The sequence below is a fragment of the Brassica napus genome, chromosome C1, assembly GCF_020379485.1.
Source record: "Brassica napus cultivar Da-Ae chromosome C1, Da-Ae, whole genome shotgun sequence".
NCBI lineage: Eukaryota > Viridiplantae > Streptophyta > Magnoliopsida > Brassicales > Brassicaceae > Brassica > Brassica napus.
The window spans coordinates 23,194,344-23,338,522 of NC_063444.1; the positions used below are offsets into that span (position 1 = coordinate 23,194,344).

A 144,179-nucleotide genomic window follows, 5' to 3' on the forward strand; every position below is an offset into this window, starting at 1 on the left:
ATGGTCGACCAACCAATACTGGAATTTTCTTTAGCAGGTGAATCGATTAGACGCAAGTAATCATGTTTCTTGGATTTTTGCTGTTCTTTCTCTTGTTCTGCCTCTTCCATGGTGCTTATAGCTAGGGTAGATGTTGAATTAAGATCAATCTGTTGGAGTTGGAGACTGAGTTCGATAAGTGAAGAAGCTTTGGTCGGTGAACTTGTTTCCCTCTCTGTCGATTTAGATTGTTTTTGTTTCGGCTTCTTCTTTTTCTTCTTTGCTTCCATTTTCTCCTTGAACTCTATGATCTTCTCAGGACAAGCCCTGACATAAAACAACAAGGATAAATTGGCAAAACGAATAGTAGGCCAGTTATTCAATGTAAACCAACCGACAAATCTGAACCATTTTCTCAGTGCTATGCGAACAAATAAACAGTAGCTTTTGGCTGCAGATGCGTAGGCTTTTTTAGTAACAAGTAGATATATGAAAGTTTCTATAGCCAAGTCAACCAAATATCGCTGAACTGAGGCTTTTTTTTTTTAGTAACAAGTTTGGTCCACAACTGACTAATTTACCTGGAGATCTGTTTACTTTAGACATACTATTTTAGTTCACTTGATTCATCCTGAAATTAAAGTTTTTGCAATAAAAGCCAAACAAAACAGCAGGGCTTGATCAATGTCAACCACCTAAAGCTAAATGTCTATCTGAATCCTTGAGTAAATGGGTGAAAGGTCTGACTTTGATCATTATCGTTACCTTTCTACAAGATCTGCAGGAACAATGGAAGCCTCTAACCCTTCTAGATCATTCCATGAGACTTCGAAACATTCTCGTCCCTGTACTTTGCGAGTCTTTATAATTTCAGACACCGGGCACTTCTCTGGCACCTGCGGCTGCAGAATAATAATTTCGTGCACGAGTTAAGACATGTTCTTGTTTAATGTCCAACTGAATTACGTAAGGGGGAGCCAATCGACTTTTAAGCTGTTGGTTTTTTCTAAAAGCAAGACGCCAGAACCAAGATGAATTTTTGAGATAACAAGTTTTTTTCTAATGTCTGAATCAACAACTTCCTTTACCAATCCATAAAATTTTATGTACCGTATCAATTTCGCACAACTTATGTAGTTGCTTCAACGGAGAGTCCGATTATTGGGGACAAAGATCTATAGCAAATAACTTGCAGTGAGAGAGAAAAAGGTACCTTGTGGAGAGGACGGTTAACGCCAACCTCAGTTGATCTTGATTGCAGAATAGCATACCTTCTCAGCTTTCTTTCAGCAATTTTTGGAAGAATGTATTCATCTGAAAGATAGAGAAAAAAGAAGAACGTAGGTTCCACAAAAGTCTCTAGTGGGTCAGTCAGTCTTGAAATGTGTTCCATAGAATAGAAGAGAAAGGGCCCGGGGTACATGAAGAGAAGAATTGGGTTTAGCGGTAATGACATAAGCCAAAGCTAGATCACCGGAGTTTAGGCAGCAAATGCAAACAACAAGGAATAGAAGACATACACATATAAATTCAAAAGTGATACCTGTTTTCTCAGAGGGCCACTCAAAGAACTGATGGCATATCTCCTGTAAATTGGTGCGCTGGAAAGTAATTTCAGCCAGAGCCCTGCAAACACACAGTATTTAAATTCATATCACTTAGTTTCTTCTTCCGTATCTAAAATATACATTCAACATTTTCTAAAGTTCATTAATCTCCAAGGTTAACATATATTCCTGCTCTACATATAAGTTCATTTGAGGAAGCATTTGATTCCACCTTTGGTTTCCTTTGTGCTCTCTTGTGTATTTTAAGTAATTAGTTTGACACAAACAAGCAACACTAATAGTTAGAAGCTTCATCTGTATTCTGTAGAAACTGCAAACAATGCATGTAACATGACTTATTTCAGAACAAAATCGGTGATCCCTTATTGCTAGCTCCACGCATAGAGTTATATTAGAGGCGCAGAACTATCACTACACGACTGACAACAAGGAAATGGAAAGAAGGATTAACCTGGAAACTGTATTAGAGTCTGCTTTGTGGCACTTGGGATTCATGAACGCATCAATCACCTCTTTGATCTGTTGCACTCCCTCTGGATCATGATTACTTCCTAAACCAAGTTGCAATTACGAAAAGAGCTTCTATGAGAAGAAAATAATATCTAGGAAAATCAACTAACACAAGAAGTTGTTGTTACTTCACATACCATTTATAGACACCAAGGGTAAGGTCCCCTTTTTAGGCCTAGCTTGCTTCTTTGAATTTCTCATGTTTTTGACAAAAGAGAGTCCTTCTGATGAAACTTTTTCAAGGATAACATTTTCTCCAAAAGACCTAACAATCCCGCAGGCTTCCTCCTGTTTGCAGAAGAAATTCAACCATAAGTCTTCAAATAATATGAAAATTCTGCAGATAACGGTTTAAGAGCTTCGGTTAACAAAAGACCTGACGAATACCACGAACTCCCTGAGAGTAGTCACTGCCAAGCAGAAGTGCCAGAGCTATCTGTAACCTCATGGAACAAACTTTTAAAATGATGAAACATCATAGCAAACATCTCAAAGGTCTTTGACATATGGAACAACATATAACAATCTGTAGCTGCGTTTTCTCGTCTAACAAAAAGAAATTGATCCCTTAAAACTTCAAGGTAGCAGTGGAACCATACATACAGATAGCATCTATATTGCTTGTGTCTATGAAGAAAACATTGTAGGTTAAAATATCAAACGCCACCTTTTGCAAGTATGCATTCATCAGTCATGCTTTTGCTGATCAAACCATTTTATAATAGCACAGGTTAAGTATGATCTTGTATCCACACGTTCTAAATCAGGAGTGAAATGGAGTGTTATTAGTTGAACTCGAGTCTAGTCTTTCCTAGCCAATATCATGGAATCAAAGGTGAGTCTAGATAGATGATTAAAGAGGTATGAATTAGTGTTGCATGATTGAAAATGTAGATGATTGATAGGCTTTGTCTCTTGATCAATATTGAATTGATGAGGTGTTTACTTAGTGTAAACACTTAATAAATATTTATGAATGTTCATAGAGGTTTATTCTGAACCTTAGTACTTGTTCTCAAGTACTAATATATTATATTATTAAAGATATGAGTATAAATCATGTGAAGTCTTATTGTATACTCACTCTCCCGAAAGTTTCCGAATTACCGTGAATTGTTCCTGCAATACGGAACAAGGTCGCGAAGACACGATGATGGGGTCACACCCTGGAGGCCGTGTAACTGCATGCAGCGTTAGATGTTCGATCTTGGAATATCTAATGGAGATGGTGGTTATATTTATTTCCACGCTAGGCTCGGTTAGCCTTTGTGGTTTTCCGGGTTTAGTCTACATATATATTATAAGAATGAGTGAATGGCAGGTGTCGTGGAGGTGATGTTTAAGATAAGATTCACGTCGATGGAAGGATATGCCTTATATATGTATTTTTATTAGTTATGGAATATATTTCCACTGCATACAAATGAAGTTGATTGCTTGAGATATTATTAATATACGTTGGGGTGGGGGACTAGGCTCACTGAGTAAACTAGTTACTCATGACTCATTTGTGATGTAGGTAACCAGTAGACGGGAGACCTTACTCTAGGACGAGAAGGAACATCATTAGCCAGCGGTAGTTTTATTATCCTTGCAAAGGCGTTTTGATATTTCTTATGTATAAGATTTGTTGACCGAAAACCTCGAGGTTAATTTATAACAAATTTTGTAAGATGCTTTTGAATGATATGTAAATAATTTTTTTAAAGTACGGTTTCCATATGATATTAGTCCTTGTCCGGACGAACTAACTATCGGGTATTGCTTTTTTGGGTTGAAAAGCCTAGAGTGATATCTGATAGGAGCGTTGGTGTTCTTTGGTTGTTGGTCTAAGGTGATCGGAAGTATTCTGAGAACCTCGGATCGACCATCGAGAAACATCGACCGTGTCATTTCCGGTCATCTACGATCGGGGGTGTCACAAAGGTGGTATCAGAGCATGGTTATACGATGCTGGAATGGGACTTGTTTCAAATATTTTTTGAGTCAAAATGAGTCGCAAGGATAACTAGGATATGCTGGCTGGTTCCTTCATTTTAGGATAGATAGTCATGGGTAGTTACCTAACCGTGATCTTTCATAGCAGAAGCACTGAGACAAGCTTGAACGGGTGGACCATACTTACCGATGTTACTATCATCATGCTCGAGTTTGCTACCCTCAGGGTCGGGTTCACTACCGTCCTGTTAGGATTTAGTAACCTCATGCCTTCCTGCCGTTCTTTTGAGTTCTAGTGGGGGATGCCAATTCTTTAGAGAGATATATGGGACATAGTTGATACATCGAATACATCTCCAAACTCGTCAATGTCAAGGTGGGTGTTGTTTGTGATCCGGTTCAGAGCGATTCGACTACACATGATCACTCAGATGCACTTATTCTTCCGGTTTCTCAAGTCTATCCTGCTTATGCTGAGACGTACAAGCACCAGAGACGTACAAGCCGAATTGTTCTGCATTTGTTTCAATCTTAGCGTTGGACGAAGAGATGGTTTGATTGTATTACAAGATGATGGAAGCACCGGAAGCATTCTGTTTTCAGTGAGACATCATCAAGCATATGATGCAAAGAAGAAGAAGTTGGGATCACAAGATACTGAAGAAGGACTAAACCGTTCGAGGTATACTTTGGCTTGAGGCAGAATTGGGATGCAACAGTCAAAGCAGAATATTGACGTCGCCGTTGTTCAGAGAATAACAAGGAGGATTTGGCAGCAAGCTATTTGAAGATGAATGCGATGAGTTGTTGGTCGAGAGTAAATAATTACTTCAGAGAGTTGAGATCAAGTTGGACAGATTTCAAAAGTTCAAGAAGTAGTATTTTCTACACAAGGTATGGGACCGATTGAAGATCCAGTTTACGGAGTTGGTACAATGAGATGCTTCCGCCAGGATGTTCAGGTCGACTTTAATTAGATACAAAAATTTCAGCATCGAGATATGTGGTCGAATGAATTTGATTCATCGATTATAGTTTGGAGAATAAGCCAAAAGTCAGACGGAAAATATTTGGAAACTTAGCCAATTATTTTGGAGTAGATACAAGACCATGGAGTTTCAGAGCTTCTAGGAGACGTTAGAGTATGCTGCGAATACTAAAGAAGTTATTGTTGAAGAAGTTCACCAAATCCTGTAATTTCCAACCCGTGAAGATCGAAGATCATTTTCAAGCAGTGGATTAAGTCGCTGGGATGATTTTGGGTGCATGTTTCATCAGATCAAGATTGAGGAGCCTGAGTTGTTATGGTGGTGACATGCCAGGACAGTATAGTCGGGATCGTCCAAGTGCGAGAAATTCTTAATTGTTTGCATCATTGCGCTTTGGTGATTCCCTTGTGAAGATTAAGGATGATTATTTTACCCTTGCCCATGAAGTTGCCTGATTCCTTTACCTATACCTAGGGTACCAGTAGTTAGACATGTTCGTTCTTCCTTACCATTAGTCTTGATCCAAGTGTTAGGCTATTTGGGTAGAGCCTACACTTTATAGTTGTCTTGACCGCCAAATCCCCTGAAAGGTCCAATCTCAGGTTTGCTTCTTATCCCATTGTGTGTTGTGTGCATTTTTAAATTTTTTATAAATGATTGAAACAAAAACAAAAAAAAATATGTGAATTGTGATCAAGGTGTCAGAAGAGACCTTGTTTATGGACATAATTTTTCCGCCCATATTGTGTTTGATTCGGGAACGACACATAGTTGTAGTTCCCGAGTAGTGTCATAGCATTAGGGAGGATTCACTTTGGTGAATTCAAGTACCGTTCTTATTCCTGGAAGTACGGGCTGCCAGTTGAATTAATGGTATGCCTTCCCCATTCCGTAGTACTTCCATTAGAGCGGTATGTTTCTATCTAAACTGAGATTGGCTATCTAGTTATTGAGCTCAATTAGGATGTCGAGGAAATAAGTATCTGGAAGAAGACCTGGCACCGTTGGGCTACAATGGTACTCTACCAAGTGTTTGAGCATCGCTCATATCAGTCTGGCAAGTTGAAAACCTTTTGGGAAAAAAGTGTAATCCAGTAACTTGATTGTTCAGAAAGTGGAAGTTAAAAAGGAGCAGTGTATAGGGGGCAGACCGGTAAATATAGAATAAGAGGATGTGTTAAGGCGTTGGAAAGATATTCGACCTTAGAAGTAACCCGTTTAGTATTCTTGTTGAATCTGGATTTTCTGCAATAGCCTAGGCATCTCACCAGGTTGTTCTCGCAGAGTCAAGTAGCAATTAGAAGATTTGTTTGAAGAAACGTTTTGCTCGACCTAGCTCTTTGCTGTGATGAGTACCTTTGTCAGTGGTAAAAAAGAAGAATGAGAGTTTGTGGTTAGGCTCAACTACAGTTAACGGGACTATCAGGGTCAAGGATCAAGTTTCTTACAATCTATTAGTTGTTAATTTCAGTCACAAGGTACATATTGCTTTCCAAGGAAGTTTGATGGACACATATAGTTTTAGTAAACGCTACTGCTGAGAAATTGGAAGTTGGATCCGTTAGTTAGCAAGTTGGAACAAGGATTTGTTGTAGATTTTGAAAAGATGCTGCTGCTATCGAATAATGGTCGTGTCTAATCTCTTTTATCCAAATTCGAAGATCTTTGGATTTACCATCATAATTTTTTTTTTTTGAAGAGTTGAAACCCATATCAACCGCCGAGCTGATTGATTGAGAAAGGTATTACCTAGGAATGAGGTAAAAGTAGTAAAGAAGAAGGCAATCATTTAGAGGAAGTGTCTATGTCTACCTACATCTTAGCTATGCATGAGTTGGAGTTGGTTTCAGTTAAGTTTGCTCTTCAGAATTTTCCATTCATTCTGGTATGAAGAAAGATTGCAAGTTTCACGGATCAAAGAAGCCCTAAGAAAGGAAAATGTCGTTGCTTATGCCTTATGGAGGGGGAAATTCACTTTCGATATAGAGAAGGATCTCAAGAATCATGAAGCGAATTTTTAATTGATTTATTCGGCTGCCTTATAAGGAGAGAGTTGAGAGTCTTGAAGATCGCAAGTAGTAAATCAAGATGGCTTACTTGTTTGTATCTAAGGAACTCAGTTGAGAAATGAGAACTTAAGGAAAACTTAGGAGGAGCGGAATGAAGATAATTTAAGTGGATTATATGAGGACTGTTATGTACACAAGGTTAGTTAGAAAAGACGTGGGAGAAAGAACTCAATTTTTACCAGAAGATTAAACTAGATGAGTAGAGAAGAAATGTTAAGTGAACATCGAAGAAGGATGATGAGTTAAGGAATATGTATGATCGTAAGGCATATGGGAATGTCAAGGTTGTTAAAATATCAGAGGATGTATCAATACATAAAGTATGAAGTCGTCGTACAAGAGTACACAGTTGGTGAATCAAGCTTGGTATAGACGGACCTGTTGAATCCTCAGTCGCTGGACAGAAGAAAGAATCAGAAAGCAATGGAACCAGACTTGATCATGGGAAACATCAGAGAGATTAACTTGTTCAGAAGATTATGAAGAGGGTCTCAGATAGATCAGAAGTGTAAAGAATATTGTAAGTGAAATCATTCTTGGAATGGATGAGTGTGTGTATTTGAGAGTAGCACCTCTGGTCCAAATCATGTTGGCGTGATTGATCGTGCATGTTCTTGTTTGATCGTTGCACGGTTAATCAAGTTAACATTGACCAGACTGTAGATGTTACATTCACTTATGGCACATCACCTAACGTTCCAAATTTCATGTTGCTGTTATGGGGGAAAGCCAGATAGAAAAGGTTGAGAAGTGATAGTCTACAAATACAAGATTGTTAGAAAAAGTATACAGACCGCAGTTGACAAGAGTTGTGCAGAGTAAAGAGTTTGGTTATCTTGAAAGTGGCTGCTCAGAAAAGAAAGGATCAGTTGGGGGAACTAAGGAATCGACCATGAGTTGTTTTGATATGGGCAAATGAAGATAAGTTCAGAGCTAATATCCAGAACTCCTTTCAGAGACAGTGTTCAATAAAGTGTGTACAGCTATGTTTTCAGAATTCGGGGACGAATTCTTTTGAGGGGGGAAGAATGTAATAACCCTCACGAGCAGATAGAATTTTGGTCGAGAAAAATTCAACTCGGCCAATTTGGAGTTGGTTCGACCAGAATTAAAAATAAAAATTGACCCGGTGAATTATTCTCGACGGGACTGTCTCGTGGCCAAAATACCTACTTTTGATAGTTCTGGTCGAGTTTTAATTATTATGATCAAGTTTTATTCAAGGTGGAAGATTTTATATAAAAGCAAGACAAGATTCGATGGACGAGAAAACGTTTGGTCGAGAACTGGCTAGGAATAGTTTGAGCTGCTTGTTAATTTAAATCAGTCATGTGAGTTGCACCAGCTTGTGTGCTTGCTTCCTGGCTGGGCCAGTTATGTGCCATGCACCTTCTTGCCTGCCTTCTTGTTGAATGATCGATCATGTGCAAGGCACACCTGCTTGAAGTTTCTTCATGGGAGGGAAAGGTCAGCTGCTTGCTGCTGGAAGTAATGAAACAGCTCACCACCTGTCTCCTCTCAGCTTTGCCTTGTGTTTTGTGAAACCCTCACCTGAAGTAACTTCCTAACATATTTAACTCTTTCTCCACCAGTTTGGTCGTGCATAAACCTGTGGGAAACACAGAAAAATCAGAGAGAGAGAAGAGAGAAAAGTGATAGAAAAATTCAAAGAAAAATTTATGAAAAATTAAGAAAAAAAATTCAGAGAAGAGGAGTGAGCATGGACAACCCTTTCTCACCATCCTGTGACTTTAATCAGTGTGTTCTTGTTAGGTAACCAAAACTATTTGGTCTGTTTCTGATCTTGAACCTATCATGGATACCTTGTCCTGATCAGGTTAGACGTGTGTTCAGCCTGAAGTTTATATCAACCAAGTTCATCTTAAAGCTTGAGGAAATCGGTAAGCCATAGCTACAAGTTCAGAGAAGTTTTGTTTGGAACAAGTGGACTGATTTGTTAAGCTTCCTGTCCAGATTAGTTTTTAAACCCTTATGTGGATTGATCTTGGTTCAGTTATGTCGCTTAGATATTTTTTTTAAAAGGCCTAGCTGAACTGAATTATCCTTGAACCGAACTGAACTGCTTTGAACTAAGCTGAGTAGAGTTTTTGTTGGAATCGACCTGACTGATCTTGTATCCACACGTTCTAAATCAGGAGTGAAATGGAGTGTTATTAGTTGAACTCGAGTCTAGTCTTTCCTAGCCAATCTCATGGAATCAAAGGTGAATCTAGATAGATGATTAAAGAGGTATGAATTAGTGTTGCATGATTGAAAATGTAGATGATTGATAGGCTTTGTCTCTTGATCAATATTGAATTGATGAGGTGTTTACTTAGTGTAAACACTTAATAAATATTTATGAATGTTCGTAGAGGTTTATTATGAACCTTAGTACTTGTTCTCAAGTACTAATATATTATATTATTAAAGATATGAGTATAAATCATGTGAAGTCTTATTGTATACTCACTCTACCGAAAGTTTCCGAATTACCGTGAATTATTCCTGTGATACGGAACAAGGTCACGAAGACACGATGATGGGGTCACACCCTGGAGGCCGTGTAACTGCATGCAGCGTTAGATGTTCGATCTTGGAATATCTAATGGAGATGGTGGTTATATTTATTTCCCCGCTAGGCTCGGTTAGCCTTTGTGGTTTTCCGGGTTTAGTCTACATATATATTATAAGAATGAGTGAATGGCAGGTGTCGTGGAGGTGATGTTTAAAATAAGATTCACGTCGATGGAAGGATAGGCCTTATATATGTATTTTTATTAGTTATGGAATATATTTCCACTGCATACAAATGAAGTTGATTGCTTGAGATATTATTAATATACGTTGGGGTGGGGGACTAGGCTCACTGAGTAAACTAGTTACTCATGACTCATTTGTGATGTAGGTAACCAGTAGACGGGAGACCTTACTCTAGGACGAGAAGGAACATCATTAGCCAGCGGTAGTTTTATTATCCTTGCAAAGGCGTTTTGATATTTCTTATGTATAAGATTTGTTGACCGAAAACCTCGAGGTTAATTTATAACAAATTTTGTAAGATGCTTTTGAATGATATGTAAAGAATGTTTTTAAAGTACGGTTTCCATATGATATTAGTCCTTGTCCGGACGAACTAACTATCGGGTATTGCTTTTTTGGGTTGAAAGCCTAGAGTGATATCTGATAGGAGCGTTGGTGTTCTTTGGTTGTTGGTCTAAGGCGATCGGAAGTATTCTGAGAACCTCGGATCGACCATCGAGGAACATCGACCGTGTCATTTCCGGTCATCTAAGATCGGGGGTGTCACACCATCTCTCATGAGATGAGTGAGCATGGACAACCCTTTCTCATCATCTTGTGACTTTAATCAGTGTGTTCTGGTGTGGTTAAGAGCTGAAAGTTTTGCGTCCAAGAGTTTAGAATCACCCAAGTTCTTTAGCCTTAGATTTTATCGGTAAGAACATATGGGTTTGATGAGATCAGTTTTGCTTGAGCTTCAGTTCTTGTTAGGTAACCAAAACGATTTGGTCTATTTCTGATCTTGAACCTATCATGGATACCTTGTCCTGATCAGGTTAGACGTGTGTTCAGCCTGAAGTTTATATCAACCAAGTTCATCTTAAAGCTTGAGGAAATCGGTAAGCCATAGCTACTAGTTCAGAGAAGTTTTGTTTGGAACAAGTGGGCTGATTTGTTAAGCTTCCTGTCCAGATTAGTTTTTAAACCCTTATGTGGATTGATTTTGGTTCAGTTATGTCGCTTAGATATTTTTTTTAAAGGCCTAGCTGAACTGAATTATCCTTGAACCGAACTGAACTGCTTTGAACTAAGCTGAGTAGAGTTTCTGTTGGAATCGACCTGACTGATCTTGTATCCACACGTTCTGAATCAGGAGTGAAATAGAGTGTTATTAGTTGAGCTCGAGTCTAGTCTTCCCTAGGCAATCTCATGGAATCAAAGGTGAGTCTAGATAGATGATTAAAGAGGTATGAATTAGTGTTGCATGGTTGAAAATGTAGATGATGTATATGCTTTGTCTCTTGATCAATATTGAATTGGTGAGGTGTTTACTTAGTGTAAACACTTAATAAATATTTATGAATGTTCGTAGAGGTTTATTCTAAACCTTAGTACTTGTTCTCAAGTACTAATATATTATATTATTAAATATATGAGAATAAATCATGTGAAGTCTTATTGTATACTCACTCTCCCGAAAGTTTCCGAATTACCGTGAATTGTTCCTGCGATACGGAACAAGGTCACGAAGACACGATGATGGAGTCGCACCCTGGAGGCCGTGTAACTGCATGCAGCGTTAGATGTTCGATCTTGGAATATCTAATGGAGATGGTGGTTATATTTATTTCCCTGCTAGGGTCGGTTAGCCTTTGTGGTTTTCCGGGTCTAGTCTATATATATTATAAGTATGAGTGAATGGCAGGTGTCGTGGAGGTGATGTTTAAGATAAGATTCACGTCGATGGAAGGATAGGCCTTATATATATTTTTTTATTAGTTATGGAATATATTTCCACTGCATACAAATGAAGTTGATTGCTTGAGGTATTATTAATATACGTTGGAGTGGGGGACTAGGCTCACTGAGTAAACTAGTTACTCATGACTCATTTGTGATGCAGGTAACCAGTAGACGGGAGACCTTACTCTAGGACGGGAAGGAACATCATTAGCCAGCGGTAGTTTTATTATCCTTGCAAAGGCGTTTTGATATTTCTTATGTATAAGATTTGTTGACCGAAAACCTCGAGGTTAATTTATAACAAATTTTGTAAGATGATTTTGAATGATATGTAAAGAATGTTTTTAAAGTACGGGTTCCATATGATATTAGTCCTTGTCCGGACGAACTAACTATCGGGTATTGCTTTTTCGGGTTGAAAAGCCTAGAGTGATATCTGATAGGAGCGTTGGTGTTCTTTGGTTGTTGGTCTAAGGTGATCGGAAGTATTCTGAGAACCTCGGATCGACCATCGAGGAACATCGACCGTGTCATTTCCGGTCATCTAAGATCGGGGGTGTCACACCATCTCTCCTGAGAGAAACACCACCACGAACCAGTTAAAGAAGCCTGCAAAAACACAGTGAAGGGATCAGTACAAGGTCAATACAGAAGCAGAAACAGAAACATGACCATATATCTAATCATTGAAGAAGACAAGCAACACAAGCCGAAGCATTTATATCATCCATAAGTTAAACACGAAACAGAGAGTTCAATTACAACAAATTGAAACAGAGACTAGACCTCAACTTAAACTAATATGAGACAACATAAACTTGAGACAACATTAACTAATTTGAGACAAAATAAACTTGAGCATCCAATCTTAAGACAACAATTCAGAAATCAGCTTTTTCTTCAACGCTTCTTCATACTCAGCAAGCGGTTCTTATTTTGCAATAAGACTTTCGAGTAGCTTCATCCTCCAGAGCCTCTCTTTCATGGAAAAATCCTCCTTCTTGATGCTCCACATGCTCTGAAACTCAGCCGACGCCTTCCCCTCTGCCTTGGTATTTTGCTTACTAAGACCCTTTGAAGCCTTCACACCCGGGGGACGAGTAGTTGCTTGATCAGTATTGGTTTTTGCAGCTTGAGAGGTTGATGATTGTGCGGCCTCGTCACACTTCCTCCTCTTAGAGCTTCTCTCGCATACCATTTTTGGTCATTGCGGAGCTCTTTCCACGCGTGGTCGAGAGTGAATTTCTTGTGGTGGTTGTTGAAGAAGATTTCATGAGCAAGCTTCAGCCATCATTGTCATTCTGACCGCTGCTCTTCTCTCTGGTTGCGGCTTCATACGCGCAACAAAATTTTCCTACCAGATCATTGATCTTGTGCCAACGCTGCTTGCAGTGGCTAGGCTCCCTCACTTCACAACCGGCCAGCTTCGGACTTGCAGCAAAGTAAGCGGCGATTCTCTTCCAGAAAGCACCAGACTTCTGCTCATTCTCCACCACAGGGTCTTTCCTCGTGTTTAACAACGAGCTGATGAGCACTATGTCATCGGTTGGTGTCCAGGTCTGTCGTTCTTTACGTTGCAGGAGCCTCTTCCCCAAAGTGTGAATCTTCACTTCGCTGAGTGAAGAAAACAGGCACTTGTGAGGATGAAACTTCACCACTATCTTGTCCTAAACCGAAAACAATGTCTTGTTGACTATTTAGAAGAACAACGAAATTAGAATTGTGGTTATTGTATGGATAGGAATCCATACCCGACAATTAGAAAGAAGATAAGGGGAGCAAAACGAGAATACGGAAGAGAAGAGAGAATGAGATTGCAGATGAGAAGATAGAGAAGAAAAAGATGAGTTTAATAGACGGAAGAAAAGAGTTACACATTCATGACAGAGAGAAGAGTAATACATTCATGACAGAGAGAAGAGAACCCAACCATATAGACATGACATATATCGAACTCATTCATGACAAACACATCATCGATTTCTATCTAAACATATCTTAAATTTAATACCTTACACAACCATAATCAACCACTAACTAAACCATTTATTACCGTGATGCAACCATAACCACAATCACAAGACTTTAATCAATTGAACCGAGCAAAGACAGAGAGAAATGTAGTACCTGTATTGCTCTTCTATTCCTTTTGTTTGACGAGGCTTGCTCATGACTCCGGATCCATCCTTATTAAAACAGAAAGACAAAAACTTATCAAAAGAATCACAGTATTATATCTTAAATTGATCAAAAATGTTCTTCAATCTCAAGAATCTAAATCATTACACCAAGCCTCCTAACGACAAGCTACTAAACCAATAAGAACAGAAAGCAATACAACAAGATGATCGAACCTTCACTTTGCAGAGAAGATCGATTCTCTCTCCAGAGAATTTATGATTCTCTCTTCAATTGGCCTTTCATCTGCAATTGAAAACACAAAATTAAACAAAACTTGCGACAAGAAATACAAGATCACAATCTAACACATGCATAAACCTTTCGATTGGAGTGAGACAATTGAGGATTTAAACAAAAACCAACAAATTTCAGAGCTTTACCTTTCCATTCTAATGAGCAGCAACCGTCAATTATCGTCGTCGTCGAGGAGAGCCACCGCCGATTCGCTTCGTCGTCGAGGAGAGGAACCCACGCTTTTCGCCGCTTCGTCGAGGACAGGAACCGCCGGTTAGATTCGACTGAGCGACACCCGATGATTTTGTCGTCAGAGAGGAGATCCACCGCCGAGTTGCTTTGTCGTCGTCGTGATCACCCACGATCGTCTAGTCTTCGTCGCGGAGAAACCAAGAGTTTTCGATGTCGAAGCCAAATGATTTTTTTGCTCGCCTCGTATTCTCCTCCCAAAAGCATCTCCACATGACGCGTGGCCAACAAGATGCGGCTCTTCTTCATCTAAATTAAGGGACGTTTCTTAGGTAAATAACCATTTTTCATTTATTTTTTTCCTAATCAGCAATTAAGAACCTCTTAAGAGCTGCCGATAATCATGGATAATCATGGTCTAAGCTTGTATCTCATCAGAAATCCCCTTGAGGGGGCATTTGATACCATATTTAGTTTCCTATGTGCTCTCTTGTTTACTTTAAAAGTTAACAGTTTTAACACAAAAGAAGCATCACAAATAGTTAGAACCTCCATAAGTAGAAACTACTAAACAAGTAGCATGATTTAAATTTCAACAGCAAAACTATCACTGCCAACAAAGAGAATCTGTTTATTAATAGCTAGCTGTTTTACTAACAGTTTTCATGAAATCTACACAATTAAAAAAAAAAAAAGAATTCATAAATCATAGACATTATGTGGAATGGAACAATTCGTACATATAATAACATTGCATAGACACTTATCATAAATGATCATCGTCCACTTTAGGCTCAGAGGATAACGTCTTTCCTAATATTTTCCAAGAACATCCTAAGCTCTCTGGCTTTTCTGCAATGTTCACCATCATCATCAATCATCATCATCATCATCATCATCATCATCTGTCTCTGAATCACTCAGCTCAATCACATTCTCCAGTTTGTGATCAAGGCACTTCTGCTCATGAGACTTCTGTTCTTGATACCTTCTTGACACGTTCCGTGACCGAGCTTCAGGACAAGGGCTTATCAGATCAATGACTTCTGTTTCTGGATAGAATGAATAAGAGCTCGGGCCAACACCGAATCTACGAATGGTCGACCAACCAATACTGGAATTTTCTTTAGCAGGTGAATCGATTAGACGCAAGTAATCATGTTTCTTGGATTTTTGCTGTTCTTTCTCTTGTTCTGCCTCTTCCATGGTGCTTATAGCTAGGGTAGATGTTGAATTAAGATCAATCTGTTGGAGTTGGAGACTGAGTTCGATAAGTGAAGAAGCTTTGGTCGGTGAACTTGTTTCCCTCTCTGTCGATTTAGATTGTTTTTGTTTCGGCTTCTTCTTTTTCTTCTTTGCTTCCATTTTCTCCTTGAACTCTATGATCTTCTCAGGACAAGCCCTGACATAAAACAACAAGGATAAATTGGCAAAACGAATAGTAGGCCAGTTATTCAATGTAAACCAACCGACAAATCTGAACCATTTTCTCAGTGCTATGCGAACAAATAAACAGTAGCTTTTGGCTGCAGATGCGTAGGCTTTTTTAGTAACAAGTAGATATATGAAAGTTTCTATAGCCAAGTCAACCAAATATCGCTGAACTGAGGCTTTTTTTTTTAGTAACAAGTTTGGTCCACAACTGACTAATTTACCTGGAGATCTGTTTACTTTAGACATACTATTTTAGTTCACTTGATTCATCCTGAAATTAAAGTTTTTGCAATAAAAGCCAAACAAAACAGCAGGGCTTGATCAATGTCAACCACCTAAAGCTAAATGTCTATCTGAATCCTTGAGTAAATGGGTGAAAGGTCTGACTTTGATCATTATCGTTACCTTTCTACAAGATCTGCAGGAACAATGGAAGCCTCTAACCCTTCTAGATCATTCCATGAGACTTCGAAACATTCTCGTCCCTGTACTTTGCGAGTCTTTATAATTTCAGACACCGGGCACTTCTCTGGCACCTGCGGCTGCAGAATAATAATTCGTGCACGAGTTAAGACATGTTCTTGTTTAATGTCCAACTGAATTACGTAAGGGGGAGCCAATCGACTTTTAAGCTGTTGGTTTTTTCTAAAAGCAAGACGCCAGAACCAAGATGAATTTTGAGATAACAAGTTTTTTCTAATGTCTGAATCAACAACTTCCTTTACCAATCCATAAAATTTTATGTACCGTATCAATTTCGCACAACTTATGTAGTTGCTTCAACGGAGAGTCCGATTATTGGGGACAAAGATCTATAGCAAATAACTTGCAGTGAGAGAGAAAAAGGTACCTTGTGGAGAGGACGGTTAACGCCAACCTCAGTTGATCTTGATTGCAGAATAGCATACCTTCTCAGCTTTCTTTCAGCAATTTTTGGAAGAATGTATTCATCTGAAAGATAGAGAAAAAAGAAGAACGTAGGTTCCACAAAAGTCTCTAGTGGGTCAGTCAGTCTTGAAATGTGTTCCATAGAATAGAAGAGAAAGGGCCCGGGGTACATGAAGAGAAGAATTGGGTTTAGCGGTAATGACATAAGCCAAAGCTAGATCACCGGAGTTTAGGCAGAAAATGCAAACAACAAGGAATAGAAGACATACACATATAAATCAAAAGTGATACTGTTTTCTCAGAGGGCCACTCAAAGAACTGATGGCATATCTCCTGTAAATTGGTGCGCTGGAAAGTAATTTCAGCCAGAGCCCTGCAAACACACAGTATTTAAATTCATATCACTTAGTTTCTTCTTCCGTATCTAAAATATACATTCAACATTTTCTAAAGTTCATTAATCTCCAAGGTTAACATATATTCCTGCTCTACATATAAGTTCATTTGAGGAAGCATTTGATTCCACCTTTGGTTTCCTTTGTGCTCTCTTGTGTATTTTAAGTAATTAGTTTGACACAAACAAGCAACACTAATAGTTAGAAGCTTCATCTGTATTCTGTAGAAACTGCAAACAATGCATGTAACATGACTTATTTCAGAACAAAATCGGTGATCCCTTATTGCTAGCTCCACGCATAGAGTTATATTAGAGGCGCGCAGAACTATGCGAGTTTTTATGATTGGGCAACTTAGAACATGTGGTAATCCAGTTAAGCTAGAAGCTGTATTAGAGTCTGTTTTGTGGCACTTGGGATTCATGAACGCATCAATCAGACAATCACCTCTTTGATTTGTTCCAATCCTTTTGGATCACGATTACTTCCTAAACTAAATTGCCATTACGGAAATAGCTTCAATGGGAAATTTTTTTCTTTGGAGAAACAACAATATCATATCGCAGATCACAAGAAGTTCTTATCTTTACCTTTTTGTGGTCCTCGTTCTGCCTCCAATAAGATTCATGGAGAGTTTCAGGATCCTGGTTAGGGCCTCATCACACCGACATTCCTCATAGACTCAATGGGATCTTTGATGAAATAATATTATATTTTTGTGTGTAAAGCTTTAACCATTCAAGTTATTTTGTATGCTTATATTGTTATAATATAATGTTCTAAATTTTGATTAAGTAAAGAAAATTTCAGAACCAAAGCTACTTCACTAATCAATCTTAGTACATAAATTAATATTTTTAACTATATAGATTATTTCTTATTAACTACATATTCTTAACTACAATGTGTAAAAACATTCTTCAATTTTACTGTCCTTCTTCTTGCCCTCGTTGTCTAGCCAAATTCTTTGCCAATTGTTTCCTCTTGAATTTTTATTCTCCTCGTCAATTGCTTATCATGAGGAAGCAACTCCATGAGCTCTTGAGATGGATTTGGTTCCCAATCAAGCCATCCAATCTGATTTCAGAGAACCATAATGAATCTGTGCAACATTTCTTCGCTGACCATGGAGAAAATCCAATTCAAAAATGTACTTTATTTTCTCCACCATTGACAATGATATTGTGTTCATCAGATTTTCTACTATCTTCTTCATATGACGAATTAGAAGATCATCATTAGCAGCATCCTTAGTTGATCCAACGTAGAAAAGAGGCATATCTTGTTCAACATGGTGTCCCTGTGCTTAAAAAAGATCCTAATGGGGTCGTGTTGGTCCTCACAGCCATCATAGTAAACCTTGAACACCACTGGACCCATGTAGTTGAAAGAGCTCAAATGAGAAGCCAACTTGATGTTGAATGTCGAGAATTCTGTATCATAAGAGATACTAATATTTTCAGCATAAAAATAAATAATGTTGCTCCTGCTTTTGAAGACTTCTGGGCAAAGTAACGCCATGATTTCAGAGGAATCTTCGCGAAAGAGAAGAATCGCCGAAAAGAGCTCTCGGAAACAAAATGAATTAGGTCAGCAGACCCTCGAGAAGTTGTTTGTCTTGGCCATGCAAAACAACTAACTCCTCGATATACTAATGGTCTCCACTAATGATGTTATGGTCGGTAGATTTGTCATTATCTTTTATCATACGTTTAATGAGAATAACATCAATTGCATCTTTCTCAGTTGAGTTCACATGAAAATAGTCATATGTTGTTGAATCATGTACACGTTTAATTTAGTTTTCCTTAAAATAAGGAAAAAATAATATTATTTTGGTGAAAGTTTTCAGACAAGTAAATATTTAAAATACTAACATTTGATAAAAGTTTGCCCAAATTTTGATAATTCTTTATGTATAAACATTTATCTTTAATGTGATGTGACCTAATCTAACATTTTATAAACATATCCTCCACATTTTTTTTTCTTCAGTCTTTGTAATTATTTTCTTCTCTTTCAATGGTGTTTTCATTCTTTTAAATGTTTTCGTCTTTTATCATGTCTTTTTCTTCTGATGTTTTCATGTCATATATTTTTATTTTTGATTGAAATCCAAGACATGGGGTGAATGTACATATTGTTATGTTTACCAATTCTTAGTTCTTCATCTTTTATTATGCCTTATTCTTTAATGTTTTCACATTTTCGATTGAAAATCCCAAGATCTAGGGCTACATGTAAACTTTATTTTATTTTGCGACAAATTTCAAATAGAATAGATCAATTGATAATTCATCATTTTTATATATTCCTCTCTAATGTTTTCATATCATATCTTTTGTCTTCGATTGAATTTCTCAGATTCAGAATGAATGTAAATTTGATCATGCTTTACCAAATTTTGGTTCTTCATCTCTTATCATGTCTTCTTCTCTAATGTTTCCATATCTTCGATTGAAATGCCAAAAATCCAGAGGCTGAATGTAAACTTTATTTTTTTTGCAACAAATTTCTAATAGAATAAATCAATTGCATATTCAATTTTTTTTATCTTTTAGATGTTTCGATCTTGTTCTTGATTATCATGTATTTCTTAATATCTTTTGTCCTCTCTGCTTCTTCTTTAGTGTTTTTCATATTGTATTTTGTTATAAATATGAAAGCTTATTTTAGGTTTTCAACAAAATTCTAATAGAATATTTAATTACAAATTCATTATTTTTCAATTTTAAACGTTTTGATCTTTTATTGTTCGTGATTATCATGTTTTGTAATGTTATTTTCTTCCCCTTAAAAATTTATGCAATTCTTTTAATCTTTTTCTCTATGATGACTATGTCTGACTTGCCTTGAACCTTTCAGATACAAAAAAATGATTTTGTACTATAATACCAAAAGTTTACATAAAGTGTACTATTTTGATGCGTCTAGAAGGTTTAATACAACGATTTTGAAGAAGAAAACAATCCAATGGACAATGATGCTATGATAGCACAAGACATTCGTGTCCTATATATGCCCATTAATTTGATGCTTATTAAACCCATGAACGAGGATACTGATATTTCCAACGACCATGGTCATAAATCACAAAGATGGCCAAATGGACATAAATGTTATCTTGATCTACTCCCAAGCTTACTTAAGAAGAAAATGAGCTCATGACCTTTCTATGCTTGAGTACGCATATATAGGCTTGAGATTTTTATCCGAGATCCGGATCTCGAATCCGATCCGAAAATCCGGAGGGGCCAAATCCGGATCCGGAAAGTAAAATGTTGGATCCGTCAAAGCCGGATCCGTATGCGTAATTTTTATTAATAATTATTTCAAAAATAACAATATCTATATATAAAAACTAATTTTATTTATTATATTTTCATTTTATAATAGTATATATAAATTTTGTAATATTATACATAGAAATAATTAAAAACATTATATACATTTTATTTTTAAATTATTGTTAATATTTCATATATATTAATATTATTTTTATTTATTTGAAGAATCAAAATCCGAATCCGGATATCCGCCGGATATTACAATTTTTAGAAGGATATCCGACACCCCGATATCCGATAACCCCAGATCCAGATAAAGATAGTAAAATGATGAATCCTTCGGATAAGGATCCGGATACCTTAAAATTCTCCGGATACCCGATCCGTTCCTGGCTTATTTATATATATATTTTTTATTTTATTTTTTATCAGAGAAGATATGTTTTGCCTTTATGGATTCGGCTTTTCTCGTTCTTGCTTGTGTACATACTAAACGATAGACAATCTAAGTACACAAAATAATTCTACCATAAAGCCCTGGTCACATTATTCAAAGTAAAGAAAATACATAGAAGAAGATAACACATATATAATTTTCAAAAAAAGATAACACATATATAACAGTTGTTATGTTTTCGAGAGTCAAAAAAGAGATGCTGCTTACTTTACTCTAGGTAAATAATAGAAGTGTTGGAACTAAGTTTCTTTTCCGTAGATTGGAGACTAAATGTTTGCACTTTACTCTTCTTCTTGACCTTTCACCACGTGTACATTCCTCGTAGGAACAAGGAGCAGTCGAGTTGAACATCTCAAACACTTACTTGGTTGGTTTAGGTTTTGAATAACGCGTACTCAAATAAGCAATATGCTTCTAACACGACCTTGAAAGTAGTCACTACCAAACATGAGCACCAGAGCTATGTGTAACTTCAAGGAAGAAATTTTGTATAAATAACCTTGTAGAATGATGAAACACCATAGAAAACATCTCAATGTTCTTTGAGCTGTAGCAACATTTTCGCGTCTACTAATGCAACTAAAATAAATTTGATTATTTAAAACTAAAATGTTGCAGTGGGACACTAGTCAATAGTCATGCTTTAGCTGATCAGACCATTTGGTAATAACACGGTTAAACATGCAAAGCTAATGACTAAAATATACTTTTGAATTCTGTGTCTGCCAAAAAGCCATGAATAAAACATATTAGAAATTGTTTGTTTTTATTTATTTTCCTACTCATGTCAAGGTTTGGTGATCTAGAATTGATCACTAAATACAAACTTTTTGGCATTGCCTACATTTATATACACGCAATAAACGTTCAAAACCAAAAACAACCAACAAAAAAAAAAGAGAAACACACAAACAATGAAAGATGGAAGCAGTAGTAAGTCAGATACACCAATCAAAGATGAAGAGAGCTCACTTCATCAACTTTCCACTCTCCTTCTTCATACTTATACCATCTCACAATCCCTTCATCATTCTCAGTCCTCTGACACATCACACAAGTCTCATGCTCCATACAAGTCAAGAACCTCTTCAGCCTCGAAGCTTTCTCAAGTATCGTCTTATCCAGCTCTCTAACAATCACTTTCTGCTGCGGTTGCCACACGCTGTACTCCACCAGGTAAGAGTGGGATATGTTGAGCACTTCAAGATCAGGTAACCCGTCGAGGATCTTTATGAGTGCTTCCCGCTTGATCGCGGAGCATCTAAGGCTGAGTGTTTTGAGGTTAGGGAGGTAAGTGATGAGCGTGTTTGCAAAGAAGATCTCGAACGGTCCCATGATCTTGAGCTCCTTAAAGTTCTTGCAGTTCTTGGCGATCTCTGTTAAGAGGTAAGGCGGGTTTGCGATGCTAGGCATTGTTAGTGACTCGAGATCTTTCCAGATCCTTATGGCTTTGCATATTCCAGTCTTCTTTATTCTGTTCCAAGCCGGAAGGACAATCCGTCTCAACCCTGGACACCTACAAAAGATTTAAAAATATAAGCAAAGCTGAATCTTAAGACTCAAAAGTACGACTGGTTACCTCTCTGCGGTGTAAGTAAGCTGATCATCACTCAAGAACAAGTTGAAATGGAAAACCAAGGCCCTCGTGTTGCCTCCACTGAGATTCATGGAGAGTTTCAGGATCCGGGTGAGGGCCTCATCGGAGCGACGCTCCACGTAGACGTAAGGCTCTAAAGGGATCTTGATGAAGCTAGATCTCATGTGGGAGAGATCAAGAGTCTTCCAGAGGATGGGATCGCAACAAGCAGCTCTCCAACCACTACAGACATGAGCTAAACCCGAAGTCAACTCAAAGATGCTAAACTTCTGGAAGATGCGGACTAAGATGTCAGTGTCCAGCTCTTCCCATCTACTCCCTCGACGACTCTCATACCCTTCTTCCATATCTCTATTGCTCTAGTACCCTAACAAAGAAGGTTTAATCAAAAAAACTGTTCTTAGTATCCTTCACAAGATCTTGTTAAATAGGGAAAAATCAACCCAAAAAAAAAAAAAAAACGGAAAAGACGAATCAAGTGTCTTAATTCTCTTAATAAATATGAGAGATTGTACTCAATCAATGCAAGAAAGAAACTGAAGCAAAGAGAGAAGACACAAACGTCAGCAAAACTTTTTGGGGCCTCTTGTCACAAACAGAGTATTAATAAAAAAAACCTATTCAAACGAACCCTCAGAGTCACAAAAACGAAAAGACTTGTCCAAGATCGGACAATTAACTCAGAGAAACACGGAAGGACCAAGATCGTCAAAACACAGAAAGAAACCGAACTAATCGAAAGCAGAGTAATTCGAAAACAGAGATGACTAAGATCGTTAAAACTGAGAAAGGAACCGAACTAATCGAAAACAGAGAGAGGAGTAAGATCGAAAACCGCTCTCTAAACATGAACCGATCTGATCTATTGACATTCCTAAAATTGAGTCGAATTGAAAACGTATAAACCGACATAGATCTCAATTCACAAGCAAACTAAAAGGATAAGATCAAAGAAGAAGAAGAAGAAAGGTGAAAGACACACGCAAAGTGGTGGGGAGTGAGAAATTTAAGAACCTTGGAAGAGCAAATAATCGTAGGCAGCGACGAGGACACCGTAACTCATCTCTTTCTTTAGCCGATGAAAGTAGATATGAAAAGAAAAAAAAAAAAAAAAAGGAGTTTGTTGTCGTCACAACGACCGGTTTTGATTTTTGGTTTGTTTGATTTTTTTTTTTTTGTTTTGGTTCGGAGAAAACCGGTTTGTCTAAACCCAAACCCTTAAAATCCCTGAAGACAAAAAGGTAATTAAATCTGACGGCGCAAAACACACATGAGTGATCTAACGGCTTTTATGTAACGTTGTTAGGTGGGTGACATGTTATGAACGGCTGCGATGCAGTTTAGACGACGAGACAGAGTTAGATAAAAACGAGAGAGAGAGAGAGAAGCAAAAGTAATCTCCTTTGTTTGGTCTTCCGCTACCTATCTCTTTCCCCAGACGGGCCGCGACCATTACAAGAGTCTCTCTCGCACTTTAGACGGTAAAACCTAAAACCCTCTTCTCTGCCTCCATTAATTTTACGAGAGGTTTCTGTTTCTGTGTCGTGTTAACTTTGAAAGGTAAAGGTGAGGACTTTTTATTAAAATCTTCAGGTTGTTCCTTAGGTTCCATTTTTGAGTTTTAGTAATCTGGGTTCTCTTGTATTCAGTTGAGAAAAATGTTTACTTGGGGATTAGGGTTTTGTATTTGTTCAAAGATGTATGCTTTGGTTGCTGGGTATAACTTCTTATAGTGATACTGTTCTGCTCTTAGTTGGTGGACTGAGTTATGCCTTTTTTGTGCCAGAGAGAGAGAGAGCTCTTTCTATAAACGGGTTTAAGAGTATGATTAGCTTCAATCTCTCCGTGTCTCCAAAATGATAACTCTCGACAGACACTTGTTGGATTTGGCGTCTGGCTTTTAATTAGACGTATAAGTGAAAGGCTTAGCTTTTGGTTTACCTAGAGCTTTTTGATTGCTTCTCTCTCTCTCTTCTTCTTCTTGTGATGTTTGCCTTCTCTTTTCACAGAATGAAAGCCAAAACTTTCTCTTCTTCTGTCTTGTCTTTTATTTTGGTCTATAAGAGCTACAACTTATGATTTACCGTTTACCCAATGCAGCCTCCATCCAACTCTTCCCATCATGGCTAGGCTCTTGGCTAATTTCACAGCCCGTCCTTTACTTGGTCCCGGAAGACATGTTCAGTCCGACGAATATAGAAAACCAAGACGATGTGTGAAGATGATGTACACTTCTCAAACGCCGGTTTTGAGCATCCAGAGCTTCTCAGGGTTAAGGTCTGCCAATGCAGTGGATCTAATAGCAAGGCCTGCTCATGGTTTCTTTAGTAAAGTTAACCTTCAAATCTCATCCCGCAAAGGAAAAGCTAGCCGATGTGTGACTACAAAAGCCATGTTTGAGCGGTTCACCGAGAAAGCTATCAAGGTCATAATGCTGTCTCAAGAGGAAGCTCGGAGACTTGGCCATAACTTTGTTGGCACTGAGCAGATACTGTTGGGTCTCATTGGGGAAGGGACTGGAATCGCTGCAAAGGTTCTTAAATCAATGGGGATCAATCTTAAAGATTCTCGCGTGGAGGTGGAGAAGATCATTGGGAGAGGCAGTGGATTCGTGGCTGTGGAGATCCCATTCACTCCTCGTGCAAAGCGTGTCCTGGAGTTGTCTCTAGAGGAAGCTCGACAACTCGGTAAGAGCCTGTCCTGGATCTGTTTCTGTATTACTTGAGCTTTTTAGTGATGAAACTTACAGCATGTCTCTTGCTAATTTGGCAACCTTTTTGTTGTTATTTAAACTATAGGGCATAACTACATTGGGTCAGAGCATCTTCTGCTTGGTCTTCTTCGTGAAGGGGAAGGTGTTGCAGCTCGTGTCCTGGAGAATTTGGGTGTAGATGCTAGTAACATCCGGACGCAGGTAAATGCATCAATCTGAGTCCTCACAGCCATGTTTTGTCGTTGGAAACAGTTTCTTGATTACATTTTGAGTCAGGTTATACGTATGGTCGGAGAAAACAATGAAGTGACCGCAAGCGTTGGTGGAGGATCCAGCGGAAACAGCAAGATGCCAACCCTAGAAGAGTATGGGACTAACTTAACTAAACTAGCAGAGGAGGTAATAAAAATGGCTTACTTAACACTCATCTTGAAGAAACTCTCAAGAAAGTGTAATGTTAAGCTTTGGTTTTCCACTTTCTATTACAGGGCAAACTAGATCCGGTTGTGGGAAGGCAGCCACAGATTGAACGAGTGGTCCAGATCTTGGCTCGAAGAACCAAGAACAACCCTTGTCTAATTGGAGAACCTGGAGTTGGCAAGACAGCAATAGCTGAAGGACTCGCACAGAGAATAGCCAGTGGTGATGTTCCTGAAACAATTGAGGGGAAGACGGTAAACAAAATATTCTCCCATTGGATCATCTATAATGTGTTTAAGATGCTGAGAAGAGTGTTTACCTTTACTTTCCAGGTTATAACCCTTGATATGGGTCTTCTAGTGGCTGGAACAAAGTACCGTGGAGAATTCGAGGAAAGATTGAAGAAGCTTATGGAGGAGATCAGGCAAAGTGATGACATCATTCTGTTTATCGATGAAGTGCACACTCTGATCGGTGCAGGAGCCGCTGAAGGTGCCATTGATGCTGCCAACATCTTAAAGCCAGCTCTTGCCAGAGGTGAATTGCAGGTAAAGAATATCCTCATTCTTTCTATTGGTCAAAATGTAATGTTAACTAAAAATGGAAACTTTTAAGTTTATATACATATATTTTTATGGTTGTAGTGTATTGGTGCAACAACATTGGATGAGTACAGAAAGCATATTGAAAAAGATCCTGCGTTGGAGAGAAGGTTCCAGCCTGTGAAGGTACCTGAACCAACTGTAGATGAAGCTATACAGATCTTGCACGGTCTCCGTGAGAGATATGAGATCCACCACAAGCTCAGGTACACTGATGAAGCCTTGGTTGCTGCTGCGCAGTTGTCACATCAGTACATCAGGTTTTTGTTTCTTCCTGTTTTCAGCACAGTTTCTTAGACAAGTTTGCAGCCTTTACTCAACCCTGTTTCTTCTCTTGAATGAATAGTGATCGGTTTCTTCCAGACAAAGCCATTGACTTGATTGATGAAGCTGGGTCTCGAGTTCGACTACGCCATGCTCAGGTTTATTATCAGAAGATTGTCTTTTATATCTTTTTGAGTTTATTCAGAGTGGAATTGTGTGTATGTTTAGGTCCCTGAGGAAGCTAGAGAGCTTGAAAAGCAACTCAGACAGATCACAAAGGAGAAGAATGAAGCTGTGAGAGGCCAAGACTTTGAGAAGGTATCGTCTTCGAGTTTGTCTTACTGTCTATAAACCCAAGATTGGTGTTTACAGTTTCTTCTCCAACAGGCTGGTTCTCACCGTGACCGGGAAATAGAGCTTAGGGCCGAGATAGCTGCTGTTTTAGCCAAAGGCAAAGAAGTGAGCAAAGCTGAGACTGAAGCTGGCGAAGGAGGACCTACTGTCACTGAATCCGACATCCAACACATTGTCTCCACCTGGACAGGAATCCCTGTAGAGAAAGTCTCGTCCGATGAATCTAGCCGTCTTCTCAAGATGGAGCAGACACTTCACACTAGAGTCATTGGCCAAGACGAAGCTGTCAAAGCCATTAGCCGGGCCATCAGACGTGCGCGTGTTGGACTCAAGAACCCGAACCGCCCAATAGCAAGCTTCATCTTCTCTGGTCCAACCGGTGTGGGGAAATCAGAGCTTGCCAAAGCCTTGGCTGCTTACTACTTCGGTTCAGAGGAAGCAATGATCCGTCTCGACATGAGTGAGTTCATGGAACGACACACCGTCTCAAAACTCATCGGTTCACCTCCTGGTTACGTAGGGTACACGGAAGGAGGTCAGTTAACGGAGGCAGTTCGACGCAGGCCTTACACGCTTGTCCTCTTTGACGAAATCGAGAAAGCCCATCCTGATGTTTTCAACATGATGCTTCAGATCCTAGAAGACGGGAGACTCACTGACAGCAAAGGAAGAACTGTGGATTTCAAGAACACGCTTCTGATCATGACATCAAACGTAGGAAGCAGCGTGATTGAAAAGGGCGGTAGAAGAATCGGGTTTGATCTGGACTACGACGAGAAAGACAGCAGCTACAACAGGATCAAGAGCTTGGTCACTGAGGAACTGAAACAGTATTTCAGACCGGAGTTCTTGAACAGGTTAGATGAGATGATTGTTTTCAGACAGCTGACGAAGCTGGAAGTGAAGGAGATTGCTGATATAATGCTTAAAGAAGTAGTGGTGAGGCTTATGGACAAAGAGATTGAGCTTCAAGTGACCGAGAGGTTTAAAGAGAGAGTTGTGGATGAAGGGTTTGATCCGAGCTACGGTGCGAGGCCGCTGAGAAGAGCGATAATGAGGCTGTTGGAAGATAGCATGGCGGAGAAGATGCTTTCAAGGGAGATTAAAGATGGAGATTCAGTGATTGTTGATGTTGATGCTGAAGGAAGTGTGGTTGTGTTGACTGGTAAGAGTGGAGGTGGTAGTGTTGCTGAAGAAGCCATGGAAGATCCTATTCTTGTCTTGTAGAAGGAATGAGAAGTGTTCTAGAGATTTTTGTTTTAGCTTTTTTTCTTCGATCTGGATATTGATTGCTTGTGTTATGTTGCAGTGTTTTTTTTTTTCCTTTTCACAAAGCTTGTTGGACTTGAGATTTGCCAAAATAAGAACACCAAAGCTTACACAATCAAGTGTGTGAAAAAAATGGATGGCACACAGATTCTATGTGAAACTTACGTGAAGAGAAGAAATAATATACATTTACTATGAATCAGCATCGAGAAGCTGATCAATTTCTCTATCAGTAGGAGATGGAAGCTGATCAATTTCTCTTCGAGAAGCTTCCCATAGCTGTTGCTCTATCAATCCTCTTTCCACTAAAGACGAGAGCAAAATCGAAACACTTTAGTTTCATCATATTAAGCTTTTCAAGTAAAAGTCAGGAGTGGAAACGAAGTGTGATTGTACCATCTAAGGAATCGTGAGAAGTCGTAGATTTCCCGCTGCTACGGCTGATCCACAGATGGAGACGTTCTTCTGCTATGTCTTCTTCCACACCGTGTAACTTCGCTCTGCCCCAGAAGTACATCAGCCATCTTACATAAAAAAGGACACATTATTTTGCATTTGATGAGTCTAATTTCTTTGAGTGGAGGCGTTGGGTAATCTTTTCTTACATGTAGCTGAAGTAGTGAACACACTAAGAAATGAAGCAAAAATGGTTTCGGGTCTAAAATAGTTGGTTTCGATTTTTACAAAAGTTAACTGGGTTGTTACTGTTTTATTTAACAACTCATGTACATATGTCCCCAGAAATATAAACGTGTTAGAGCATGATTAACGCATAGAGGTTCTTATTTTATTTTTATTTTTTTTGTCTTAATAAAAAAAAAAAAATTAAACGGCGAACCAGTCGCGGATCGCTATGTGTCAGTGGGGTCCGTGAACAGTACAAAAATCTACCCACAATCAGTTCTTATTTTGCATATACAGAAGACGAATCTTGTGCTTTTTGTGGGGTCCAGGCTACATTTTTCTTGTGTTAAGAAAGTTTGTTACAATTTTGTATAACCATTCAAATTTGATTAAATATAGTAAATGTATAACAAATAAAAGTCTATCGAATCCTAGTTATTATTTTTCAAAATTAAATAAATTTGACAAATTTGTTAGAGTAAGTCTGTCAAAATTAAGGAAATATAAAGAGAAATAAATTTGTCCAAAATAAGTCTATGACTACATAAAACATAGAAAAATAAGTTTGTTCAATAGAAATTTCGTACATTTTTTTGTAACAAAGGAAATAAGGGAAAACAGGTATAAAAACAAACTAGTAATTGAAATAAAATTAGAGTTTGTCTAGTATTTTTTTTTTTTTTTTGAAAAATAGAGTTTGTCTAGTAATAAATGGATAAATAAGGGTTAAACTAGTTTTTAAATGTAATCAAATAAATAAAAAGGTAAATTGAAATTTAGTATTTGTGAATTTCTTATTTATATTGCTAACAGCTATGGAAAATCATCTAAATTTATAAGTTACACAAGTTTCTTAACAAAAAATAATAGTTGATTTTTATATTATTTATTGAGTCAATTCATTCTTTGTTTGTATACTGCTTATTTATTATAATTAAAAAAATATATAGATGATTCAATGCTTATTAACTGCTACCATATTTTATTATAGTTTTTACCTATCTTTATATTCGAATGACATGAAAAATCTCTATAATATTATTTGAGAAATAAGTTTCCTACGTGTCAAGCTCACGTTAATTCTAATGATGGTTGATTACATAGATACCCTTAATGAAATATAAATATTATATCTAATTACAATTATTAAAATCTCTATAATATTATTTAAAAAGTCAGTTTCCTATGTGTTGCGATCATGTTAATTTTAATGATAGTTGATTACATATATATCCTTAATGAAATATAAATATTATATCTAATTACCATTATTAAAAAATATTTTCCTTTTAATTATTAATTTATGTCAATAATTTAAATATTAGTTTCCTTTTATATCTTTTCAAAATAACATATATAATAAAAATAAAATATTTATAAAAAACCAAAAAACGAAAATATATTTACAAAAAAGGAAAATAAATAATCAGCCCTTTAAAACATTATATTAGACCATTTAATATACATATGTGTAAGTTAAATAACAATTTTATTGCGATGTTTTATTCATTTTGCATAACACTTTTTGTTACTTTTAAAATTTTGATTTAAATGTTCTTAAAAATTTTATCCAACTATATCAATGAAAATATCTACAAATTTTAAAATTAACTTAATAGGTTACTTACATAACATTATTTCTCAAAATTGAAAAAAAAATATTTATTTTAGTAATACTAAATAATAAGTCATACAATAGAAAAGGAAACTAAAATATTCTTTATTACTATACACCTTTGATAATTTAATTTATATATCCTTGAACTTTTAAAAGATTGTACTTATATTAATTTATTAAACATTGAATTGATTAATAACTTTTTTTATTTGATTCTCAAAAGAACATATATTATATTATACATAAAATCACTAAAATATATTACAAATCTAAAACAACAACCAACATAAATGTAAATGAAAAATAATAAAAAATTAATTTAGTCAGAGCAAAAGCCACTATGATTTATTTTGATAAGTAAATAAAATCCAATATATATAAATAATTATTAAACAGATTAAATAGTATATATCCAAAATCACATATCTAATAAAATAACATAATACTATTTAAAACAAACCATACATATAAACTACAACATAATTTAAATTAAAATATCAATAATTTAATACAATATATTCATTTTTAAAATATTTATATCAAATCACCTAGTTACTCTATATTCACAATGTCTAATTTTTTTTGTATTTGCCAAATTTTTACAATGAAAATATGTTTATTGTGTTCATATATGTATTTGAAGTATTCTTATTTGATTATTTTAAATGCATATTTCGTAGTATAATATTTAGATTTAGGTTTTAATACAAACGAAACTTGAAAATAAGCAAAAGTAGTATCAGTGTAAAGTATTCAAATTAAGAAAGAACAACAAACCATGTGCATTGTAGTTGTTTAAGAAGGGCTGGGCACAAGGCGAATACTCGCTATTTTGCGTGTACTTACGACTTGACTTGTCTTGTACGAGTAATAAAATTTTCGACTTGTACTTGACTTGTTAAAAAACGAATACTTGCTATTTCGAGTACTCGATCAAAAATTAATTACGTGCAAATTACTTGCCTCGCTCTATTACTTACTATTTACGAGTACTTGTGAACTACTTACGAGTACTTGTGAACTACTTACGAGATTTTCTGAGTATTTAAGAACTACTTACTAAATAATAATCTATTAGAAATAGACACAATAGTTTGTTTTATTTATTCTACTTAACATAACATGTGAATTATATTAAACTATTTGTTCATACTATAAAGAAGACCAAAAAAAATATGAATATTTCAATATATAAACATTTTATAATTTTTATGATCACAAAAATGTCTTCTCTAAACAAGTAACATGTAATAACAAGTCATGTAGCTAAATTTTTAATACTTGTTACTATATAACACTTGACTAGATGACGACAAATATTTAAAAATCAAGATATATACGAACAAATAATAAGTATAAGAAGAGTAATGAGTATTTGTGTCCAATCCTAAATGCAAATAAAAAAAAAACAAATATGAACAAGTATTTAATAGATCACGTAACAAATAGCAAGTAACTGAGCAAGTAACAGGGCGTAACAAGTCAAGTACTAAAAATAATAATGATACTTGATAGTTAACTCGATCTTGCAAGTAATGAAAATTGTCGATTTGTACTTGCCTTGACAACACCGAGTACTTGAATTTTTAAAGCGGGTACGAGTCAAGTAACGAGTTTAAGGTGAGTAACGAGTAATGATGCCTAGCACGTCCCCCTTAGACGGAGCGACGGTCCCACTCCTCATCATCATCATCATCATCATCATTATCATCTATAGTGACAGATAATTATATATCTTCATCTTCATCTTCATCTTCATCTTTACCTTCTTTAGCTTTAGCTTCTTTCGCTTTAGCTTCTTCTATAGCTTTTATTTCACTAAAAAGCTTTGTATCTATGCTTTCAGGATAATTAACTAAGCACAACTCCTGTTTGATAAACGAAGTGCACAAAGAAGACATGGGATTAGAGCATGACAAATGTATAGATATAATTTGTTATATAATTTTACTCTACTGAGTTTTTCAACACTGGCTACATTATTTTTAATCATATACTAAATGATAATCTCTCTCTCTTTTTTATTTTGTTGTATACAAACAGAGAGAAAGATGATTTACCTTTATCGCATGTTCTCTCTACACTTGATATGCTTGGTAAAATCCTCAAAGCGTTTGCCTTCAGAACTTTCGCCACAAAACTTAATGGGACCAAAGATTACGCCTGACAACACACTGGGTAGGAAACTAACTCCACATAACGAGCAAAACAGGTAGATTCAAAGTACTTCTCATTATGTGCATGTCTTCTTGTTTCACCTGAATCCAATGCATCTGGTGGATAAAAAACTAACAAGTTCAGAAACAGCTATGTTGGTTATCTCAAAACGGTCATAGATAGAGAGAGGGAGAGAACACCTTTCATTAAGCTTTCCCAGAGAAACACATCAGAATTGATCAGGGAGCGAGGTTGTTTAAATCTTTTATCTCGTAGCATGAGTGAGTAATTATTATTACGGGATACGATCATTAAAGTAACCGGAAGTGATTTCTTCAACAGGAAGTCCCTCAGCTGACCAAAAAAGTCGCGGAAACCTGTTTCAGCAAAGGAAAATACAGCCGGTTGAATCAAAAACCATTAATAATTATATGAATCTAAAACCCTAATTAATTTGTATGAGAAAAGATAAGAAAGATTAGAGCATGATTACGGTGAAACTTGTTTTGGGTTTCTTAAATTTTTTTTTTTGTTTTGTCTGATTAAAAAAATAAAAATATAAAATATAAAAAGGAAACCAATTGCGGGCCGCCACGTGTCAGTGGAACCTGCAAACAGTACAAGAAACTGCCCAAAGTCGACCATTTTCTCGTGACTTCTGCAACCGATTTTTAAAAAACACGCGGGACCCACACCTTTAAAACCCATTAGTATACTGCGATAATCATGGTCTTAACCGCTGGGGAGTGACAAAGACAGAATGCCAGTGGAGAAGATGGCCGAAAGAACATCAGGGTTTAGTTGTGAGGTGTATTTTAGGTTGCCAATGGCAGTGATGGTGAGAGGACCTCCATAGACGCCTGCCTTCTTCAAGGCCGATTCTATACCCAAAGCCACCATACGAGCATCATAATCTTTGGGAACCGTACACGTGTCTATGTCCCAAAGCACCAACGTTTCAGTTTCCCCAATCTTGGTCCTCCTCCTTTCGAGGGTGAGGGTACGCAACTTCTCCTCAAGCCCTTATCTTATTCTCTCCTCTAAACCATCTGGTGGAAGCAAAAACAAACAAACAAACAAACTTAGTTCAGAAGCAACAGCATAGGCTGAGAGAAATTGATAGTGATGAGGACAAACACCTTCCACTAAGGTTTCCCAGAAAAAGCTCTTTTCTGAAGTGAGCTTTTTAGAATTGACCGGGTACGCCAGAAGAGGGGTGTATCCCTTAGACCGTAGCTTGGGAAAACGAATAGTTACTCTCTCCACGTGCATAGCACCGGATATAACCAGTAGTCAGAGGATATTTAGGGTTACGCGTCAATAAATCATCAATAGCGTTAACGAAACCTGTTTCATGAGTAAACACAGTTGAATATAAACCTAAACCGACCATATGAATCTAAACCCTGATTTTGTAAGGGGAAAAAGATGATACCGCGGGAGACGCGTCGAACAGTAATTCCAATAGAAAAGAGGCCTCGAAACAAATGACGGTTTGGTTTTGAGGGGTAAAAGATGTCGATAATGGCATAGATGGTAATATCACCTTTACAGTGGCCTGCCTTCTTCAACGCCGATTCTATACACGAACCTACCAGACCAGCATCGCAGTCTTTGGGAACCGGACAGTTGTTGATGTCCCAAAACACCAACGTTTCTGCCTCCTTCCTCCTCCTCTCAATCTTATTTATGGGATCCATAACTTCGAACCTAAACATAAAAACAAAAATATCAATCAGATCCAAAACTAAAGGAAAAACAAATCGCACTTGAAAATCCTCTCAGATGAGAGCATACGGAGAGTCGGAGAGACATGAATAATATCTAAACTAAAGACCTTCCTTTGTTATCGAATCAAAAGCACAACGGTAACAAAGATGGAACGATAGCACGAGGTTATATCCGATTCTTTATATACGTCCGTTACGGATAGTAGCAGGCGGTTCGTTCATATGGGCTGACTTGCGTGGCCATTATGTTAAAACTATATAAAGTTAATAGGAGAATGTGGCTATAAATATTTATAAAATAAATATATATCTTAATAATTATTTTAAAAATTATTTTTACATGTCACTAATTCTTATGACTGTTAATTAGAGAAGTATTTTTAATGAACTGAAAATATTGTATCTAATCCGTTGAAGATAAATAATTCAGAAAAGTATTACTCATGCTTTCAAGCACGCCGACCTTCAAATTTCTGCTTAATGAAAATTTTGGTCCGAACCTAGCTATGCCTCTACCTCCGAGTAAAATTGAAAACTTCTACTAAATGGAGATTATTCTACATTTCTGAATATGGAAGTCTTTCACATGGTTTTCGATTACGAACAACCTATATAAAAGGGATCTAACTCTAGAACAAGAGATAGACTATTCAATATACAATATTAAACCTAAGCGGCTAGAACTAGGTTTCATACACCAAATGTTGTAGTTCCGGCTATAAAAGTCGATTAAGCACTATCTTTGATCTCATTTATATATGATCCAACCCAATCCAAACCATGAATCATAATGAATTTTTTTTTTTGGCACAAATGAACTAATGGATAAAATGGACTTATTGAATTGAGTTAAAATGGTTTGGATTGGAATTTGGAATGGATCATCAATTATCCATAACTGAACCAATAAACATTTATAACCAAAATACCAAACCAAAATTTTAAATCAATTTTACTTAAACCAAAATTTTATTTTATTTTTTTCATATATAAATTAATTTTAACTAACTAAAGCTACCCAATTTCTCATATATTTTTTTTCAACATCCAATATCTACTATCTTTTTCAATAAACCAAATTTAATCATATTTTTTTGCAAAAACCATAAAATTAAGGTTTTTCCCATAAAACGCAAAATCATATTTTCCACTAAAACTGAAATCGTGTTTTCCCGTCAAAATCGTAAAATTGTGTTTTCTCATCTAAACTGTAGAATCGATTTTTTCCGCAAAAAACCGCAAGATCGTAATTTACGTCAAAAGCACAAAATCGTATTTTCCCCAAAACCAAAAACATGTGATTTTCCGCCAAAACCAAAAATCATGTTATTCTACCTAAACCCAAAATCATGTTTCCTACCAAAACCGAAAAAAGTGTTTTCATGTCAAAACAGCAAAATATCATTTTTCGTCAAAACTGTAAAATCTCGTTTCTCATCAAAACCGCAAAATTTTGTTTTTCCGCCAAAAGCGTAAAACTGTGTTTTCCCTCCAGAACCGTAAAATTTTGTTTTTTCACCAAAAGTTTAAAAATCTCGTTTTTCGCCAAAACTATAAAATCTAATTTTTTTCGTTAAAACCGCAAAATTATGTTTTCCGCCAAAACTGTAAAATGGTGTTTTCCTGCCAAAACAATAAAATCTTATTTTCTCGCCAAAACTATAAAATTTTGTGTTTCGAATCAAAACCGTGAAATCGTGTTTTCGCAACAAAACCGAAAAATATCATTTTTTCGCCAAAATGTAAAATTGAGTTTTCTTGCCAAAACCGCAAAATCATTTTCTCGTGCCAAAACCTTAAATTATGTGTTTCCCGTCAAACTGTTAAATATAGTTTTCTCCTTAAACTCACAAAAAAAAATCCGCGAAACGTCAAATTTTATTTACTACAAACCGTGGTTTTCCAAAATCTAAACAATATTTTTATTTCCAGCCACCAAAAATATTTGCTACTTAATAACATCTTAAACTATAAGATTATTATTCATGGAGTAACCATTAAAACTTTAACTCATTAACTTAAAGGAGTCACGGATTGACCCATTCTATTTGTCAAATGGGTTGGTAATTCATAACCATATAAGTTTAAAACATTTGGATATGGTTTGATTTGGTTTACCCATTTCGACATCTCTAAATACCTTTTTTAATCTTTATTCTTCAAAATTCATATATATTTTAATTAAATTATATAATTCTGTAACTTTTGTCTAAGGAAAAAAGGAAAAAATACTGTATATATGTTAATAATTGATTTTATGGTTCATTTATTGAAAAATATAATCTTATATATTAAAATAGAAGTCATGACTTTTTTCATTTGTGATTTTTTTTTAATTTGGACCATCACTTAGAAATTTTATTAAATGTATCTTATATATTAAAATAGAAATCATGACTTTTTTCATGTGTGATTTTTTTTAATTTGGACCATCACTTAGAAATCTTATTAAATGTATTTTATTAAGAATAATAATACATAGAATCTTTAAAATACTTAATCATAATATCTTTTGATATCTTTTCATTTTAAATATAAATATATTTATTCTAAAATTCTAGAAAATCTGTTTTAAAAGATTTTTACAATATCTTCATTTTCGAAATTATATTTAAATATTTTCACTAATTTCAAAATTAGTTGGAAATATTATTATAGATTAATATATTCAGTTATCGTTTATTAAATGAAAAATAAAAAATTCTATAATATTTTATCTATTATATAATTATAATCAATCATATTAAAAAAATATTATATTGAGCTAAATATAATAAAATTGTATTAAATTTATATATTTTATATATTTTATTTTCGTAAGTATAAAATATTTTTGTTCAAAAATAAAATCTAATAAGTTGGTAAGATGGGTTAACATTAGCAAACTATACAATACATGTATAAAAATTAACATGTATTTCTTTAAAACTAATAATATAAAATCTTTGTAACTAATTTAATCATAATATATTTTCATTTTAAATATAATATATATTTATATATTAAAAATTCTAATAAATCTGTGTAAAAATATTTTAACAATAATTTAATGTATTTTAAGTTATCGTTTATAAAATGAAAAATAAATAAATTATATCACATTTTATCTACTTTATAGTCATGATCATGTTAAAATACAATTATTATACTTAAATAAATATGATAAAAGTATATTCAATTGATAAATTTATAAATTTTATTTTCATAAATATAAACTATTTATTTTAAATATATAATATGATGATAGAACAGCTTAAAATTAGCAAACTATATAATACATGTATAAAAATTAACATATCTTAGACTTTTGTATATACAATAATATATTAAAAATTAATAAGCATAAAAATATTGATAAATAGAAATCCAGCTTTGAAAGGCGGGTCAGAATTTAGCATAAATTGGACACAAAATAATTTTCAAATATTTTTTCTCATGAATATATTAATTTTCTTAATAATTAAATGCAAATACAATAAGATAAATATATAATAAGAAGTGACAAATACATACGGTTTTAAACAGTTGATTAATTATAACATGTAAATTATAAAATTATTGTATTTGAAATATTTATTTAAACATTTAAGTAAATGATTAACGTTAAAAATATATACCACTTATGTTCTAAAACAATAATTTATGTGTAGAAAAGTGAAAACAAACATCTGCGCGGTTGCGCGGGTCAAAATCTAGTATATATTTAAATGAACTAACCTATTTTTCTAAGAAATGTAAGAATTGTTCTCGTGCACATGACGTTGATTGAATGTTATATATAATGTTTTCAGACTAATATATAAGGAATTTTTTTAGGATAGCGCTTTTAAATTTTTTGTCACAAAAATAGCTTGAGTAAAAATGACCAAACTAAGTTTTATTAAAAAGTAAAAATACATTTATACCCTAGGGTTAACTAATCTAGACTTAGAGTTTAGAGTTAAGAGGTGAAATTTTGAGGATAAAGTTTCAAATTTTTTAAAAATAAAAAAATTATAATTTTCAAAATAAAAAAAAAGAATATTTTGGTTATTTTCCTTATTGAATGTTATTTTTGTGACAAAAACTTAAAAAATGCTATCTGAGAGAATTGTCTAATATAATAAGTGTTTTCTTAATTTATTATGCGTTAACGTGGTCGTTTTAGGACATCTTTCGTTCCTGTATAGTATCCTGTCGTTTTTAAAAACTAGGCAGCATTTTGTTTGATTAAAAAACTGTTCGCCATTGACAAAGCAGCCGGCCCTAGTTTTCTCCTAGGCACGAATATCGAAGCAGCCATAGCAAATCCGTTTTCTGGCATCGGTGGAGCTGGAGCTCGCCGGCGTCGGGATAAACTTGTTTCTTGTTGTCTCTTGTTTACTTCGTTCTTTTCTTTTTTCCCTTTTTAAACTTTTTCAAACTTGGATTTTCAAGATCTAGTCGACATATTTCCATGAGTCCACGGCGGGGATAGAAGAAGAGAAACCATATGAATCAAACCCTCTCGATGTCGCTACCTCTCGTGGGTTGTACTTTCAACTTCAAACATGGTATCCTCACCATACAATGCTGCTTACCGCATCTCGGGTTCAAGCCCCGAAGACCTTCTTACCGGAGTGGCGCTGTCAAACTCGACGGTGGTGGAAGTGGTTTCTTCACGGAGAAGCTCGCTCTCGCTAATCAACCTTTTTGCTCCGGAAAAAGCTGAAGATGACGACCCCTTCACTCCAACCTGGCGCGGGCTATCTAGAGGCGAGAAAACCCTCAGATCTGGACTGGATCTAGTAACCAAGGCTGCGCATACCTCTGACGTGTCCGAATTAAGCCAATCTCGGGACTGGCCCGATGAACCGTTAATCTTCTTGTGGTGGCTCTCGCCGGTGACACCGAGAGCTCCGGCTACAACTCGCCATCTCTACAAATCTGGTATGAGCTTCTCAACACTAAAGTTGTTTGATAAGTTTACTAAGGCCTTATCTCCTGTCTTGGACCTCAAGCCCATAGAATTTTGTTGCTATTCACCTTGTATATGGAAGCACCCTGCAAAAATTAGAATCAGTTTGGTCAAGATAAAGATCATGTGTATGATGTCTGATGAACAAGAAAAATTCAAATGGTCTTCACCAACTCCACAACTCTGTTTTGGCTGTACCGTCTGTGTCAACGTCTCGTGTTTATCAGTAGCCACCAAGAGCATGGAAGAGGCCACAAAATCAGTTTGGAATCTCACAGAGATTCTGCTTAAGTTCATCAATTTCAGTCCCTTAGATTTCTCTTTTATGGAGAGGTCTAGTCAAACCTCCTCCTGCCAGGGCCAGGAGAGATCATTTTTCCATTCCTCCTCCTTTATGGTGAGAGCTCTACCACCAATTTCCCTCCCGCAAGGAGGTGATACTTCTCTGGTTTCAAACCCGAGACCTGTTAGTGCCATACTCTGTTTGTTTTCTTGTGTAGCGACTTGTACGAAGTCTGAAGAAACAATGGAATTCGTTTTGACGAAAACCGAAGATATGAGCCAATTATCAAAGGCAAGACATATAAGACATATGTTGCCGTCTCTCCTGCTCTTCGTCAAGTTCGAAGTTGCTTCTTCAACGCATCCGTATTTCTTATTAGATTTGCCGGATTCGCAGTTGTCTTATCCAAACTCCTATCTTGTTCCAAGCTTTTTAATGTTTAACTTTGCTTGCATTATTGAACTCTACCTTTCTGGTATCGAGCTTTAAATTAATGGAAGATTTGTGCACAAAAAAAAAAAACTGTTCGCCGTCTCAAATTTTAGAACAGAGACTTCACGCTGTTACCATCGCAGATCGGAACATTCGCGTAAATATTTGGAAGATGGTCGTCTCCTGGAAACTTCGAAGGCTGAGGGAAACGATGAAGCTGTTGAAACTGATATTTCTATTAGCTTTAACAACTGGAATATCGGCAGTTCTCATCTACATTATCGGCGTCTCAAATCTCCGTAAGTATATACACTCACTCCATCGTTGCTCCCACTGTAGATCCTTGTAGAGGTGTTGCAGTTCCTGCAGAGCGGAGTCCAGAAGTGCGTAGTAAGAGCATCTTTATCCAGGTATCTTAGTGGGATTTTTAGTGCCATGGGCCCCACTAAAATGATAAAACTGTCCCTTGTGTTTGCCAATTAAGAACCGTTTTTTGTTTGATTCTTGCACTGTTTGCGGGACCCAAAAATACAAAAAAAAAAACAAAAACAAAAAAATTTAAAATCCCCAATTTTGGGTTTGTGGGATAAAGATGCTCTAAGTAAATCCGAATCGTGCTTGTTTTCAGTGGTCACCAGTCACACTCGGAATCGAATCTTACTTATGATTTGTTGATTTTATGGGAGACTTAAAAAAAAAGAGTTTTGTTTGGAATGATGTGATGATGTAGAGTGCAAATGGCTTGGGACTAGAAGCTGCTGCCGGTAGAGATGGTAAGAACCTTGTTTTACTAGGAAAGGGCAACTGATATTCGTAAAAAATAATAAGAACAAAAATTAAAATTACAATACCGAAACAGACGAATAAAGAAGAATTGAAAGTCGAAATGGTTAATTTCTTTTCTTAAATCTTTAAACGACCCGTAGTGTGATGGTTTCATAGCGCTCAGATTCTCAGGATACAACTGTAGCATTGTTTTTGTTTAACATCACCGAAAAACAGAATCTGTCGAACCTAATTTTGTGTTGTACTCTCAGACAAAAATAAAAAAATACTAGCATAATTATTCTGAGTGGGAGAATCTTTTGTTTTTGTGTTGTTCATATATTCTTTCTATAATGATAGCAAGGCTTTTTATAGAAAAATAATGAGAAGCACAAGTTTTATTTTTCAACACAAAATGAAACTTCCATGGTGCACTAATGGAGTCTTTAATTCTTATCAATTATTATGTGAATTTATTCCACATTTTGACCAAGAAATTAAAGAGTAAAAATTATTATTGTTTGACCAATTCAAACTAAATAATCTATTTTAAAATAGATTTTTTTTTATATTTTATCAATATAGAAGATCAACATATATTTGGTTTATAAGATTAAGTTAATGACCATAAAGTCCAACTAACAAATCAAAAAACTCAAATCCAAGTTCAAATATCCAATATGTGTATTTGCTACTTTATACAAGTTTCTTAAATCACACACATTAGACATATATTTCTCATTCAAATAAAACTTCATTTTTGACATATGAATACACTATTCATAATATTCAAAAAATAGTTCCACCAGAGATTACAGCAAAGTATCAATCAACTTCCCCAAGGATGCTATTCTCAAATGGGTATATGAACTCTTTATTCTGATTGGTTACTTGGCTTTGTTACATTGAAGCTTGTCTCTACTGAATGAATATTTGTACTGTGCCCTTGGTTTAATATTGTCCATTTGATGTTAGGAGTTTTCAAGGCTCCTAAGACAAATGTTGTAGTATAGTGATTGTCGAACCAGTTCTGAGGGATATCAAAGCACTGAGAATGCAAGTACTCACTTAATCTAAGTGCAACCAATGATTTAGATGGGTTTTAAGCTATGACTAAAACTAGAAAGCAATAACAGAATGATACTTTCTTGACTAAGGGAAAAGAGAACTCATGGGCATAGGGATTAGACCTTGGGTGATCAAGTATCGAACTAAGGATGGCAAATGATCAATCAAACTATCAACCTTAAGCCTAGACACAATTCTAAGCAAGCTCTATGTCTAGATGAATACTCATTTGCTAACATATCTCAAACATCAAATGTCTTTGGTTGAATAATATGAAAGCAATCATTACTAACAAGTCTATTAGCTATCTTAGCATCTTTAACAACAAATGTCTTTGGCAAAGTATACTAAAAGCCTAGGAGAGTTGTCTCAGGCATTTCATCAAACACCTTTCGGGTGGGAAATGCCTATTGATCAACTTTTGAGTGGCCAACTCAGAAGATGCATTAAGAATACTCTACTAGCAAGGAACAAGAATGATCTACACTAAAACATCCTAGAACTAACCTAATCACCCTTAATCTCCCTAACCCATGAATTCAAAAGGTGATTACTCACTAATCTCCATGATTCCTCTTAAACCCATATTGGATTTCAGATTAATCATTCAGAGAAAATACAGATAATAGAATAGAAATCAACAGTAGAACATGTGATCAATGAATCAAAGAGATCCCCTTTTTCAAGGTTTTTGGTGGTTTTCTTCAGAACAAAGATAGATCTGCCTCCTGGTGGCTTACAGAGTATTAAAACATAGGTTTAGAAAATAAAAACGTGCATCATGAAATGACCAAAAGGCCCTTGAGAAATCATAAGTTCGAGCAGAAATAAGACGCAGAGCGACCTCCGCTCGTCGCTCCGAGTAGTCGCTCCACACTTCGGGAGCGACCTCGCTGTGTCGCTGCGAGAGGTCGCTCCGGACTCGTTCTCGCGTTCCCGAGTGATGAAAATGCGAGCGACCTCCGCTCGTCGCTCCGAGTAGTCGCTCCATGCTTCGGGAGCGACCTCGCTGTGTCGCTGCGAGAGGTCGCTCTGGCTCCATTGTGTTGTCGTCATGCGATAGAAATGCGAGCGACCTCGGGGTGTCACTCTGGCCAAGTCGCTCTGGGCTTCGGGAGCGACCTGGAGTGGTCGCTCTGATAGGTCGCTCCGGGTCAGTTTTCGGCTTCCACCGGGATGAAATGGCGAGCGACTTCTCCGCATCGCTCTGGTAAGGTCGCTCTGAAAAGGCAGGTCAGAGCGACTTGCTGGTGTCGCTCCGGGAAGTCGCTCCCAACGCTCTGCTCGTCCAATGATCATCTTTACACCTCTTTCGAGCTCCAAACACACCCAAATGTCTCCGAGAACTCCATGTGGTACTCCAATACCTGATAAAGACTTATGTATGCAAAATGCAACCTAAACATGGCTAAATCCTAGTCTATATGATCAAAATGCACATGGATGAATGGATAAGATAATGGAAATATACAAGATATCAACTCCCCCAAACTTGTTCTTTTACTTGTCCACAAGTGAACTTTCTAGAACTCATAGGGAGAGAGGTTTGAAGGTGGGAGCTCATAGCCAAAAGAAACACAACTAGTACTCGATTCAACATCTAATCCAGCACGAGCACACTCTCTTATTACACTCTAGCTTCTCTAGGTCTATCTGAACTCTTTTCATCCCTACACTCATCATCATGCATCCACACATTCAAATCAACCAACTCTCACATTCATTAAGCACAAAACATCAGGTGAATTCTTGCAAATGGTAAGTTGGTCCAAGTCATTTGGTTGGGTGAGGGAAGACTTTTATTCAAGTGATTCAAGAGGTTCGAAACATAAAATCTTTAAGGTGGTTTACTCTCGAAACAAGTAGCCTTGACATTGCACATAATATATCTAAGAAAGGGATCAACTCATGCATACAATGCTCAATCTCCATTGTTCTACCCTTTTCCCAAACATACAATTACACAATCATTCTCAAATGCCAAACCCAACTCACATCTCTCACCAAAAGATCCTAAGAACATTAACTCCTTCTCTTTGAAATCTACAAGGGATTTTTCACAACCTCAAAACATTACTTAGCTCCTAACAACTTTGCTAGCCCCCTTTTTCTTTCTTTTTCGTTTCTTTTCATATTTTATTTCTCTTTTTTTTTTTTTTTTTTTTTTTTTTTTTTAGATGGGGGCCAAGACTTTTCATAACTTGAGCTAGAGGTTTTTCTACTTATCCCAATAAGACAATTCACTTAAACACAAAGAGTCATTTCTTTTCCTTTTTCATTGCTCCCAAATCATAATCACAACTCTCACCTCCCACCTATAGCTAGACAATAGAGTGCCCAATCTAGCAAGAATGAAGATCAAGCATTGTCGTTCCCGATACTCTCAACATTATGCACATGTAAGACTTTCCGAAGAAGGCCTCACTCATCAAACAATGAAAGCTTAAAAGGAGGGAAAGGTTTTGGGAGTGGTCTACCACTAGAGTTTGTCAGAATAAGATTGGCATAAAGGATGTGACAACTCAGGTGTGTATAGCCATGACTCAGTACACAAGGGACCATGAGCAAGAAGCATTAAGTTCGTTTAGTTCAAATAAGGTTGTAGTTGGCTTCAAAGACTGAGTTTCAGCAATCAACAAGTTTCAGGAAGAGTTATCAAGGCTCGAAGCATACAAGTGTTTTTGAGAGGTGCATAAGCTATTCAGGTGCAAAGTAATGTTCTTTACAAGGCATTTCAAATCATTGCTCCCAATGCAAGTAAATGCAACCTATATGCTCTAGACTCTCCTAGAAATGCCAATGATGCAAACTTAATGAATTTTTTTTTTTATGCAAATATATATGTATAATGCAATGCATGAGACTCAAAATCATCAAAGCAAACGTGATCAAATACTTGGTACCTCCCCCAAACTTAAATGACACAGTCTCTGTGTTGTCAAGGAGAGAGAGATACCCAAAAAGAGAAAACTAATATGCAAAAAACGAAATGGTATATACAAGGGAAAGTAGTGGGTTACCTTCTATGGAGAATGAGTAGAGGGAGATGCTCCCTCCTCGTCGTCCTCAGGTGGTAACTCTTCAAGGTGCTCATCAGCAAGAGTGCCCATCTCTTCAATGTAGAAGGCTTGCCCGAACACAGTTGGTTTCTTCATTTTCTCCTTGATGTCAAAGTGGAGAACATGCCCTTTACCCAAATGGAGATCAATCGTGCCCGCTTTCACCTTAACAATTGCTCCTGCTGTAGCTAAGAATGGCCTTCCAAGAATCAATGGGTCTTGAGCCTCCTCACCCATCTCAAGCACCACAAAATCTGTAGGTATCTCATATTTTCCAATCTTCACAGGTAGGTCCTCTAAGATGCCCACAGGGTACTTCACTGAACGATCAGCTAACACCAGAGAGAGTTTACACTTCTTGTACTGAGTGAATCCAAGCTTCTTTGCAACAGACAAAGGCATCACGCTGACACTAGCTCCCAAATCGCAGAGACATTTCTCAAATACCATAGGTCCAAGAGCACAAGGTAGTGTGAAGCATCCTGGATCCTCTAACTTCTCTGGAACATCAAGCCTTTGGATGATGGCACTGCACTCATGGGTAAGAATCATCATGCTTTCCATTTCCTTCTTCTTTGCAGCTACAACATCTTTCAGGAACTTGTTGTATTGAGGAATCAACATGAAAGCATCGATGATGGGCATTGCAACCTGAGCTTCACTCATTTGCTTGTCAAACAAAGCCTTGTACTTCTCTAGCAGCTGCCTCTTGAATCTACCAGGGAATGGTAGTTTGGGTTCATAGGGAGGAGGAACAAAAGAGTTCTCACTTGCTGGAGCAAGAACTTCACCATCTTTCACTGTTTTCTTCGCTTCCCCAACCTTTCCTTTACCCTTGGCTTCCACAATCTTCTCCAGGATTTCATCATTGATTTTCTCATCAACAATCACCACTTCATCATCTAAGTTGATGGCCACCTCTTCACCTAGTTTCTCAGCATCACTTTTGTAGGAGGTAACTGCTTACCACTCCTAAGGGTGATAGCTTTGGCCTCCTTGGGGTTTTGGTCAGATTTTCCAGGTAGAGATCCTTGCTGGCGAGTCTGGTGAGTGTTCATGGAAGCAAACTGATTCTCTAAATTCTTGACTGTAGAAGCAAGATGTGAGAACTTGTTGTTGAGCTCATTGTAGCTTCCATCAATCTTGGAATGAAGGTTTTTCAACTCATATCCAACATGCTTCTCACTTCTAGTCTGAGACTCCAAGATTTGTTTCAGCAGGGTGTCAGTGCTGCTCCCTTGAGGAGCAGAGGAACCAGATGAGGGGTTTTGATGAGGTTGATAGCTGCCTTGCTGGTTGTTTCGAGGCGGATAACCACTCTGTTGGTTGTTGGGGTAGGATTTCTGTTGGTAGTTGTTGTACTGAAAGTTGGGCTCTTTTTTGTACCAGCTACCATTGTTGTTGATGAAACACAGGTCTTCCTGACCTTCCAAACCCTCAACCTCATGGACAACAGGTGGTGTATCTTGGCTTGGGTTACCAACAAAGTGCAGCTGCTCTTGTGTGGCTTTATCAGCAAGGAGGATGTCTATCTTATCCTGTAGAGCTTTCAACTCCTTCCTCGTCTGCTTATCATCTGTTCGACTGCTTCTGTCGTGGTCTCCACTGTAGACTGCATCACTCTTTACCATGTTGTCAACCAGCTCCTCTGCATCTTCCTCAGTTCTCCCCAAGAAGAACCCATTGCTAGCTGTATCCAGTCTGGCCCTGTACTTAGGAAGAGCACCACGGTAGAATGTGCTCAGCAAGCTCTCCTTAGAGAAACCATGGTGTGGGCATTGAGCTTGGTAGCCCTTGAATCTCTCCCAGGCTTCACTGAATCCTTCCAAGTTCTTCTGTTGGAAACTGGAGATCTCATTTCTCAGCTTAGCAGTTCTTGAGGATGAGAAGAATTTCTCCAAGAATGCTCTCTTGCACTCATCCCAAGTGGTGATAGAGTGGCTGGGTAGAGACTTCTCCCACTGACGTGCCTTATCCCCCAAAGAGAAAGGGAATAGCTTGAGCTTTAAGGCATCTTCGGACACACCATTGGTTTTTGACAACCCACAGTAGCTGTCGAACCTATCCAAGTGATCAAATGGGTCCTCCAGAGCCAAGCCATGATACTTGTTGTTCTCGATCACGTTGAGGAGTCCTGACTTGACCTCAAAGTTGTTGGCTGCCACAGCTGGTGCTCGGATTCCGAATCTGTGACCATGTATGTTGGGGCGGTCGTAAGTGCCAATGGGTCGAGCTGCCCGCGGTTGGTGTTCTGCCCCTTGCGGTGGATCTGCCATATCAATATCCAAGTGGGCCTGGTGTTCTTCTTCTCTTCTAGCTCTAGCACACTCCCTCTCAAAAGCTCTGATGTCTGCTACTATTGGAACTAGGTTTGATGGACCCCTGCTCCTCAAGTTCATACACCTGAAAGTGAAAGGTAGGTGAAGAAGAAGAATCAGTAACAAAACAAAATTAAAATGACTTAGTCTCAAGCAAGTGACTAAATCTCAATGTTTAAATCTACTCAGAATTTGGCAACGGCGCCAATTTGATGTTAGGAGTTTTCAAGGCTCCTAAGACAAATGTTGTAGTATAGTGATTGTCGAACCAGTTCTGAGGGATATCAAAGCACTGAGAATGCAAGTACTCACTTAATCTAAGTGCAACCAATGATTTAGATGGGTTTTAAGCTATGACTAAAACTAGAAAGCAATAACAGAATGATACTTTCTTGACTAAGGGAAAAGAGAACTCATGGGCATAGGGATTAGACCTTGGGTGATCAAGTATCGAACTAAGGATGGCAAATGATCAATCAAACTATCAACCTTAAGCCTAGACACAATTCTAAGCAAGCTCTATGTCTAGATGAATGCTCATTTGCTAACATATCTCAAACATCAAATGTCTTTGGTTGAATAATATGAAAGCAATCATTACTAACAAGTCTATTAGCTATCTTAGCATCTTTAACAACAAATGTCTTTGGCAAAGTATACTAAAAGCCTAGGAGAGTTGTCTCAGGCATTTCATCAAACACCTTTCGGGTGGGAAATGCCTATTGATCAACTTTTGAGTGGCCAACTCAGAAGATGCATTAAGAATACTCTACTAGCAAGGAACAAGAATGATCTACACTAAAACATCCTAGAACTAACCTAATCACCCTTAATCTCCCTAACCCATGAATTCAAAAGGTGATTACTCACTAATCTCCATGATTCCTCTTAAACCCATATTGGATTTCAGATTAATCATTCAGAGAAAATACAGATAATAGAATAGAAATCAACAGTAGAACATGTGATCAATGAATCAAAGAGATCCCCTTTTTCAAGGTTTTTGGTGGTTTTCTTCAGAACAAAGATAGATCTGCCTCCTGGTGGCTTACAGAGTATTAAAACATAGGTTTAGAAAATAAAAACGTGCATCATGAAATGACCAAAAGGCCCTTGAGAAATCATAAGTTCGAGCAGAAATAAGACGCGGAGCGACCTCCGCTCGTCGCTCCGAGTAGTCGCTCCACACTTCGGGAGCGACCTCGCTGTGTCGCTGCGAGAGGTCGCTCCGGACTCGTTCTCGCGTTCCCGAGTGATGAAAATGCGAGCGACCTCCGCTCGTCGCTCCGAGTAGTCGCTCCATGCTTCGGGAGCGACCTCGCTGTGTCGCTGCGAGAGGTCGCTCTGGCTCCATTGTGTTGTCGTCATGCGATAGAAATGCGAGCGACCTCGGGGTGTCACTCTGGCCAAGTCGCTCTGGGCTTCGGGAGCGACCTGGAGTGGTCGCTCTGATAGGTCGCTCCGGGTCAGTTTTCGGCTTCCACCGGGATGAAATGGCGAGCGACTTCTCCGCATCGCTCTGGTAAGGTCGCTCTGAAAAGGCAGGTCAGAGTTGTCTCAGGCATTTCATCAAACACCTTTCGGGTGGGAAATGCCTATTGATCAACTTTTGAGTGGCCAACTCAGAAGATGCATTAAGAATACTCTACTAGCAAGGAACAAGAATGATCTACACTAAAACATCCTAGAACTAACCTAATCACCCTTAATCTCCCTAACCCATGAATTCAAAAGGTGATTACTCACTAATCTCCATGATTCCTCTTAAACCCATATTGGATTTCAGATTAATCATTTAGAGAAAATACAGATAATAGAATAGAAATCAACAGTAGAACATGTGATCAATGAATCAAAGAGATCCCCTTTTTCAAGGTTTTTGGTGGTTTTCTTCAGAACAAAGATAGATCTGCCTCCTGGTGGCTTACAGAGTATTAAAACATAGGTTTAGAAAATAAAAACGTGCATCATGAAATGACCAAAAGGCCCTTGAGAAATCATAAGTTCGAGCAGAAATAAGACGCGGAGCGACCTCCGCTCGTCGCTCCGAGTAGTCGCTCCACACTTCGGGAGCGACCTCGCTGTGTCGCTGCGAGAGGTCGCTCCGGACTCGTTCTCGCGTTCCCGAGTGATGAAAATGCGAGCGACCTCCGCTCGTCGCTCCGAGTAGTCGCTCCATGCTTCGGGAGCGACCTCGCTGTGTCGCTGCGAGAGGTCGCTCTGGCTCCATTGTGTTGTCGTCATGCGATAGAAATGCGAGCGACCTCGGGGTATCACTCTGGCCAAGTCGCTCTGGGCTTCGGGAGCGACCTGGAGTGGTCGCTCTGATAGGTTGCTCCGGGTCAGTTTTCGGCTTCCACCGGGATGAAATGGCGAGTGACTTCTCCGCATCGCTCTGGTAAGGTCGCTCTGAAAAGGCAGGTCAGAGCGACTTGCTGGTGTCGCTCCGGGAAGTCGCTCCCAACGCTCTGCTCGTCCAATGATCATCTTTACACCTCTTTCGAGCTCCAAACACACCCAAATGTCTCCGAGAACTCCATGTGGTACTCCAATACCTGATAAAGACTTATGTATGCAAAATGCAACCTAAACATGACTAAATCCTAGTCTATATGATCAAAATGCACATGGATGAATGGATAAGATAATGGAAATATACAAGATATCACCAATCAATAGAAAGATCCTATGTCTGGAGAGCTTGAAGGACTATCATATGAGTTTGACTTGTGCGAAGCTGTTGCTACATGGGAACAAGTGGGTATTGCTGCTGCACTTCTTTAACTCTTGTTTTAGTTTTTTTTTTAATGTGAGTTGGTTGACCAGGTCAGGAATAGCTCTACGGTACTCACCAAGGAATACATTGATGCCTTACCAAATGGATGGGAGGATTATGCATGGCGCAGAATCAATAAAGGAATACAACGGTACGTGTTTACTCACATTTACACCAGGAATAAAGTGCATATTGATTGGTAATTGTTATAAAAATAATATAAAAGTCTATCTTTATTCATAACATAGAGGTTCCTTATATAAGAGATTACACCGTCATAGATAAATGGAAAGATTACAAATCATAATCTCTTGGTTATGAGCCATCCACAATCTGGTTCATAACACTCCCCCTTGGATGTCATAATCATTTAGAGCTTGTAATGTACTTTAATGTTGCCTCATTAAAACCTTACCAGGAAAACCCAATTGGGACAAAACCATGGTGAAGGAAAAAGAGTACAATACACATTACTCCCCCTGATTTGGACATTACTGAAGGTCCCTTGGACCTCTCCAATTTTCTGCAATCCGTGGGTGATGAAGATCTTGGGTAGAATATGCTTCGTCCTCGAACATGATAGTTGGTTCTTCTTTACCATCGCCCATGCCACAATCTGATCGAACATATTGAGTCATCGACCTCAATTACACACACACGAAATCTTGGATGATGTTGCTGTGATATGCATGTACCACCATGTGTAAAACATAACATGTCTAAAAACAAATCAACAAAACCAAATAATCTCTCTTTGGGCTGGTTAGTATAAAATAAACTAAAATCAAAGGCTTCTTCATCGTCCTTCTTATGGACCAATCAGACCAGTGTCTAAAAGAGGACTTCTGCATCGTCCATCTCAGGACTAAATGGACTTCTTTATCGTCCACATTTGGACTGAATGGATCAGTGTCCAAAACAAGTGATCTCACGCCCATGTACTAGATAATGGGTGAGACTGATCCATATTAAATCTCTTGAGTACCCTTTTCTGTATATACTATTTGATGCACAAGGATTTCATTGTTAATGTACTCAAGCTGTAATCCCAAACAAAACTTTGTTTTCCAAGATCTTTCATCTCAAACTCTTTCTTGAGATATTCAACTGTTTGGAAAATTGTATCCAGAGGTTCCTAGGATATTCAGATCATATACTTTGATGATTATCAATATAGTTCTCGAGAACTTGCTGTTCTTTCAGCTTAATACCCTCTAGTACTTTCATTATCCAGTGGACAATATAAATATGCAGTCACTACATCAATTTGCTGCAAGTCTAATTTTCTCTCTTATATAGCCAGACTTATGAGAAATCTAAAAGTAGTTGCATCCATCACATGGGAGTATGTCTCCTCATAATCTATTACTGGTCTTTGTGAGAATCCTTGTGCAACATCAGCTTTATATCTCACAATTTATATTCCTCACAAGACCCATTTATATCCACTATTTTAAACATCATATGACGTCTTAATCATATGGCCAAATACGCCTTTCTTCTTTAAACTATTTAACCTCATGTTTCCATTCAATCCAATCTGTTCTACGAGTGTGCACTCTAATATTGATGTGGGTTCATGATCCTCGCTTATATTCATAAATTCAAGTGCTAACTTGTATGCAAATAAAGCACCTTATATCGACATTCCTTATTGGTTCCATAATATTCCACACATGATATAATCGATTGAGATTCATTATTATCAGGACCTTTAATACTTTGCAGTTTGGCGTCCCAAGCTACATTGTTTGATACCTGTACCTTAGAGCCGGCCGGCCTTATTTCCATGTCTGGGATGGTTTCCTTAGTAACCTCGGATTTGGATTTTGATTATCATTCTCCGCACCTTTCTTTTGTTTCCGAGGATTCTTATCTTTTGGAACCTATTTGGTCTACCACGTTTCATACGTTGTCTAGACTCTTAGCAACTTGATTGTGTCTCTTCTTGGACATTAAATTCGTTGGTGCTTTACAAGCTGGTTTATATATGACTTAGTCATTCTTTTTCGGGTCAGCAAATGTGTCTGGCATTTGATTAGCTAGCTTTGTAAATGTATAATCTGTGGACGTCTATTTCACATTCTTTAGTCCGAAGATCTTGCCAAGACATTGATGGTTGATTCCATTCTATTTCTTTTACCATTCTTTTACCAGCTTTATTTTTTTTTCTCCTGGTCTTAAAATAATCCGTGTACCTGACCTCAAATATAATCACCCATAGTTGGCTCAATGTACTTTATTATTGTGGGAGAATCATATCCAACATATATCCCCATCCTCTTTTTGAGGTCTCATCTTAGTTCTCTGTGGTGGAGCAATTAGTACATAGACAGCACATCCAAATGTCTTATGATGGGGTATGTCTGGCTCTTGACCCGTTAATAATTGTGATAGGGGATATCTATGCTCACTAAATGGCCTGATGCGTATTAACTTAGGTGCATGTAAATTTCGTGTGGCCCAAGCTGTGAATGAGAGTTTTGACCTCATAAGTTATGGCCGATCAATCAGCTAGTTGCGTTTTAAAATATTTTGGCCAAGCTGTTCTTGGTATGGACATGTATCATAGAATTGTCCACACTTAGCATACAATCTTAAACCTCAAGACATTAGATTTTATCATGAATCTATCAACCTAGCATACGGATTCTCAATTCTCAAAGACATCCAAAGCAAATCAATATAACCTCTCATACGGATTATTTAGGGTTTCTATTTAAAACAGATCAGATTACAAAACTATCAATCCTAGCAGATGATATTAAACCTCAAGAATCATGCAATCAGATCATTCAGATTTTAAACAAGTAAACCTCAATCAATCTATCAACCTATCGGATTATATAAGCAAAGCAAGCTAGCAACCTATCGGATTCAATCAATGTTTTAACAGGCTGTTCGGTTTAAACAATTTTAAATCAGATGAACAATTAACCAAACAGGATGAGAAAATAAATCTATCAATTTAATAGTCAAACAATTCTAGCAACATAGAATCAGATTCAATCAGATTTAACACCTCAATGATCAAAACCGAAAACAACTTTGATTTCAAAATATTCGATTAGGGTTTTAATATGTGATTTGATAATTATAGTATAATTAATTCTGATACTTATATTATTTAGGGCTTATAGATATAGGGTTAGGGTTTATCGGATTTTAACTTGTAAAAACCAATTTGGGGTTTTAATCATGTAGGAACATAATTTAAAGTTTGGGGTATCGAACTTTTAGAGCTTCGATTTACTCAATTAGGATTTTTGATCTATTACCCTATGGTTTTGATTCATAAAGATTAGGGTTTTAAGGTTTCATTCTTTATCAATCAATCTATGTTCGATTATGGGTTCTTAGGTTTTGAATTACCTTTTAACCTTAAATGATTGTTGAATCGGACCACCAAAGGAGTTGAGCCGCGAGTTGGACACGAACGGGACGCGAGATGGAATGGATCGAGTCGCTTCTATCGGGTCGCAGACGTTCTTTGTTGCTTGATCGGGAATGCCTTGATCGTCGGACGCGAGCTGTCTGATGCTGTCGCGAACGAGGAAGAGGTCGCGTGCTGGAGCTGCTCTCGGGCGCGAACGTCTGAGCTAGGATCAGGAATGCCTTGGGCTGAAGCTGATCGGGGACGCGAGCTGGAACAGATGCGGGAACAAGAGACGCGATCGGGGTTTAGGGTTCGTCGGATCGCCGGCTAGGGTTAGGGTTTTAGGGTTTTTCGATTTGGGTATTAGCTTAGGGATTTAGAGTTTCGTGCTGATAACGTGTTATAAAAGTAATGAAAAAGTCTATCTTTATTCATAACATAGAGGTTCCTTATATAGGAGATTACACCGTCAAATGAAAAGATTACAAATCATAATCTCTCGGTTATGAGCCATCCACAGTCAGGTTCTTAACCGTTATTACTGTTTTATTCGTTTTCTTATAAAATATTGCTAGGTCTCAGTCCCAATATATCAAGTAGTAAATGCCGGGCTGTCTTGTTGTTATTTTTTTGTTTGGTCTTAATGAAACTCGCACTCTGGGTGCAGTAATCGTTGCCAGAATAAGTCTTTATGCGTCGAGAAGCTTTCGTTAGTGCTTCCTGAAACACTACCGTATTTTCCCCGGCAGTTTGGCCGATGTGCTGTTATTGGTAACTCTGGTGATCTTTTGAAAACAAAGTTCGGAAAGGAGATAGATACTTACGATGCGGTTCTTAGAGAAAATGGTGCTCCAATTCAGGTTAATATTGAATCCTTTTTATCTAACTTCCAATTGCTTTTGTTCCCTCTCTTGTCTCATCTTCATTTCCTTGGCATCGACTTTTTGTTCCCTCTCGTCTCAATTTTGATCTAACCTCCAATTCATTGGTTGCCTCTGTTATCTCATCTTAATGTCCAGAACTACAAGGAATATGTGGGAGAAAAAAGTACCTTCCGTCTTCTTAATCGAGGGTCAGCGAAAGCCCTTGACAAAGTGGTGGAGTTGGATGGTACTGTATAAATGTTCTCTTGTTTTCTACTCCTCCATCGTTACGCCATAGTTGGATTCTCTATATTTATTCACTTTTATGTGTCGCATTTTCTACTGCTTGCAAATAGATACTTCATTCTCTTTGATCCTTTGAATCTGTGCAGAAAAAAAGCAAGAGGTACTTCTGATAAAAACAACAATCCATGATATTATGAACAAGATAATTCGGGTTTGTACATCTGCACTTATTTATCTTTCTCTCTTTGGTTTTGAATATCTGAAATCAGTTCCTCGTCTTGCAAACTCAATTCTTCCTTCTCTTCAGGAAGTTCCAATAAACAATCCTGTATACTTAAATGCTTGGTGCTTCATTGGCTCGGCCGCCAAAGGAACTGGGCTCAAGGCTCTTGAATTTGCTCTCTCGACTTGTGATTCAGTGGATATGTATGGTTTCACTGTTGATCCAGGTTATAAAGAATGGTATGAAGTCTAGCTATACTTATTTTGTCATAGATGTCTACATACTGGCCTTTGTTTATGTTTTGTGACATACTTTCAGGACTAGATATTTTTCAGAATCGCGACAAGGGCATACTCCTTTTCATGGTAGAGCTTACTACCAGATGACGGAATGCTTGGGTGTAAGTCTTTGTTTTTTCTTCTTCATAATCCAGTTATCCAGTACAAGTTGTTACATTTTATCTGTATCAGATGGCTATAGTCAATTACTTCGTTTACTAGATGTGCATTCATCTATAGTAGATTCAGAGATCCCTTCAAGTTTTTTTTTAGTTTTGACTTGATTCTTCTGTTCATCTTTTGTTTGTAGCTCATTAAAATACACTCTCCCATGAGAGCAGATCCAAACCGAGTCGTGAAATGGGTGCCAAGCCGTAATACAATTAGATCTGCAATAATTTCAGCAGAGAAGCTTTTAAGGTGACCAATAACATCTTCTTTCTTTTTTTCTTTTTTTTTTGCGCACATAATCTGCCTCATCTCTCTGATAAAACCCATTAACGTGCAGGAGAGTTGGAGCAGGATCTGCAGACCCATTAGCTTCATGCTCGATTGTAAAGAAGAGAAGCAAAAACGAGCGTGCTATGGTCTCACGCTTGAGAAAACCTGTGAGAGAACATCAAAAATTTGTGAGAAGCACGACAATGTGATAGACTATAGATCTATACTCTCTGTAAAATAACAAACTCTTCTTATTGAATAACGAAGTACAAGTGTTTATAGTTTTGTAGTATGATCTCGAGCTACACTCTCATAACGAGCTTCACTCTAAATCACCGATCTCATCACGATCGGGAAGTACAGACTCATCTCGTCTATAACAAACTACAACAAAGCATAAAGAACTTCACTCTATTATCAACTACAACAAAGCATAAAGAACTTCACTCTACTATCAACTCTATTATACTTCTCTTTTCCCTTTCACTCCTATAACTGCAAAGACTCTTTATGATTCAGAAGGTTCTCTCTTCTCTTCTTTGTTTGAAATGATTATTGAACTCCTCAATTCTCCTCCTCTTGTTCTCCCATCACTTCTTTATCTTTCCTCTTACGGTAATACACCTTCTTAGTCTATCACAATGTACCCGCTGGAGCACAGTCCAGGACACACTCAGCTTTGCATTACACCAGCTGACTACAGAAACTGCTTATACGTAAATCGATTTTTCTCCACACACTAAAGCACAAACACAGGTTCAGTGGACGACGATTGATTCAAAAGCAAGCCCATCATCCTCTGCTATAGCTTCATTATAGGGAGTTCATGAGCAATCGAGCTGAGAGTTTCCCGTGTAATCTCTTGAGGTTAGGATTGATTGTTTTGTTATCATGTTTTCGGAAATTTTCTTCACGAGCGCTGTATGTAAATGTGAGATAGAGATTGCTTTGCTCCATGTTGAATTCTATAGCACATAATCAAGTTCAATATTAGACCATCTCCAACAATAGATATGGTCTCAGAGTTCTAAATCATTTTTAATTGAAAATAATCAAATTAAAAGTTTTAGATACTTGTTTAGTTTTAACCCCTCCAATGATAGAACCAATTAAAAATTCTAAGTTTCAAAAATTTGAAAACTTGTAGTAATAGATTACTTGCATCACATTCTATAATTAAAAAAACTTGTAATTATTGAATTACATAAAATTTAAATTAATTTGACATAAATTACATAAAATTTAAATTAACTTGACATAAAAACATATAACATAGATTGAGAAATCATAAACAAAATTACAATTCTAAAGACAACTGAACACAAAGCTAAACATGAATACAATTCCCATGTCAATTACATCCTCTCTCCATTAGCTTAACTAGATTCTTCTTGAGTATACACCATCAGTTGTTCATCATCCCCTATTTTCAACACATAGTCAAACATCAAAGTAGGGTAAGGCCACTTTGAATAAGACTGCCACCAAGCTTTGAGAACCGAGGTGGGGTCTTCTGGTACCACAAATTGAACTCAAGCAGGTAACAAATGTTATATAAATATATCCAGAAGTCAGATGAATATATTCATAACTACGACCAATGTATCGTTCAACCAAATTATATCTCAAAATAAAATCATCTGTCCAACCATGATAAACTATAAACCGTGAAACTATAAACTAAAAGACTCTACCAAGCATTGATCACTTAAGTAAATTTGATGTAGACTGAACAAGCTGCCCTAGTTAACATCTAACAACCAGTTTCAAAAGAGAACTGAAGTTACCTGTTTGGGATCTCTTTCAAGATTAGTAATGGACGAGACCATCTTTGTTAGTTAGGTTCTGTTCTCTGGCTTCATGATACGAAAAGTTCACCTGCAAATATTGGTGAGATAAATCAGACACACAAATCAGAACAGTAATTGAGAAAAATCCTTAAAATAAACTTTCGAAAGAAAAAAACAATCTTTAAAAGGTATGAGGAAAACATATAAACAAGTCTCCAAGAGATGAGAATATACAAAAACAAAACCCAAAAAACCATTTTTAATTAAAAAAAAACAGAAGCGAAAGTTTAAACAAGAAACAACATATATCAATCGAAATACATACCTCTCTGTACATGCAAGCAGATCAAAGATGGCTGGAACAAAGGACGAAAGTTTTTAATCTCCACTGTCGGAGCTCCAATTGTTCGTGGATTTTGTTCATCGAGTTTGGTGGTGATGGTCCTCAGTCCTCTGGTGCTGGCATGAGCCTGAATGGAAGACCGGAAGAGCCGTCGGAGCAAGAATCAAAGTAGCCGGAGCTCATATAGTTTTGCCGGTGGAAGTCGTGAGTTCTCCCGATCCCTTCTCTTGCCTCCACCGTTCTCCACCGTCGCTCTTCTCGTTACCGCTCTCTTCCTTCTTCATGTTCAATCCATCTCCTTCCTCTACTGTCTTCTCCATCAAACTCCATCCTTGGTAATTCACCAATTAGGGTTCCGAATTGAAACGAAGCGAAGGATTGGAATGAGGAAGCGTTGTGGGTTTTTTTTTTAAAAAACACTAACAAATGAAAAATTGACACGTTGCAACTTAGATATGGTTCCAAAAGTTCCATTTTTAGAACCACATCTATCTATTTTTACTCTTTTTGATTTAATTTTCAGCATATAATGAGATAGAACCATGACATAGATACCTCTTAGATACTCCATTGTTGGAGATGGTCTTATAATCTCATGTGAGATCTTAAAGCTCAAGTAAACTTCAACATTATCTTTTGATCATAAGTTCATAACTTTCCATCAAGGGTTACAATATCATAACATATTGTTCTATTCATCAACGAACTATCTATTATACACAAAAGAATATAAACTCAAAACCTTGGCCAGAGAATCTAGAGCTATCTCCTTGAGGAAACACTCTTTCCAGCAGCTTCTTGACGGACTGTCTCATCATATTTGCCAATGTATTCTCAGTGTCACATACCAAAAAGCTTCCATGTGATCACATGATGTCCATATATCCTCCAGAGTTTATGCTTCTAACTCAATACAGAGATGAACTGAACAAGTTTTGACATGTCATATGGCAAACTGATCATGAGCTCAAATTGTCATCAATGATAAAACAACGAAGCAATATATTCCATGTAGCAACACTTGGGACAATCCTTTCACTGATCATCCTCTCAAGAATAATAACTGCATCTTCCCTACAATTAGAACTGCATAACCCCCATATCACATTTGTGTATGAGATTACATCTGGCCGCCACTTTCTTCCTCCTCCACATGAAACCTGATCCAACATCTGAACCGCCCTCTCAACTTTCCCTAGTTTGCAATACGCTAATACTATCATATTCCTCGTTATCTCATCCGGAGACTTACCATCAACCACCATTTTCCCTGCTAGCTGCAGAGCTATCCCTGGGAGACCTGCACTGCATGACCCATGTAAAAGCGTGTTGTAAGTAGACGAGCTCCACTCCACACCTCTCATGGATATCTCTCGGGTGAGACTATAAGCTTCTTCTATCCGGTTTGCCTTCGAGAGCCCATCTAGTAGCTCGTTGTACGTTACAATGTTGGGATGACACTTGTATTGCTGCTCCATTTGTATGAACACTTTCTCTGCCCAGTCAATCCTCCCTGCATCGCATAAGCCTTTGATAAAGGCGTTGAACGTCGCCACAGAAGGAGCACAGTTCTCTTTGCACATATTCTCTATAAGAGACTCAGCTTCTCTGAACTTGGAGTGCCTACAAAGAGCTTGCACCATGCTTGTATACACCACAACGTTTGGGGAGCAACCACTAGTTAGCATCTTGTTCCATGTATCAACAGCGCCCTCGAGGCTACCTCTTTTGGCAAACCCGTTGATAAGAGAGCCGTAAGTTCTGATGTTTGGAGAACATCCGTTTCCTTCCATGTGCGCAAAGACAGACAGAGCCTTCTCCATATCGCCATGGGAACAGAGTCCTTGTACCAAAGTATTAAACGCTACAACGTTCGGTTGCAACTCAAACCCTCTGATCATCCAACTCCACAAGTCTAGAGCATCACTGCTCGTACCTCTCACAAAACAACCCTTCACTAGAGAACTCAACGTATGGACATTTGGATGACACCCTCGTTTCAGCATCTGCGCCAGAAGCGAGAAAGAGAGCTCGGTTTCTCCAAAACTGCAAAGCGCGTTGATGAGTGTAGAGTATGAGATAACATTAGGAGATACCCCCTTCTCCACCATCTCTCTCATCAGCTCAAACGCCCCTTTGTAATCACTCTCTTTGCATAACCCATTAATCAAAGCGTTATAGACGCTCACGACAGGTTCGAATCTTGCCGCGAGCTCCCTGCCTTCCTTCGCCATACCGAGCTCACACATAGACGAGATCACCGTGGTGTAGCTCACAGCATCAGGAGAGCAGCCTTTATTCGACATCTCCACAAGCAACTTCTGAGCTCCCTCCACCTTACTGTTCTTACACAAAGCCTTGAGAAGCACATTGTAAGTAAACACATTAGGCTCAAACCCATCTCTCTTCATGTCTCTATAAACCGTATAAATCATCTGAATCCTGTTCTCACCGAGTAGAGTATCCAACACATGGTTATATATCTTAACAGAAGGATCACACCCGAACTCCTTTATCCTATAAAACATCTCCACGGCTCGTTCCGACAAACCCACTTGTCGGTACACACTAATAACATTGACAAACAAATCTTCAGAACACTGGAAGCCTTGGAGCTTCATCTGCTGCAGAAGGTACTGAACACTATCCACCTGACCGTCCACCGCTAGCTTCCTGATCATGACCTCGAATGTCAAAGGCGTGTGCTTGAAGAGATTTGAGTTGGTAACGGATTTGAAGAAGTGCAAAGCTAAGGGGACACATGGCTCTTGTCTCAACCTCTTTACAACATATGACTCTTTGATCTCCGTTTCTGGGTTTGGAGCTTGAGGGAGGAGGTTCACGTTGAGATTTGTGTTGAGGACGAAGGGGATGATTGGTTTTTGAACTTTTAAGAGCAACGAGCATCCTTCTTTCAGGTACATGGCAATGAATACTTGAGAGTCTTCTTATTTCTTCTAAATTTACAGACGGAGACGATAGATTGAGCTGCTGGAGAGTGGAGACGACGATTAGATTGGCCGGAGGAAGCGATTCAAACGGTGGCGTTTTGAGCGAGGGTTTTGCTCAGTATTTGCCATTTTCTCACATTCTGCTCGGATTTTGTTTTCTTAAAAAAAATAAAAAAAAACAGGAATTCGATAGGTAGTGAGAAAGTTGAAGGTATTGATGAATATACCCCTCAACTTCTACTAACTTTACAAAATATCTATTTATTGTTGGAAAAATAATAGATGATGTACAATGGCACACTAACTATTGGTGCATGAACATAGTTACAAAAACATACCTAATTAAAATGGTGTTTAAAAAACTATGTAACTTACTTGATCTGAAATTTATATATACAATTTGTAAATTTGTAAGTTTAGTAATTTCCAAATCTAACTATTGTAAATTTATAAGTTTTCTCAGATTTATGTCTTTGTATTTTTACACAAACATCTTTTTAAAAATTCTCTAGTTTTTTTCGATAAGATTGATGTTAGCTATGACCTTCCGAAGACAAGCCTTACAGTCAGTCGCAACCTACTTTCTCTCCCATTTCTCATTTAGAGCACGTCGAGGTAGCTATCAGCAAGGATCTTATTAGCTTCGTAAGAAGCCAAACGCAGATCCTCCACATGTTTAGCTGACGAATTCTCTATCTGCGCCTCCAGCAAAGAAACCCTCTCGAGGGCTGATTTTCTTTCATTCCAGATCATCCGGAGTCGAGCTTCGAGAGAAACAACTTGATTCCCAAGCTTCTAGGCATCAGCCAATTGGCCAGAGTTGACACATTCTCGATCATGAGTTAGATTCAAACTGATTTTCAACTCCCTTACGACCTTCTTGACTTTGTTAAGCTCATCATCACACTTGACATCCTTCAACATTTGCTCCAAAGTCGCACCAAACTCATTCTAAGCCTCCATAGCTTGAAAAACGACCTCATTTAAAGGAAGATGAGTATAATAGTGAAAGCAGATATCAGATCCAAAGGTGGCACCTTGGCATGAGCAACCAACGTCTTTACACATGTGTCACATTCCATCATATTCCGAAGAGACATGAACAGACTAGCGGCATACTTGAAGTGTCTTACTAGATGAGCAACGCTATCTGGATCTTTGGTTATGGGGAAATCTTTCGCCTCAGAGAATCGCCAATGGAAAGGTCTCACGCCAGCACCATCACTCGACGAGCTCGACCTCAAATCCATGTTGGCAATTTTTGCCTTATTTAGTCGGTGATCTCGACCATCGGAAACCAACAGGCTAATCGTACGAACGACACCCACCGAAACAACATCACCTCTGCTAGGCTTGGTGTCACCACCAACTGAGCGTGGGAGACGTGTTTCCTCTCTCAGTACTTCCGTAAGAGAATCACTCACATCTGGATCTTTTCAGAACCACCCACACCAATCATGCTGTGAATCCTTTCAGATTCCCGCTAGCTGGGCTTCTTCCTGGTAGACCCCGTTTTGAAAAAAATGGGGATGGGCTAGGAAGACAAGTACAACCAAAGGAAGGTGTGGTTGCGAGATTTATAGCCTCAAAAAGATTGCAATAAGGAAGAATTATACTTAAACGATGGGGATCATATCCCACGAAACCAACGGAAAATCTTGAAGAGCGTATATCAGCGAGAAAAATTATTCAAAGATTAATTGTAAGAGATATCATCCTTAAAGAACTTGGAGACAATTGTTAGACTCAAATCTTGACACGGCCTAGCAACGATGTAGGCCCATTCCATGAAAAGACTTAGATCTCTATCTTGAGCTCATTCACGAAGAGATCGATAGCTGAGAGCAGTTTTGAGCTTGAACTGAAGGAACAAGACCAAAGATTCGCTTTAAATTGAAAAGATTGAGTCAAAAGAATAACCTCCATAATCATCGAAGCAGATGACTCAACAAGAGTAACACCCCGGAGATCTTGGGCTCGGCAACCTGCGAGAAAGAAGATCAGAAAAGCTAGGCCAACAAGGAGGGATAAAAAAGGAAGATGAAAAAATAGAAAAAAAAAAGCATCCCGAACGTAGCAGCTTTCACCCCAAACATCGACCTCGACTTCATCTTTTTTTGTTCTTCGACTTTAGTTAATTCATTTTTGTATTCGATCAATTCTTGTAACCTTTTAGTGTTTCTATCTCAATATATACAAAAATTCATTTTTTGTCAACTTGAATCTGAATATATCGTTGTGTTATGAGGATATTATTGCCCACATAATTCTTCTTCCATGATCTATTACATATAATCACTACCACATACCTAGTGGGAGTTTTAAAATCCACGGTTACAGGACATGATAAGGTGGAAGAAGTGTGAAATAAATGTTGGCGCTAAAGGAATGCCAAACTAACTCCTCGTGAATGATTCTCATACTCTAAAATTGGAAAATCTTTGAAAGAACCAACTCATCAGTTTCTGATTACACTTCTCCTTTCAAGAATGTACGTGTTATGATCAATTCCCATAACTATCTTGCTGAGTTGGCTCCCGACAAAATAATAGTTCTAGAGGATATGGTGGGGTGACAAGAAATCTTAGCACCATCTTCAAATCACTTAATCACTGTCAAAATTATTCTTGAAACGACTGGCCATGTTACCTTTGAATAGTTTAGTTCACCAAGGCCATCAGACCAGTGCAAAAAGGAGCATTTGGCTACATCAATTGGCTACTATCTTCTCTCACATCGATGCAAGAAATCAAGTATTGAATAAGTGGAGATTCTGAGTATGGCGAATTCGTGTGGCTTCGGAATAAGCAGAACTACAAATGGAAAGAAGCTTCAAGGTAACTAGACCAAAATTAATTGAAGTATATGAGGTCACTATGACCATTACGATCATTGAAGTCATCCACCTAGAACACTTGTTTTCTACTCCATCAACATGACAAGTTGGATCTCTTACCTGAAAATATTTTTAAGCTCTGAAGATATATGGATCTCATATGGAAAGTTATTAAGCCTCAGATAAACATAAAGATGAAACCCAAGCCATATATTTCCACTTCTCCATATATGTTATTATTATTCATTATTTAGGATTATTGAATACTAGGGGTTGGTCCGCCCTACAGGCGGGTAAGCTTACAATAAAAAATTTTATAGGGGTGGACAAAAAATCCGAACCCAAAAAACCAAACCGAACCCGATCCGAAAAAGTAGTATCGAATCCGAACCAAAATTGATTAAATATCCGAATGAGTTTAAAATTTTGGTATTTAAAGAACTGAAACCGAACCGAAATATTTCGGATACCCGAATGTATCCGAAATAGATTTATATACCTAATAATGTTACTTATTTTTAGATTTAATATTTACTAAAAACATCTAAAATATATAAAATATTTTTACAATTGCTCAAAATACTTAAAAATATATACAAATAATCAAAAACAAATGTTTGAAATAGCTAAAATATACTCAAATCACCAAAAATACTTGAAATATATATTGATGTTCTATCCAAATATTCAAAACAAACCAATTTATATGTTCATTTTATGTATTTTGACATATGTTATTCAAATTTATATGTAATATATCATTTTGTTTATAAATTTTGAGAAATTTTAAGCATATAATAAATTTTAAAAGTTTTAAAATAATTTAAATGGGTTATCCGAATCCGAAAAGATCCGAACCGAACCCGAACCGAAATTTAGAAATACCCGAATGGGGCTGAAATCTTTGAACCCGAAAACCCGAAAGCCGAATAGACCCGAACTGAATCTGAATGTGTACCCGAACGTCCACCCTTAATTCTTTATATTAAAATGTATTTTAATTTTATAAAACATTTAAATTTATTTTAAATTGAATATAATAAGTATAATTTGTTTTTTAAAATCATATTGTAAATTTTATTTTTTAACATTTAATTTGAAAATTGTTATAATTTGTTTTATAAGATCATACCTTATATGTTATTTGCGTTTCTAAAAATTGTAAGTTGGTAGTGCAGGTTTACATTTGGAATTGATATGTGTGCACACAGTTTGGTCCAATTCAAAGAGAAACTCCAAGGATTAGAAGCAAAGAACACGATCTGTTGAGTGGGGTTAAGGAGACACTTTTGTTTTGCACACATGAGTGAATTAATGAAGTAAAAGATTGAAAATAACAAAGGAAAATATTGAGAATTTAAAATGAATAAACCTCTTCAAGCTTCGCTCAACAATTCACATCCCTAATTGTAAATATAACAAAACCATAAAAAATATCAATTACATAATTAAATGGACGAAACAATTAGCAATATATTAGCAGCCCAAAAAAGAGGTACACCACAAAGCAAGATGATTAAAATAATCCCTTCACTCCAAACATCGATCTCATTTCCGTAACTTTGTATTGATACTTTAGGATCATCGTTGCTCTTCCTATTGTATTCTTGTAAACTATCTGTAAGAATAATCAGAAGACTATCAATTAAAATGGCATAACTTATTTGACAATGTAACATTTTATCAAGCAAACAATTATGAACACTAAAACTCACAGAGCCACTATGTACTAAATGAGAGCAGATTCATAAGTCCACTACCAAATTAGTCAGGTGAGGACACGTATGAGTCTCCAACAATCTGTTAAAGTTGCTACAACATAACAGTTTTCTGCATTTCTGTATATTCAAATGATTTTGGATCAACTTACAAAGCATTGTATGCATTGAGCTACACGTTAGTGTTGTGAAGCAGCCATGGAGTTGATAGGTGGATAATGGCAGGTCTTAGTAGCAACTTCTTGCCCGCTTAATTTTCTTCTTCCCATCAATGTCATTAGCTTGTAAACTTCCATCAGCAGCAGACCCTTGTTGTACCTATAGCAGAGGCACATGCTACACATGACTTAGAAAATTGGAAGCCAAAGTACTTAGTTAGATTGATTGATATACCTTGTCCTGGTACATAATATTCTCCCAGACAATGAGCTGTTGTTTTAGTGTTGCAGAAATTTGGATCTTTAGTGGCTTCTCTGCATGGTATCCTTCTATAGATCACAAAAGCAGAATGTATAAAAAGGTAAAAACGTGCACCACAACTAATAAACACGATGAGAATCAACCACGGGTCTATGTTTTTACAGTGTTGACCTTATTGTCTGACTCGTTCTTTCACCTTCTTCCCTTTCGTAGCTGCATCATTCAAATTTCAAATCATTTACTTGGAAGCTGGAAGGAAAATTTGACTTAGTTTGTAGCATTATGGTAATATAGAAAAATTACATAGTTATATATTATATGTAAAGGCTCTCTCCAACGCAAGGTCAGAGAATCAAAACATACAAATGAAAACCAATTCACTGGAGATAAAAGAGTGTAAGAAAGTCAGCAAATGCATTGTCAGTGATCAACGATGTTTTGTGGATGTAATGAAATATTAAAGGAAACATATGAGGAAGCCGATCAATGGAACTGATTCCATCATCTTCTGAATGCTTTCTAGCTGCTGCTAGAAATCACTGAAAAATCTTTACAGTGTATTAATTATTTAGGGTTATAATACGGTTATATATTTTTCGATAATCAAAGCAAACAATGGCTAAAACCATAGCGGAATAGAGGTATAAGTATTAACTTCCCCCACTCACTTTGTGTACTTGGCGAAGAATATAGCTCTCATGAGGTACAATTCCCTCAGCATTGATGGTGTTCTTCTGATATCGTTCAAATACTCTATCCTCAGTGACCCTCTCTCTCTGTTATACGTAACTGGAACTATGATGAGGAAATACCATGCTTGTGGGCAGGTGTCACGTGTATATAATTTGGGAAAACATACCATACATGTTCAGTGTCACAAGATTGGTACTTCTCAACAAACACCTTGGTTCTGAAACTTGTTCTTGGATTTTGGATCTGTCAAGCAGTTTTTTCAAGGGGTCACTCCTGCAGTCTTTCTTCAACGCCACTGAGCTTTGCATAATCACCCTTGGAAGCAACAATTTCTCTGGTGATTTGCCTGAGAGTAAACAGTTTCATTAATATCCAGCTTCTGAATCTCTCAGCATAAGCTGTCAAACACCACTAAAAAAGCTATGTCAGCTTGTAAACAATAGTTGAACAAAATAGCAAATCAAAAAGCTTGTAAGCAGTAGAACTATATGAAATTTAAGAGAAACTTATATGAGAATACATGTATAAAACTTGTTGTTTATGTTTTTTTTTCTAATAGCGAGTCCTTCAAAGACGCATATGTTTGTCATCTACCTTTGGTCTCTTTTTTTTTTCAGAATGTAAATATGGTATCTGACGATGCTTCTTCCATTTACATTTGTCTTGACTGAGAAATCATTTTGGGCAGAAGCCTCTGGTTTTTCAACTCTTGCAGAGAGAGAAGACAAAAACAGTTAAAGGAATGTAGACTCTACTCCAAATACAGAAGCAGATCTTGCACATGCCAAACACAAACAATTAGCCAAAATTACTTGCGGTGATCACGCCTCATAATCATGAAACTATTGGCACCATATCACACTAAATAGCGGCCAAATAAACTTAACAAAAGATCATGAGCCTAAATTCTGATCTCCTTCTTCATTTCTTTTGAAATCTGTTAGTCCTGATCAGCTAACATCACTAAGAAAAATTGTAGTCACTTATGTCTAAGTAAGAACTTGATGGTAATTTCATGATCATGGAATGAAAATTAAAGATTTACTGAATTTATAAAAGCTTGTTGCAAACAGTGAAAACAGAAGAGAGCAACCATAAACTAAAAATCTCTCACCTTGGAGACACATCGATCATGAAGAGTAGCCATGATATCTTCATCCACATAGACAAAAATCTCGCTCACCTTCACGACACATAGATAAACTTAACACACAGAGAAATTACACTAAGCATGATAGAGTAGCCATGATATCCGGGCTTGATTTGCATACCACCGAAGTTAGGCACAAAGAACATATTTTCTTGGCGAATAGAAGCACCTGATTCGGTGCTCTCAACAAACTTATTATAGTTTGTGAAGTGAATCGATACATTTGAATCTGACAACTTGAATTCGGCGTTGCTACTTATAACATCAAACCGGCTGATCTCGTTGGTTGCACCGTCTGTCAGCAGATGTCGGAAAGTATTAAGCCGATGTACACTGATAGACCTTTGCATAAGCGTTGCCTGGGAAGAGGCAAACAAAATTAGAGGTTTTGAAGTATATGAGAAGTTTTCAGGCTCAGCGATAAGAAATGAACCTAAGGAGACAAACCTTTTCATCAAGAAGGAACCAGTTCCCCTTCTTTGTTGACGTTTCAGACCTCCCAAAATCGCATAAGACACGCGACTACGGTATTGGAACAGAAACCGATGCTAACATCAGAAAAAAGAATTCGATAAGCCACCATTATTACAGGTTGTGTTGTAAGAAAGAGATTATATTCTGTTGATGCAGCTGGATTTGAAGATTTATTAGATGAAATTTAAAGAATGTTTTTTTAGGGTTTTCATCTCAGCTTTTGGGAAGGAAGTAACTGAATTCATCGTAGTGTGAGAGATTGAAAGAGTGATTTAATGGTGATAAGTAAAGGCAAACAACTCATCGTCTAGGCAAGCGTTACAGATACCTGAAACTGAGTCTGGAGATTTCAGGGAAGGTGAACAGAGTCGAGGAAATGCAGGCAAGAGAAGTCTGAGTGGGCTTAGTAAATATTGGACTTCACCATTCAAAATTAGGGCCCAGTCGGAGAAGATGACGGAAGAGGTATTTGACTTAGTGCTGACGTGTCGTGATTTACCCACCTTTCCCTGCTGACGTGGACGCAGGAAAAGAGAGTTCCCTGCTGACGTGGACGCAGGAAGAAAAAGATGAGTCTACTTTATTGTATAAGATGTCATAATTAAAACAATAGGTTCAATCCCTTTTTTTTTTTGGTCCATATTTTTCTTCTCTTGTCTAATTCTTTCTCAATTCTTTGTATTTCTGGCACAGATCAGATAAGCTTATCATGAACTTATCATATTTTGTCAACCATTAAATTGATAACATATTATTTGGAATTCTAAATCATTTAAAGTCAGCTACAAGTAAGCTCCACTAAGATATGAATTGCACAAAACATCTTTTGAAACAAAAAATATATTTGGAGGTTAGAAATAGAATTAGTAGAAGTGAAAGGATATGTGTATAATTAAATAACTGTTAGTGTCTGCATAAGCGTACACGTGTCAGGAAGTGAACATGTATTCTCCTCCCTCTATCTCTCTTGTTCGATTCATTCTACTGATGACGATTCTCTTTCTCACATCCCACCTCTGACTTCCCCAGATAAAAACCCTAATTAGCTAAAAGACTTACCCTTTCATGTTCTTTAGTAGCATCACATCTATGCCCGACAAAGTGAAGCAAGAAACCTCTCGATCTTTTCAAGGAATGTCGGAATTGCAACCAGGTAACGACAATAACCAGCAACCCAACGGCGGCGTTCCTCCTTCTCTGCCGTCAACATCAGCCGAAGCTCTCGCCGGATCGAAACGATTGAGGAGACCGAGCGTTAGATTAGGCGAAATCGGCGGCGACCAGTACCAAGCGGCGTACGATTCGCAGGTGAGGAAACCCAAGAAAGATATGAGCAAGTCGTCGACGAGGACTCGAGCTTTGACGAATTTGAGTTCTGGGTACGATAACAGCGGAACCATAGGTGACGAAAGAGAAGTGAATGTCGATTCTTTCGGTGTCGGGAGTTGGCGGGTCAAGAAACGGGTCGGGCCGTCGACGAAGCGAGTGAGATCCAATTGGGTATCGAGAATTGGGGAAATGGATCACGGCGATGAGCTGGAAGGTGGGTTTAGGGATTTCAGTAGAGAAGATTCGGAGAGTCCGATAAAGGACGAGTCTTTAGTGAGAGACGGTGGTGGGTATTACGGTAGTAGCGGAAACAGAGAGTTTGAGTTGTCAGAGCCGTCGAATATGGAGGGAATTGGTGGTGGAGGAAGAGAAGGGGTGAAGATTTGGCTGCAAGAGCTGGGGTTAGGGAGGTATTGGCCAATGTTTGAGATACATGAGGTCGATGAAGAGGTTTTGCCTTTATTGACGTTGGAGGATTTGAAAGATATGGGGATTAATGCTGTTGGGTCGAGGAGGAAGATGTTCTGTGCTATTCAGAAGCTTGGTAGGGAGTTCTCCTGATGGATGTTGGAGAATTTCGAATCAAAAAGACTCTGTTTTTGTTGTTTGTTGGTGGGATAGTCAGACATGGCAATGTCTGAAAGCCTTTTCCTCCATTTTGCCTTAGTATGTCATTCCTCTGATTGTTTCTTATCTTTGCTGTTTAGTTTTTGATTGTAGCATTAGCTACTGTGTACTATTTGTATAAGTAGAAGTGAAAAAGAAGAAGGTTTTGTACTCCTTTTGATTCGCCTGAGACGTTTCCACGGGTGGTCTTGAACTTGCAATTGAATAGGTTAAAGTGTTTAGCTATCTCAGTATGTAGGAACGGAGCAGGTAATTAGTTTATTTTGTTCACACAGCTTCTTTTTTTTTTTAGGAACATCCAAACAGTGAGACATGGATATATGATGATTTTAGGTTGGTTGTGGATTAGAGTTAAATGTGAAAGATTGGCATTCGGGTTGGTAAAAAGAATCGACTCCCACATGCTTACAATTTGTGGAAGCAAAGCAGAAGAGGAAAAAAGAAAAACAAACGATTGGTTTTTACAAATTTGGACAACATAGTTTCGTGAAGCACAAAATGTCATCTCGGTTCTTAAAGAAGTCAACTATACAATTTTAACTCTGACAAAACCAAGGAACCAAAATGAAAGATGAATCACAAAGTTTCAAGACAAGTAGAAGGGACACCAACAAAAGACGAACCCGCAAGGGAAACGAGTAAACTAATGCTAATTAGTACTGATCAAACCTCTTCTGGTACGAGAAATTGATGATGCCATTACCCCCTCCTTTTAGTCCAATTTGATGGTATCTTTCACTTCTTCTTGCTTCTTTCGAGCCGCCGGAAAATATTTGATTCCGGTAAGGTCACCTGCTTTGCTTATAACCTGTCATATAACACGCAGACAATTTATAATATACACAATCAATTTGTGGATGTACTCAAAATCATTTATAGTAAGTACCATGTTTAGAATCGAGTTTTCTATGGTAAATAATATAGGAGGGAGAGCAAGTGATGCAAGCTTTTTGTTTACCTGTAGAGCTTTAATAAGATCTTCTCTTGAGTGGGATGCGGATATACAAATTCGAGCCCTGGCTAGCAACAAAGGTGTAGCTGGGAAACCAACAACCACAACTGCCACCTGTTCACAGTTTTAAGCATAGATGTTAATGATCTCTGGTATGGGAGGCAAATGAAATATTGGGAGAAAGCATAATATAGTTCCACTTACGTTTTCTCGCAGGCATTCCCTTGAGAAGGCTGGGATTTTGGCAGGATTGTAAAGCATTATCGGCATGACTGGGGAATCATTGTCTCCAAGAACCTCAAATCCCATCTTCTGCAACTCAGCCCTGAAAAAGTTGCTGTTCTCCCTTATCCTTGCTAACTTTTGTGCACCTGCCCAGGGTTTTAGCAGAATCTTGAGACTATGAAGCTCAGAGAGCAAAAGAAACTATAGAGATACCTCTGTTAGAACCGTCCTCTCCCAGGATAACTTTTACGGCCGATATGATTTGTTGCGCGGAAGGAGTTGAGATTGATGTTGCGTAAAGGTGAGCCGGGCACTGGTACTTCAAATATTGGATGAGGTCCTACAGAGATTGAAAGCACCATTATTAGAACTTTAGCGGATTTTGAGATGAAGTGCACTACTACTTGGCTAAACAATCTGTTATGTAGGATTAGAGCATTGCTCTTTGATAAGATTCATTGCTTCACTGTAAGAAATCTTTATATAATTGGAACAATTGCTAACCTTGGATCCGGCAATATAGCCACCACAAGATCCGAAAGATTTGGTAAAAGTTCCCATCATTATGTCCACATCAGCTGTGTCAACTCCAAGAAGCTCGCAAACTCCCCTGCCTGTTTTTCCAATTGCTCCAATGCTGTGAGCTTCATCCAAGTAAACATAAGCCTGAAACAATGTTAGAGAAATTAGCTTACAAGAACTCTCGTTCCTCAAACTATCGTCAGTAAGGTTTACCTTATACTTCTTGCATATTGAGACAATCTCAGGCAGTTGACAAATTTCCCCTTCCATGCTGTAAATACCCTCAACAACAACCATGATTTTCTTCCAGGGTCTGTGTGTCCTAGGTTGTCCCTCAGCGATTTGTTCTTTCAACACTCTTTCCAAATGAGCAGGTGCTGAGAAGCATAGCATAAAGGTAAGTCACCCTTTGATAAAAACGTGGATAGTGAAGGAGCATAAGAATTGCTTTACTGTTGTGTTGGAAGACACGGATAGTGGCTCCTGAACCTCGAGCACCATTGACAATTGAGGTATGGTTCAAAGAATCGCTTATTATCAGCCCTCCCTGTAAAACATAGGTTTTTGGAGTAACATCACCACAAGATAGATAGCAGCAAAAACAAACCTTTCCAATCAAGACAGGGATGATAGCGGAGTTGGTTGCGTAGCCCATGCCAGTGACAATAGCAGCAGGTTTGCCCACGTATTTAGCAACACATTCCTCGAGTTCCGCATGCACAGATGTAGTCCCTGATGAGAGAAACAAGGAGGATCGTAAAGGAGAGAGAGAGAGAGAGAGAGAGAGAGAGAGAGAGAGAGAGAGAGAGAGTTAAGAAACAGAACCTGCATCAACTCGGGAGCTGCATGTACTTGGGGAGAATTTCTTTAAAGAGTCGATAACAAGAGGGGTGCAGTATTCATCATAAGAACCAAATCCAAGATAGTTGTAAGACCCCAAGTTAAGGCATCTTGTGCTCTTTGTTGTTCTCCTGCAATGGTTTATTCTGTGAACACTTAGAGGGTAATTTGTGTGTTCAAATGAAATCAAAAGGGGGCCAATTCTAAAAGAGCTAAAGTGTCAACCTTGAAACCCAACCCAAGGATAATTGTGTGTTCAAATGAGATCAAGCGGGACCAATTCTAAAGAGAGCTAAAGATTCAACCACCTTTTACATAAGGAAGTTAATAATAAATAATAATAATGTAAACAATAATAGAAGGAGAGACTGACTTGAGGGTCTTGTTGTTGTCATTAGAGAACCTCTCGACGACATCAACCCAAGCATCAGGTGCACTTGAGATGGGACGTCCAAAACAATCCTGAACAAGAAAAAATCATATTACAAGAGAGAAAAACAAAAACTTGATTAAAAAAAACTCAAGATTCAAAATGAACCTGAATGCGATGATACAAACGTCTGATGTAGAAATCCTCATGAGCCAAGCAGATCGGGGCGTATCCATGGAGATTGTTGGTGCTCCACCAATCGAAGATTCGGCGGGAGTAATCGCGGAGCTGCCCGAAGGCGAAGAGCAATCCGTAGCTGAAGTAGGTCGATACAGCGGTTAGGTATGGGATCGTAATCATCTTCTTCTTCTTTTCCTCTCTCCCTCTCTCTCTCTCTCGTAATAAGATTGAATGATGATGATGATGATGAGATCTGGAAATATCTGCGGGCTTTGTCGTCGTCACGGGAGAGAGAAGAGAGAGATTTGAATTCAATCTCTTCCCCTTTTTGGTCAGAAATTGAAAATGGATTCGTCTTCGGATCTTCAAAACATTACCATCTTTTTCAATTTTTCATTTAGTTATTTTTGGACACTCGGACTATTCAATAATTCCTAAGGGGTGTCAAATGGAGCCGTAGCTCATGAGCAGCTCAGCTAATTTTTTCACGAGCATGATCTCCATATTTTAAGATTATTTAATAAAAAAGTTTAATGACCGAGTTTAAATTAGATCACGAGTTATATGAACGATTTTTAATAAATGAGGTGGATCATGAGCTTATTCATTTTTATACTAAAAATTATATATAATATTATATATTTGGATAACTTCTATTTTTATTATGTAAAAAAGATAATTTTTATATTTATCATATTTATCTTCTAAAACTAAAATGTAAAACATACATATAAGTTTGCACCTTGGTTGTTTTGTTTTATGACTGACGACAATGATAAAATATTTTCTATCTCAGATTATTTATTTATACTTTGTTATTATTTTAACATAAAATATTTATAAATGTTTTATTTTAATTTTATAATTTAACCAGATGAAAACATTGAAGATGAATTTTCTCAAGACTCTCATGAAGAATAGAGATTTGGATCATTGGTTTTGCATTAATTTAATTTATATTAGGTGTTGTTTTTTTTATTTTTGTATGTGTTGGTTTTTATTTAGTATTTAATATTTATGTTTTGGATATTTTTAATATCTAAATTTTGAACAATATTATATAAGTTATTTTATCGCTATTTTATTTTATTTTTATATTAGATCACGAATTAACTCATTTAACTCATGATCTTGGTAATCTGAATTCGAGTTTACCTATTAAAAGTTATTTATTAAATGAACTGAGCGAGCTAGCTCATGAAATAGCCGAAGCTTACCATGAGCTGAGCTGAGTTGAACGAGTTAACTCATTTTGACATCCCTGTCCTAATAAAATATTTTTTGACTGCTAAATCCCTTGTCGTTAGTTCAAAGAGACTTCCATACAATACGTTAATTTATAGTCGACGCGGAAATTAGAAAAGTCAAAGTAGGCCACTTGACTTTTTGATCATGAGACCTCCTTTGCGCAACGTTCTTCCCTCAATTTTAGGACAAGAACCGCATAAACATATATTGCATACGAAACGAGAATTTGTCAAAATTTTCATTTTTATTTTCGGATTTGAGCCAAATTTTTACCATGAATCATTACTAAGGAGCAAAATTATGACATTTCAATTGCATCCAAAGATTTGTGATGATCTTTATTTTAGCTGTATATGAGATCCTTAGAGGGTTGAGTGTATAATCCAAACGAGAAAAAATCTTAGGGATTTGAGTCGTAGCAAATGAATTAGATTATCTTCAACCAAAAACAGAAACTAACCAAAAATGTGGGTTTGAATCTAGCATTGGATTTGAGTCACCAAATGGTCTATGCAGAAAACCAGCTACAAACTAGTTCTTCCCAATTCATGTCTTCACGAAAGTTTATAATTGCTGCTGCTTTAAAGTCCATGACTGTTGATATTACTGCTTTAATCAATCAAAAGAAAACATAAACTACTCTTTTCACGTCCAATGGATCAATGGTTATGTACATCCAGTGGATACTGAAGATGTAAAATGTTTGCCCTGAAATAGTCGCTGACGTAGTTGCTGAAACAGATGTCGTGTTGAGTGATGGAAACCATGTGGAGTCAAGGTGCTGAGCTGGAGTCGTGTAGACTTGGAGAGCAAGAGAGTATTTTGGAGAAAAGAAAAGAAGAGTAAACTTGAGGAGCAACTTTATGACTTAAGGGAAGATGAATAAATGCATTCTAAAAAAAGGAAAATTGTATTTAATGCTATGGAAGATGTCCATGCCTTGGAGGCTAGGTTTTGGGAACGTGGAGAATAATATAAGATAGCTATGGGGTCGTATGTATCGAGAGATCTTAGAGAGAGAGAGAGAGAGAGAGAGAGAGAGAGAGAGAGAGAGAGAGAGAGAGAGAGAAAAGCTCTTGGGAGCGTTCTGGGTCATGCTGAAAAAGTGGCTAAAGTACTTGACGGAAGAGAAACATAAGCGGTTAGCGTGTTAACAGCGGTTAGCGTGTTAACAGCGGTTAGCGTGTTAACAGCGGTTAGCGTGTTAACACTAGACATGTAAAAGCTGAATTAAGCATATCTTGTAATAGATTGTTTAAGAGATTTCTAATAAGCATAGTGGTTTGCTTGTGTAATTTGTCTCTCGATTTACTTTCTGTATCGCTCTATCGTGGTGTCATCTTGCACTTACATATACTTCTTGAAATTTCTCTTATTTTTTTCATCTATCTTAACGTTAAATTATGTTTTCAAAGAGTCTCTAAATAATTCAGTCTTCCACATTTTCGCAGTATCAATGTTTTTCCCAAAGTTAAAAGTTCATTGAGATCTTTATACACAATTTGCATGAAACCATAAACTACTCTCACTATCTTCAATGTCATCTTCTTAAGAATCAAAACACGAGGAATTGTATCATTCTCCCAAAACCCATCAAAGAGATTGTTGTTTAAGTATCTCTGCTAGAGATGAGCATCAAAGAGATTTAATGAGAACCTATTCTAATGAGACTTCTCATAAAATTTTACCCTTGTAGAGAGGGTCTATGGAAAAATTTTAGTTGAAATAAGGACATGATCATAAGTTCCAAAACAAAATTAAAATGTTGTTGCAGATAGGAATTCAAGAAAAGTTGCAAATAAAGATTTGGTTCACAATTTTTTTTTTGGTAAAATGTTAAATTATTATACCAATTTTCAATTTTGTGACAGAAATTACATAGCAAATAAGTAGTGGAATGCAATAATGAAACTAAACAACTGATCATAAACAGAATGAAAACAAACCCGAAGGTAGCATGACAAAGTCGAAGAGCCAGATTTGCTACGAGTCAAGCTTAGACCTTACAAACAGAGACTAGTCGCAAACGAGAGCCATGCACCACGAGCTACCGAGATAAAAGCACCCTTAAACCTTGAAACAACGGCTCCTGCAGCTTCCGACTGCTCAGCCGAAACCAGACTCGGATGAAGAATCCAAACATGAACAAACTCAAAACACCAGACAGCTAAACGAGAGAGAACCACCGAACGATGATGCCGTCGTTCGTCGAGCCATCCCAGAGATTGCCGCCTCCGTTCCAACTCGCTGTGACCGTTTACACCCATTGAACCGAAATCTCCCAGCGGATACTATACGGCGGAAACCCTAATAGAAGAAGAGAGAACGGGATAGAGAGATAATATGATTTTTCCAAAAAAAAATAATAACTCACAACCTGGTTCACAAATTTTGAAATAAAACCGTTGATCAGAGATGATTTCTTATAGAACATCAATTACAATAAAAATTTGGAAGCGTGGGGGTTCAAAATGATTATCTACCTTAATGATAACAATTGGCTCTTTTACAAGCAAATACCATGCATCTCACTTTTTTACAAGTGAAAACTATGCATGGACAAACCGAGCCTTTTAATCCAGTTTTGACTATAGACTTCGTGTTTCAATTGTCAGCTTAAAAGTCGTTATCACTAATGTGATAATTGTTTCTAATTTTTGCATTACTAGTAATGCTCTAATTATATATTTTATGATACTAATAAATATGTTTTTGTAGGATCCTGTCAAAACTCTAAAAAAATAGCAAGAGGAAAAAACCAAATTTTTTTTTAGAAATTAGAGGTTTGAATGCATCAATAACATTCTTTAGTCCTCATGGCTTGCCACATTCAGAGGAGTATATCATATTTAGGCACACCTTATGCAATTGGCTATTTTGTTATTTATCTGAGATTAATTTTAGAGTGTTTTATGCCAATCTGGTGCATGTAAAGATTTAAAAAAATAGCAATAATCATCAATAGAATATATATTATTGTTTCATTTCCCCCAATCTTTTTTATCAAAGTCTAGGGCACCATCTATAAAAGGGCCTCTGATATTTAAAAAAAAAAACACTTTTCTTACATATTAATTTATAAAAATTAATGTTTTTTTTGGTAAAATATTAATGTTTTCATCATAATATATTTGAAAAATATAGAAATTTTGAATATATATATATAGTACTTAAAGGTAAATAATTTGTTTTTCTCTCTTTATTTTTAAAGCTAATTTTGTCTTATTTATATATTTTGGGTATAGTTTTAATATTTTTTTTGTTTTTTACTTCTAAAAAAAATAAATGGGACTCCCAACAATGTCAGGACCGACTCTGGCAATGGACCGACTTTCTGAAAGTTGTCGACTCCTATTGGGTTAACAGGGAATGGGTCAAATTGCAGGTACTATGTTGTCAAGCTGGTGAGGTCTCAACCTTCTCAGCTTTGCCTCAGCATTTTGGATTTTAAGCATTGTAAATGGAAACAACCTCGTATCTACTATCTAGCATCCGCGTTGGTCACAATTTGGGTTCCCGTTTATCGTCGTATCTACAGACCATCCGCGTTTCACAATAGGGCAATTTTCAAACTAAGATAAACCTACAAGCGATCCATACTCAAATTGATGAAAACATACAATCAGATACATTACATAATGATCATCAGATGACAATCACTACGATAGTATGAGATTTTACAAAATAAAAACATATATAAGGCATACTGAACTTGGGTAAAAAAAGATAACACAAAAAATGATCTCAAACGCTTAGAAGAAGAAAAAACTACTCCCAAAAAATGATTGCACAAAACAAAAGCCACCTGATGTATTTTGATTCATTTTCTTCGGATTAGCAAGGATTGAAAGATTTATATATATAGTGAATGAAGGAGATTCCTTGTTCTGAAGCATTTTCTAAGGCATGACGCCAAGATCCTTGAAGTAATCATGCTCCAGGGCAGCTCTTGCGTTGATTCTTTTCGTGGGATCCATTAACAGCATTTTCTGTTACACAGACATAATATCATCCATAAACTCATTATATCTTAGTGATAAATATCCAAAAGTTTGGTTTTGCTCTTTTCCCGTTTTGGGTTTAGGATTTTAACCAATCCCGGTTATTGAAGTTTGTTCATGTTTCAGACTTGGTTTTGGACTTCTTCTTTTGCGGCACATACAAGAAGCCAGAACCAATTTATTTGGCTTTGGTTTAGTCAAACAGCTCACGAGTTTAACTGTACAAGCGGTTTCTAGTCCTAAAGACAGTATGTGTGTGTAAATATATATATGCATATGGTCAGTGAACTTACAGATAGGAGATCTATTCCCTCGGGATCCAGATTCGGGACAAAAGATCTTAAGTCCTGTTGTATAAGAAGAAAAAAGGCATGGGCATGGATCACAATCTGTTGTTACATTTTGTCTACTGAAAACGAGATGTATAAGGGAATGAAGAAAATTGAAGTACCGTTGGTTTCCATTTAGGCAGAGCAGATTTGTAATCCGGCAGCGAAGTTACACCGGGCCATGTATCTTCGTTTGGAGTTCCCATGATTCTGGAAAAGAGATACAGAAAAGCATGGTAGCAATAGGTTTATATAATCAGTTAACACTTCAATACTACGACGCTCTGAAAATTAGATTTCAAGTTGAAAATGAGTTCAGATTCCTTTGTGATATCATTGCAGCCAAGGAAGTTATTTAAAATATAGAAGTAGAAAAATGGATCAAAGAAGATAGTTACGAAACCTGAAAATCTTGAAGAGTTGATCAATCTCGGAGTCTCCAGGAAACAGGGGCTTTTGGGTGATCATCTCGGCGAAAATGCATCCCACAGACCAAATATCAACGGGTGTAGAGTAATGATGAGAACCTAGGAGTATCTCAGGTGCTCGGTACCAGAGAGTAACCACCTACAAGGAACAATACTGTGTGAAAGACCAAGAAGAGATGTGAAACATAAATCTAGCACTGAGAATTTTTGTGTGGTATTTTTGAATCACAAGGAAAATGTCCTTTTAAGTAAAGACTGAGAAATTTAGTCACATTTATCAGTTGCAGAAGTGGGATAATACTTAATGTAGTGCTTTACTCTCTTTTTTCTCTAGTAAAAATAAGGAAAGAAGCGAAATGCCAAAGGATTTAATAACGAAACGTATAAACAAGAATTAAGCTCTTTTTTTTGGGCACCTCATGAGTAAATGTCCTGACGGGGATACCGAAAGCTCTGGCCAGTCCAAAATCTGCAAGCTTTAGTGAATTTGTGCCGCGATCAATCAACAAATTCTGCGGCTTCAGATCACGGTGGAGAACCCTGTGAGAGTGGCAATACGCGATTCCACGGAGAATCTGGTAAAGATACGTCTGCAAAGACAAGATGGAACAGCCAGTAATGAATACTAAAAATGCAACGACGCCTTAAAAGTTTCCAAGTATTCACTTTGATCATATGCAGATCCTTGGAGAAATCAGGAGAGGAGTCCATGTGCTTCTTGAGATCCAAGTCAAGATACTCAAAAACAAGATACAAACGCTTCTCGCTGTGCACTACATCCTGCAACCTACCATCAAAAACATTGGTCACCAGATTCAATGATGGTATTTATTATTATTAAACTTAGATTCTACTTGACAATGTTGCTGTGCTGCATTTCTTTCAAGAGGGAGATCTCTCTAATGGCTGTGCTAGGTACACCTTCATCCTCCTGCTCGAGCCGGATCTTCTTCAAAGCAATAGTCTCATTAGTCACTTTGTCTCGAGCCTTATAAACCACACCGTAGGTTCCTTCACCGATCTTCTCAACTTTCTCGTACTGCAACATTATCAGCACGATCAATCAACCGAGAGATTCGTCAAAGATTAACCAATGACTATCAACTTCCACCAACCTGATCCATAACGCCCAAAACAAACAAGCTGAAAGCAACTCCGCACTTTGTATATCTGCAGATTGATAATGAGGCATCACAGTACTAAATCTAGTGAAACACTAAGAAATAGAGATTAACATCGAAGGGATTGGGATTGTAAACAGGTTCAAGTTAGAATTCGAACGGAGTAGAAAGAAGCTCCTTCGCTAAGAAATTGATCGGAGGATAACCATATCATCTTACCGGCGACGATCCGATGTAGTGTCAGTGGCTGGCACACCGACGGATCTCTCCCTCTCTCTCTCTCTCTCTCTCTGGAAAAGGCAGTGTGGTGAGAGAGAGACGGTGGTTTCTGTGCAGTTTCAAGAGAGTGGACTAGAAAAGAAGGCGATTGACTCAGGGTTTTCTTTTTCTTTTTCCTTTTTTTTTTCGTCTGCATCGAAAATTATGTTCGTTGTTTTTCTTAACAAATATTCTACCGGACTGAATTTACCTAACCACATTAAATCGGTTCTTTATAGCATCAATTCGATATTTTATGCCGCATTAAATCGGTTCCTTTGTCTACCGCATTAAATCGGTTCTTTATACCGCATTAACTTGGTTCTGAGATGAGAAATTTGATGCGAACCTCGACATTATTCATTTTTACCACTACTATAAATATATTTTCAAAAATATATTTTTCATTAAATGGCATTAAACTTTTATATTTTTGTTCTCTATATATATAAAATAAATAATTATTTCAATAAATAAAAAATATATGTTTTCGAATTATACTTTTTCAAATTCGAAATTTTATTTTTGAATTTTTTTTTCAAAATTTCCTTTTGAAAATCGAAAATTATGTTTGAAACTGTTTATAATTTTTTTTTTAAATAGGACAATTATCTCAAATAACTATTTTTAAATTTTGTCACAAAAATAGTACCCAAAAAAGAAAATGATCAAAATAGCTCTTTTTATGTTGAAATTTTTAATATTTATTTCTTATTATTTTTTAATTTGAAATCTTATCCTCAAAACTCCACCCCTTAACTTTAAACCCTAAATCTAGATTAGTTAACCCTAAGGTAAATATATATTTTACCCTTTAATAAAACTTATTTTGGTCATTTTCTTCCCTGAGGGCTATTTTGTGACAAAAACTTAAAAAAGGCTATCCTATGGAATTTCTCTTTTATAAGTATTTATTTATATATTTATTAAAATTCTAAATTTCACATTCAGAAAATCCTACCACATCTTTCAACTCTAAACCTTAAATCTAAATTAGTTAACCCTACGGTTATAAATGTCTTTTACCCTTCACTAAAAGTGATCACTAAAAGTGATCACTAAAAGTGAGGGTAAAAATAGTTAGTGTAAACATCAAAAGTGGTACTATGAATATAAGCTCTAAAGATTGTATGATCACACAATAAAGAATAACTCTCTTTATTAACTTGAGAAAATAACTCAAAACTCAAACACTCACAATATATTATCTAAAAATGATTATATACAAAATATAATAGAATATAGCTAACATTTACTTTAAGTGCTATTTACAAAATATGCTATTCGAAAACTTTAAATTTTCTACTTCATATAAGATACTAAAATGAAATCAATTTTAATTATATATTTAATGGTTATTTTTAATTATGACAAAATATGCTGAAAGAGTTATAAAGAATCTCATCAAAATTTTCTGCTTCTTATATAAAATAATACATTAGTTTAGTAACAAAAAAGTCAAAAATTCATATAACTTTTCAAGATCAAAAGTTATAAAATGAAAAATTACCCATACAGATGTGCTGGTCAAAGTCTAGTCTAAACTATTAAAACGAAAATACAAATAAGATTTGACTCTGACTTTTCATAAAAAATTACCATCCTATGCCGCTGAAAAAAAACTGTCGTTTTATAATATTCCTAAAATTTACATTACCATTAACCATCATTTCAAATTCCTTTTTTGTTAAACTTTTCTATAGATACGGATTATCTTCTATATTAAAAGAGAAGTACAATTTTTATCTACCAGTAAAAGTCATAACAGGGCCATTTTATTCATTACATCTATTTGGTTATTATGTACATTAATCTATTGAATAAATAACATTTCTATTTTTTTAATAATTATAAAGATATTAAATTATAAATATGTTGAGAAAATTCTAACAAGTCTTACTAAATATTTTTAAATTATAAATTGAATAATTTCGTAATTAGTTCTATAGTATTATTATAAATCAATTTTTAAATAAAAAATAATTATAAAACAAAAGTAACTAAACTTAGATACTACTTTTATAAATTTTATAATTATTGTCTATATTATATTAAATAGAAGTAATATATGAATTGAATATGAAATTATATTAAATTGGTAAATTAACATATTTTGCAAAAACATAATTTCACTTAAATAAATAAAAAATAATATTCACCATTTAAAAAGATTAAAATATCATTGACCGTTTAAAATAATTAAAATTTGTAAATTATGTAATATTTTTATACAATTTTTTTAATATATGTTAAATTTTAATATCTATAGATTATCTATTTATTACAAAATACATCATCTAAAAATGATATATACAAAATTTAATAGAATATAACTAACATTTACTTTAAGTGCTATTTACAAAGTATGCTATTTTAAAATTTTAAAATTTTAAATTTTCCACTTCATATAAGATACTAAAATGAAATAAATTTAATTATAAATTTAATGTTTATTTTTAATTATGAAAAAATTTGTTGAAAATTTATAAAGAATCTCAGCAAAATTTTCAGTTTTTTTTTATATAAAATAATGCATTAGTTTAGTTACAAAAAGTCAAAAAATCATATATTTTTTGAAGATCAAAAGTTATAAAATGAAAAATTACCCACACGGATGTGCGGATCAAAGTCTAGTCTAAACCATCTTCTCTATTAAAAGAGCAGTACAACTTTTATCTACCATTAAATGTCATATTAGGTCCAATATATTCATTACATCTATTTGATTATGTACGTAAATCTATTGAATAAATAATATTTCTAATTTTTTTAAATCTTTTGAGAAAAATCTAACAAATTCATACTAAATATTTATTTAAATTAATAAATTGAATAATTTCGTAATTAGTAGTATAGTATTATTATAAATCAAATTTTAAATAAACAATTATTATAAAAAAAAGAAACTTAAATTTTATGCTACTGTACTTTTATATATTTTTTAATTATTATCTATAATATACTAAAATAGAATTAATATATGAATTAAATATGAAATTATATTAAATTGGTAAATTAACATATTTTAAAAAAATACTTTCATTTAAATAAATAAATAAAATACTATTCACCATTTAAAAAGATTAAAATATCATTGACCATTTATAAGGATTAAAATTTGTAAATTATGTAATATTTTTATACAAAAAATAAAATTGTTAATATATATTAAACGTGTATATATACAAATATATATTATCTATTTATCTATTTTAAAATTACAACAATATATTATCTAAAAATGATTATATAGAAAATATAATAGAATATAGCCAACATTTACTTTAAGTTCTATATACAAAATATGCTATTTGAAAACTTTAAATTTTCTACTTCATATAAGATACTAAAATGAAAGCAATTTTAATTACAAATTTAATGGTTATTTTTAATTATGACAAAATATGCTGAAAGAGTTATAAATAATCTCATCAAAATTTTTTGCTTTTTATATAAAATAATACATTAGTTTAGTAACAAAAAGTCAAAAATTTACATAATTTTTCAGGATCAAAAGTTAAAAAATGAAAAATTACCCACACAGACGTGTTGGTCAAAGTCTTCTCTAAACTATTAAAACAAGAATACAAATAAGATTTGAACCTGACTTTTCATAAAAAATTACCATCCTATGCCACTTAAAAAAAACTGTCATTTTATAATATTCCTAAAATTTACATTACTATTTATTTCTGCTTGATTCACCATCATATCAAATTCCTTTTTTGTTAAACTATTCTATAGATACGGATTAATAGTTTAGATACTAGGAATATTCCAATCTTATGTGTGTGATTAAGGGCCTTAATAATAGGCCATAATATCCCTAAATATCTAATTATTATATACGTAAAATATTAAATTGCATCAATAAAATCATTGTATTATAGTTTAAAAAGGAATATTCCATTTTGAAGGCTATAATCTCACAATATCTAGAGTAAGGGTAACCCATATTACTGTGTCATTGAGGGCATTCACGTAAGATTTAAAACCACCAATCGTATTATGACAAATCATTATTTAAGTTTACCATTTTTAAAAATGTCAATTTTACCAAAAAATGTTTATTTCAAACTAAAATATAAATAAATATCAAATAAGGTAAATTTACAAAAATATAAATACTATATTAAGTTAACATAATGTTTAATATTTTTCAAAAATTAAAAAATAAATAACGAAAAGAATAATTAATTTAAAAATACAAGACTTTCAAACAAGTATAACTATATAAATCTAAATTAAAATTGATGATTTTCAAATTTTAGGTTATATACTATTGAAAATATTCAAAATAACATTTACTATATATAAATTGATATTATAAATCATTGAGAATGTTCACATATTATTTTAAAGCACCAAAAATATACCAAATCGTTTTTAATTGGGTATTTCTAAAAATTTTAATATTACGAAAATTTATTTCAAAATAAAAATTAAATAATTATCAAATAAGTTAAACCTACAAAATTAAAAACATCATGTACAAATCTATACTATATAAAATAAAGTTTCGAAAATTAACATAAAAATAACAAAAAAATATAATAGTTAATTTAAAAATGCAAATTACTTTCAAACAATTATAACTATATAAATCTAAAACAAATAATTTACAAAATTTAGGTTATATACTGCTGAAAATATTAAACAAATGCAATAAATCTTTGAGAATATCCACATATTATTTTAAAGCACCAAAATATGTCAAATTACCATTTTAATTATTATTTTAAAAATTTCAAGATTTTTTTAAAAAAGTTTATTTCAAAATAAAAAGGAAACTACTATTCAATTTAGTGAAAATGAAAAATTATTAAAGGAATCAATTTAATATATAAAGTATACTTTTGAAAGACCAACATAAAATTAACTAACAAAAACAAATCTTAAAAAAATACAAAAATTTCAAATAATAAAAACAATATGAATATAGAGCACTTTTCATTACATATGAATCTAACAAAATATGATTTCAAAATGGAAGCTATTTCTTTCAAAAAAATATCAATGATAAATTTATTAACCAAAACTGTCAAATAAACTTAAAGAATCAGTTTATTATAAAATATAAATGTTTGGAAGATCAACATAAACTTAAGTAACAAAAATAATCTTAAAAATATAAGGATTTCAAATCTATACTATATAAAAGTTGAGGCTATAAGCCATTGAGAGCGTCCACGTAGTATTTAAAACCACCAATCGTAGTATGACAAATCATTATTTAAGTTTACTATTTTTTAAAATGTTAACATTACCAAAAAAATGTTTATGTCAAACTAAAATATAAATCAATATCAAATAAGATAAATTTACAAAAATATAAATACTATATTAAGTTAACGTAATGTTTAATATTTTTCAAAAATTAAAAAATAAATAACGAAAAGAATAATAATTTTAAAATACAAGACTTTCAAAAAATTATAATTATATAAATCTAAATTTAAGCTCATGATTTTCAAAGTTTAGGTTACATACTATTGAAAATATTCAGAAATACATATAGTATATATATATATATATGTTGATATTATAAATCATTGAGAATATTCACATATTATTTTAAAGTACTAAAAACTACGAATTGTTTTTTTTGTTAATATTTTATTTCTAAAAATGTCAATATTACCAAAACAAATATTTCAAAAATAAAATCTATATTTATACTATATAAAATTTGAGGCTATAAGCCATTGAGGGTGTCCATGTATGATTTAAAACCACCAATCGTATTATGACAAATAAACATTTTTATTTGTTATTTTTAAATATGTCAATGTTTCCAAAAAAATTTTATTTCATAATAAAAAAGAAATCAATATCGAATAAGGCAAACTAACAAAAGTAAAATAATTATACATATATTAACATAATAGCTATATAATAATAATTTCGAAATTTAACATAAATTAAATAAAAATAATAATTAATTTTAAAATGCAATAATTCAAACAATTATAACTATAAATTTAACTCATGATTTTAAAATTTTAGGCTATATGCTATTGAAAATATTCATAAATAATATACATTATTTATAAGCTAAGACTATAAATCAGTGAGAAACAATTCATTATATTTTTATTAGGATTTAAAAAAATTCATAAAATCATTTAAATAAAATAGAAACCAATATCTAACAAGGTAAGTTAACAAAAGTAAAACATTATAAATAAATTTACTTAATAGATAATATTTCTCGAAATGTAAGATTAAAATAAAATACAAAATAAGAATTAATATTAAGAATACAAGAGTTTCAAACAATTATAAGTAAATTAATTTAACTCATTGTTTTCAAAGTTTAGGCTATATACTATTGAAAATATTCAAAAATAACACATACTATATATGAGGCTATAAGTCATTGAGAGCATACACATAGGATTAGAAAAAAAAACAATCAAAATATGAAAAAAATATAATTAGAGTTTACTATTTTTAAAATGTTAAAATTTCCAAAATTGATAATACAAAATGGAATTCTACATCAAATAAGGTAAACTAATAAATAAATCATTAAAATTCAATTGATTCACGTATATATATATATATATATATATATATATATATATATATATATGTATTAAATATTTGGAAATTTAACAAACAAATTAACCAAAATAATATAAAATAAAGATACAATATTTTTCCTTCCAAGAACACAAAATAGAAATATACTCTTCAAAATAAAATTTCAAAAAGTGTATTTTCAAAATAAATTATAAATCAATATCAAATGTGCTTTCTTAAATGATATCCAAATCGAAAAACCAAACATAATCTTCATGAACAAGGAAAGCGTCAAGAATATAAGATTTGAAGTGAATGAACAATAATGGTGAACAAGAAATAGTACAAAGAAAAATGTAAAACATCCGCGATGAAATGTAGACATACAAAGCCGAAGACAAAATCTAATAGACGAAAAATGTATCATACCAAAAAATCGGATAGAGTAGAGAATAATTCCAATATAAGAAAAATATTTGAAATTTACATTCGCTCTATATGAAAGACGTTAAGTAAGAGAACAGAGAGAGGGTCGTAAGCCAGAATTTATTTATGAGTTTCAAATTATTTTACTCAATCTAAAAACTTACGAATTTATTTATCCATTAAAATTTTAAATATTAATCAACACTATTATTTTATGTTTGTACAAATATTCTTTAAGTCAGTTACAGTCAAAATCTTCATAGAAACTAAACAAATAAGCTATATTGAAATAAATCTAACATGATGTGATTCACAGGATTTTTAAAAATTATTGTTATTAAAGCAAACTAAATGATGAATTCTTATAATCATTAGTATGATTCATCTCATATAACGTATAAAGTTTAAGATGCTCCTTGTTGAGTTATGTTGAAGAAAATATTTAGAGAACAATGTTTACAAATTAGAAAAAAATAAAGAATCTAAGAAAGCATGTCAAATAAGTTAGTTAAATTTTTTTATAAAATTATAAGGACGACCAACAATAAATTAGCATGAAAGATAATATAAAAGAATGGTAGAAAAAGTAATAAATAAGAATTTATCATCAACAAACTAAAAACATACAAATTTACAAACTTATAACATTTAAAAAAATCTCAAGATTACAATAAGTACGCTATCTAAGACGTTCGTTATCTAATTACCAACATTTAGCAACTAGAAATATTTTTTTCTATCAAATTATATAATAGTTTTTAAAAGATCTTAAAAATATTCATGGAAATTCCGAAACAAACATATATTATCTATCATACGAAAACAATACTTTTCATATAAAAAAAATAAATTATGATATATTGTAATGCATTACACAATCATACAAACTTCACTACTATACAACTAAATCATTAGATCAAGTAATAGATAAATATTATACTTTAGGTTCTCTATATTATTAATTCAAAAAATAAAATGTTGCTTACCATTTGTTTAATTTATTATATTTACTTTAAATTTATATTATCTTACAAAGATTTTTTAATATTAATTACAGTTCATCAAAATATTTGTTGCCATTAAATTTTAAATATAAATCTTATAATATTACACACACATATATATATATATATATATATATATATATATATATATATATGTATAAAAATCACACATTAATTATAAAAAATTTCTGAATATAAAGCAAAATTAGATATTATGCAGATAGTTTAATCGCTTATGTTATTCAAATAAAATATATATAACTTTTGATAAAATATTATAATGTCTTAACAGCTTACATGCATTGAGTAATCTACATAATATTTTAAAATAAAATTTAATATTTTCAAAAACTATGAATATGTTTATAAACATGATTATTGCATCTATAAATACAAGTAACTTAATAGCTAATAATATGGTATAATTTTAAATAAAAATAAATATTAAAATCAACAAATCATATTTTAAATAAAAAAATTATATAAATCAATTAGAGTGTTAGTTTAAAATTTATTATAAAACTAAATTAAATTATTAATACAGACTCGCGTGTAGCACGAATATAAAATCTAATCTATACTATATAAAAGTTGAGGCTATAAGCCATCGAGAGCGTCCACATAGGATTTAAACGACCAATCGTAGTATGACAAATTATTATTTAAGTTTACTATTTTTAAAAATGTTAATATTACCAAAACAATATTTATTTCAAACTAAAATATAAATCAATATCGAATAAGGTAAATTTACAAAAATATCAATACTATATTAAGTTAACATAATGTTTAATATTTTTCGAAAATTAAAAAATAAATAATGAAAAGAATAATAAATTTAAAAATACAAGACTTTCAAACAAGTATAACTATATAAATCTAAATTTAAACTCATGATTTTCAAAGTTTAGGTTATATACTATTGAAAATATTCAAACTAACATATACTATATATAAGTTGATATTATAAATCATTGAGAATGTTCACATATTATTTTAAAGCACCAAAAATATACCAAATCGTTTTTCAATTTGGTATTTCTAAAAATATTAATATTACAAAAACATTTTATTTCAAAATAAAATATAAATAATTATCAAATAAGTTAAACTTACAAAGTTAAAAACATCATGTACAAATCTATACTATATAAAATAAAGTTTCAAAAATTAACATAAAAATAACAAACAAATATTATAGTTAATTTAAAAATGCAATACTTTCAAACAATTATAACTATATAAATGTAAAACACATGATTTACAAAATTTAGGTTATATATTGCTGAAAATATTTCACAAAAATATTTACTATATGTAATTTTATGCAATAAATCATTGAGAATATCCACATATTATTTTAAAGCACCAAAATATGTCAAATTACCATTTTAATTATTATTTTCAAAATTTCAAGATTTTCAAAAAATGTTTATTTCAAAATAAAAGGAAACTACTATTCAATTTAGTGAAAATGCAAAATTATTAAATGAATCAATTTGATATATAAAGTAAACCTTTGAAAGACGAACATAAAATAAACTAACAAAAAAAATCTTAAAGAATACAAGATTTTAATATAATAAAAACAATATGAATCTAAAGCACTTTGCATTACATATGAATCTAACAAAATATGATTTCAAAATGGAAGCTATTTCTTTCAAAAAAATATCAATAATAAATTTTGTAAGCAAAATTGCCAAATAACTAAAAGAATCAGTTTATTATAAGAAATAAATGTTTGGAAGATCAACATAAAATTAAGTAACAAAAATAATCTTAAAAATATAAAGATTTCAAATAATAAAGACAATGTAAATCTAAATCACTTTTTGATTACATATGAATCTAAATAATATATGATTTTAAAATTGAGGATATATATTATTTAAGTGTTCACATAGAATTTAAAAATATCATTATAATAATATAAAAGTCAGCATCTTAATTTGATAAAGTAAATAAAAATATTATTAAAGATAATTAACTTGTTATATAAAATAATTATATATTTGAAATTAAACAAAAAATTAACAAAAATAAAAATATTCAAAAAGAAACAAAGTTTGAAAAATCATATTTATAAATAATCACGTATGTAAAAATAAATAAAAATCAGCACAAAACTATAAAAAGATAAATTAAAATTTGTAAAACTTATCTTTAAAGTTAGATTGATATTTGTACCTAATTATTGAAAACATAATATAATAAGAGATTGTTCACGTACCTTATAGGAATTGGTATTGATCGCATATTATTACTAAAAATATAATTATGTATGTAACTTTTAATATGATATGGACTATATGCTTTAAAAAACAGAAATAACTGAAAATATTCACAAATAACATATACTATATATAATTTGATGCCGTAAATTATTGAGAATATCCATATATTATCTTGAAGCACTAAGAAAAATATGTTAATCACCATTTTATATATTACTTATAGAACTTTCAAAAATTGTTTTTTTCATAATCAATGTAAAATTTAGAAAAAGCCAAAATCATTAAAGGAATCATATTGATATATAAACTAAATATTTGGAAGAATAACATAAATTTTACGTACAAAATATAATATTAAAAAATAAAAGAATTTGAAATAATAAAGAAAATATGAATCTAAAGCACATATGATTTTAAAATTGAGGCTATATGTTATTTAAAGTGGTCACATAGAAGCTAAAATTATTATTAATAATATGTATTCTCAAAATGTTAATTTGATATTTTTAAATATAAAATTTCAGATATTTTATTTCTCTCAAAATAAAATTAAATAAGTTTAAATTTTTTTGCCAGAAATAATTAACTTTATTTTTAGACTAAATATTTGAAAATTAAAAATAAAATTTTATCGAACAAAAATAACATTTTAAAAAAGAAATCAACATAAAAAAATGTTGTAATAATCATGTATGTGAAAGTAAAATAAAAATAAATACAAAATTACAAAAATGATAAATTAACAAATGTATTAATTATCTTAAAAATTAGATTGGTATTTATACTAAATTCTTGAAAACTTAACATAAAAAGAGTTTAACAAGAAAAAAAAAATTATGTTCACAGCCAATATTACGATAAGGGCTATATACTATTAAAAATATTCATATATAAATAAAAATACGAAAAATATTCCAAATCAGTATCATTGTTTAATATTTTTATAAATCTTAATATTTCTAAAGTAAATCTATCAATTAATTTCAAAATATGAACTAAAATTAACTAACTTGATATATATGCTAACTATCTTAAAACATAACACTAAAATTTATTTAAAAAATTCATAAAGTATGTCAAAACATAAAATAGCATATACATAAAAATAAAATATATAATTAATATTAAAAATAATTAACCTAATCAAATAAGTAAAAAATAAATTTTAGTATTTTTATATTGGTGTTGGCTACAAAATCATCTAATTTTATAATAGATTATAAAAGGTTCTTAAAAACATTGGTCAATTTTCGTTTCTTTCTTACCGGGTTAATTCAGTTTTGGCTTATAATAAGCTTACAAAGTTCTATTAAAAATAAAATGTGGTAAGAATAATCCACAATTAATACACATATTGTTGATTAAACAGTTTGTTTATATGCTTTTGAATTGCTTTTTATCAATTAAATAAATTAACATAGTTATTTACTCATCAACAATTAGATTTTAATAAATTTTGAGACAATTGTTTTTAAAAAGTCATAATCCAAATATTCATTTAACTAACCAAACATGTTTTTATGAAACATACCTAAATTTTTTTATTATCTAAAATATTTTTTTTTTAAAATTAGGTCACTAATAATAATAAATCGAAGTACATGGTAACCCTTTTCTGAGAAAAGTAACTTCTCAATCGGAGAAAACATTTTGTGAACCGCTAAAACATCATAATCCCACCACTAATTTATATTGTAACTATATCAAGTAGGAGATATATTTAATTTTTTAGATTTTTATTTTTTATTTTAATAAATAAAATATTACTTAATACTAGCATAAATTATATATATTCTCCTTTTCTTATATCTAACAAACAGATAGTTACTATTATTTAAATTTCATCAAAATATTTATTATGATTTAGACCTAAATATACATATAAAACTATTAGATATGCATTTAAAAGAATTAAATAAGAGTATTTTAAATACAAATATGCATAAAATAAGTATATAATAATACATTCATTCTAAAAATTTGGTAAATACAAAAAAGTTAGATATATTGCATAAGGATTAATCTTTTATGTCATTCAAATAGAAATACATATAAAATTATAATAAAATATTTATAACAGTGGTGTATTAGTTAATAACCATGGAACAATCTATATGACGCTTTTAATATTTTTATTAAGAAACAATATACACATGTTTATAAATTCATTTATACATTTACGTATACAAACAAACTGATATCTAAATATTAGTTATTTAAATGGTAAAATTGTATAAAAACTTAACTATGAAAAATAATAAAGCACACTTTAAATAAATTTCATAGAAAAATGTATATAAAACAATTTTCTATTATATTATCTTAATATTATTAAAAAATAAAACTAATTATTAATAAAGTATTCATATAAGTGTATAACATAGTATAGTAGTGTATATGTACTGAGAAATCTATGTGATATTAAAATTATGTACTAATAAGAAACTATAAATACTTTTGTAACAGTAATTTTACTTTTATAATACAAACAAATAAATAGCTAAGTTCAAAAATAACAAATTTATAAAAACAATGTAAATAGGAAATCAAATAATATTTTAATAATATTAATAAAAATATTTTTTACGAAATTCATCTTTTTCTTAAAAAATATTGCAAAATTAAATTAAATTATTAAAGCAGGCTCGCGCTACGCGCAAGTAAAAAATCTAGTCTTACTATATAAAAGTTGAAGATATAAGCCATTGAGGACGTCCACATAGGATTTAAAACAATCAATCGTACTTTGACACATCATGATATTAGTTTATTATTTATAGAAATATTAATATTTTCAAAATTATATAAAAAAAAAAATTAAACGACCAATAGGAATATGACAAATTAGCATTTTAGTTTGCTATTTCTAAAAATGTAAATATTACCTAAAATCGTTTATTTCAAAATGAAATATAAATCAATTTAAATATGGTAAACTTACAAAAGGAAAATAATCATATATGATTCAACTTAATATATAATATGTTTCGAAAATTAAAATAAAATATCTTACAAAAATAATAATTAACTTAAAATGGAAGATATTTAAACAATTAGAACCATATAAATTTAAAACACGTGATTTTTTAAAGTTTAGGTTCTATGTTATTGAAAATATTCAATAATATAACTTAAAACACATATGATTTAAAACAACTAATTATAAAATGACAATATAATTATTTTAGTTCAATATTTTCAAAAATGTCAATATTTCCAAAAAATTGTTTATTTCAAAATAAAACAGAAATCAATATCAAATAAGAAAAGCTAACAAAAGTAAAAAAATTATAAATATAAGTCAACTGAATATATATAAATTTTCAAAAATTTAAAATAAAAATAAAAAATGCAAGACTTTCAAACAGTTATATCTATAAAAAAAATTAAAGCGAGTAATATTAACTGTTATTAATAAATTAACAAAAAATATAACCAATATTATCAAACAAGGTAAGTTAATTTAGAAAATGTAAGACTTTCAAAACATTATATGTAAATAAATTTTACTCATGATTTTCATATTTTATGCTATATGCTAATGAAAATATTCACAAATAACATATACTATGTATAACTTGAAGGTATAGATAACTAAAAATGTTCACATAATATTTTTAAAACACCAAAAATATGCTAAACTTCATTTTATTTACTATATAAAATTGAGGTTATAAGTCATTAAGAGTATACACATAGGATTATAAACAACCAATCAAAATATTAAGAATCATAATTACAGATTTACTATTTTTAAAATGTTAAAATTACCAAAACTGATTATTTCAATACACAATAGATTCAACATCAAATAAGGAAAAAGAATAAATAAATCATTAAAATGGAAATGACTCATATATATACTAAATATTTGGAAATTTAACAAAACAAATTAACTAAAATAAAATAAAATATAAAGAATATACGATTTTTAACTTGCATGAACACAAAATAAAATATACTATTCAAAATAAAATTTCAGAAAGTGTATTTTCAAAATAAATTAAAAACCAATATCAAATGTATTTTCTTTAATAATATCCAAATCAAAGAATCGCATAATCCCAATGAACAAGGAACACATAAAAATATAGGGTTTGAAGTGAATGAAGAATAATAGTGAATGAAAACAAAAAAAAACATCCGCGATAGAAAGTAAATCTTACAAGTCGAAGACAAAATCCGATAGACAAAAAATGTATCACACCGGAAAATACCGGATATACTAGAGGATAATTCCAAACTACATGATGAATTCTTATAATCATTAGTCTGGTTCACTTCATATACATATAAAATTTAAGAAGCTCTATGTTGAGTTATGTCGAAGAAAATATTTCGAGAATAATATTATAAGATAGATGAAAAATAAAGATACTAATAAAGCATGTCAAATAAGTTAGTTAAGATTTTTAAGAAAACTTATAACGAAGATCAACAATAAATTAGCATGAAAAATAACATAAGAGAATAATAGAAGGAACAATCAATATGAATCTATCAATATAAATATACTATCTAAGTATTATAATCAACCAACTAAAAACATACAAATTTAAAAATTTTGAACATTTAGAAAAAAAAAAATGTCTCAAGATTACAATGAATACGTTGTCTAAGACTTTTGCTACCTTATTGTTAGCATTTAGAAACTAGAAATTTTTTATCAAGATTATGTAATTGTTTTTAGAGGATCTAAAATCTTCACGTAAACTCCAAAACAAAAAAAAATATTAACTATTATACAAAAAATAAATTATAATATATTGTAATACATTGTAAAATCATACAGCTTAACTACAATACAAATAATTAATTGAATAAAGTAGAAGGTAAATCTAATACTTTAGATTCTCAATATTGTTAATTAAATAAATAAAAATATTATATAACATTAGTTAAATTTATTATATTTACTTTACTTTTTATATTATCTATTTCATATTAACTAGAGTTCATCAAAACACACACACACACACACACACTCTCACATAAATATTATAATGTATTAAAAATTTAAATTCATCAAGTAATTTATATAATATTTCAAAATACAAATTAATATTTTTCAAAAATTATGAATATGTTTATAAAGATAAGTATTATATTTGTAAATACAAATAACTAAATAGAGGATATAGTTATAAATAAAAATATATAATAAAATCAACAAACATACTTCAAATAAAATATTACATAAATGAATTAAATAATTAGTTTAAAAATTATTATAAAATTAAACTAAATTATTAATATAGATTCACGCGAAGCGCGAGTATAAAATCTATAAAATCTAGTCTTTATATATAAAGAAGAGCTTGAATCCCTTCCAGGAGGTCCATCTCGGATGTCACGTCATCAATTAGTACTCTGCTGATGCCACACATGTCCTCATTTAACAAAACGCTCTAACCCTAATTTTGATCGATCGAGAATTTGGAGATCATCTCTCCCTTCCACGCCTGACTTCTGAGTTTCCTTATTCTGGTTGAAACCGTTGGAGTTGTAACTTCGTCTTTATTCCAATTAATTCTGTCGCCCACTATGAGATCTTGAATGTGTTGTTCGTATCTTCGAGGCGGTGTCTGATCTGTATAAATATGTGAGTACTTTTCATCTCAAACTCATCCTCTCTTTCTAACTGTTGCGATATACTGATTCGTGTTGTTATGGCTATATCTTGGAATACGTAGGCAAAGTTCTGTTTCATCGTTTGGATGAAGCGCACCCCCCTCCCCAATCTGACTTCACTACACATACGTTTCGACACAAGGGACTATGAAGCCTACTTATTACCCATCTATGTAAGTCTTTCGAGCCTCTCCGGTATCTCTTTTATTTTCACATTTTCTATCTCTGTATGTTTTACTAAATTATCTTGGTTGCTTATTTACTAGGTTTACATTAACTAAGATACATGAATCTATACAGAACATCTAATATTGCAGGATTGCTTTGATCTAGATGAGGTAAAGGAACATGATTTAATAAATTTTAAATCTCATATTACTGACCCATTGAAAACTGAGCATTTAGAACGAGATTTTCTGTTGTTTGGACTAAATACGAAGAGGGAACTTCAAATTCCCTATGCATATTTAAAGGCTTTAGAAAGTATAGATATGTATAGCTTTGCGAGGATGGACCCGCAACAAACTGGTTCTTTGTTGAATTAATTCTCATTAAACTAATTTGTTTTGATTATTAAAATAGGCATTTGGAGAAGCATGATGACTTACTCAAAGAAGCTCATCATACCTTATCACAAGAACTCCAGAAACTCAGGGTATTATGATCAAACAAACTCTTTTGATGAGCTTGTGATGTCATTACCAATTGGAGATCGTTTAACAGATGATTTTTGTAGGTGGAGGAACAGATGCTGATGCATAAACTATATGAGCAAAGGTTTATTCTTCGTAAAAAAAAGAAGGTATGCTCTGTTAATAGTATATCTCTTGGTGTGGTCACTTTTAATATGCCTCAACGGGTCAGTACTGGTGCTTCTTTTATGCCTTCCAGGGCTCGAAAGGTAAAAAAGAAGCAAGAAATCACAGGAGTGAGATCCCACAGCAGCAGACTAATGTCACCAAAAGACACAAGGAGAAGGAGGATGCTTCATCTGGTGATGAGCTACAAGATTCAAAGAGAGGACGTACGAAATTGGAGCGTTGGGCATGCCACAAAGAGAGAGATGATTCTGTCACTGTCAAGGCATTGTCCACTTCTTCAAAATTTCAAGAGAAGGAAAAAGGCACTAATGGCCGAGTTCTCAAACCTGTCCATGACAAGAATCGGGATGTGACTGAAAAGAAAAGTAGCCATGACCCTGCAGAGACCAAAGATATAAGTGAGAAGGGACCTCCAGGAGATCGGCACTTGGACACGGTTGAGAAACTCAAAAAACGTAGTGAACGGTTCAAACTTCCAATGGCCACGGAGAAAGATACCACAGGAGGAGTAAAGAAAATGGAGTCTGAGACGCTGCCCTCTGCAAAAATTGAAGGCCATGTAGGTGAAAGTAGAGCAGCCAGCAAGGAAAAGACGGTGGACAAGTAGCTGAGAGCATGGCTCTCTTTTGGCTGGATCGACGGGTAGCTTCTTATACTTAAACGGATGGCATGAGATTCTCGCATCCCACGGAGCAGTTGTTGCCGTGGAGGATCAAGTTCCATGAAGATTAATTATAAGCATGGAATTTAGAGAACTTGAAAGATATGTTGCACACTAATCAAATTTGGTTTTGCAGGAAATGTAGAATACTCGGAAACAGTTAAAGCTTCTTCTCTAGCAATTGTTTCTAATGGTGATCAAGAACATTGAACAACTCACTTTCTATAAACCAGGATTGACCGGTCCGGTTGGTGTTGGGCCTGCATAGATGGGTCTAAGATTGAATTTTAGTTTAGAAGTGAAGTCGTGTCTTAGGACACTGTTTTTATACCTATGTGTGAACATCCAGAACAACTGGTTTTTGGACTCAATACGAAGAGGAAACTTCAGATTTCATGGGCATATTGTAAAATTACATGTATTAAAACGACTGTGATACAAAATTCCAGTCAATAAAAACTGAACTAAAATATAACAGGTTATGCAATTTCATATAACATTTATTTTAATCTTTATTAAAATATTAACATTTTCATTGTATTTTTCTCCTCACAACAAAACAGTTAAAAATAATAATACAAGCTATACTAAAACAAAATATCATCCAAACTAAAACCTTTTGTTTACATGAAAATGGTATCCAAACCATAAAGCAATAATGCAGTAGACATTACAAACTTAATCAAATAAATATACATTGAAAGCGAAACTAAGTAAAAGATAGTAGACCATTATTTCACATTACATTATTACTCTTAAAATATAAATCAACAATATAAACAACCGTGAAAATACCTACAGTGACGATATCTAACAATACTAAAAGGGGAATATGAAGCCCTCTCAGCCTATCCACCTCAGCAAATTAAATCAACCAATTAGAAGACTCCAATATGCCACGTCTCTCAATCCAACCATAGATCGTTCAACGACGCCTCTTGCACTCCCATCGGAAAATTCATTTCTCTGTAATTTGCTGTTAAGGTGTATTAATGTCGATCCCCACTTTTTATTTAATTATGTTTTTATTCCTCTGTTCACGAGAGATCATTCCAATTCCCTTTGTTTCTCCTCCGATATAAACTCATTCGAGTCTGTAGATCTTTCCAGCTTCTACCACTGGACAAAATACTTGCCTCCGGTTCTCCATCGTTACACTGACGTGACGGAGAAGCTCACACGATTGGATCCGGTGACGTCGTCTTCCACCAAGGGTACATATCCTTAATCAGAGAGACTTCTGTGTGCTTGCATGTTTGATCCAAGATACTTCGTCAGAGACACGACTCCCTCCGTCGTATCCACCGCTATAGTTTTCTTCGTTTAATGTTTAGATTTTGGCCATAACACCCAATGTTTACGTGCTCGACAGTTTGAGAGTGTTTTCAAGCCAAAGGTATTGCTTATCATTTTAGTAGTGCTTTATATGAAATATGTTTTATGTCTGGTTGTGAATTTTGAATTGTTCAAAACAGATCCACTATATGCGACTACTGGACCTGGGATATGGAAAGTCACAGGTGCAAGGAAGTATCTCAATGAACAGAACCGAACGTTAATGTGAGAAATAGCCCCATATTTAGCACAATGGTTCTGGTTTGAATATATGCCTATGCAATGTTCTTCTCCCTAACTATTGTTCTGATTATTTTTATTTTCAGAGAAAGCACTCGCTCTTCTCCTATTAATTGTGATGAGTATAGTTACGTCATTACGAAGTTTAATGTCTACTTAAACGCATAATTTCACGGTAAGTCTTCACATAGTTAAATTTACGCATACCAAATTAGTTGAACAAAAAATTGGGCATGCACAAGATTACATGGCTTAATTTGACTTACATATTTCATTTACTGTGGAGATTTTGATCCTTTGAGAGTTCCGTAACTAGAACCAGTTTTTTCATTTTCCATTTTCCATTTCATATGCTCAAATGGTTATCATGATCTGAGTTTTGGTCTTGAAAATTCTGTTACTCTGTATTTCCACTCAACCTTTCATCTACTACCGATATTACATTAAGTTCAGTTCATTCTTGACTTTTTTTTAATTCTTGCAGATTGGTGAATATGCGTGATAAAGATGGTTTTGATTCATCGATGCCTCATATGAGATAATTTTTAATTCAGAGGTACTTTGGAGGTTGAAGGTCCCCAAGAATTATGGTGTTGATTCCGGTGGCAAGTCTTGGATCCCATGTTACAAAAGAAACTTGATCCGGGATGTTGAGCCTCTGATTAAATTGGAGCCTCTAAAAATACATATACATGGTACAAGAAAGAGTACCGAAAGCAGAATAAAACTTTCCATGCTTTTGCCATGGAATCTGACAAAGCCTTTCATGAGGAGTATAAGGTCAAGAAGAAGAGGCAGCTATTGCCGTTTGCAGCATGGGTAAGGGAAGAGATATTATCGTCTGAGATAAATCACGTCCATGAAAGGAAGTGGAGGCTAAAGCAATGGCTAGGGAAATATGAAGAATAGCTTGAGAGGAGAATCTGATTCAAGGGTTTAATATAGCAGACTGGCTGAAGGGGTGTGATAGAGTGAGGGGACTTTGTTGTGATGAAGATGGCTGGTGAAGAAACAGAATTTAATCTTGATCCCGAGGCTGATCAAAACCGGAGAGAATTTTCTTATTGTGAGTTGTTCCTTGAATGCCATCATAACAGGTGGCAAAGATGCTGATATAGATGCCAAAAACGAGAGGTAAGTACTATTACTAAGCTGAAAAATTAATTTTGTTCTCATAACTACTCGCGAGATGTTATAAAAGTTGTAACCTCTTTTGCCATTTTATATGAATGATAGATGTTTGTTGAAGAAGTAATGGAGTTAGTGGAGCTTAAACCTCTTAAAAACTCTATACTTGGCCTTCCTCGAGTTAATGGTCATTTGCCAGAACAGAGGAAAAAGCTTACTATTTTAGTTGAATTAGTAGTCCTTTCTTTAATCTTCATGGACAAGCCTACATCTGGTATGCAAGGGCTGCCACCATTGTTATTCTTAGGGCATCACATTTTCAAATCCGTCGATGAGGTTTTCCCATGGAATACTCTACTTATGAGTCCCGAAACCAGAATACATTTGACAAATCATCTTTGGATTAATGCAAGTATGCAACTTCTGTTGATGAAACGAGGAGGGTAAGTTATATATGCTGGAAGTCTAGGGCATCACTCAAAAAAAACTCATCAAATATTTTGAGGTAGCCTCATGGTCCTCATCCGTCTTTATATATTGGGATTCTCCATTTCCTGGCCTTATTAATTTGTAATACATATTCCATATTTCTTGCAGGCTACTGAAGGGGTTCCAGATAGACACTATCCTGCCACGTGGAAGCTTGATGTCACCACTTTTTCAAGGAAGTCAAAAATGAGCTTTGACTTTGCTCAAACATTCGACAACTTAAGGTGCAGAGAACAAGATCAATGAAGAACAGAAACAGCTTAATGGGAAACGAAGTCGACCAAAGGGAGGATTTGATTACTATGCCGTTCATCCTCGGTATCAGTTCGTTTTGAACTTATAGCTCTCTAGCTAATAGTTCACTTCGAGTCTCACTCCTCACTCCTCTCTCCTCAGATCCTTTGTTGCCAACTCCTTCGCTGACCACTTTTGGACCATCACGTTTGCTTCCATCATCTACCAAAATTATTTCTTGACTTTAATCATAATTGTTGACTAATTCAAGTTAGTGAGAAGAATACTATTATTCATTTGAAATAAAAAATATTTAACTAAATATAATATATAGTTTCAAATACCCCCAATATTAATAGAGAAATTTCAGATTATGAATCTATTTGACTATATGTCAGTATGAAAAAGTAAAATAACGTATATTTAATACATAAAACTTTGTAAGATCATTTACACATGCGGAAGCTCAAAACCATTGTGTCCTATTCTCTCTGCAAATGTGGAAGTTAAAGCAAATCCGACTTCTAACCGTTACATCTACCTAATGGTCATTTCTGTGAAAAATTATATACAAGAAAAAGCAAGATATATTATTGTTATTAAAAACTATGATATATTATAATTTATTTAGTTAAATGGTTTAATTTGACATCATAATATGCATTTTAATTAAATTTTCTTCAAATATATAAAGAAAAAAATATTTTTTTAATATATATTTGTGTATATAACATAATCCAACCCAACAAACACTTATGATGATATACTATTACACGTTGGAAAACTATTTTCACTTTGGTTCAATTTTTTTTCATAAGTAAATGTAAATTAATATTTATGTTGATATATTGACTAAGAAAGTTATGGCATATCAAACCTACTGAAGTTTTGTTTATTTTTTCTTCACTTTTTAAAATATTTTGTAATATTTTATAACATTAGATGACAATTTAGAGAGAGAATTTTTTTAAAAAAGCTTTTGACAAATTATACTTGGAGAGTAAATAAAATAATATAATAAAATAGTTTACTGAACAAAATAATTATATATAGCATAAAAATATAAGCAGACAATCCGCGCGTAGCACGGAATAAGCTCTAATTATTATAAATAAAAAATAATTAGAGATCTAGGACACCAAAATATAAATAAATATCATAATAAAACACGACACATAATGTGATAGTGAATTATCTCTCCTTTTTTTTTTTGGCGTGAGTGAAGTTACCACTAATCATGAAACAAACATATAAAACATCAAAATAAACAAATTACGGAACACACAAGTAAAATCAATAGGATGACAAATAAAATATTAAAATATTCAAGAGTCTAAATATTCAATAAGCTTGATAGAAAAAAAATCTTTAAACATAACAAACTCGCGCTAAAATTTTATTTTCAACAAATTTGTTCATGTTTTCATATTTGGGTCTTTATTTTAATCTACTTATTACTAATTTAACATTTATATTTACTGATTGGGCTGTTAAACCAGTGCTTCCTTCTAATACCCTCTATATAGGAATGCTCATTCTAGAATTCATTCCGATTTCGGTTCTTTTTTTTTAGTTTTTTTTTTGTATTTCGGTTTATAAATTTAAATACCAAATTGGATCTATATCTAATTTTGTTTGGTTCGGTTTATATACCATCGGTTTTTGGTTTATTTGGTTTTATACAAAAACAATATAACTATATGTATCCTAGATAAAAATTAGTTTATATGATTAGAAATCAGATTTATTTAAACATAAATATATATTCCTTACACTAACTTTAAAATATAATATTTTATACTTTATAAATATATTTCTAGAAGAAATATTTACCAATAAAAATCATGTTTTATTTAATTTGATGAAAATTAGAAAAAAACAACTTTTTAACTTAAAACAAAATACCAAATTAGTAGAATGGCTAAGACGGTTGAGAAAAATAGAAAACATAGTTATTCAACAATGGATCCAAATAATCAGCTAAAGACTTGCATGTATATCTTCTCTCTCTATACATATAGATATGAATTGTCAAAGACTAACCTCAACTTTAAAATTGTTCTTACTTTATTTTCAGCAAGAACTAATGTAATACCACCGCAAGGAAAAAACAAAACATAACTAATTATCAAAATAGCATAGTTTATTTAGACTAAAAAAAGTACAGAATTTAACTACTATTTATATTTTTAACTAATAAAAATTAAAATAATTATTTACTCAAACTATTTCAATTATTTTCGAATATATATATACACCTCTTCCCATTGTCTCTCAATTCACAATCACATTCACAAATCACATTAAAAATGACGAGCCAAAAAGATGTTACACTTCTTAAGCAATTTTCCCAATGATTTGTAGTCTTCAGTGGTCATGCCATGGCGTGTTGTTTGTGGGAATTATGCTGAACAAATTGAAACACATATGGAAGAAGCAAAAGATGAAACTATTATATGCTTGATTAGGTTTGCAAAAAATGAGATTCTACAAAGGTGCAAACAAAAATCTCTAAACCCATTTGAATACAATCAATGTCACTTATAATTCCTGATCTTAGTTTTTGTATGGTTTCACATATTATATTTCGTTTGAAAATAACAAGAGATATACAAATCACCAATTCATTTGATGCTTCACTTTTGTCAGTCAACACAACAAATGCAAGAAAACTAAGATTGGAAATTTGTTTTAATTTTTTTACGAATCTTTAGAATTATATATAGTTAGAATTTTAAATAGTAAAAAGAAGATAGAGTTTTTTTTATTTTATTTTAAAAAGTAATTTCAGAAAATAGAAAATGACAAAATCGGATATTCACTTTTCATTAAAACCATGGAGATATATGAGATTTAAGAGGCTCATAAGAAATTGCTCCTTAACAGATATGGGCAAAGAAGGTGATGACTCTACTAAAAAGTAAAGTGAACTTTTTCGAAAAAGTGAAAGAAAAGTAAAAAAGAAAATGTTTCGAAATTTCCTCTCAAGTTGCCAAGTAAGCCTCCCTAGAAATTGAGATATGTCATTATTGACACCAAAAGAGAGCCTCCTTTACAAAAAGATGATTCAATCGCTCAAATGAATACAACTGGAAGCCGTTTTAGCAACAAAAATGAGCTACAACCAACGAAATAAAAACATATACGAATTATGCTTTTAATGATACTTCATCAGAGATTGTGAATTACCTTAATCTATGTATAAACTTCTCTATTATTAATTGCTAACTATCGTAAGCGATTTATAACAAACTTCAGTGTCCGGCAAAAACAACATCTCTAGTGCTTTGTCCTCAGATATTTATAAAAATTAGTTTACCAGTAGATAAAAATTTCGGTTTTGGTTTAGCAAATAAGTTTATGTATCGTATGCTTATAAAAATAAAATTTCCATTTATACACCTAACACCTAGAAATGTATCGTATGCTTTTAAAAGTTGCACTCTTGATATCTCTATGTGTATACATAAAGAGTATGATTTTATAATATTTTAAGTGATAATTGATAAACATAATCAAATTTGTTCAGAAAATTTTGGTGCACCAAAGCTGCCGGCCAACTGCACACAAGACAATGAATCTTTTAAACGTTTTCCCTTGATGGATGACGAGTGTGTGGTTTTAAAAATATTAGAAGTACATATTCAATATAAATTTCCTAACCATTATAGACAATATGATATCTGGATAATGCATAGATATAAAATTTGTAATATATGGTTGTCTATCACTTATACTGTAAAATAAAAAGATAAATTAACGTTATTTATGTTCTTAATATAATTATGTTGAAAAATATAACTATTGTGAAAGAAATATGTTAATCATCTAAATTTTTTTTGATTCTGAAAGATTATTTTAGACAATTATACAATCAGCTTTCAATGTTTGGATGCAAAAAAAGGAAAGCAGACTAATGCTATATGCAACGACCCAGCTTGCCAAGTTTTATATCAAAAATTTAGGGAAGACCAAAAAATCATATATATTATTATTCTTCTAATGGACAACAAGAAAAAAGGATAAACAAAATTAAAAAAGAAATAAAATAAAAATGAATGGAAAGAAACAACATAGTTGTGATATTATCTTGTTCTCTTTCAAGAAGAGTGGAATGTTCACTTACAGAAACACTAATAAAGCATTCAATAATTAGTATATCATGCAAACAAATATAAGAAAAAAAATTAATGTTGGTACGTACATTAAAATCTTATCCCCAACGAATAATATAAAAAGCTCCAAACAAAATTTTTTTTCTTAACATTTTAGTTATTGTTTAAATACAGTATTTTGGGAAACTATGTTTCATTCAAATCTCCTTCTTATTATTTGAGTAGCATTCTTAAAAATAAACCTTACTCTCATATATAATTAACAAAAATGCTATTGCTTAAATGTGATCACTATAATCTTTCTCACACCCTTTACTCAAAAGCCATTTTTTTGCCTAGACTAATTATATGCATATGTTCCATATAGTATAATCACGAATTGATTGTCGCTGGCAGTCACTACCTATACCTTACGGTCGACTTTCTCAATTATTAAACCACAACTAAGCAGAATATTATTTTGACTTTCCCAATCATAATATTTGTTTTATATGCTGTCAAAAAAAAAAAAAAAAAATATTTGTTTTATATATTATATCATGTCAACATATAGTGGTTGTGGAGCTGGCAATGTCTTTTGTTCTCGTGCAAACATATTTTCAGTCTTGGAATATCCGTAGTATTAACAATTAGTCTCATGTATCTCTGTTAATATGGTTTTTCTATTTGTTCCAATAATTATTGGATAAAATATTTAACCTAAAGGCAATAGGGTTTTCTTATTTTGCAAAGTTATATGAAATTTACTTTGAGGTAAAATCATAATATATTATTTCATATATTCATGTTATTTTCTAAAACTTTGATACATGACATTTATTTTGATTAAGATGTTTTTTGATTTTATAACACATTATTCATATGATAATGAGGTTGATTGGTAAGTGTTTTAGAAGTGTTGTAAGATCTTTCTACGGCATAAATTATTTCTACAGCCAAAATTTTACCAATCATGCATGTTTTATAAAGATTTTTTAAAGCTACAGATTTTTCTTTCCTTTTTATTTATTTTTAGTTGTGGAAAACCATAAATTTAGAACACTTATTTTTTGCTTTAGAAAATTTATATGTAGGTATTTGAATATTTTAAACCTACAGCTAATATTTTACAGCAAAATTATCTACTGCCACAACAAAAAAAATCTACAGATTTATTTCTAAAGCAAAAATATAAAGCTACAGCTCTTTCCAATCTTCCCCGGTATAGTGGCTTTATATCACGTAAAGCAAATATCATTTGTGAGTTCATACCTTTTTATATTACGTAAAGAAATACACTGATATTTCCATTAACTTACAATTATTTTGATTATGGGAAGTGCAATGTTTTCTTTCCAAACGTATTATATGTTCAAATCATCATAAATGGGACTGCGCTATTCATGTCTTCATTAAGAAATATATTATAATTCGAATACACTGATATTTCCATTTTTTTAGTGTGAATTTTAATTATGGGAAGTCAATTGTTTTCTTTCCAATTAGATAAACTCGCCGTTTATTTTGTGGCTTTATGTGTTTAGAATTATGATGATTGATTTATGAGACTAACCGTCGCTTTTAAATGTTTATGGTCAAATATCATGATGATTATTGTTTCCTATAATTAGTATAAGTAATACCAACTAAATGAAAATTATAAACTAATTTAGTCCATTCATCCCCACCAAGATGCAGATCACCACCTAGTAATACTTATAAAAACAGGAGCGAGTACCAAATAGGTCATTGGTTTTCTTTTTCCGCTTGGCGTTACATTACATGATTGTAGTCGATTTGGATTCTTCAAATCAATACCATTAAAAGAGGATCATTCTCAAATTATATCCTTAATGAAAATTGCAGTTTTCTCAAAAATACCCTTATTTTTACAAAGAATTAATAAAATTCATTAATGGCATTTAAGTCTTTTGGTTTTGGGCCTACAGATACACCTAAATGGATCTATAAATAATAGGCCTATATATATATTTAAAATATATATTAATTTTAAATTTAATATAAGTATAAATATATTATGAACAATAAATGAATTAAGAAACATGAAAATATTATTTTCTTAAATATAAGTATCAATATTCAAAATAGATCATTTGAATATTATACATATTTTCAATACAAACCAAAATCGTATATCCTACACCATATATCATATACATATTTGAATATCATTTTTCAGTGTATAATGTCATTTTATACATAATATTAATATGGCAATTACGAGTGTTCAAGAATATTTTAAAAACTATCTTAAAATAAATTTTTAAATCTAAAATACAAACACAAACTTATAATAGGTTATTAATAACGAAAATAAACTAATATTGTCATATCAATAAGTTATTTTATATTATCATTTTTTATTTAGATAACATGATAAAATTTTATCAAATTCTAAGGAATCACTAATTTATGTAATATTAATAAATATATGAGTAATTTAATCAATTTTTTAAAAAAGTACTATAAGATATTTTGTTATCGGATCAATAGTATCAGATCGCGGGTTAATAGTGAGTTTTTAGGTTTTTACCGGGTTATATCGGATTTTAATTAACAAATTTTTCATTAAATCCGAACAGGATTATATACAATGTATCGGGTCTATAGGTTCAAACATGAATCTAGGTCAGATATGAAAACAAATTTTAAAACTCAAACATTATTATAGAACAGCTACCATATTTCGAACAAATACCATATTTTGAAGAGAAAAAAAAACAAATGATAAAAACCTAAAAACTCAATTGTTATGGTTCGAAATGAAAAATAATGGTAATTTGTAAATCAGTTTTCGATTAATAAATGAAAAACAAACAAACCCGCGCTTTCTAAGCGCGGGTCAAAATCTAGTTAGTAATTATTAGTAAAGAAAATACTCACTACTAAAGAGTATGTAATTTTTAGTAACCATTTTACTCTAAAAGATAGATATTAACATGACAACATGCATAAGATATATAGACAATCAAAATGTATATTATATTCAAAATTTACATAAAAACCATAAATGTAATCATAAAAGCAATCATGAATTTACATGTTTGTTATCGATGATTGCTAGAGTACAACTTATATGGTTCCAAAGGTTGGATCATCAATCAATGTGGATTCGTTCGATGCCAAAATCCGTTCTGTTTTTGGGGTTGACACGGATTACATATTCGGGTTTTTGGAAGTACTGTGATCTAATTCATTTCGTTCGAAAAAATAATTTGTGGAATGTATTCATTCTGTAGTCATTAGGATATTTAGTGTTTGGATATCCAAAATCTATATATATATATTATCCAATCTGTAGAAATAAAGTTTGGATTTAAAATTTAAATAAACTAATAAAAATAATATAAATTAATAATAATGTATTACATAAAAAAATGTTTACTTTACAAAATTTTAGTAACTAAATAATTAATTTAATGAATAAAAATATTGTAAGATTTACATAAATGTAATAATTATATGGTTAATATAATTTTTTGAATACATGTATGTATATATATGCATATAACAGACTGGAGTAGATATCTTGTTTACAAAATATTACTATTTTTGATTTTTAATGATATTGTATATTAGTTTTTTTTAATAGAATATGAATATCGAAATTTTGAAAATCAAATCAAAACGAATAACAAATTGAATCAAATTTTACAGATTTTTTTTGCTCATCTATAGAAGGTTAATTGTTTTTAAGTGTACCGAAAATATACCATCAGCCTCGTCGTCAAAAATTAAAATTGTAAGATCTTGTAAAGTCATGGTTACGTGTGGCAACGAAGGACATAAATATCGTTACCCTTTTTTAACAGTTTCCGATCGATTTTCTAGTTTAATGTATATGATATTAGATATAAGAAATTCAATTGATTTGGTAAAAGATACATTGGGAGAGATAAAGTGTTTAATTAAATATTTCTTTAGTTTTAATGCAAATATTGGTATTTAGTATTAAATTTTATTTCAGATATAAGAGTACTATATATTAACTTATTTATGAATATTTATCTATTGTAACAATATATTCTTGATATGTTTGAAAATTTTCTAAATGATATTTATTGTAAAACTGAAGAAGATTTATATAAAACATTGTTCCAATCAGATCATTGCCCACACAGATGCAGTTTGGAAAAAAACAAATTACAAATCTCGGTTGAATCTTCTCTAACTATAATTACTGAGTGAAAATATTAACGCGAGTGAAAATATTAATGTGAGTGAAAAATAATATTACTCGAGGAATCTTCCCAATTCATGGCTAAAAGCAGCTCCAATGGGAGAGGGGGGGGGGGGTGAGTTTTCTTCCAAAGTTTCTTAATATACATATATGTGTATTTAAATATAAAAATTAGAATCTTTTAGATATTTTTGGTTGAATTTTCAATAATTTTTTAGAAATCCGCAATTAAATATTAATATTTATATATACATACAAATATATATATTAAGAAACTTTGGAAAAGAACTCCCTGTTGGAGGTGCTCGAAAGCTTTGACAATTCCTACAGCTTTATCATACTACATGTAACTGCATGTAAGATTATGACACTTATAAGTTAATCCGAGCATTCAATGCAAGAAACTTTATAAAATCTTTCAAATTATTAATGAATTATCTTGATGTTTATCCTCTTTCCTTTTATTATATCACTCATCATTCCAGTAATACACTAGCGGATTCCTCTCATTGTAATATATTTTAGAGTTCCTTTATTTTATCCAATGGCGGCACCACCTCCAAATCTAGAAAGAGCATATATTGTTGTTACTAATAACAAGCTCATATCCCTAACAAGCTCATATCCCTATACTTTTGGACACTGATGGTCACAATTATGATGTTTGGCCGGTGTTATTTGTAACGGTCCAACCATCCACGGCTAATGGGTATTCTACGCCCGCTTACTCGGCCAGTGGACCCCATTCCGTGCGACGGACGGTGCGTTAATTTTTCGAAAGCTCATTAGTTTCTTAATATACATATATGTGTATGTAATTATAAAAAATAGAATCTGTTAGATATTTTTGGTTGAATTTTCAATAATTTTTTACAAAACCGCAATTAAGTATTAATATTTATATATACATACAAATATATATATATTAAGAAACTTTGGAAAAGAACTCCCTGTTGGAGGTGCTCGAAAGCTTTGACAATTCCTACAGCTTTATCATACTACATCTTACTGCATGTAAGATTATGACACTTATAAGTTAATCCGAGCATTCAATGCAAGAAACTTTTTAAAATCTTTCAAAATATTAATGAATTATCTTGATGTTTATCCTCTTTCCTTTTATTATATCACTCATCATTCCAGTAATACACTAGCGGATTCCTCTCATTGTAATATATTTTAGAGTTCCTTTATTTTATCCAATGGCGGCACCACCTCCAAATCTAGAAAGAGCATATATTGTTGTTACTAATAACAAGCTCATATCCCTATACTTTTGGACATTGATGGTCACAATTATGATGTTTGGCCGGAGTTATTTGTAACGCTCCAACCATCCACGGCTAATGGGTATTCTACGCCCGCTTACTCGGCCAGTGGACCCCATTCCGTGCGACGGACGGTGCGTTAATTTTTCGAAGGCTCATTAGTTTTGTTTACTAACCCTGCAATCACCACATAATTTTCTTGTGCTTTGGCATCACTCGCATGATATCAAGAATTACTTCCAATATGTCACCCATCCTTCGACTAAGCACGCTTAACTCTAGAGTTCTAAACTGATGTGTACCCAAAAAAGTAAAAGCACGTTGGTGACATAGGTAATCAAATCAATTCTCTTAAGTCTTTCCACATATACCATAAATTAGGGTGTTACACTTCACCCCCACTCACAGAACGCAACGCCCCTATTGCGCACCACGACAGGTCTCAAGATGCGTCTCGGGTCATAACCGAGATGACTAACCAAGTCTGATACCATTTGTAACGCTATAACCGTCCACGGATAATGGGCTCCCACGCCTGCTCACTCGACCTGTGGGCCCCATTCTGTGCTATGGGCGGTACATTAATTTTCCGGAGACTCATTAGTCTTGTTTACTAATCCTGCAATCACCACATGACTTTTCTTTGTGTTTTGGTTTCACTCGCACGATAACGAGAATTACTTTTCAACAACCCCGATGCTCAAACTAGCAAAAAAATGATGGATACTAAGTAATATTTTCTGTATATTCTCTGTTTAGAATAGATAAGTGTAATCCATGATTTATAGAAACTGTATGTGCTATATATATCTGGATGTAAATGGAACGTAAACTTCAAGGAAAACAATATTGCTTTCAATTTTATGCAAGGTTTTACCCCCAATAGTTAGGATAGCAAGAAACTCGTAAATTCAAGACCTGGAAATCAATTCAACTTTGTCATCCGACCTTATATATAAGGTTAGGGGCGGCATGGAAAGAAATGCGACACAGATAATTTCAAGAAAACAAAATAAAAATGCATTTTCTTTTGTGGCAACAACAAATCCTGCCAATCATATCATTATCTTCTCCTACCTATCTTTTAATCTTTCTCTTTTTATAAGATCTCAAGATAATGCCGACGTGATCGCTATCTTCATGGATCGTTATTTTCTTTTTTATTTTCGTTATTTCCTTTCTATTATATTTTCGTTATCTTATAAAGCACAATTTTGCATGAAACGAACGCACACGTACCTCACGAAATAACGGTGGACATGGCTAGCCATGATTCATTGATTTGCCAAAAAGTTTGGAGTAAAAATCAATCATAACAATTTAATGGAATTTCACTGTTTCTTGTGAGTTTTTCCATTTTTTTTGAACTGAGGCTTTCTATTAGAGTTTCTCCATTGTGCATTAAGATAATTTTATTGATAAGAATTGGATGATTACGTTGGGTCAATGTCTACTTTTTTTTCTTTCATCTACATGAGGCCAAGTGTTCGACTCCTTCTGTAAATGTATAGTAACTAGAAAATAGTCTAACGTAACGAAACAATTATTCCATGCAAGTTGAAAACAAAACTAAAATTTAAATCAAGAATCTATTCTAGACATAAAAAATATCGATTCAAATTTCAAATTGGAAGTCCGGATACTTTTAAATTTTATAAACGCAAATAACACCAGCGCTGCTCACTTATATATGTATATTCAAGACATGCAAATAGGTTGATGATAAAAATATATTATCAGAAGATATATCTTAAAAAAAAAAGATATACTGAAGAGGAAAAATATATGGAGCGAGAGAATGGCATTTGATCGAGAGTCTGAGAGCAACTACGTATAGTAGAAGAGCCACAATTTATCGTAGTGTCTCCTCTCCTCTTGTTTTGCTTTTATCTTTATTAATTTATTTTTCTATGCTATTCGAATTCTTCTGTCTTCATTAGAGGAAAAAAGTAACAAAAATTTCGTAGAGAAACCATCAAAAAATTAACTATTGTAACCTGCAGCTGGAAATATCTTGTTTTGAATGATTCATTTTGTTATTTTTAAAATCAAGTTCCTTTTGTATCAGACACTTCACCTGGGTTGCGTTTTGTTAATTTAACTGCATGAGAGAAGGTCAGAATAATTTATATGCACTTAACCTAATGTATCAAGCTAATTTATATGCACTTCAACCTAATGTATCAAATAGGCATGGGCATAAAAACCGAAAACCGAACCGGAACCGAACCCAAAACCGAACCAAAGTTTAAAAATAACCGAACAGTTCCTATATTTCTATAACCGAAAATCCGAAACCGAATCGGAAGAAAACCGAGAACCAAAAGGATACCCGAATATCCGAAATACAATTTATATACCTATATAGTATTAAAATTAACAAATATTTTAAAAATATTACTTATAAACAGAATTACCCAAATATTATTTATCTAAAGTATTTAAATTATCTCAATTGCCCTAAAGAACCGAATTACCCCAATATTTTTATCCAAAATATTAAAATTTATCCAAATTACCCGATTTTTTTAATTAAAAAACCTGAAAAGATATGTTTTTGTACCTCCCGAATGTTATCAAAAATGTTATCTTCAGCACTGTGAATTCCTGGATATCGACTTTTATACTCCCGAAAGGTTGTATAAAGAGTATTGAATCTATGTGCTGCCGCTTCTTATGGTCTGGGAACATTGAGAAAGAAGCATAGCTAAAGTTGCTCGGTCAACGGTTTGTCTCCCGAAGAAAGAAGTGGGCCTTGGCCTCAGGAATTTCACTATTTGGAATCAAGTTCTATGCCTTAAGTTCATTTGGCTACTGCTCTCAGAGTCTCCCTCGCTGTGGGTTGAATGGCGCTGGAGAAGACACTTAAATGAGAAGTCTTTCTGGATCATTGAACCTGCGCCTAGTGACTCTTGCGCGTGGAGAAAGCTCCTTGATCTCAGACCCCTGGCTCTCCAATTCAGTAAAATCTTCCTTGGGAACGGGTGGACAACAAGTTTCTGGTTTGATCTTTGGGCCCCTTTGGGGCAGTAATATATGGTGTTTTTGACACCTTCTAACAACGTTTTCCAAAGTGTTTTTTAGTCTTTATTGAGTCATTTTCGAGTCATTATAGATCTGAAGTTGCATTGGATGAGAGGTGGATCACTTGGAGCAAAAGAGGCAGAATAGAGTACAAATTGGATATTTTCACATGGATCAGCCAGGTGGGTGCTTCTAACGAAGCAGAGCAACCGAGTACCTGCTCCAGTGGCAGAGAATTTTAAGGAAACTTCTAATATTTCGGGATTTGCTCTAATCATCCCAATTTTCTCTCCTGCAGCCGCCAGAGACCTGCAATATATGTTTTCTTATTTTCTATTATTTTTGTACAATAGTTTTGGAGGAGAAAACCAGACTTTAGAGCTTTGTACTTTGGGATTTGCTAGTTTGTAAAGGGTGAAGGCCATCTCTCTCGATTTAGAGAAGAATCCCCTGAACCCTATCTCTACTTATTTTGCAATCATATCCATGTTTATTTCAGTCTCTTTCTCTGTGTTTTCTCTGGTTATGGCTGAGTAGCCGATTTGCTTAGTCTAGGATGTTAGGAGATCATAGACTCATGAGCTAAACACAAATAAGGGTTGATGTTTTGATTTTTTCCATTCATGAATACGCTTACTGCCTGCATTAAACTAACCATTTAGTGTTTGAAACTACGTTTAATCTAATCATCAAAAGTGTTTTAGGTTGCTAGAAATATCATGAATGGGTGATTTGTCCATAACCAGCGAAAGTAGATGTTAGGGCAAATTGTGAACTTATCGAATCTGGTCTTAATATTTATCATCTTTCTCTGATTCAAACGACAGTTTAGATATTAGGAATGCACGATAAAAGGATAGATGCCACAAAAGTGGACCGATCTTGATTTGTTGTTCGAGTTTAAAACTTGCTGCGAGTTGTTTTTTGAATAGATGTTTGGCTCATGCTCATTGATTTCCAATTATTCACTCAGACTTAGCTCTCTTAATCATCTGAAAACCCCAAATCAACCCTGTTACTTGATTGTTACGATTCACTGATTTTAAAACCCCCATATTGTTTTAGCTTGATACTGATCCCATAGAAATAAAGTGTGAACTGGTCCTCTGGAATTGAATCTCAAAATACTACATCTACACTATTAGTTTGCAGTAGATAAGACACAATTTTAGTGTATCAGACAACTGTTCGGTTACATAGGCCCAACTGGTCCTAGAAGACTTAGAATCAGGAAGAACGAAATGGTGGCAGATGCTATCTTCGGTTCTACTTGGTCTTTACCACATCCGAGATCCCACGAGGAAGTTGACCTACATGCTTATCTTACAACATTGACTCTTCCATTAGATCCCAATATAAATGATGAACATGAATGGATTTCTGATGATACATCTTTGCGTATTTTCAGGTCCTCTACCACTTGGGAAGTGCTTCGGCCAAGACAAGAGACGAAGGACTAGACTGATGTAGTCTGGTTCAAAGGAGCTGTTCTGAAGCACTCCTTCACAATGTGGACAGCGAAGTATGAAAGGCTCCCTACTAAGTCAAGACTGGCTGGTTGGGGAATGCCTACCTCTGCTAACTGCTCATTCTGCTCAAGATTCGTCGAGACCAGAGACCATCTTATGCTATCATGAAAATTCAGTCAGGAAGTTTGGAGGGATGTTCTTATCAGGTGCCAACCACCACAAACCATGTTCATGCGCTGGTCCGAGCTTCTTTCTTGAATCCGAGCTTCACTGTCAAGAAAGCTAACTCTTCTTCGTAAGCTTGCTGCTCAAAATGTTGTTTTCCATCTGTGGAAGCAAAGGAACAATCTGATTCATAACCATACTTCGCTTCCTCCAGCATCAGTCTTCTATTGCACTGACAAGGAATTGAGAAACATTCTATCTGCTAGAAGACTAAGCAAACAATTCCACTCGCTTATGGTGATGTGGCTCAGATAGTGCTTTATGCTTAGGAGTTAATTTCAATGATCCATCTTGTTTTTATTTTCTTTTTGCCAAGATGGCTCAAACCTAAATCTTCTTGTAAATCTATTTTCATTTATATGATATTAACAGTTTAGCGTGATTTCTAAGGTATTGCGTAAAATAATATTATGATAAATTCTTAAAATAACGATATATGTGAGCCCCAATGATTATACTAACGTAAATTTAGAATATATAATACTTTGTTAACGTGTATTTATAGTAACATTTTACCTATGAATTATATACTTTTAAGGTATTTATTCAACGTAAATTTATAATTAGTTACAAAAAATACGCTGGTACATCTTTTTCCAATTTGTTTGTAAACCCACTTTAAGAAGTTAAAGTAGATTGAATCAATATGGTTTTATTAAGCCCCTGAGCATTTCGATAATCATAATATTTTATATATCAATGGTTAAATAAATATTTTAAAGATTGCTTTTAGGATATAATTAAGCATATTATAATTTGTTTACGCAAAAATGCCATTATACTACTCAAAATTAAGGTGGATTGGGTAACTATAGTGGAATAAACAACCAACAAAAAAAAATTCATATGAAAAGATCGAGTACTTTTAGCTAAATGATCGAGCAGTTTTAGCTAAATGATCGAGCAGTTTTAGCTAAATGATATGCATTTCCATTTTGTCCGCATGAGTTTAGTATACCCTGGAATCTTGAAATCTTCTATTCAATTCTTGTATCTCCTTCAACTCTGTCGACAAATTCGGTCATGCATGAGGTTCCCCTAACACCGTTATCAAGTCCTTACAGTTCGTCATGAAGTGCTGACATGTCGAAAGATGCAACATGCTTTCCATTTCCTAGCATATCACTTACAATCATGCAATGCGGATACTCTTCCTTTTTAATTTTGTATACCCATAAGTTATGTCCCTCCATTGCTATCTTTCCGCATCCATCCACATCAACTAAAGATTGATTTAGAGGGCCAAAAATCATCTATCAAACATATATTCTCTAAGCGTAAGACTTTAGATGTTGTTACTGGTGTTGAGATCGATTCAGTAGTTGGTTCATTTGCTGTGAACCATGATTGAAATTCTCCTTCTGCTTATCTTATCAGCTCAAACGGGTCTCTGTCAATCTCTCTGAGTAATTTATTATTTCGTGCTTTCAATAGATACCAAATTAATGGATATGGGTCTCTGTCCACCTCCAAATCTTCAATACTATTCTTCTGACTAAAAAGATAATCCATGTTAGTGTATATATTGGAAACCGGAAAAATGTTTGGATGAGACGGTGTGGTTGATAAAGCCCACACTTGAAAAGAATGACAGCGGACATTTGAAGATAGTGTGCGTTACAGACTCATCAGGTGTCCCACATCTAAGAAAAAGATTATCACATCGCATATGGTGACGAGCGAAATTCTTTGTGACAACAATATGTCATGTGATCAACTGCGATATAAATTGACCAATGTTTTGAAGAGCATTTAACTTCTAAGCAAAGACTCGGAGTTTTGTGATGCTTGATTATATGTAAACAACATTTTCTTTAGCCTTCGGTATATTTTTTTCCACTCGTATCCTGGGATAACAGTATACATACCACTCTTAATGAAACTCTAGTAATATAAATCACGATTTAGAAATAGGCTTGTGGCAAGCTTTTAAACTTATAAACATTTTTAAAAGCTTGATTTTTTAGTGATTGTAACTTGATTTTATATGATCTTTTTGTCATTAGCATGAATCATGCTGCATGATAAAGAGATTTAAACATCACCCTTTTGATTAGTAAATTTTTCTGTATTTTCCTTCTTCTACTTAATATATAAAATAGATGTTATAATTGTTTTAACCAACGTGGTGGTTTAAAACACGTGACTGGGAAAATTCGGAACATATTATTAGATGATAACTAGTCCACTAAACATCTATGATCATTATCTTTTCTGGAGGAAAAATAATATCATTGTACCAGACTAAGACAGGGATCCTTATCCCTGGATAATATGTATATTTGGAAGACTCGCAATGATAAGCTTTTCAGGAGTATAGATAGAGACCCTTTGGAACTCGTTCGATACGCAGAGAGTGAATGCCAAGCCTGGTTTAACGCAAATGAGATGATACCGCCACAAGTCCGGGACAGCAATAATGATGTAAACCAAGTCTTAAGCTTGGGTAATATCTGCTTGCTAGATGGATCTTGGACAGCTTCTGATCGCTTTAGTGGATGTGGATGAGTCTGGATGGATAGTAGGGTGGACATACAACTTATGGGAACACGAAACTTTACTCGATGTGAATCAGCGTTGCATTCGGAGGTAGAAGCACTGCGATGGGCGATGGAGAACATGCTTCAACACTCGCCGTGCCAGAGCTTTGGAACGGACTGCAAAGAGCTGATCGCAATGATAAATGAACCCCAGAAGTGGCCAAGATTTGCGACAGAGCTGGAGAAGATAGAGACGCTGCAGATTTGTTTTCCGGATTTCAAAATCACCCATGTAGCACGTCTGTGCAATCAGTTTCCTGATTTTTTAGCTAAGACTGCTAGGAGCTTTCATAGGGAGCTACTTTTCATTGGTTGTTCTATTCCGGTCTGGTTACCCAGACCACTTCAAGTTTGAGTAATAGAATGGCCGTTTGACGTCAAAAAAAAAAATCCAGGATCATAAATATTAACACTTCTAAATATTGCCATAAATGATCTCAGAATATAAAAGGAGTACTTTCGAAGGAAATGTGGTGGGTGACATATTTAAAGCAAAGGCTCAAATTGTATGAACTTTCTAAGTAGTGCTTGGATGGTGGATGAGGTTGGAATTTGGAAACGTAACCAATAATGTGTACTATTTTTTTTTATTTTACTTAATTTTTCATATATACGAGTATGTATATTAATGACGCATAGGCACGTGTCTAGGGGTCAGTATTTATTTCTTAAAATGATATCTCCCTCTTTTCCCGAAACGGAAAGTAAAATTTTCTATAGTATTCATCTTTATTAAGAATTTAATAAATGTTTATAATTTAATTTATTTTTACTTTATTATACACATTCTAATAACTTTCCACCGATGAAATTTAATCAATTCAAATATTCTCAATTAATGTACCTCAAAAGTATAAAATAATACCTTAACAATATAGAAAATCTATCTCTGTGGAACAAGAAAAAAATATAAAAAATATTACTTTCGGGAACGGAGGAAGTAAATCATAGGCCTGAGCATTTTATCCGGATCCGAAAAACTGAACCTGATCCGACCCGAAAACCCGAAAATACCCGATCCAAAACTGAACAGAAAATTTACAAGTATCTATTGGGTCCAAAAAAATTCTATCTGAAAGAACTGACCCGAATGGATCCGAACCCGAAAAGAACCGACCGAATAAACCCGACCTGATAAAAACTGATTCATACTAGATTTAAAAACATAAATATCTAAAACTATGATTTTTTGTGTTGAATTTTCTATATTTCATTTTATTATTTAGTTAAAATATATTTTGTTAATAATTTTTGTTATTATTTTTGTAGCATTTTTAAGTAATATGAAGTTTTGAATGTACAGTTTAGAGTTTAAAAATGTTTTATTTTAATTTTTAATAGTTTATCTTAAGTTATTTTGTAAAATTTTAGATATATATAACATATTTCGACTGATGGATTTTTCGAATCTTTTTCGTATCCTAAATATCTGAATCCGGACCCGAAAAGTTAAGGATACTTTACATGTATTTTAAAATCTTTTTTCTTTATGAATCTAAAACACTATTTATACAGAAATAGTGGAACAATTATCAATTATTGTGTGAAGTGGGAAGAATCTATGCGTAGGATAACTAGAAATAACATAATCTTATGTCTTTGTCGTCTGTCAAGAAAAAGAAACAAGTGCATATCTCCTAAAATTTTAATATATGTATCTAAAAATCTATTTGAAATTAAGTCATTAAAAACTAAATTATAAGGTCACACTAGTATTTGAGGTTTGGTACGCAAAATAATTCATCTTCAAAATCTTCTAAAATGAGTTTAATAAAAAGTGATCATGAAGACGAGCAACTCTTAATTCAATTTTGTTGATATAGTTGATATTGGAAGTATAAGTAATATTAGAAATTGTGTTAGACACGAAAGTTGGATGGTTGATGTAGACTTAACAAACTAAAAATTAGATATTAATCGATGATTATTATTATTATTTTTTTGAAAAAAGGCTAATCGATGATTATTTTTGATATTTTTAATTTTTGATAATTATATATATTATTAAATAATTTACGTAAATAACAAAAAATTGTTGTGAACTATTGAAATTGAGTTCAACCTTTAGAAATCATGTTCCTTCCTTCACTAGAGACATAAATGTAACTTTTTTCATGTTCCTAATTATTTTTCAGGGTTAACATAACTTTTTCACATCCACCATGCTTATCCTCATACATAATTAGTCATATTTAGTAATTTTTGTTTTTTTTAATTAACCTGGAGATATTTTGACCAATGGAAGGGTCAAGACTAATCCGAAGCGTTGGTGCAGCCAGCATATGAACGTTTTTCCTGATATTTCACATGATGGAGTGTAGTTTGTTATTGTTTCTGAATTTGATAACTGACATTGGCTGCAGTTGAATTCTTTATTTTTGGAATTTTATGATATGGGACATAATCCATTAATTTCATGATTTTATACCATTTAACTTAAATAAAATGACTCATTCCATCAATTTCATAACTATTCAAAAATAGAAATATTCATAAACACTTTTTTTTTACAATTTTGATAAAAAAATAAATGAAATGAATATATTCCAATTAATTCTATTCATTTTATTTCATCCACTTTTATTCCACTAATTCTATTCATAGTTACCATTATAACTAAAAGGAATGGTCATTTATGGAATGAAATAAAATAAAAAATGGATGAAATGAAAAAAAAACCGGAAATTACAAACGGAATAGTGTATTTCACACATTCCATTCACTCAAAAGTTTTAGAATCCTGAATAAAAGATATTAGGTGTTTTCTTGCAACATGTATAGTAGTAAATTTTAAATATATAGTTTAAAATAAAAAGATTTATTAATATTTTATATTTTATTATTTCCTTACCAATATTTTAACATAAATTTGATTTAATTATATATAAAATTAAGATAAAAATAATTTTTATTCTAAATTATATTTAAGAATATATATATATATATATTTAAACTTATATTCTTAGATAGATTCTTTTATCTATTTCTTTTTGTTAATTATATTAAATCAACTTGTATAAAATTAATAAAAAAATTGATATAAAATTGTATAATAATCAAATATTGAAACTAAACAGTATTTACAAAATTTAGAGATATATAGAATGATACTATGATTAAAATTTATAATTTGAAAAAATTGAAAATTTTAGTAATAAAATTATATAATTTTTAAAAAGAATTAAATAATATTTATGGATTTTTAATGTCATATTTGAATATATTTATTTTAATGATGATAGATGATTTATTACCAAAAATATAAATCAACAATAAATGTAATATATGAGTTATTACCATATTATAAAAAGTTTATCAAAAATATAAATCAACATTAAATGTAATTGTCTATGTCATATTTAGCAATAAACCATGTCATCAATTTTAGTTGTCATGTGACATTTGTTTTGTGAAAGTGATTGTAGAGAGAACATGTGTCAAATCACTTATCCATTAATGTTTAGGAGACATATTTTACAACAATGCTAGATGCTAACCCGCATTTATTTTACAACAATACTAGATGATAACCCGCGCGCATGCGCGAGGTGAGTTTTTTTATACTAATGTTTGTTTATTTAACTGTTTTAACATTTTGCAACATTACAATCTTTATCGATTGTAAAATGATGAATATAAATGTTGGTCTCTTAAATGTACATCGTTGTTGAAGAGTTTAACGTACTACAACTCATTTAAATTATTTTTAAGACTTCATATGCACAAAAAAAAAAAGTTTTATGGTTGACAAGAATCAGAAAAACTAGATAGGCAACATCGATTGTAAAATTGCGAAAGAGAATTTGGTTTTCTGCTCTCGATTTGTTTACTGTTGAATCTCCATAAGTGATTTCGTTTTCTACCTCTATAAAATTGTAATTTCGTTCTCGTTTCTGTTTCACTGATATGACTTTTGTTTCATTTTTAACTTCTTACTAGATTTTGACTCGCACTTTTAAACCGCATGTTATTAAAGTCTTTTTAAATTTTGCACATACATTCAATTTTTTTTTGTCATCAACATAAACATACTCTATGTAGATTCTGCAAACCAAGCTGCTAACTCTGCATCCATATGAACAACAAAAGGCATCCATATGAACAACAAAAGACGTTTGCTTTCTGGGACTCCGCGCCAGACTGTCTGCCTTTGTATTCAGCGTTCGGGGGATATGAATGATCTCTGAGTGAGTAAAACTTCCTTGAAGATTCTTGATTTCGTCCAAATAATTTGCAAATGTCGGCCAATCCTCTGGTGCAGAAACCATCTTCACCAATTGGATACAATCCGTCGCAAACGTAATATGGTATTGACGTAAATTCCTCATGCTTTCCATTACCCAAATGAGAGCTTCCACCACCGAGTGTAGAGGCGAAAGACTTGATCTTGTGTTCCTAGCTCCCATTAGTCCCTCTAAACCCGGAAGCGTACTATACCATCCTTGTCCCGAAAACAAATCATGCTCTTTCCATGATCCATTCGTATAACACCAGCGGCCCGGTATTATGGGTAAATTTATTTCTTTCATTGCTTGGGCTTGGGTTCTTCCACCTGAGGCAGTTGTCTGCGCCTCTGCCCATAGTATATATTCAGTCTCTGCTAGTTTCAAGGTATCTCGAGGATCAACATCAATATTACTAAAGACTTTATTATTTCGATCCTTCCAAATATACCATAAAATCCATGCAAACTGATGATCATCCATGTATGGGGACGCTCTCCAATATAGATAATCTATGTTTGTAAACATAACCGGAGAAGGGAAAGTGAACGGATTCAATGGGACTTTAGAGAGAGCCCAGACTTGAATTGCCGGAGGATATTAAAAAAACACATGGTTGATCGATTCATCGCTAGCTCCACGTCTTGCACATTGAATATCGCTTTGCAAGCCCCTACTCTGCAGATTTTTTTAACTGATATACAGCCCGATAATAACTGCCAGAGAAAATGTTTTATTTTCGGTGGGCAACGTATTTTCCAAGAGTATGCTTTCAAAAGGTTTACTGTAGGTCCAAATACCGGCAGTTGTCTCTCCATATCTGGGTATACTCGTTCCACCTGATAACCCGATTTTACTGTGTATTTTCCATTAAAGGTAAAATGCCATCCATCTTGATCAACCAAACGATGTCTACTTAAAAGTATGGTTTCTATTATCTTTGCATCCTCTGGTTCCATCAGTGACCGAATAACCCGGAAATTCCTTGTGTGGGATGTTGAATGGACATTCAAATTTAAGTGCTGGATTTATTTTAGTTATGTTGGGGTATTTGAAATTATAAGCTTTGATAAAAATTCTGACCGGTGTCATGCTTAATTTTTTATACAACTATTTAACCCTTACATCTTTATAAAATATATATCTATTGTATTATATATATATATATATATATATATATATATATATTAAAATAGAATTCACGTTTTAATTGCAATTTTTATTAAGTATAAACTATATTTTTGTTAAAGAACATACCGTATTAATTTATTTCAGTTAGAAAATATAGTGGTTTACCATTGATATAGGAGTGGCAGAAGATACGAGGATGAAGAGATTCAAATAATAATTACCATAATATTGTCCACGAATGAGAATGATGAGATTCATACAGTTTTGTGTGAACTTGAATGATAATAAGTAATCATAGTCAATGTGTTGAATAGATATAATTGTTAGACGTGAGGTCACTGTTATAAAACGCGCTAGGCGTTCATTACGCATTAGACGACTGTATAGCGCCTAGTCGTATAGACGGACGCCTAAACAGGTATATACGGATATATACTTTTACAAGAAATATAAGTATGAGATTAATATGTATATACATTATTTTTGAAAAAAACTGAACATAAATATATTTTAAATCTAATTTTATGTATAAGTATATAGTTTAACATATATAAATAGTTTAAAATTATTAAAATTAAAACCATTTAATTATATAAAGATGATAGATTTAAAATAATTTTATAACAATTATACTAATATATACAATCATATTAATACATAAAATAAGTAAAAAATAATATAAATAATAACATTAATAAAATATAATAATAATATTAATAGTTCATTTTTTGAATATTAATGCTTAAAATCCCGCCTAGGCATCCGCGTAGACCGGATAATGTCTGCCTAAGCACTGTTCATCCGGATTATATATATCCCCATAAAACATTGTATAACATAAAAACAATACGGTTGACTATCATATGGCGCCTAGACCGTATTTTAGAACACTGCGTGAGGTAGATATAATGCTTTATTAATCAATTTTAGCCACAAAATCATTTTGTAGCATCTATAGTTTCTTAAATTATAGATTGATATAAGTAGTTTCCTAAATTATAAGTAGATTTAAATATTAACAATTGGAAATATTAAATTTAAAATATTACAATTAAATGATAATACAATATAAATACATTTTATAAAATATATTTCTATTTTATTGTATATATATATATCAAAATAGAATTCACGTTTTATAATTAAGGGTTATTCTTTAAATGTACTTCAGTTTTAATAGTATATATGTGAATTTGGTAAATTACATAAGTATCAATTTAAAAAGATGGACATATATAAAAATTAGTTCTACTTCAGATATATATATAAGAATCAATTTTTTTAAAAAAAATCATCGGCAAACTCTATTCACAGGTTTGTATTCAAATCTGTTATGAATTATAAGTACAGACTCGAAATATAAATGTATGTCTAGTATATATTCACCAGTTCGGTTTAAAAATCATCTAATTCCAGAATAACAAAACAAATTACTTATTTTATTAAGCTACGCTTTTGAGGTTTAGTTACTTAAGAGTATACCGATAAAATTATATATAATACTTTACCAATTAGTATATGTAAACTATATATAAACTAAGAACTGTTTGATTTTTTAAATGATAAACAATAAAAGTTATAATAAATAGTTCAAATCTCTCATTCTTACAATTATAATAGTTTTTTTGGCAACAAACATCTATTCTATTACTTAAACTTGAGGTGGTCTAAGTAACCAAACCGGAATAGAACAATCAATAAAACAAAGAGATTACAATAATTACATTTTGCGTCCTTGGGAAGTAGCTTATCTTGAATTCCGAAAAACACAATTGAAGAATTTGAATGACTTCCAGCTCAGTTGAGAAGTTTGACCAAGCTTGTGGGTCCGTTATCATTGCAATCAGGTCCTTACAATCTATCCCAAATCTTTGACATGTTGAATGCTGTAGCATGCTCTCCATTGCCCATTTTAGTGCTTCAAGTTCTGAGTGTAATTGTTGGGGTCGAAAACGGTTATCTCGAAATCAACGGCTAAGATTATCATTTTAGCAAATTCTTCACGAAAGACTTCTCGAAAGAAAGATCGGAAGAATACATATACTTATGGACGAGGGCCTCCGAAAAGATCGGTACGAAAAGAGACAGGTCAAGACCCAAGAACCGGACCGTTCTCACTTGTCCGCCTCAGCACCACGGTCACCTCGCCCATGGGCGAGGACGACCATCACCAAGGTTACCTCGCCCATGGGCGAGGACGACCTGCACCACGGTCACCTCGCCCATGGGCGAGGACGACTAGCACCACGGTCACCTCGCCCATGGGCGAGGACGACCAGCACCACGGTCACCTCGCCCATGGGCTAGGACGACCAGCACCACGGTCACATCGCCCATGGGCGAGGACGACCAGCACCACGGTCACCTCGCCCATGGGCGATGATGACCAGCACCACGGTCATCTCGCCCACAGGAGAGGATGATCCGCGTCCGGTTCATCTCGCCCTAGGGCGAGGACAATCCAATACCGGTCAGTCTGACTCGTTACGACTCTCGTGTCCTCCGTATAGTTGTGATATCCGACTTTTGGATCATATACCTCTCGTTTCGTCTCGATCGGAGTTACTCTCGAAATTTTACGACTAAAATCGAGAAAATCATAGAAAAGCCCGAAGGCCTAAAAACGGCCCGAGAGGATCTAAACGTGTCTAGAGGCCAATCTACGATTTAGAAGGGACCCGAGCCCAATTGGAGTTATGACGGTTTATTCTACTCACGGAAGTAGGATAAATGTTAAGTTTCCGAAGATAAATATCAAGACTCGAGGATAACTACAAAGATCGACGAAAAATGGAATATTCCCAAAAGAGATAAACTTGGGCCCAAAGGCAAATGAGTAAATGGGCCACCGACCTAAAACAACTATATAAGGAGAGCTGGAGTAGAAGAAAAGGGATCCGAGAATTTAGACTTAGAGAATTCCTGCTAGCTTAGGGAACTTAATACTTAGGTGGTTAGACTAGCAAGGCAAGGCTTAGGACGTTTTGCCACCTTTCTGTTCTGCTTTTGTCTAGTTAGCATATCTCTACTCCAGTAGCTCACGATGTCGTCTCTTTCAAGGACAGAGCAACGGCCGACCAGGTCAAACCTCACAACGATTTCCTTGTCATCGAATTGACCATACATGACATCGACGTAGCAAGAGTGTTGGTCGACACCGGATGCTCGGGCAAAATTATCTATAAAAGCACCCTCGAGAGAATGGAAATTGACCTGTGTGCCGTCACGGAAGGTCCCAGTCCAATTTTCGGACTCTCAGGAGACGCTACTATGACCCTCGACTCAATCAACCTCTTGGTTAAAGCTGGGAGCGTCGTAAAAATATAGGAATTCTTGGTCGCCCAACATCGTACAATGTAATCATTGGAACTCAATGGCTGAATTCCATGAGAGCGATCCCATCGACATTCCACCTATGCCTTAAATTTCCGACCCCTCTCGGAGTCGAAACAATTCAAGGAGACCACATGATGTCACAAGTATGTTTCGCCGCTGAGTTAAAAAGAAAGAACTTTGCGATCGAAGCTACCCACAAGAAGAAAAGAAAGCTGACTCTCGACGAGGTCGCCCCAGAACAAGACTCGTAAGTCTTCTGGCAGTCACAGAGGGTTGAAGCTTTAGAAGGGAAGCGCAAACCAACTTGCGAACCGGTAATCTTGGTCTGTCTTGATGAATCCCGCCCAGAACGATGCGTCGAGATCGAAGCGAACCTCTGTGAACCATTGAGAACAGAGCTCATAGCTTGTCTTAAAAAGAACCTCAATACGTTCACTTGGGCCGCGGAGGATATGCCAGGGATCGACATCGGCATAACATGTCACGAACTCAACATTGACCCGACCTACAAACCCGTAAAACAAAAAAGACGGAAGCTAGGACCGGAGCGTGCTACCGCGGTAAACGAGGAAGTTGAGAAACTCCTCAAAGTAGGGTCAATAACAGAAGTCAGATACCCGGATTGGCTCGCCAATCCCGTCGTGGTCAAAAAGAAAAATGGCAAATGGCGAGTATGCGTCGACTTCACCGATCTCAACAAGGCCCGTCCAAAAGATTGCTTCCCACTTCCGCACATTGACCGATTGGTCGAAGCAACAGCAGGGAACAAACTTTTATCATTTATGGACGCCTTCTCCGGGTACAATCAAATCATTATGAATCCCGACGATCGCGAGAAGACCGCATTCATCACCGATCGCGGAACGTATTGCTACAAGGTAATGCCTTTCGGTCTCAAGAATGCGGGCGCTACTTACCAGCGACAGGTCAATCGAATGTTCTCCGAACAGCTCAGAAAGAGTATGGAAGTATACATCGATGACATGCTCGTAAAATCCCTTGACGAACACGACCACGTATCCCACTTGGAAGAGTGCTTCACAAGGCTGAACCTACATAACATGAAACTAAACCCGACAAAATGTAGGTTCGCAGTCTCATCAAGGGTGTTTCTCGGTTATCTGGTCATATGTCGCGGGATCGAGGCCAACCCTAAACAGATAAACATACTGATAGAAATGGTCTCACCAAAGACAAAACGAGAAGTCCAAAGGCTAACCGGAAGGGTCGCAGCATTGAACAGTTTCATCTCACGTTCGACGGACAAGTGTCTGCCTTTCTACGACACGTTGAAAGGGAACAAGAAGTTCGAATGGTCGGAAGAGTGCGAAAAGGCTATCCAACAGCTGAAGCGTTACCTGGCCACTCCTCCTGTTCTTGCAAAACCAGTAGAGGGAGAAGCTCTATTCTTATACATCGCGGTCTCCGCAACAGCAGTAAGCGGCGTTTTGAGCAGTGAAGCACGCAGTGAACAAAAACCAATCTTTTACATAAGTAAAACCTTGCTGGACGCGGTACCCCTTGATGGAAAAACTAGCATTCGCTGTTGTAACATCGGCGAGAAAGCTCAGGCCATATTTCCAATCTCATACCATAGTGATCCTCACCGCCTTTCCCCTTCGCACGATTCTGCACAGTCCGAGTCAGTCAGGACGGCTCGCGAAATGGGCAATCAAACTGAGCGAGTACGATGTCGAGTACCGCCCAAGAACCTGCGCAAAATCTCAGGTGCTGGCGGATTTCTTAGTAGAATTGCCCACGGGGGATATGACAAACATGGAACCAGATTCAACTTGGGTTCTTCACGACGATGGATCATCGTCCAAACAAGGATCTGGAATTGGGATTTGGCTCACGTCGCCCACCGGAGAAATCTTGGAGCAGTCGTTTCGGTTAGAATTCCATGCATCAAACAACGAGGCTGAATATGAAGCACTCATTGCAGGATTACGACTAGCCCATGGGAAGATTTGCAACATCCACGCTTACTGCGATTCTAAGTTAGTCGCAAATCAATACAGCGTAGAATACGAGGCAAAGGACGAAAGAATGGACGCATATCTAAAACTCGTCCAGGACCTGGCCCAAGACTTCGACCACTTCGCCCTCACCAGAATTCCTTGCTCGGAAAACACCCAGGCAGATGCCTTGGCCGCGCTCGCGACAAGCTCGTATCCAGGACTAAAACGGGTAATCCCCATGGAATTCTTTGAACATCCGTGCATCGGACCGCCGGTGATCGCCAATCTGATTAGGGGACAAATCGAAGATGCAGAGGAAATCGAAGATCCACCGGAAGGAAACATGGATCAGTCGGAATACGGTTGCGACAGCCCATGGCTAGAGCCGATCCGAGCCTACATAGTCGACAGAATGCTGCCCGCCGAGAAATGGGCGGCACGATATGTAACGGTTGAGGGAGAAATCTAAAAATGGAGATTCTCCGGCCCACTCATGACCTGCGCTGAGGGAGAGAAAGCGAGAAAAGTGATGGAAGAGGTCCATTCCGGATCGTGCGGAAACCACTCCGGTGGAAGGTCACTCGCAGTCAAAATAAAACGCCACAGTTATTACTGGCCAACTATGATCAAAGACTGCGAGAAATTCGCACGAAAATGCGAAAAATGCCAAAGGCACGCGCCCACCATCCATCGACCTGCGGAGGTCCTCTCGTCCATCTCATCTCCATATCCCTTTATGCGATGGTCCATGGATATCGTCGGACCTTTACACAATTCAAAACAGAAACGCTTCCTTTTGGTCCTTACGGATTTCTTTTCGAAGTGGGTAGAAGCAGAATCCTACGCAAGTATCAAAGACGTACAAGTCGAGAGCTTCGTATGGAAGAACATTATCACCAGGCATGGGGGCCCTTACGAAATCGTAACAGACAACGGATCTCAGTTCATCTCTAACCGATTTGAAGCGTTCTGCGAGAAGTGGAAGATACGGCTGAACAAGTCAACTCCTAGATATCCACAATGTAACGGCCAGGCAGAGACCATTAACAAAACCGTCCTTGATGGGTTAAAAAAGCGCTTAGAAGCCAAAAATGGACGATGCGCAGATGAGCTCGAAGGAGTTCTTTGGCCACATCGTACAACCCCAAGACGGGCTACGGGAGAAACCCCTTTCGCCTTTGTTTACGGGACGGAATGCATGATCCCAGTAGAAGTAGAATTTCCCGGAGTGCGGAGAAGATTCCTTCCTGAACGAGAAGATCTCAACAACGCGATGCTGCCGGACTAACTAGATCTCATTAAAGAGCGACGAGACCAAGCTCTCATAAGAATCCAGAACTACCAGCACGCTGCCGCAAAATACTACAATTCATACGTTCGCCACCGCAGGTTCAAGAAAGGTGATCTGGTTCTGCGCAAAGTCTTCCAAAACACTGCCGAACGTAACGCATGAAAATTGGGAGCAAACTGGGAAGGACCATACAAGGTCATAAAGGTGGTCCGACCAGGATCGTACCAAATCGCGAACATGCAAGATGTCAAGATCCAAAGAACCTGGAACGCGATGCATCTTAAAAAATACTACCACTAATCGCAACGTGGGAACTAAGAACTACGAGATGGCTTGATCCCCGAAAAAAGGGTACGTAGGCAGCTCGCCAAGCGAGTTCAGCTATCCCTCCATCTTAAAAAGGGGGGGGGGGAGTGGGTAATGTATACTCGTATACTCCCACGACTTTCAAAAAACTCGACCTTTTCGATTTTTTTTGCGGAAAAACGCGACCTTACGGTCGCCAATCCCGCTATTCACCAAACGGCCAAAGTGGCAATCTAAGACTCGCTCAAAGCGCCTAAGCAAAATTGATTAGTTATCACACTAAATCCGACAAACCCCCGAACGCTTGTAAAAGAGACATCCTTCAGAAAGCCCGCGAACAAATGCGGCACAAAAGAAAAGGTCAACTTTCGGCTCTGCGAGATGTCGCTACACGCTTAAAGTTAAGATTTTTTCAACATCTACAGAAACGACGTTCTCGTTTTCAAAACAAACTTAGTGCACCTCTAACGGTAAAATGCCTTTAAACTGGCATCATTTCTTTGTTGCTGATCACACCAAACGAACCCTAACGTCCTAAACAGACATCAGCCGCCCTCGAAAGGAAAGGCTCTCTTACATCCGACAAGGATACCATAGCGCGCTATACAAGAAATCTGAAATTTTGGTCAGCATCTCCAAACGACCTTTGGAGGTAGCTCGATTCGTATCAAGACAAGTCGTATAAGCCGATAACAATTCGTGGACTTTATATCGGTACGAATCAGCTTAAAATCGCAAACAGGCAAACGAAAGCCGACTTGTCTTCGCATAGCCTCAGTCCGAGAGTAAACCGAGGTCTTGCCCTAAATCCAACCTAGCTGGATCTTGACATCTCAAAGGCATAATATCAACACCCTGATATGAGATCCCAAAACTTGCTTCTTCACTTAAATCTGTACGTTTTCACGAGCCTTCGCATAAAGCAGAAAACCATGTAAACTCGCATACTCAACAAACGATGGATACAGTGATCATCCGGGGGGGGGGGGGGGGAATGAGACGACAACTCATACCCTCGCCCTCTAACTTTGAAAAACAGAAGTTCTCCCAATTTATTACAACCGAAATTTTTTATAGATTGAGCCAAGCATCTTACAAAAAGCCCTATCAAGGGCAGAGATTCGAAGCCACCGAGGGCCAGTCCTGCATCATACAAATTACGGCCTCATGAACAGGCCAAAACAAAACAAAGAAAATCCCCGAAAGGATCGTTACCCTAGGCATTCCTCGGAGCACCGCCTTCATCCTCAACCTCATAGGAACTCGGGACCGCATCGCCATCACCTCCCTCAGCCACTTCACCGTCACCTCTCTCGCCTTCTTCGGCCGCACGGCCTTGCCCTTCGGTCTCTTCCAAACACTGCGTGAGGGTGCACTCAGATTTCAGGAGAGAGAGGATCGAATCAAAGTCACCTTCGGAGGCCATCAGTTCCTCCTTATGAGACAGTAGCCTGGCCTCTTCAGAGTCTAGAGTCGGAACTGCTTCGCCTTTGAGTAGCTGGATCTCACTTAGACCTCCCTTGATGCCCGCCAGGGCCAAATCCTTCTTATGGACTGCCATGAGGGAATCAAACAGAACAGCCATCCTCGTTAGGCGGGCATGAAACTCGTCCCGCGGGACAATGGTCCCCGCTGGCTCACGAGTCCTCGATTCCTCTTGACTCTGGATTTGGCGCTAAAGACGACAGACTTCGGAAGCCTTGTCTTTTTTCTCTTTCTTCATCCTAAAAAATGCACTCACCAACTTTACGAGATCCCGCTCGAGACCGCTGACCTGAACCTCCAGCTGCGAAGTCTCAGCGGCGTGAGCGTCCTCAGTAGATTTCAGCGTGGCCTCAATTCGTTTCAACGCTCCCGCGACTCTGCTAGGCCCTCTGTCAAACGCCCCACCTCCGAACCGCAGTCGCTAATCATCCCGTCGATCAACGATATGAACTGCGAATGAAATAAGAGTCATAATAATTGAAGAACAAAGTATCCTACAAGAAATTTTTTTTTTCGAAAACAAACCTTGGTGCGATATTGCGGTAAAGGCCCCGAAGGCTCTTCTTCCGCACCTTTGGAACATCTCCTCTTCTTTGCGGTCTCGGTTGCGGAGCCATTCCTTTTGCGACCTTTGGGCAGCAGAGCGGCACTAGGCACAGAAAGCCCTAGGACGATCTCTTTCCTGTCCAAAGGCGGCGGCATCAACTCCATTGTTTGTCCTTTCTCAGGAATCGGGACTGGGGTAGTGGAAGAGCCCGAAGGTTGGGCCAAGACCTCCGGCACTTGCAGATGTGCCGTATCCGTTCCTAAGAGGGGCACATCATCGCTCAGACACTTGTTTCCTTCGGCTGAGATCGACAGTGCATACGAGGAAGGGATAGCCGACGTTTCAGCAGAGGTCCGACTCGTTTCCTTTTCGGTACTACACTTGGATAACCTCTCTTTAAAAGAAAGGAATCCGGCAACGAAAGTCGGAGTGGCTTCATGAATGGCCAGAATCGGTAGAACCGGGCTGGACTCACCCATCTCGATGTCGGAGTTCTTCTTTTCGTTTTGGGAGGAAGACATTCTTGCTTGAGAGAATGAAGAGAGAAAATTTTGAAGGAATAAGATGTGTGAATAATGGGAAATGATGAGTTGCTACTTATTAGGATATGAGGGTGACGTGGATTTCTGCAATAAAATAATCTCAAAAGACAATCTACGAGAAAACGTACTCTTAACCGAAAATTCTGATTAAAAACACTTCACTCGCCCGCAAAATCGTCTCCGAGTCTTGAAGGCTGGGGGACTAACTGTTGAGGTCGAAAACAGTTATCTTGAAATCAACGGCTAAGATTATCATTTTAGCAAATTCTTCACAAAAGACTTCTCGAAAGAAAGATCGGAAGGATACAAATACTTATGGACGAGGGTCTCCGGAAAGATCGGTACGAAAAGAGATAGGTCAAGACCCAAGAACCGGACCGTTCTCATTTGTCCGCCTCAGCACCACGGTCACCTAGCCCATGGGCGAGGACGACCATCACCAAGGTCACCTCGACCATGGGTGAGGACGACCAGCACCACGGTCACCTCGCCCATGGGAGAGGACGACCAGCACCACGGCCACCTCGCCCATGGGCGAGGACGACCAGCACCACGGTCACCTCGCCCATGGGCGAGGACGACCGGCACCGGTCAGTCCGACTCGTTTCGACTCTCGTGTCCTCCGTATAGTTGTGATATCCGACTTTTGGATCATATACCTCTCGTTTCGTCTCGATCGGAGTTACTCTCGAAATTTTACGACTAAAATCGTGAAAATCGTAGAAAAGCCCGAAGGCCTAAAAACGGCCCGAGAGGATCTAAACGTGACTAGAGGCCAATCTACGATTTAGAAGGGACCCGAGCCCAATGGGAGTTATGACGGTTTATCCTAACTCCAGGAAGTAGGATAAACGTTAAGTTTCCGTAGATAAATATCAAGACTCGAGGATAACTACAAAGATCGACGAAAAATGGAATATTCCCAAAAGAGATAAACTTGGGCCCAAAAGCAAAGGAGTAAATGGGCCACCGAGCTAAAACAACTATATAAGGAGAGCTGGAGCAAAAGAAAAGGGATCCGAGAATTTAGAATTAGAGAACTCCTGCTAGCTTAGGGAACTTAGAACTTAGGTGGTTAGCCTAGCAAGGCAAGGCTTAGGACGTTTTTGCCGCCTTTCTGTTCTGCTTTTGTCTAGTTAGCATATCTCTACTCCTCTCAGAAAAGTCTTGTATTCGTACTATTTCATTAATAAAACGCCTCCGAGCGACTATTTATCTTTATCTTGCTATCTATCTTTTTACGTTCTGAAAGTGATTACGCAGAGAATTCAGACCTTCAGGGAAAATCGGGTTTTCTTGGTTTTCCTCCATACTTATTCATTAAAATCGACAGTGTGAATTTCGGTTCCCACAGTAATACTGTCTCACGCCTCCTTAAGTTCCGTGTCCCCATAAGTTGAATCTTCCCCATGCTATCTTTCCAAACCCATTCAATTCCACTAAATTGATCTGTGGAGGTCTATGAACCATCCACCATACAAATATTACCCAAGCTTAAGGCTTGTGTTTCTTCAATAGTTTGTGCCTGTGGAGGAACATGTATCCTTTGTATTGTACCAAGCTTGGCATTCACTCTCTGCATACCTGACTAGTTCAATGGGTCTCTATCTATACCTCTGAATAGCTTATCATTCCTAGCCTTCCATATATATCAGATTATCCAAATATAAGGGTCTCTATCATCTTCTCGCTTCATAATACTACTCTTCCTCCAAAAAGATAGTCCATATTGGCGTATATACTATATAGGGAAAGTTTGAGAGCTTGACGGTGTTGATGATAATGCCCATGCTTGTAAGGCCAGTGGGCATTCAAATATCGCATGAGTAACAGTTTCTTCTGGTTCTCCATATCTTGGGCAGTAGTTATCACATCGCATATTGCAGCATACGGGATTCCTTGTTACCGCTACCTGTCCTGAGATTAATTGCCATATAAGATGACAAATCTTGTGTGGTGCATTCACTTTCCAAGCAAAAGCTTGGAGTTTGGTTAAACTTGGTTGTAGAACTTATATTTCATCGTCTACTATCATCAAATTTGTAGCAACCCAATATCTAGACTTGACTGTATATTGACCATTTTTGGTGTAGCTCCAGCAAAATGTATCACGTCATTGAGTAGGGCTTCTGGCCAAACTCTAAATCATCTGTATGTCTTCTTGATCTACATACTGTTCCAGTAATCGAGCTTCCCACTCCTTTGATTCAAAGTTAATAAGACTGCTGACAGTCATCTTTGGATGTACTACTAGGGCCATGGGGCGAGCCGGCCTTCCTGGCGTTATAGGAATCTATGGATCCTGCCACACATTAATTTCATATCCGGAATGCACTTTTCTTCTGATACCCAAAAGTAATAGCTTCCTCGCGGCTATAATACTCGTCCACACATAAGATGGGGTATCCACTGCGCTAATTCACAAAGGCGAGAACTCATGCGATAATATTTTCCCCGAAGAACTCTTGCCACTAATGAATCTGGAAATTGAACAAGACGCCAAAGCTGTTTCACTAAAAGAGCTAGGTGGAATTCATGGATCATGCGGAAACCAATTCCTCCCTCTTCTCGAGTTGCGCACATTTTTTCTCATTTAGCCCAGTGAATTCCTCATTTTCGAACAAACTCAAAAGGAGGTGATTGGAATCTTGTCATGATATTTCATTAAAAGGTTTTTAGGAACAAACTCAAAAGGTGGTGGGACTTTTACCATTTTTAGTAATTTATAGTTAAAGAAAAAAAATCAAAATATAACATATCAGAAAAAATCTAATTTTTCTTATTATATGCTTAATGTGATTGTTTAATTTCTTTTAATAATATAATACACAAATTGTTATCAAATATGTATCATTCATAACCATATATGCTCCTCTTTTCTTTTTTTATTTGTTTTTATTTATTTTCAATTCGAAAATTTGTCAGAAAGATCAAAAACTCCTAAACCATCAATATAATTATAAACTCTACCATTCATACTTTAAACCTAATCATCTTCTCTCTATCAAAATTCTTAACTTACGCTTCTCTCTTCTTCTCTCTATTCTTTTTTTTTCTCTTTCAAATCTCTCATTCTTCTTCTTCTTCAAAATCTCTGAAAATATCTTCTACTTTTCAATGAATCTTCATTCATTTTTTTCTCCTCCTACGAAATATGTTCTCTTCTCTTCTCCTTCTTGAATCTCTTATTTCTTCTTCTTAGATCTGTTCTTCTTCTTCGAAATCTGTTTTTCTTCTCAGATTCCAGATTTCTTTTACTTCTTCGAAATATGTTCTTCTTCTCAGATTTCTTTTCTTCCTCAAATCTATTCTCATTCTCTCAGTTTTTCAATTTCTCTGCGATTTGTTCTTCCTTTTCTTTATTATCCATAAATTTCTTCTTCTTCTTATTTAATTTTCTTCTTCTTTCACTCTAGATCTGTTTTGTTACATGAATATATGCAAAATGCAAAAGTACAATTATAACCCAGTAACAAAGTTTTACCAAGTTGTACAATCATTCAAGTATAACTTTATAAAATTATATAACCTCGACAATGGCACAACTTAGTATAACTTTGTACCTAGTTTTACCAAGTCGTAGAAACGTTCAAGTACAACTTTGTAAAAATTTAGAACTTGGTAAACTGTAAAACATTGTAAGACTGTATAATTTGGTAAAACTTTAAAACTTTGTAAAACCTGAGAATTTTGTAAAACTATATAATTTGGTAAAACTTTACATTGATTATTGAGACCTGGAAATTTGAAATTTAAAAAAAATGAAATTTAAAATTTAATTTGGTGGGAAAACAGAAAGGGTAAAATCGGAATTTCATTATTTCATTAACAATACGAGAGTATACAGACTCATTAAGAGTATGACAAATTACTTTATTTTTGTTTAAGAGCATATGAGATTTTAGTCCTATCATATATGTGTTAATCATATTAGGTAATTCCGTAACTTTAATTTAAGGAAATAATTGAGAATATTATTTTCTATTCTAGTAATCAATTTGATAGTTAGTGTAATAAAAAATATAATACTCCCTCTGTTTCAATATAAGTGGATTTTAAGGTTCTTGCACATAGATTAAGAAAATACAAACTTCTATACAGTTTATCTTGGTTACATAAAAATATCATTAAATGAAACTAATTTAACCAATAAGAAGAAACATTGTATTTTGTAATTGGTCACAAAATTCAAATAATATTAAATTCTATCTGGAATAACAAGAACATCAATTATTTTGAAACAATTTTTTGTCTCTAAACACCACTTAAAATGATACAGAGGGAGTATATATTTATGTGAACCAACATATTTTTCTAAAGATTCTAAGAATCATCCTAGTGATGACACGTGGCTACGAAAACATGTTATAATGCTCCAGGATTAATATATAGGGGATTAATTTTTGGTTCCTTCCAAAAATAAATATTTTTTAAAAAAAATCCTCTTATGATAACTGATAAATATTTTATGGATGAAATGATAGATTCCAAATAATTATGTCACACAAAATAGTATTCCTGTTATAGCCTATTAGATTTGTTATTTTAACACCCGATTTCAATCTTTTACCTTGTTGGTAAGGGTACGTTACATAATTTGGCATATAACAAACATTTTCTTAACATAATGAATGTAATATGATCAATAGATATAGGGTAATTTTAACATCTTATAATTTTGCTGAACTATCCATTGTAATAGTCCAATTCTATTAATCCAACTACTTTTATATTTTTTCATAAATTTACAAAAAAAAAATCAATAAAAGAACCATTTAAATGATGAGTTAATTTGTAGGATAGCTATTATATAGAAAAAAATTAACAAAATAACCATCTCTTCTTGAGAACTGTGTCAATTTGTGTCACAAATAGACAACACACTCCTTTCAGTGTGTATGTATGTTATAAAAATGATTATCTTTAGTAGTAGCAGTAATATATGAGAGTGAAAAATGAGTAAGAAGGAGGAAGAAGAGGAAGAGGAAGAGGAGGAGGAGAAAGAGGAACACGAAGGAAAATAAATGAAGGGAAAAATCAATAATGAGAAGTAAAAAGGATGAGAAGTAAAAAGGATGAGAAGAAAGAGACTGAAGAATGATGAGAAAAAAGATTGTAAAAAACATGGTATATTGTAAAAGAGTTAAGAGTAAGATAGAGAAGGAGAAGATGACGGAAGTGGAGGAAAAATGGTGAAAAAGAACAAAAAGAGGACAAGATCAGAGAAGAGTAAAGGAAACGAGGAAAGAAGAATGAAGAAAAACCAAAAAAGAAGAAGAAGAAGAAGATAATGAGATAGTGTAACGTACTATAATGTGCCATTAAAATATAATAGTATATAATATTTATAATATAATATTACCAATTATGTACAGGTTGTTTGAAAAGAAATATGAGAAATTTTTTGAAGTTCTAGAAGTAAAAAGGATAAGAAGAAAAAGATTGAAGAATGAAGAGGAAAAAAGAATGTAAAAGACATGGTTGAAAAGAACGAAGAGTTAAGAGTGAGACAGAGAAGGAGAAGAGGAATTGAGGTGGAGGAAAATAGGTAAGGAAGAACAAGGAAGAGGAAGATGAGTGAGAGATGGAGAAAAACAAATAAAAGAGGTCAAGATCAGAGAAGAGAGTAAAGGAAAAAATGAAATATGAGAGAAGTCCGATAATTTTTGCCAAATTAAAACTCTACAAAAATCTATTCATATCAATTTTTTTAATATATATGTTTTAGTATGATATCTTATTAAAATAGATATTAAACTATTATATGTTTCTCAAATAGAATAGAACAAACAAAATTATATAATATAACATACTTTATACATATCATTGTTCATCTTTTCTAATTCTAAATCACATCTTCATTAATATTTTTTGAATAATCAAATCGTTAACAAATGAAACTTATATAATAGAATCCCAAGAAAATTATTTATATTAAAATGAATATTGATTTCTATGCTATTTTTACAACCCCGCAAAATATAGAATATACCATACGACATCAACATCACTATTTGTCTTCTCTATTTCGTTACACGTTTAAAAATCTAAAAGAATTATGTTTTTATTATATTTAGAGTTTTGTCCTCAGAAAACTCTTGACCATATGATTCATATGGATGATATGAAACTCTTTATATTACCATGAAGTCTACATTTTATTTTATTTGTAAAAATCACAAAATACAGAACATAACATGCTACAATCATTGTTCATCTTCTCCAATTCAACACATCGTCTGATTTGGGATGGTGATGATACTTTAGCTATTTTTGTGAGAACTGATCAGACGTTGGTGGAATTCAGTAAGCTTTCAGTGTTAAAGCGAATGATCGAGTATACGCAAATGATCGAGTAGACGCGAAAGCTCGATCATCTGCAGACATAGTTGATGATTGTCGAGAGGGGAAGAAGAAAGAAACAAAGATGAGAAACATAAAATGAAAAAACTAAGAAAACAAGATATTTGACTCACACAAAATAAGGGTAACTTTTGTCATTTATAGTTTCAGAAATACGATATGGAAGAAATTCTTTCAGCCTCTAGCATAAGACCTTTGAAATTATCTTATAGTTGACATTACACAAGCTGAATGGCCTAAAATGAGCCATCTCATCGGCTTATCTTTTTTTGGATTAAGCATATATTCTTTTCATTTAGCCCTTGTGTGATAGTTCCATCAAAGAAGAGCTTGTTAACCATATGTGTTAAGTCGTCCTTCATTATATCCTAGAACTTCTGATAAAATATAACAGTCATCCCATCTGGTTCTGGAGCTTTTCAGGGTGCATCGCAAATAGAGCAAACTTAACCTCCCATTCTGTAACAGGGGCTGTCAAATCATCATTAATCAACTCCGTGATTGTTGTCGATACATCAGCTAAGGCTGAAGCAATATTATCCGGATTTGATGGTTCAAAAATTTGTCTGAAATAACTGGTAGCAATGACTACCAGTTTCTCCTCATCCTCAACCATATTTCCTGAAGCATCCATTAGGTGTTTTATTCTATTCTGTTCTTTTCTTTCATTTGTTTCGTTAAGGTAAAGGAAAAAACTAGAGTTTTTGTCCTCTTCCCGCAAATACATGACTCAACTTTCTTTTTTTATCTCCAGAACAGTTCTTCAGCGTTAAGAGCCTCAGATAATTCTTTCAAAGCATCTGCTATTTCCTCATTTGTTGCTTCATCATTTGAGTATCAATTCTCCACTTTCTCTTTAAGCTCCTCTATTTGCTTTTCTGAATTTATGTCACTTTGCCTCTTCCATTGACTCAAAGCTCTACAGAAATTTGAGATATGCTCCAAAATATTCGCATCAGTAGGGATATCCGATGAGTTACGTTAGTGGGTTGAATTTAGGTATATTAATATTCATGCTTTATTTAAATAAACTTATTTGTTCAGTCACGAGTCCAATCAATAGGCTGTCTTAAGTGGCAATGTTAAAAGAGAGTTTTGGTTTATTAAATCATATTTTGTATGTTCTATTGAGTCATCAATACATGTCATCTTAGTATGGTCATATTTTGGGATTAATTAAATTACAACATTTTCATTTATATTTCCTTTTGTCTTTTAATTTGAAATCCCCTTATCAAAAAAATAAAAATAATTCTTATCTCCAAAGGAACAGCCTATAATTAAGTCAGTTTCAATAAGTTATTAATGATGTATCATAATTGAAATTAGATAAATACATGTTATTGATACAGTAAATGAGTGCATATATTGATTAATTGGATATTTGGATTCTTAGATTGATATATCGGATGCATAAACTAATTTATCAGCCACTTTTGTCCATCCGACATCCTAAACAATTTGGTAATGATCATATGTTTTGAGCATCAATTGACAATTCGATTAAAAACGCTCCTTAGGATGTGCATTGCGATACGAGTAGTACAGAGCAAATGTGGATACGTCTACTAGGCAAGAAAAGGAAAAGGTTTATAAAGTATAATTGCCACAGTGTCTAAAGTTTGCGAGTTGTAACGCTTAAGAGCTTTATACATTACCTCCAATGACGCCCACACGCCTCGAGAGGGTTGACGTGATGAAAATGATTTTACTTTTTATTTTCGTTTCCCCACAAATTATTTGATTAAGCTTTCATATCAAACTAGTATTTTTGTTTACAACGAACGGCTATTCTATTACTCAAACTTGAAGCAGTTTGAAGTGGTCTGGATCAGGGGCGGACCCACAGAGGGAAGGGGTGGGGCACATGCCACATACTGCTTTATAAATCTATTGTGGAATAAATACACGCATATCAGCGTGTAGCTATTTTGGCTATTAGTGCTACCGTGTGTCCCACCCAAATCAAAGTTCGAAACACTAAACTGTGTGTTTTACTCTTTTTAGTCAATTTTAAGGTAATTTTTTTTTCTCCTTATTTTTGCTACTTAAGACTATTTTTGGTTTTTTCAAAATTTCTACACACTTTTAGTTAAGATTTCATAATATTTATATATTTTCCTCTTGTTTTTGCTAATAAAATGTTTTCTTTTTTTTTCATATTTTTTGTTCTTTTACTTTTAATGCTAAATTTTAGAAAATAATTTTCAAATTTATTTAGTTTTACTCTAACAATAATTTATACTCCCTCCGTTTATAAATAATGCATGTTCTAACACTTTTTACTTGTTTCCAAAAGATCAATGTTTTAGATTTCTATGTATTTTTCATAATGAATTTTAAACTTCAAGAAATATTAATTGACAATTTTGGATTTATTGAATTGCTATTGGTTTAAATTAATGGGAAATTGTTATAATTTTAAAAATCAATGCATTGATAGTTAAATATTAAATTTTTCTTAATTTTGTGAAAAAAACTAAAACATGCATTATTAGAAAGAGATGGATCAGTTTTTTTTTTCAATACTTAGATTGAAATAAAAGCTAAAAGGAATAAATGTTTTATAATAATATTATTATATGCAATTTATAATTTATAAGATTTCTTAAAATGAATATTTTGAAAATGTGATCATTAATTATCCAAAATATATATGATTCATTAAAAAGTAAAATTTTAGGGACTAGCATGATTTTTTTCTAATATTTATATATTGTTTCTCAAAAAAAAATGTGCTCCATGTTAAATCAATTTCTAGATCCGCTCCTTTGCGTGTGTATATAAGTAAATATATTAAATTGTGTGTGTATATTACATATATGTAAATATATTTATGTATACTAATAATTTTTATGGTAATGGTTTTGATGTTCTCTACACCTTCCCTTTTTCATTTTAATTTTTCGTTTTATTTCATTTTCTGCGGTTATTTCTTTTTCAAAATATATCATTTTCCTTTTTACCTTTTCTGTAACGTAGTTACCGTTTGTGTTTAGTTTTTCTCTATGACCGATTATAATTTATATGTTTTTTTCATAAACCCTATCGGTTATCCGGTCTGTCCCGGAAAGAAAGCACTTATTGATACAGATTGGATTAATCCGAAAGCGTACTACACTTTCTGATCCGAGTTTGAATACCTTCCGACTATTGTCAGAGAGTGAACCTATCGTCTGTTATGATGCACCTTGTATAATTTGTATAACATGCAAATTATATAAATTATAAAAATATATATAATTTGTGTTATAGTCTGTATTTTAGTATAAATAATTTTATTCAATTCCTTTTTGCTGTTTTTTTGTAGAAAAGAAAGCCACAAACAAATTTAAAATTAGAGTTAACAAATAATGAACTAAAAATCAAAATAATAATTAAAAATATTTGAATTCTTGAATGACAACCACATTTGAACAATATTACCAATAGAGTAACAAATATTTTTTCAAAATAAAAATCAAATAATACCTAATAGTTATGGTCCCTAAATCCATACTTTTTGTGTTTGAGCTCAAAACGAGCATTGTTCAATAATCAAATTCTAAAATATATTACAACTATTAGTTTGAATATTTTTGTATGTTAGAAATTTTATTTGTGCCACATGCCAATTTTTTTTTCTGGGTCCGCCCCTAGTCTGGATAACCAAACCGGAAAAGATCAACCAATAAAACAAAGCTCTCTATGGAAAGACCTCGCAGTTCTAGCTAAACAATCAGAAATCTGATTTTGTGCTCGTAGAATATGAGTGATCTTGAAGTCCGGGAAGCATATCTTCAAAGTCTCTATCCTCTCCAATTCTGTTGCAAATCGTGGCCAAGCATGAGGCTCCATAATCACGGCGATCAGTTCCTTACAATCTGTTCCAAAGCTCTGGCATGTCGAATGTGGAAGCATATTTTCCATTGCCCATCGCAGTGCTTCTACTTCTGAATGAAAGGTAGACTCGCGTCAAATGTAATTTCATGTCCCCATAAGTTGAACCTTCCGAAAGCCGTCCATCTAAACACATCCACATCCGCTGAACTGTGATGTAGATGTCCATGACCCATCTAACATGCATATCTTACCCAAGGTTAAAACTTGGGATTCCTCAATACTGTGATCTTCTAGAATTAGTTGCACCATCTCGTTTGCATTAAACCAAGCTTGACATTCACTCTCTGTATAGCGAACTAACTCCAATGGATCTATGTCTATCCCTCTAAAGAGTTTGTCATTTCCGGCTTTCCAAATATACCAGATTATCCAGGGATAAAGATCTCTGTCTAATTATGGCTCGAGAATACTGTTCTTTCTCTAGAAGAGATAATCCATATTAGTGTAAATACTCGGTACCGGAAAGATATCTGGACATGATGGAGTCGCTGATAGGGACCAAGCTTGTAAAGCTGGCGGGCATTCGAATATGGCATAACTGACAAATTCTTCTGGTTCTCCACATCGTGGGCAATAGTTATCGCACCTCATTTTACGCCGAATTAAATTCCGCGTTACTGCCACATGACCTGTGATCAATTGCCATATAAGATGACATATCTTTTGAGGCCTTTTTATCGTCCAAGCAAAGGCTTAAAGATTAGTATAACCGTAAAAGAAATCATATATTTTATTTGTTTTTCTAAAGGGGTTGTATATATATATTTTTATTTTTTATTTTTTGGGCTTGTATATTTTATTTGTTCTAAGTACAATATAAATAACTGTGACTTAAAGTTACAAATACAGAAATCCTTAAATGCCAGCTTTGAGTTAATGTTGATGGATTAATATGTAGAGTGACCAGGATTTTCCAAAATTTTTGAGGAACTCTTTTGTTTTTTTTTTCTTTTGTTTTTTCATTCATTGAGTATCAAAATTATGAATAATTAGCTCGTAATACTAGATTTGTTTAGTTTCATTTATACATGATTTTCCTCCGATTTTGGTTTTCATTTTGGATGTTTAATTTAAATTTTAGTTAAAATAAAATAAACATTAAATTCTTGAATTTTCTAGAAAAAACAATAAATTCTTGAATATGTCTAATTAAAGAAAACATATTATTTCTTTCAATGGTACAGAGAAAACTGTGAAATGGTTTACTATTTGTCATATAAAGCCATTAATTCATGTTAAGAAGACGTAGTGGCTTTGATTGGTGACATGTGGTATCATTAATTTAGTTTGAGTTAAGGGTTTAAGTCATTGATACCTCAAAAATGTTACCAATTATACATTAAACTTTTTTGGATTTTAAATTTGAGTTAACATGTATTATGTTTGAGTTAGAATTTTGAGTTACACTCTTTGTAAATTTGATGTGAAGATTTACTATGTTCATTGTACATGTTCTTGATCTCTCTATCTCTCTTAATCTCACTCTCGTTTGTGTACAATCGATCACAAATAAAACTAAGTAAAGATTGAAAACAAGAACGTGCAAACGATTTGTTTACCCGGTCACCACACTTCCCCAAAAATAAGAGAAGCTGTTATACTCACCAGGGCTGATCTATGATCAGCAATTCACTAGCTCCGATGACTCTGAAACTTGAGTTACCGTGCGGTTACAATCTTCTCCCTCTCTCTCTCTCTCTCTCTCTCTCCTCTCTCTCTCCTCTCTCTCTCTCTCTCTCT

The 144,179-nt window shown here is 34.4% G+C and overlaps 9 protein-coding genes, 4 long non-coding RNA genes, 1 other non-coding gene and 1 pseudogene across 23 annotated transcripts in view; 5 read left to right on the forward strand and 10 right to left on the reverse strand.

Moving 5' to 3' along the window:
* LOC125580975 (single-strand DNA endonuclease 1-like) overlaps window positions 1-2,792 on the reverse strand; it is a 3,261-nt gene extending 469 nt beyond the window's left edge. The window contains exons 1-7 of the mRNA XM_048746311.1: window positions 2,434-2,792; window positions 2,195-2,345; window positions 1,999-2,098; window positions 1,523-1,605; window positions 1,193-1,293; window positions 745-881; window positions 1-306 (exon numbers count right to left, since the gene is read on the reverse strand). The exon at window positions 1-306 is cut by the window's left edge and continues 469 nt beyond it. Of these exons, the coding sequence (XP_048602268.1) occupies window positions 1-306; window positions 745-881; window positions 1,193-1,293; window positions 1,523-1,605; window positions 1,999-2,098; window positions 2,195-2,345; window positions 2,434-2,505 (950 nt within the window). The 5' untranslated portion in view covers window positions 2,506-2,792. The remainder of the gene's footprint in view (window positions 307-744; window positions 882-1,192; window positions 1,294-1,522; window positions 1,606-1,998; window positions 2,099-2,194; window positions 2,346-2,433) is intronic.
* A 9,109-nt stretch (window positions 2,793-11,901) lies between these two features.
* On the reverse strand, window positions 11,902-14,414 carry LOC111201941. The gene is made up of 4 exons (XR_002654884.2): window positions 14,100-14,414; window positions 13,893-13,962; window positions 13,666-13,724; window positions 11,902-12,147 (listed from the first exon to the last, which is right to left on the reverse strand). It is a non-coding gene; the product is annotated as an uncharacterized LOC111201941 (long non-coding RNA).
* Window positions 14,415-14,749: 335 nt separating this feature from the next.
* Window positions 14,750-16,692, reverse strand: LOC125580976 (annotated as a pseudogene).
* A 4,647-nt stretch (window positions 16,693-21,339) lies between these two features.
* Window positions 21,340-23,349, reverse strand: LOC106368666 (F-box/LRR-repeat protein At3g48880). The gene is made up of 3 exons (XM_013808676.3): window positions 23,215-23,349; window positions 22,183-22,567; window positions 21,340-22,119 (listed from the first exon to the last, which is right to left on the reverse strand). Exons 2-3 carry the CDS (start codon window positions 22,545-22,547, stop codon window positions 21,555-21,557), a joined length of 930 nt encoding a protein of 309 aa, XP_013664130.1. The 5' UTR covers window positions 22,548-22,567; window positions 23,215-23,349; the 3' UTR covers window positions 21,340-21,554.
* A 194-nt stretch (window positions 23,350-23,543) lies between these two features.
* Window positions 23,544-27,937, forward strand: LOC111205346 (chaperone protein ClpC2, chloroplastic). 2 transcript variants are annotated; one of them, XM_022701027.2, is made up of 10 exons: window positions 23,544-23,681; window positions 24,301-24,887; window positions 24,999-25,114; window positions 25,190-25,312; window positions 25,402-25,587; window positions 25,666-25,881; window positions 25,978-26,195; window positions 26,282-26,357; window positions 26,428-26,517; window positions 26,587-27,937. In XM_022701027.2, exons 2-10 carry the CDS (start codon window positions 24,323-24,325, stop codon window positions 27,778-27,780), a joined length of 2,784 nt encoding a protein of 927 aa, XP_022556748.2. In that variant the 5' UTR covers window positions 23,544-23,681; window positions 24,301-24,322; the 3' UTR covers window positions 27,781-27,937. The 2 variants fall into 2 exon arrangements, with proteins under 2 accessions (XP_022556748.2, XP_022556749.2); XM_022701028.2 differs by lacking the exon at window positions 23,544-23,681 and adding an exon at window positions 23,749-23,766.
* On the reverse strand, window positions 27,767-28,486 carry LOC106447535. The gene is made up of 2 exons (XR_001288995.3): window positions 28,219-28,486; window positions 27,767-28,127 (listed from the first exon to the last, which is right to left on the reverse strand). It is a non-coding gene; the product is annotated as an uncharacterized LOC106447535 (long non-coding RNA).
* Window positions 28,487-31,477: 2,991 nt separating this feature from the next.
* On the reverse strand, window positions 31,478-36,144 carry LOC111205155. 2 transcript variants are annotated; one of them, XR_007317788.1, is made up of 6 exons: window positions 33,657-36,144; window positions 33,361-33,568; window positions 32,917-33,270; window positions 32,422-32,598; window positions 32,125-32,337; window positions 31,478-31,932 (listed from the first exon to the last, which is right to left on the reverse strand). It is a non-coding gene; the product is annotated as an uncharacterized LOC111205155 (long non-coding RNA). The 2 variants fall into 2 exon arrangements; XR_002657571.2 differs by having other exon boundaries at window positions 32,422-33,270.
* Window positions 36,145-46,255: 10,111 nt separating this feature from the next.
* LOC125581031 lies at window positions 46,256-46,362 on the forward strand. The gene has a single exon (XR_007318742.1). It is a non-coding gene; the product is annotated as a small nucleolar RNA R71 (small nucleolar RNA).
* A 7,113-nt stretch (window positions 46,363-53,475) lies between these two features.
* LOC106373571 (sialyltransferase-like protein 2) lies at window positions 53,476-55,307 on the forward strand. 2 transcript variants are annotated; one of them, XM_013813728.3, is made up of 7 exons: window positions 53,478-53,824; window positions 53,984-54,074; window positions 54,220-54,284; window positions 54,381-54,535; window positions 54,615-54,696; window positions 54,885-54,994; window positions 55,083-55,307. In XM_013813728.3, the coding sequence occupies exons 3-7, from the start codon at window positions 54,267-54,269 to the stop codon at window positions 55,222-55,224; spliced, it is 507 nt and encodes a 168-aa protein (XP_013669182.2). In that variant the 5' UTR covers window positions 53,478-53,824; window positions 53,984-54,074; window positions 54,220-54,266; the 3' UTR covers window positions 55,225-55,307. The 2 variants fall into 2 exon arrangements, with proteins under 2 accessions (XP_048600926.1, XP_013669182.2); XM_048744969.1 differs by having other exon boundaries at window positions 53,476-53,824; window positions 53,984-54,284.
* Window positions 55,308-57,765: 2,458 nt separating this feature from the next.
* On the reverse strand, window positions 57,766-60,317 carry LOC106376583 (pentatricopeptide repeat-containing protein At3g48810-like). The gene has a single exon (XM_013816672.3). It carries the CDS (start codon window positions 60,070-60,072, stop codon window positions 58,108-58,110), a length of 1,965 nt encoding a protein of 654 aa, XP_013672126.1. The 5' UTR covers window positions 60,073-60,317; the 3' UTR covers window positions 57,766-58,107.
* Window positions 60,318-64,282: 3,965 nt separating this feature from the next.
* On the reverse strand, window positions 64,283-66,979 carry LOC125580491. The gene is made up of 2 exons (XR_007318202.1): window positions 64,806-66,979; window positions 64,283-64,553 (listed from the first exon to the last, which is right to left on the reverse strand). It is a non-coding gene; the product is annotated as an uncharacterized LOC125580491 (long non-coding RNA).
* Window positions 66,980-68,317: 1,338 nt separating this feature from the next.
* LOC106447560 lies at window positions 68,318-69,499 on the forward strand. The gene has a single exon (XM_013889514.3). It carries the CDS (start codon window positions 68,456-68,458, stop codon window positions 69,278-69,280), a length of 825 nt encoding a protein of 274 aa, XP_013744968.2. The 5' UTR covers window positions 68,318-68,455; the 3' UTR covers window positions 69,281-69,499.
* A 286-nt stretch (window positions 69,500-69,785) lies between these two features.
* On the reverse strand, window positions 69,786-72,919 carry LOC106353243 (long chain base biosynthesis protein 2b-like). Of its 5 annotated transcripts, none has more exons than XM_048744341.1 (11): window positions 72,424-72,919; window positions 72,259-72,347; window positions 71,871-72,016; window positions 71,653-71,777; window positions 71,499-71,592; window positions 71,259-71,422; window positions 71,028-71,189; window positions 70,737-70,863; window positions 70,503-70,669; window positions 70,305-70,412; window positions 69,786-70,154 (listed from the first exon to the last, which is right to left on the reverse strand). In XM_048744341.1, the coding sequence occupies exons 1-11, from the start codon at window positions 72,613-72,615 to the stop codon at window positions 70,059-70,061; spliced, it is 1,470 nt and encodes a 489-aa protein (XP_048600298.1). In that variant the 5' UTR covers window positions 72,616-72,919; the 3' UTR covers window positions 69,786-70,058. The 5 variants fall into 5 exon arrangements, with proteins under 5 accessions (XP_048600298.1, XP_048600297.1, XP_048600295.1 ...); XM_048744340.1 differs by having other exon boundaries at window positions 71,871-72,031; XM_048744338.1 differs by having other exon boundaries at window positions 71,499-71,777.
* Window positions 72,920-77,288: 4,369 nt separating this feature from the next.
* LOC125580186 (cyclin-dependent kinase A-1-like) lies at window positions 77,289-80,026 on the reverse strand. Of its 3 annotated transcripts, none has more exons than XM_048744343.1 (9): window positions 79,782-80,026; window positions 79,557-79,611; window positions 79,296-79,480; window positions 79,108-79,228; window positions 78,858-79,031; window positions 78,417-78,580; window positions 78,136-78,223; window positions 77,978-78,031; window positions 77,289-77,672 (listed from the first exon to the last, which is right to left on the reverse strand). In XM_048744343.1, exons 2-9 carry the CDS (start codon window positions 79,563-79,565, stop codon window positions 77,583-77,585), a joined length of 885 nt encoding a protein of 294 aa, XP_048600300.1. In that variant the 5' UTR covers window positions 79,566-79,611; window positions 79,782-80,026; the 3' UTR covers window positions 77,289-77,582. The 3 variants fall into 3 exon arrangements, with proteins under 3 accessions (XP_048600300.1, XP_048600301.1, XP_048600302.1); XM_048744344.1 differs by having other exon boundaries at window positions 79,723-79,978; XM_048744345.1 differs by lacking the exons at window positions 79,557-79,611; window positions 79,782-80,026 and having other exon boundaries at window positions 79,296-79,489.
* Window positions 80,027-126,514: 46,488 nt separating this feature from the next.
* On the forward strand, window positions 126,515-128,492 carry LOC125579891. The gene is made up of 2 exons (XM_048743793.1): window positions 126,515-127,386; window positions 127,634-128,492. Exons 1-2 carry the CDS (start codon window positions 126,515-126,517, stop codon window positions 128,490-128,492), a joined length of 1,731 nt encoding a protein of 576 aa, XP_048599750.1.
* Window positions 128,493-144,179: the final 15,687 nt, after the last annotated feature.

Bases quoted from the DNA above. Each gene is read 5' to 3' on its own strand.
- LOC106373571 (XM_048744969.1), top strand. The intron at 54,536-54,614 runs GTATGAAGTCTA...ACATACTTTCAG, and splicing joins GATCCAGGTTATAAAGAATG to GACTAGATATTTTTCAGAAT. The intron at 54,995-55,082 runs GTGACCAATAAC...ATTAACGTGCAG, and splicing joins TCAGCAGAGAAGCTTTTAAG to GAGAGTTGGAGCAGGATCTG.
- LOC111205346 (XM_022701027.2), top strand. From the start codon at position 24,323: ATGGCTAGGCTCTTGGCTAATTTCACAGCCCGTCCTTTACTTGGTCCC. The intron at 25,313-25,401 runs GTAATAAAAATG...TTTCTATTACAG, and splicing joins TAACTAAACTAGCAGAGGAG to GGCAAACTAGATCCGGTTGT. The intron at 26,196-26,281 runs GTTTTTGTTTCT...TTGAATGAATAG, and splicing joins TTGTCACATCAGTACATCAG to TGATCGGTTTCTTCCAGACA.
- LOC106376583 (XM_013816672.3), bottom strand. From the start codon at position 60,072: ATGTACCTGAAAGAAGGATGCTCGTTGCTCTTAAAAGTTCAAAAACCA.
- LOC125579891 (XM_048743793.1), top strand. From the start codon at position 126,515: ATGCCAGGGATCGACATCGGCATAACATGTCACGAACTCAACATTGAC. The intron at 127,387-127,633 runs GTGCGAAAAGGC...GAGAAAGCTCAG, and splicing joins AAGTTCGAATGGTCGGAAGA to GCCATATTTCCAATCTCATA.
- LOC106353243 (XM_048744337.1), bottom strand. From the start codon at position 72,615: ATGATTACGATCCCATACCTAACCGCTGTATCGACCTACTTCAGCTAC. The intron at 70,670-70,736 runs GTATCTCTATAG...AACCCTGGGCAG, and splicing joins AGAGGACGGTTCTAACAGAG to GTGCACAAAAGTTAGCAAGG. The intron at 70,155-70,304 runs GTAAACAAAAAG...GTTATATGACAG, and splicing joins ATCTTATTAAAGCTCTACAG to GTTATAAGCAAAGCAGGTGA.
- LOC125580186 (XM_048744343.1), bottom strand. The intron at 79,032-79,107 runs GTGAATACTTGG...TTGTCTTTGCAG, and splicing joins AGGATCTGCATATGATCAAA to ACGTATCTTTACCAGATTCT. The intron at 78,581-78,857 runs GTGCCCAAAAAA...TGTTCCTTGTAG, and splicing joins TCAGGACATTTACTCATGAG to GTGGTTACTCTCTGGTACCG.
- LOC106368666 (XM_013808676.3), bottom strand. From the start codon at position 22,547: ATGGAAGAAGGGTATGAGAGTCGTCGAGGGAGTAGATGGGAAGAGCTG. The intron at 22,120-22,182 runs GTAACCAGTCGT...AATCTTTTGTAG, and splicing joins CTTACTTACACCGCAGAGAG to GTGTCCAGGGTTGAGACGGA.
- LOC106447560 (XM_013889514.3), top strand. From the start codon at position 68,456: ATGTTCTTTAGTAGCATCACATCTATGCCCGACAAAGTGAAGCAAGAA.